Source organism: Nicotiana tabacum, chromosome 3, assembly GCF_000715075.1.
Source record: "Nicotiana tabacum cultivar K326 chromosome 3, ASM71507v2, whole genome shotgun sequence".
In the NCBI taxonomy this organism is placed as follows: Eukaryota; Viridiplantae; Streptophyta; class Magnoliopsida; order Solanales; family Solanaceae; genus Nicotiana; species Nicotiana tabacum.
Window position 1 is genome coordinate 146,887,368 of NC_134082.1, and position 144,179 is coordinate 147,031,546.

The 144,179-nt window shown below is 37.8% G+C and overlaps 6 protein-coding genes across 7 annotated transcripts in view; 1 reads left to right on the forward strand and 5 right to left on the reverse strand.

The window, feature by feature from the left end:
• Positions 1 to 57,048: 57,048 nt before the first annotated feature.
• On the reverse strand, positions 57,049 to 61,027 carry LOC107789521 (uncharacterized). Its single transcript, XM_075250022.1, has 4 exons — positions 60,645 to 61,027; positions 58,551 to 59,339; positions 58,259 to 58,306; positions 57,049 to 58,167 (listed from the first exon to the last, which is right to left on the reverse strand). The coding sequence occupies exons 1-4, from the start codon at positions 60,828 to 60,830 to the stop codon at positions 57,847 to 57,849; spliced, it is 1,344 nt and encodes a 447-aa protein (XP_075106123.1). The 5' UTR covers positions 60,831 to 61,027; the 3' UTR covers positions 57,049 to 57,846.
• Positions 61,028 to 71,999: 10,972 nt separating this feature from the next.
• LOC107789519 (uncharacterized) lies at positions 72,000 to 93,141 on the forward strand. The gene is made up of 14 exons (XM_016611351.2): positions 72,000 to 72,516; positions 73,986 to 75,105; positions 77,339 to 77,557; positions 88,174 to 88,400; positions 89,114 to 89,188; positions 89,440 to 89,511; positions 89,589 to 89,687; positions 89,822 to 89,890; positions 89,966 to 90,080; positions 90,850 to 90,918; positions 91,031 to 91,373; positions 91,458 to 91,499; positions 91,651 to 91,768; positions 91,926 to 93,141. The coding sequence occupies exons 1-14, from the start codon at positions 72,397 to 72,399 to the stop codon at positions 92,823 to 92,825; spliced, it is 3,588 nt and encodes a 1,195-aa protein (XP_016466837.2). The 5' UTR covers positions 72,000 to 72,396; the 3' UTR covers positions 92,826 to 93,141.
• A 1,640-nt stretch (positions 93,142 to 94,781) lies between these two features.
• On the reverse strand, positions 94,782 to 96,464 carry LOC107789520 (amino acid transporter AVT3C-like). The gene has a single exon (XM_016611352.2). The coding sequence runs from the start codon at positions 96,209 to 96,211 to the stop codon at positions 94,940 to 94,942; it is 1,272 nt and encodes a 423-aa protein (XP_016466838.2). The 5' UTR covers positions 96,212 to 96,464; the 3' UTR covers positions 94,782 to 94,939.
• A 27,466-nt stretch (positions 96,465 to 123,930) lies between these two features.
• On the reverse strand, positions 123,931 to 126,296 carry LOC107828234 (amino acid transporter AVT3B-like). Its single transcript, XM_016655519.2, has one exon. It carries the CDS (start codon positions 125,706 to 125,708, stop codon positions 124,431 to 124,433), a length of 1,278 nt encoding a protein of 425 aa, XP_016511005.1. The 5' UTR covers positions 125,709 to 126,296; the 3' UTR covers positions 123,931 to 124,430.
• Positions 126,297 to 136,859: 10,563 nt separating this feature from the next.
• On the reverse strand, positions 136,860 to 139,688 carry LOC107828223 (large ribosomal subunit protein uL11m-like). The gene is made up of 3 exons (XM_075246518.1): positions 139,558 to 139,688; positions 139,082 to 139,163; positions 136,860 to 137,503 (listed from the first exon to the last, which is right to left on the reverse strand). The coding sequence occupies exons 1-3, from the start codon at positions 139,686 to 139,688 to the stop codon at positions 137,024 to 137,026; spliced, it is 693 nt and encodes a 230-aa protein (XP_075102619.1). The 3' UTR covers positions 136,860 to 137,023.
• Positions 139,689 to 143,174: 3,486 nt separating this feature from the next.
• LOC107828243 (putative protein phosphatase 2C 47) overlaps positions 143,175 to 144,179 on the reverse strand; it is a 4,255-nt gene continuing 3,250 nt past the window's right edge. For both annotated transcript variants that reach the window (XM_075250023.1, XM_016655527.2), the window contains one exon: positions 143,175 to 144,123. In XM_075250023.1, the coding sequence (XP_075106124.1) occupies positions 143,568 to 144,123 (556 nt within the window). In that variant the 3' untranslated portion in view covers positions 143,175 to 143,567. The remainder of the gene's footprint in view (positions 144,124 to 144,179) is intronic.

A 144,179-nucleotide genomic window follows, 5' to 3' on the forward strand; every position in this document is an offset into this window, starting at 1 on the left:
TGCATAGTTTGAAAATTGATCTATGACAACCATGATGGATACAAGATTACCGACTTGGGGCAATCCCGTGATGAATCTGAGGGAAACACTTTCCCATGGTCTCTGTGGGACATGTAATGGCTGCGCGGGTCCCGTCTGTGATGAGTGATCCGACTTGTCCTTGTGGCTTATCAGACAAGTCTTCACACGCTGAGGAGCGTCACCAGTCTTTTGAGGCCGATGACATGATGGATGATTGTTGCTGCGAAGGGTAGCCGGAACCAGGGGTTCATGTCTGTCGACTACCTTCTCCAACTGCATGGCCGAGATGTTTTCAGCGGCCATCTTTATGGGAAAGCATGGTATGGTGCAGGGCTTGGCCCCGTTTCTTCCCATCATTAGGAGCATGTTGGCATATGGTACCGGTATGGTATTGGTTTGCCTCATGAACTCCAAACCCATTATGATGTCGAAGTCATCTATGATTGCGATGCGCAGGTCGATGCTTCCTTTGTATGGGCCAAGTTTCACTGGGACATTTGTAGCTGTTCCACCCAATGTCTGGGGTGGTGAGTTGATAGCCTTGACGCGGCCTTTGCTCTTTTTCACAACAAGACCTAGGCGCTCTACTTGCGTTGACGACAAGTAGTTGTGGGTGGCACCCGTGTCTATCAAGGCGTGAAGGGGCTTGCCGTTCACTTTCAATTCGACGAACATTAGGGTCCTCGCTTGTTTAGGAGGCCTCTCATCCATCTTTTCCTTCCCTTTCTTGGTGATTGGGACCGATGTTTTCTTAGGAGGACAAGCACTGGTCCCCGCTAAGGCATGCGGGATAGAGCCAACAATTGCATTGAAGGCACCTACCTGGTCGTCTTCTGATGTGTCTGATGCGTCTGACTCATCCTCGACAGTCTGATCAGCATTGACCTTTATGTTTGGGCATTCATTGTTCCAATGTGCCCCGCCGCAATGACGACATTCTGAGGGAGGCTTTCTCCCCTGATTGTTGTTGATGGATGCAACACTGTTGTTGTTGGAGGGAGGAGTCTTAGCTTTGGATGCACTTCGATCTCCCCCATTTTTGCTTGGGCCACCATTGCTGGGATGGTTCCCGTTGAATCCCCCTCGGACAGACGGTTGGGGCCTGTCGTTCTGAGTTCCCAAATGATAATTGCCAAGGCATTCTGCAGCTTGAATGGCCTTGGGCAGGGTGTCTACCCGTTGTCTCTGTAGTTCCATACGGGCATGAGGTTTCAAACCTTCTATGAATGCGAAGAGTTTGTCTTTGTCCCCCATGTCGCGTATGTTTAGCATGAGTGCGGAGAATTCGCGCACTTACTCCCGCACTGATTTGGTGTGGCGGAGTTCCCGTAGCTTTCTCCTTGCATTGTATTCCACATTTTCGGGGAAGAACTGCAGCCGTATGGCTATCTTCAATTCATCCCATGTCTGGAGAGTATCTTCACCGGCCTTGATGGCTTCGTATTTAACCTGCCACCAAAGTTTGGCATCGCCCTGAAGATACATGGCAGCAGTCGCTACCTTTTTGGATTCTTCCAAATAGCCCACGGCATCGAAGTATTGTTCGATGTCGAAGATGAAGTTTTTCACTTCTTTAGCATTCCGGGATCCGTCGTATGGATTTGGCTCCGGTATCTTAAGCTTTTGTGGAATGGGGGTGAGATTTGTTGCACCCCTGATGTGGTTGTCGCCTCCTCGAAGTAGGCTCTGTAGGGCAACATTGACAACATTGAGCTTGTCTGTCAAGTCGTCTATAGTTTGCTGCATGGCAGTTAGTCTGTCTGCCTCTTGTTGTTGATGGGCTAAATCGTCGGCACGCTCCTGTTGGAGGTCCTCAAATTTGCCATGAATATTGGCAGTTTCGATGGTTGCCGTTTGTCGGTCGTCGTCAGAGTCACGACTGATGTTTGCAATGTCATTTTCGGCCTGCCGCATTCGGCGGTCCAGGTCGTCCAACCTTTGCACTAGGTTGTTGTTTTGATCAGGCACCGTATCCACGATGGGTCGTAATCGGTCAACCGTCTCTTCTAGGGATGCTAGACGCTCCCCATGATTCACCATGGTCAAAAATGGTGATGATGGCAAATGTGTTCCCTCGTCCGATGTCGAGCCTAGGCTCTGATACCAACTGTTACGCAACGCCTTCCTGATGTTCTTTGGAAGGGCAATGTAAGGCTAAGCAACCGATGTCAGTGTGGTTGTTGTCCGCCAATGAGGTCCCCTTCGCACGCTAGACTAGATTGTCAGTGCCGTGCGGGAAAACCAATGTCATGAGCAATTGCGGAAGCTGAGAGAGAATTGGGTTTTGAATGATGATGATGATTTTTTTGATGACTGAAAATGCTGATTACAAAGATGCGGTGCCGAGGGGGAGAGACACCAGAAAAATGCTTGCTTGAAATGTTTGATTGTTTGGTTCCCCTTAATAATGCTTAAAAAAAATAAACCAACATTACATGACTAGTCCTAATAAAGCTGTAGAAGCACACTGAAATGGAAATGATGTAAACTAGCCTATAATTATAATGAAAATGACTTAGTTTATTACAAGGTAGAACTAAGTCCGATGGCAGCAACTTTGTCCTGCGGGTCAGGGTCTGCGCGCGCGTTGCTGTGGGCGCGCGCGACATTTGCTGTGTTGGCCTGAGGCTGGGCGCTGGTGCTTGGCATCAGGGTCTGTGCGTGAGGCGCTGCTGGAATGGGCCTGCAGCTGGGCGCTGGCAAGGCATCAGGATCTGCGCGCGCGGCATTGTCAGGGCGCGCGGCGCTGTTGTCATGGGCCAGCCCTTGTGCGCTGGCGAGAGGCATCGGTGGGGCGACAGAGGCGCATGCGCGCTTGTCGCTTGGCGCAGCCAAGACCACGGGGCCGACCATGGCGCTAGGCATTGTGAGGCTTGCTAGGCCGCCATGGGGCGCGGCCAAGGGGTCATGGGGCGTGTCTGGAAAGCAGCCCATGACATTACTCTTGTCCTTCCGATAACTTCATTTCCATTAGACTAATAACTGACCATATGTCAGATTAAACCCTTTTTTTCTTTTTTTTCTTTTTTGTGAGCGAGAATAATGGACGGGCTCTCTTCCTGATTCAACTTAAATACTAAGCTTGTGTGTAGGGGTGGCAAACGGGCGGGTTGGGTCGGATATGAAGGAGTCGAAAACGGGTAAGTTAAAAAACGGATAAATTATTCGGCCGACACATATTTAATACGGATAAAAAACGGCTTAACTATATTATTCATGGCTTCTTGAATATGATCACTTTTGGGAGAATTTCTAGTCTCCCAAACTTGAGGAACCCCCAATTTGAGGCTTTACAAATGTAAAAGTTAAACTCATTAGTTATCCATTGGTTATACATTTGTTAAGTGTATAATATGGTTCTTATCCATATTCGATCCGTTTTTAAAAAGTTCATTATCCAATCTATTTTTAATGAATAATATGGGTGAATTGTTACGAAACTTAGCTCAAAGTAATAAAACAAGAAAATAGACAAGAATATAGGGAGCAATACAGAAGAGATTCTTATTTCTTCCATGTATTCAAGTGTGTACAATGTGATGCTCAAACCCTCTATTTATAGAATGACACTGAGGTAATATAAAGGGATGTCATGAACATGATATTAACTATTCAGAACATGGGGAAAGATCATGGGGAGGTTATGAAGGTGTGGGAGTTACAACTATAATGGTGAGAAGTAGTGGGGATTATCTACATAATGGAGAAGAGTAGTGAGAGTTATACTTGATTAGTGGACATCCATATAATATGTATTTCATAACACTCCCCCTTGGATGTCTACAGATAATGTGCCTCGTTAAAACCTTACTAAGAAAAAACCCTGTGGGAAAAAATCTTAGTGAAGGAAAAAGAGTACACATATCTTGTAATACACATTATTTGCTGCCTCATTAAAAACCTTGCCAGAAAAACCAGTGGGATAAAATCTTAGCTAAGGGAAAAAGAGTACAATGCGCATTTGCCTCTCTCTGATGAAAACATCAATTTGTTCCTTCGAGATGACGTGTTCCGATCTTGTATACCAACTTCTCAAATGTTGAGGTTGCTCATGCTTCACTGAACAGAATACCAAATTATCAAGCGAACAAATTTGTTGAACATCTATTTCATCGTTCAATGAAGATTGTGTCTGATAAAGAACTTTGATGAAATTATATATGGTTTATTCTGTCTCCTTCGTTATATCCTTCTTTCAATTGAGATAAACAAATATTATCGCCTTTATTATTATTGGAATTTTCTCTTCAAGGAAAAGTCACATATTTTTTGTGTGTTGAGTCACTTGCTTTATCAGTTGCTAGTATATTGACATGACTTGGTTAAGTATCAACAATTGACTGCCTTGTGAAATAATAATATGGCAGTACCCTCTCTTACAGAATGAATTTCAGAAAATGTCTGCATTTGCATAACCAACAAAACCTTGACAATATCTGTTAGAATAAACAAATCTATATCATAAATTCCTTTTGCAATATAACCCTAATCGATTTCAATATATCCACATAGGAGTAAAACTATATCTCGCTAGAATATTATTATACTTATGGTTCTAGCAAGATATATTAGTGCACCAATTGCACTAGACACAAAAATAAATCATGTACACCATGATTACTCTAATCCACACAAGGATCTGCTGAAACTTTAATAATTTAAATCCTTCAAGGATTTTCATTATGCGCATATCAAGTTTTTCATGTATTGCCAAATTAAAACCTGAAAAGGATTTCATCCACCATAGGAGAACATATCTCCATATAACTAATGCCAGAATATTTACGAAAATTCTTGTGCTACAAGACGTCTTTATGTCTATCGACTTGATTTTTATTTCACTTTCAGGTGTTAGGACTATCCGTCGAACTTCACATTTTTCAGGTGAAGCCAATTTTCATTGTATTTTTCATTTGGCCAATCATTTATCTGTTCAAATTCCATGACAGATTTGAGCTCAAGATCCTCGTCAAAATTAATAATATTGAATGCTACATTATATCAACAATATCGTCGACGATCATTTTACATCGGTTCCATCATCGCTCAATAAAGACATAACTTATCGAGATCTTATTATTTTCAGGTACCTGAGCCTCTCTCATGAGGTCTTATAAAGTATTATGCCGTGGTGCTCTTATAGAGCACTTGCCTCCTTAGTATGACCATCTTTATCATTTGCTCCTCTCCTTCTTCAAGAAGTTTTATCTTTGGAACCGATTAGTCTATTACGTTTCATGTGTTCCATAGACTATGTTCATCATGGAGTTTATTCTATTTGGAATATTAGCAGTTGAAATATACCATTTAGCTTTGGATCAGCAAATGCGTGTAGCAATATTTTACAAATGAATTATCACTTGAACTTCAAGTTCACATTTTCTTGTACGAGGATCTAGGTGCACTCATAATAATTCATTCCATGCTTTACTTTTTCAGCTGCCCATTTTCTCCGCCCTAATGCTGGGATCACCAACACATTTTCCAACCTTCTTTGGAACCCATCTTTATGCATTGTAGTGGGATAATTAAATCGTATAGCACATCCATATCTTTAGATGAAAATTATTTGGTTCCTGACCCTGAACCAATTGTGATTGGGAAAATTTATCATAACATGTTGGCAAGATGCATACAAGTGTTGTTGTATCTTAAATAATACACCTCATACTAAATTTCTATTTGAGAGTTTTATTCTCATAACCAATAGTTTAGCTTAATTGGAGGCATACAGTTTCTGCTAAACCACCTTGGATTTAAACCGGCATTATCAAGATAAATTATCATAATTTATATTCTGGAACTGTGCTCTAATAATTTGAGCAAGTATTCTTACAAAAATCAAACTGCAAGTTGATAACAAACACACATGTGATCATACAATAGATGCATCCATTAAAATCATATAATAGTAAACAGTCCACATGGTAGGTGATTGAGACCATACATATATATCACATTTTATTTGTTCCAGATATCAAGGGATTCAATCCCAATCTTAACTGGTATATCATGAGAAAAAATAGCAGAACAGAATTCTTGAAGAATCTTCTATTTCTTCAATATATGCCAATGTGAATTCTCAATTAATTTTCGCATCAATAAACCAGGATGACCAACCGGTCATGCCAACTAATATTTATTTCAGTAAACCTTTTGTTTACTTGTGGCATGTGATTCCATCATCATGCTTATACATGTGTAGTACAAATAGAAAAAAAATGAGTAACCTTTCATATTTACCCGGTATGATTATAGTAATATAAAGATATCCAATCTTCCTTTTATTTATAGTCTCACTATGCCAACCACTTTGGCTAATGCATTTGAAACTCAAAAAGTTTCTTTTGAGATTTACTACAATATCATTGTCATGCATAATTCATTCATCTGGGTAGTAACAAATTAATTCTTTCGGGACTCTTGATTTTGTACTACAAGATCTTTGTCATACCATCCATATGGTGAATGTCTCCTTCACGGAGAAAATCATATCATAGTAACTGTCATGATCAAAATCATCATAAGCAAAATCATTTCTTGCTTTAATTTTGCCTTTAATAACCTTTTATAAGGCATGACAAAATATTTTTTGGCGTATCACATGTACGCGACCAATGACATATTCGTGTAACCACATTGTAATATTCATTATCTTTATTTCTCTCAAACCTCCCTTAGAGGTGAATTGTGGTATTCATCCAATCTTGCATAAGCACATTCTTATGAATAATTTGAATCACATATATATATTTTCATATTTACTTTCAAGAATGAGTTTGCATTTACAACGGATATCACAAGTCACATTCTCTTCAAGTGGACTATAATCATATGAGCATGCTTATTATTTTCATACCATATTGATGGCAAACATCACCTTCACATTTTGAAAGAATATTTTGAGAACCCTTATTGTTCTCATTTTTACAATTACCATAATGATGGCTATTATTATTTGATCAATGGCACGCCCATGTTCATTGGTCAACCACTTGTCTTTATTAGACTTATTATGTACTGCTACCACATTCACTTCAAGAATGGTGCAAATCAAGTGGGACAAGCTTCATGCTTTTTCATGAAAAATATATTATTTTTCTTTAGTCATCATTATATCATCTATATGGTGCATTTAGACTTGAACTCAATACGTTACCCATACACAAGCGTGTCTGGTTAAATGTGTTGGAACTCAAAACCAATATCATGATTTTATCACCATGGTGCACCAGGACTCAAACCCGATGTCTTACCCTCAACCAATGACATAATAGGCTAAAGCGTGCCGAGGCTCACCCTCGAGCATTTAAAAATGTTATTTATCACACCAAGCATATTAAGTCTTACGGGATTGATGACTATGATTCCGATGGTTGGGAACATCGATCCGATAAGCATGTCTTTGAAAAATACTTTCAACAACTCCACGACGGCGATGTATGTTTGTTTTCTTTCTACTACTACTCTTCTTTACCTTATATTGTTGTTTTTATTTTTCTTTAGTACAGTATATATTATTAACAATTATTTTGATTTACTGTTCATATAGTTATTACAATCAGTAAGCAATATTTGCTTGTGAGATGGACATGTACCCCATATATATATATTCAAAGCATAATAGTGTATCAAGGTAAGACTATTTAGTGACTTTGATAAAAAAAATCGTTTCTGAATACAGAGAGTAATACATAGCACCTACTAAATATTATTGCTATACCTTTTAAAATAACAACTAACAGTTAGGTAAAACTCTCTAGATGTGAATTTATACCTCCGAATCCCATTCAAATTCATCAAATTTGAGACTAGAAAAGAATTACTTCCCAAAAGATATATATGCAACAACTGTCACTTTTGCACAGAATACGTGTGGTAAATTTAAAAATTCCATTAAGAGGGAATAACTCCGTATAGGATTTATAAAACAAAATTATTTTGGATGTACAAAGGCTAACAAGAAGGAATAGCTTTTTGATTCTCAAATTTTGACTTGCATGAAAACAATTTGTGTATCATGTAGTGGTTAGATTACACTACTTTAGATATTAAAAACAGTACGTATGAATTGATCTTGTATATACGAATCAAAATAGCTTAGTTTGAAAAATTGGTAGAAACTTATTTCCAAATCATAAATAAATCCTAGCAGAAGCATACCTGATTATATACCGTTTTTTCTTGGTTCTCGTAATGAGATGAATTTAAAATATGGGCTAACTTACCAGCTACATGAAATGTCAATTTATCACTTGGCAAATAAACAAAAGCAATTGTAGCTTCCATGGAAGGTTTTCACTTCTTTTAGGAAGTATTAGAATAATATAGCAATTTATGCTGATAACGTATTACGAAACATAGCTCAAAGTAATAAAATAAGAAAATAGACAAGAATATAGGGAGCAATACAGAAGAGATTCTTATTTCTTCCATGTATTCAAGTGTGTACAATGTGATGCTCAAACCCTCTATTTATAGGATGACATTGAGGTAATACAAAGGGATGTCATGAACATGGTATTAACTATTGAGAACATGTGGGTAGATCATGAGGAGGTTATGGAGGTGTGAGAGTTATAACTATAATGGTGAGTGTCACACCTCCTTTTTCCGCACCCGCGAGGGTACAAGGGGAGTTTTTTCCAATTAAAGGACAATCGAAACGGGATTGGTTTATTTATTTCAGAGTCGCCACTTGGGAGATTTTAGGGTGTCCCAAGTCACCAATTTTAATCCCGAATCGAGGAAAAGAATGACTCTATATTATAGTCTGCGTACCAGAAATCCGGACAAGGAATTCTGTTAACCCGGGAGAAGGTGTTAGGCATTCCCGAGTTCCGTGGTTCTAGCACGGTCGCTCAACTGTTATATTTGGCTTGATTATCTGATTTTGTACGAGTATGAACTTATGTGCGAATTTTAACTTTTAACCGCTTTATTATTATTGTTTTTTACAAGAATGTGAACATCGCTTGAAACACGTCTTTGGACTGCGTCACATGAAATGCACCCACAATCCGGAACGCATATTATTTGATGTTTTGAGATTTGGATTTGGGTCGCATGAAATGCACACCCGAGCTTAAGAAAATAAATTATTAAACACGCGCCTAAAGAGACTATCGCGTTATTATTTTGCGGAGGCCGTGAAATTCGCTAAACGACCCTCCTGAATTCTAAGTAATTTTAAACAAGTATTTACTGAGGGCCCCGCAATTTGTGTTTTTATTCGGCGAGGCTCATCTCATTCTTATTTTTTTAAAAGGAATTTGCAACGTCATGGACATGCATCTCGGGCCACGTCACAATCAATGTGCTCGTGACTAGAGACATATTTCGACTCCGTTGAGATTTGGATTTGGGTCACATAAATGTGCACCCGAGTTTAGGGAGATAACATTATTAAAGGCGCGCCTAAAGCAACTAGCGCATTATTATTTTGGGTAGGGCCGTGAGATTTGCTAAACGACCCATCCCGGAATCTAAGTATTTAATACATATATTTTGTGAGGGCCCCGCAATTTGTCCCTTTTATTTGGCGAGGCTCGTCTCATTTTTTTTATTGTTATTATTATTATTTTTTTATATATTTTAAAGGGATGCCATTTTTACGCCTTTAACCATACTAAACCTTACAGCTTCTTTACAACTAAAATCTCATAACTTGTTAGAAGTTTAATAAGAAGAGTTTTAGCGAATGAGTATTTCGGGAGTAGTAATAACATGTACTAATAATTTTGTCCGAATGAACTAAGCAAAGGACCCCGAACAAATTAACGTCAAACTTGTGTCATAGAACAACTAGTCAAACTTAATTAAATGACATCAAATAAACAAGAATCATATAACGCAAAATGAGCAAAAATGCATACAATGAAAACATAAGCAGAAAATTATCATACCAATTTCTATATTGCATTTTCGAACATTTGACGTAACATTTTCTTATCTAATACTTGAGGTTTACTAACCTTTGAACCTCGGCAAACTCAGGGCGAAAAACGCGATCCCGACGGGACTCAAGCCGAACCTCACTGCACGAGGAACAACGACAAAACCTCGGGACAAACTCGACGTACCGGACCTCGACGAACAACGACGACCTCAATGGAGGCGGAAAGCTCGGCAAAAAAACAATCAACGCACGAGATGTTAGCTGCTGGATTTTCTCAACGCAACATGTTGGCTCGAGAGAATGCAACAGGAGGGGTCGTTCAGGTATGAGGAAGAAGCAGGCTGTGGAAGGTCGTTTGGACAGTGGTCGATGGAGCTGAACGACGAGCAACAGAGGTTGTTGGGGAGGCTTGGTGGTCGACGGACTGGTGGAGCTGGAGTTCCGACAAGGGGGTGGCTGACGGGTCTGCTAGGTTTTTATAGGGTTTGATGGTGGTTTTACGGGAGGGGGCTGTTTGTTGGTAGTAATGGAGGAGTGGTCGTTTGGTGGTGGTGTTTGGACAGTGACGGAGGTGGAGGGAGTTAGTAGTTGACGGACGCTTGGTGTGGCGTTGTGGTCGTGAGGGAGTAGGGGTTTCGACCGGGGGAGTCACTGGTTTTGGTTCATTTCTGGGGCTCGAGGGGTCGTTTGGGCGGTGTCGATGGAGGTTTCTGGGTGGTGTGGTTGTTTGGTGGTCGTCTGGAAATGACGACGGGGGGGGGGGGGGGGGCTGGTTGCTCGGTGGTGAAGGTGGGAGGAGGAGTTGGTTTTCTGGTTTTCAAAGGAGGAAGAAGAAGCATCAACAGTGATTTTCTCCAAAAAATTCAAAAAGTCCCCCTTTTCCAAATGTTTGTCCGTGTTTTGTAATGGGTTTGTCAAGAAAAATGAGCCCCACGCGTGGTGGGGTTCGAGACTTATGTCCCCCACGCGTGGTGGGGTTCCCCATGTGTCCTGGACTCGGTTTATTATGGGCTAGGTCCGAAAATTAGGCCTAAAACCGGGTAGTTTGAACCCGAATATTATTCTTTTGCCCGGACCCGAGAAATAGGAACACGTTGCTTAACTAGTCCTATGTAAGCAAAATAACTACCAAAAATAAGACTAGTATTCAAACAAAACTATATCTTTTTAAATATTTTTTCAAGATTTAAAATAGCTACAAAATATTAATAAAACTATTTTTGTAATTTTCGTTTTTTAAATATTAAGATAAAATATGAAGCAATATTTTTTTGTATTTTTCAAAGCTAAAATGACTATAGAATATTAATAAAACTATTTTTTTGTAATTTTCGTTTTTTAATAAAGACAAAAATATAAAGTAATATTTTTTGTATTTTTCCAAAATTAAAACGACTACAAAACATTAATCGAATTATATTTTTTGTAATTTTCGAATTTATACAAAGTACCAAAATAAAGTACAATTTTTGTATTTTTCAAGTTTATGAGAAATACATAAACTAAAATTTATATATATATTTTGTGATTTTTTTCTTTTTGTAACGAAATAAAGTAAAATAGTTAAAATGGCTATATTAGACCCAATTTCATATTTATGCTAAAGAAAATGTGAAAATCCTCGGGGAGGGTCAAAAATCACGTGCTTACAGCTGCCCCTCTTTGACTGGAAACACGAAGAGTTTTCCGACAAAGAACGACTAGACGTGTTTTTGACCCGACCATTACTTGGACGGACTACACTTAAGGAAAGGGAGGGAATGTGACCGAGCCCTGGCATCTGAGTTGCCTACATATCCTTGGTTATACAGGAATCAGGCCACGTGTAGTTCGAAAATGAGAGAGATGGTAGAGGGTAACGAGGTGAGGAGCCGATCGAGGTGTCGTTCCGTTGAGGTTCCGGTCCGCGGTCCTGTCGTTACAACAAAAACGAAGACTGAAAAAAAAAGACTAACTAAGCCTATCAGCTACTAGTTACAGGGATTCCTATCTGTAAGTCTTCTGAAACTTGGTCTTGAGTCTTGAATGGTGCTTCATACAGACTTCAGATTTGAACCTTGATACTGCTAGTTGTAGGTGCTAGTTCTTTGAGCGGACCACATCTGTTCTCCACTTCCGTACCTTGAGTTCTTTTCCCCTCTTGTTTTCTTGTTGTCTTTTTTGACCAGCCTTTTGTGAATGCTGGGGATTTTATTGCTTCCTGCTGGAGATTCCTGTTGTATTCCTCTGCTTCATTGATTCTAAGTGTGCTCCTTCCTCATATGAGCGGGCATTTGACTTCAATACTTCAATTGTATTCCCTTATTCTCCAGGTGGGTGCCTGATTTCTATTTCTTTTATCCTTGTTCTCCCGGTGGACGCCTGATTTCTATTTTCTTTGTCCTTGTTCTCCAGGTGGACGCCTGATTTCTATTTTTCTTTGTCCTACAACAAACTCCGTTCTACAGGCGGGTCTCCTATTGGTAAGATTAAACTTAGGAAGTGCGTCTCCTATGGTGAAACTAAACTGAGGAAGTGCGTCTCCTATTGGTAATGACATGCCTGCATTTATACTTGTAGGCGACCTGGAATATGGAATGAACAAACAAAATGTATTCCCGCATTTTAATGGTGGGCGACCTAGAACTTAAATGTATTCCCGCATTTTACTGGTGGGTGACCTAGAACATAAAGTATTCCCGCATTTTACTGGTGGGCGACCTAGAGCTGAAAAGTATTCCCGTATTTTACTGGTGGGCGACCTAGAACTGAAAGGTATTCCCGCATTTTACTAGTGGGCGACCTAGAACATAAAGTATTCCCGCATTTTACTGGTGGGCGACCTAGAACTTAAATGTGTTCCCGCATTTTACTGGTGGGAGACCTAGAACTTAAATGTATTCCCGCATTTTACTGGTGGGCGACCTAGAACTTAAATGTATTCCCGCATTATACTGGTGGGCGACCTAGAACTTAAATGTATTCCCGCATTTTACTGGTGGGCGACCTAGAACTTAAATGTATTCCCGCATTTTACTGGTGGGCGACCTAGAACTTAAATGTATTCCCGCATTATACTGGTGGGCGACCTAGAACTTAAATGTATTCCCGCATTATACTGGTGGGCGACCTAGAACTTAAATGTATTCCCGCATTTTACTGGTGGGCGACCTAGAACTTAAATGTATTCCCGCATTTTACTGGTGGGCGACCTAGAACTTAAATATATTCCCGCATTTTACTGGTGGGCGACCTAGAACTTAAATGTATTCCCGCATTTTACTGGTGGGCGACCTAGAACTTAAATGTATTCCCTGCATTTTACTGGTGGGCGACCTAGAACTTAAATGTATTCCCGCATTTTACTGGTGGGCGACCTAGAACTTAAATGTATTCCCGCATTTTACTGGTGGGCGACCTAGAACTTAAATGTATTCCCGCATTTTACTGGTGGGCGACCTAGAACTGAAATGTATTCCCGCATTTTACTGGTGGGCGACCTAGAACTTAAATGTATTCCCGCATTTTACTGGTGGGCGACCTAGAACTTAAATGTATTCCCGCATTTTACTGGTGGGCGACCTAGAACTTAAATGTATTCCCGCATTTTACTGGTGGGCGACCTAGAACTTAAATGTATTCCCGCATTTTACTGGTGGGCGACCTAGAACTTAAATGTATTCCCGCATTATACTGGTGGGCGACCTAGAACTTAAATGTATTCCCGCATTTTACTGGTGGGCGACCTAGAACTTAAATGTATTCCCGCATTTTACTGGTGGGCGACCTAGAACTTAAATGTATTCCCGCATTTTACTGGTGGGCGACCTAGAACTTAAATGTATTCCCGCATTATACTGGTGGGCGACCTAGAACTTAAATGTATTCCCGCATTTTACTGGTGGGCGACCTAGAACTTAAATGTATTCCCGCATTTTACTGGTGGGCGACCTAGAACTTAAATGTATTCCCGCATTTTACTGGTGGGCGACCTAGAACTTAAATGTATTCCCGCATTTTACTGGTGGGCGACCTAGAACTTAAATGTATTCCCGCATTTTACTGGTGGGCGACCTAGAACTTAAATGTATTCCCGCATTTTACTGGTGGGCGACCTAGAACTTAAATGTATTCCCGCATTTTACTGGTGGGCGACCTAGAACTTAAATGTATTCCCGCATTATACTGGTGGGCGACCTAGAACTTAAATGTATTCCCGCATTATACTGGTGGGCGACCTAGAACTTAAATGTATTCCCGCATTATACTGGTGGGCGACCTAGAACTTAAATGTATTCCCGCATTTTACTGGTGGGCGACCTAGAACTTAAATGTATTCCCGCATTTTACTGGTGGGCGACCTAAAACTTAAATGTATTCCCGCATTTTACTGGTGGGCGACCTAGAACTTAAATGTATTCCCGCATTTTACTGGTGGGTGACCTAGAACTTAAATGTATTCCCGCATTTTACTGGTGGGCGACCTAGAACTTAAATGTATTGAAATTGATTCCTCGTTCTTCCGAGAAAATTTTTCGATAATCGGCAGAAAATTTTCTGCCCCGGTTTTTGGTGGTTTCCCTGGCGTTGCGTCTTGCTGCCATTATCAATCCTTTGTTCTCCTGCAGCAGACAAAAGGATTTAGTCAGTTTTAATCGTGGTGGTAGAGGGTGCCTTTCCGGCGAACGATTTTTCTCTCTTCCCCTTTTCTTGCTCTATGTCCCCATAATTGATTAATGGGCAGAGTTGCCTGCTGGGGGTCTCTGGCCTGCTGGGGATTGACTTTCAATTAATCCCCTTTTCTGCTTTCTCTTTAAGCACATGCTGTGGGAGTCTGTTTTTAACTCCCGAAACCACTCCCTTTATGAGCTTACTTCCTCCAAAATTGCCGGGCTCGATCACTGCATTGCCTGGGATCGGCCTTTAAGACTGTTTGTATTATCCTGCATTGGATGAATTCCCCTCCGCTTTCTGGTAGTAAGCTTTGAAAAATCCTTTCAAGACACATTTTAGGAAAAGAAATAAAAGATAGAAAAAGGAGAAAATCTTTCTGAACCAATATTTTGGTGGGAGAAGAAACTCAAAAGAACTTATCTGGAGGACATGACTGGTCCCCGTGATCATGACGTGCACCACCGATTCCCGACCCAGTCTATTTGTATCAATCGATTTGCCCGATGGTTTGATTTGCTGGGGATGATAAATGAGTGTCCATTTTGTTGCGAATGTTGTAGCTTTTGTTGATTTGTCTTGTCGCCTCATAGTGCCCTTCGAGGGGTTTTCACTAATGAGACTCTCTCTTTTCTCATCTCCCGGCGCCTTATGGTGCCTGTGAAGGTTTTCACCAATAAGACTCTCTCTTTTCTCTCATCTCCCGGCGCCTTATGGTGCCTGTGAAGGTTTTCACCAATAAGACTCTCTCATTTCATATTCCTCATCTTACATCGCCTCTCGGTGCCTGTGAAGGTTTTCACCGATAAGACTCTCTCCTTTTATTTCTTTCGAGGAATCGGGGTGTTGTAGATACGACCCTCTCTTCTGGAGATTCCTTTGATCATCGATTCATTCCCAATCTTACGATCCTCTTCTTTGCTGGGGATCGGTGTATTATTCTTGGTCTTATTTGCCTGACTTGGCATCTCTTGGACATTGATCGGGAGGTCTTTTGGACGTTGATGTTGTCACTGGTGTGGGGTTAAAGAAAGGCTATAAAAATGAAAATAATTTGATGGGTGATGTGCTACAACTTTTGGAATCAAACCTTTGTTGGAACTTAAAACATAACCTCTGCCCCAGTTTTCTTGCTTGGGGAATTTATTTTTTACACTTATGTTGCGCTATGTGCATTACGCACACTGTGCCTATTATGCACACTATGTACATTATGCATCCTATATTCGCTATGATGCATACTATGACCGAGCCGTGAGGCGCCTACGTATCCTCTTTGAGGAATCAGGTCAAACGTAGTTCCCACGGTTTTGTATTTCTTATGATTTTATCTTCTTCTTTTTTTTTCTTTTCCTTCTTTTCATTTTCTTTCTCTTTTATTTTTCTCTTTTTTTTTCATGTCTTTTCCGTTAGTGATTCCAAAAGAGGGGTATGAAAGAATTACTTAGGGCTCAAAGGGGGAAGCAAGGGTTAAAAGTGTTTGGATAGAAGAAAGAATTGCCTCCGTCATCTCATTATCCAATAAATGTCAAATACAAACAAATAAACCAAAAATTGCCATAATTAAAGAAATTACGCATAATATCTCTTGACTGCATCAGAATTGATAGCCATATCGACATATCTCCCCTCGACATCTGTCAAACACAAAGCACTGTTGGTCAATACTCTGGTCACGATATAAGGCCCTTGCCAATTTGGGGCGAATTTGCCTTTTGCCTCGACCTGATGTGGGAGGATCTTCTTCAATACCTGCTGCCCTACTTCAAACTTCCTGGGGCGCACCTTCTTATTATATGTTCTTGCCATTCTCTTCTGGTACAGCTGACCATGACACACTGCTGCCAATCTTTTCTCATCTATCAGGCTCAACTGTTCCAATCGAGCTTTGACCCATTCATCATCATTAATCCCGGCTTCAGCGACAATTCGGAGGGACGGAATTTCGACCTCCGCTGGTATTACGGCCTCAGTTCCATACACCAACAAATAAGGAGTTGTGCCTATGGAAGTTCGGACGGTAGTGCGGTAACCCAACAAAGCAAAGGGTAATCTCTCGTGCCATTGTCTGGACCCTTCCACCATTTTTCGCAGTATCTTCTTGATATTCTTATTGGCTGCTTCGACTGCTCCATTCGCCTTGGGACGATATGGGGTGGAATTGCGGTGTGTAATCTTGAATTGTTGGCATACCTCTCTCATCAGGCTGCTATTAAGATTCGCACCGTTATCCGTGATGATCACTTTTGGGATCCCAAATCTGCAGATGATATGGGAGTGAACAAAGTCCACCACTGCCTTCTTGGTTACTGATTTGAAGGTTTTAGCCTCAACCCATTTGGTGAAGTAATCAATGGTCACTAGAATGAACCTATGACCGTTGGATGCTGCCGGCTCGATGGGCCCAATGACATCCATGCCCCATGCCACAAACAGCCAGGGTGCTGACATCGTATGTAACTCTGTTGGCGGAGAATGAATCAAATCTCCATGTATCTGGCACTGATGGCATTTCCTCACAAAAGTGATACAGTCGTGTTCCATGGTGAGCCAATAACACCCTGTTCGAAGGATCTTTCTTGCCAATACATATCCGCTCATGTGTGGCCCACAAACTCCAGCATGTACCTCTGCCATAACCGTCGTTGCTTGACTGGCATCTATGCATCTCAACAATCCCAAATACGGGGTTCTTTTGTACAATACTCCTCCACTGAGGAAGAAACCATTCGACAAACGCCGAAGGGCTCTTTTTTGGTCTCTAGAGGCATGTTCTGGATATATCCCCATTCTGAGGTATTCCTTGATATCACGAAACCAGGGTTCGCCATCTGCTTCTTCTTCTATGGCATTGCAGTAAGCGTGCTGATCACGGACCTGGATGTGTAGAGGATCAACATACATTTTGTCAGGGTGGTGCAGCATTGATGCTAAGGTGGCCAAGGCATCCGCAACCTCATTGTGAACTCTCGGGATGTGTTTGAACTTCACCGATCGAAATTGCTTGCTCAGATCATGCAAGCATTGTCGGTATGGTATGAGCTTTAGATCTCATGTTTCCCATTCACCCTGAATTTGATGTACCAAGAGGTCTGAATCTCCCAAGACCAAGACGTCTTGGACATCCAGGTCAGCGGCCAAGCGCAGACCCAGAATGCAAGCCTCATACTCGGCCATATTGTTGGTGCAATAGAAGCGTAGTTGAGCCGTAACAGGATAATGTCGTCCTGTTTCAGAGATGAGTACTACTCCTATTCCAACCCCTTTCGCGTTTGCAGCTCCATCGAAGAAAAGCTTCCAACCCGGTTCCTCAGGCAATTCCAACTCATTTGTATGCATTACCTCTTCGTTAGGAAAATACGTTCTTAAGGGCTCGTATTTTTCATCAACGGGATTCTCTGCCAAATGGTCTGCCAGCGCCTGGGCTTTCATGGCCGTCCTCGTTACATAGACGATATCAAACTCTGTGAGCAGAATTTGCCATTTTTCCAACCTTCCCGTGGGCATAGGTTTCTGAAAGATATACTTCAATGGGTCCAAGCGGGATATGAGATAAGTAGTATACGAAGACAGGTAGTGTTTCAACTTCTGAGCTACCCAAGTTAGGGCGCAACATGTTTTCTCGAGTTGAGTGTACTTGACCTCATGTACTGTGAATTTCTTGCTAAGATAGTAGATGGCTTGCTCCTTCCTTCCTGTGTCATCATGCTGCCCCAACACACAACCAAATGAATTTTCCAAGACCGTCAGGTAAAGAATTAGGGGCTTCCCGGGCTTAGGCGGGACCAATACGGGTGGATTAGACAGATACCCTTTGATTTGGTTGAAAGCCTCCTGACACTCTGTCGTCCAACCTACCGCAGCATCCTTTCTCAGCAGCCGAAATATGGGCTCACAAGTTGCTGTGAGTTGAGCGATGAACCTGCTGATGTAATTGAGTCTACCCAGCAAACTCATTACCTATGTTTTGTTCCTTGGTGGTGGAAAATCTCGGATGGATTCAATTTTGGATGGGTCTAACTCAATCCCCCGTCGACTGACGATGAATCCTAGCAACTTTCCTGATGGAACCCCGAATGCGCATTTGGCCGGATTAAGCTTGATATCATACCTTCGGAGTCTTTGGAAAAATCTCCTTAGGTCTACCACATGGTCCTCCTGACGCCAAGATTTGATGATCACATCATCGACGTACACCTCGATTTCTTTGTGTATCATGTCATGAAACACGACAGTCATTGCTCGCATGTACGTTGCCCCGGCGTTCTTTAACCCGAACGGCATTACCCGATAGCAGTAGGTTCCCCATGGCGTAATAAATGCTGTCTTCTCAGCATCCTCCTCGTCCATTAGGATCTGATGATAACCCGCATAGCAATCCACAAAGGATCCGATCTCGCGCCCAGCGCAATTATCGATCAGGATATGAATGTTGGGTAACGGAAAATTGTCCTTGGGACTTGCTTTGTTGAGGTTGCGGTAGTCGACGCACACCCTGATTTTTCCATCCTTCTTTGGGACTGGTACCACATTGGCCAACCACTCGGGATATCGAGTGACCCGAATGACCTTTGCCTGCAACTGCTTAATCACCTCTTCTTTGATTTTTACACTCATTTCTGTTTTAAATTTCCTTAGTTTTTGCTTGACCGGAGGGTATGCCGGGTCAGTGGGCAATTTGTGAACCACTAAATTTGTGCTTAATCCAGGCATATCGTCATAGGACCATGCAAAAACATCTTTGAATTCCATGAGGGTTCTGATCAATTCTTCCCTGACACTCGGCTCAATATGGATGCTGATTTTGGTTTCTTGGACGTTATCAGCGTCTCCTAGGTTTACAGTCTCAGTGTCATTTAGGTTAGGCTTGGGTTTTTCTTCAAATTGGCATAATTCTCGGTTTATCTCTTCGAAGGCTTCACCTTCATCACATTCAGATTCATCATCACAGACGACCTCTTGCATCATTGAGTCAGATTCAGATTGATTTATTAGACTAGGTCGAAGATCCGCTGTGCATGCCATGTCATTAGAACCAGTAAAAAGAGAACTGTTCAGAAAGAAAAAGAACAAAACAAAATTAAAATGGGACAAAAGAAAAGAACTTCATTAAACTTGCGGGATAAAAGGGTTCACACTTTTACAAAAACGAAAGTAAAATTTGGATTACACCCTTGAATAATCCGGACAAAACAAAACACACAAAACATAAATCAAAGCCTACTACCAAGACTCCCCTCGGACAGGAAGAGGAGTAACTGTCCAATTGTTGGTCTTGGCCTCAGGCCCCACAAACTGTATCTCTGCTCTGCTGGAACCTTCTCCAGCTTCCACCATACTGACATCCGCAAATAGCTTCTCAAAACTCTGATTCAGGTCTTCATTTATACCGATCAAAGGTCCTAGAATCTTTGGGACCGGTGGCCCCTTGGCACTTGCTTTGACAAAAGACCTTGAGAGGCATGGCACTGGTTTAGGCAGAAACCAAACCCTCTTCTTCATTTTTCGCGCTTGCTTTCTATCTGCTGCGGTTGGTTTGAACCCCAATCCGAAAGTTTCCAGATTTTTAGGAAGGGAGACAGGTTGGACAATCCCTTGAAGCTCGATTCCCAGGCCTTTTCCCGGCACAAATCCATTACCCAGCATTTCTGAGACCATCATGACTGTTGCGGCAGCTACCCTAGGGTGCGAGATGATTTCTCCTTCAGAAATTTTGTTGGCCGACCCTGTATCGAAAATCTGGTAGACCCAAGGACCTTTGTCATCAGTGGTCTCTATGAAAGGTACAATGGTTCCGCCCATGGTGCACGTTGTATCCTCGCCTTGTAACACGACCTCTTGTCTTTCCCACTCGAACTTCACCATCTGATGTAGGGTGGAAGGCACCGCTTTGGCTGCATGAATCTAGGGTCGTCCTAACAGCAGGTTATAAGAAACTGTGGCATCTAACACCTGGAATTCCATGGTAAACAGGACTGGACCAATGGTCAGTTCAAGTACAACATCCCCTACAGTGGCTGTTCCGTTTCCGTCAAACCCTCGGACACAGATGCTATTCTTGCGGATTCTTCCGCGGTCGATCTTTAACTGGTCCAGAGTGGATAATGGACAAATATTGGCGCTTGAGCCGTTATCCACCAATACTCGAGTTACCACCGAGTCTTCACATTTGACGGCTAGGTATAGAGCTTTATTGTGCTCCGTACCTTCCACCGGCAGGTCATCATCTGAGAATGTTACCCTGTTTACCTCGAAAATCTTGCTGGCAATGGTTTCCAGGTGGTTTACAGAAATCTCACTGGGTACATGAGCTTCGTTCAATATCTTCAGCAGGGCCCGACGATGCTCCTCAGAATGGATCAGTAACGACAACAGTGAGATCTGGGCCGGTGTTTTTCTCAGCTGTTCGACCACAGAATAGTCCTGTACTTTCATCTTCCTCAGGAACTCTTCATCCTCTTCTTCGGACACAGGTTTCTTGGTTGCAACTGGGTTGACTCTTCTTAGCTCCACCGGAGCAAAACATCGACCTGATCGAGTCAGCCCTTGCGCTTCACAACTGACTTCTTCCACCTGTTTTCCTTTGTACATCACCACCGCCTTTTCATATTTCCAAGGCACAACCCTGTTGTCAATCATCGGCAGCTGGACCACAGGCTTTATGGTCACCCGTTCTCTACATACCCCTTTCAACACGACCGCCGGTGTGGACGGGATCCCTGGTATTACCAACTTGCTTGGCTCGGGTTCGCTTGTTATGGCAGACGGGCTCTTTCCCAATATCACTACCGGCTTGACGCCTTCTCTCTGCGACTGTACACTCGTTCTTCCACTGGTTGAGACTTCTTTCAGGGCGGCTTGGATCATCATCACTGTTTGTGAGGGTTTTCTCAATTCTCCTCCCTCACACACCAACTCAATCATGTAAGTTTCGTGGTGCGCTGGCAGTGGGTTTTGGTTGATGTTAGGAGCCTCCGGTGTCTGGACCTCGATCTTATTGGTGTCAATAAGATCCTGTATGGCATGCCTTAATTTCTAGCACTTCTCGGTATCATGCCCGAGCATCCCTGAACAGTATTCACAACTGATTGATCGATCCAAGTTCTGAGGTGGGGGATTTGGTTCTCGAGTCTGGACAGGACTAACCAAACCCAATTGCCTCAGCTTGTGGAACAAAGCGGTGTAGGTTTCTCCCAACTCCGTGAAAGTTCTCTGCTTCCGCAACCTGTCATTCCTAGCATCTAGATTTCCCCGGAAGCCTGCCCCTGAAGGGTTTCTATACGCCCTCGGTGGAGGATAGGTGTTTTGTGGTGGTGCATATATGTTCTGGGGAGCCGGCGCGCGCCATTGTGGGCGAACCGGAGGCTGAGTGTATGCTTGGGCCTGGTGTACGGAACAATGTGGTTCTCGAGGCGGATAGAAATTTTGTGGTGGGTTGTATGGGTAGTTTGACCTGTGAGGTCTGGGTTGGTTGTAGTGCGGCCTGCCAGCCCTGGACCAACTGCCTGCCTCGATCGTGGCAACCTCTTCTTTCTTTCTTCTCAGCGCACCTCCCGTGCCGCCTTGAATAGCCTGGGTTGTGGCTTTGAGTGCCGAATAGTTCAAGATTTTGTCAGACCTCAGACCCTCTTCTATCATGACCCCTATCTTGACCACCTCGTTGAAAGATTTTCCAACTGTTGTCACCAAGTGACCAAAATAGATTGGATCCAGTGTCTGCAAGAAATAGTCCACCATCTCTCCCTCTCTCATGGGAGGATCGACTCTAGCTGCTTGCTCTCTCCAGCGGAACCCGAACTCGCGAAAACTTTCCCCGGGTTTCTTCCCAGTTCTCAACAATGTGAGACGGTCAGGGACTATCTCGAGATTGTACTGGAAATGACCTGCAAAAGCCTGCGCCAGATCATCCCACGTGTACCACCTGCTGGAATCCTGCCTGGTATACCATTCTAGTGCAGATCCGCTCAGACTCTGGCCGAAATAAGCTATCAGCAGCTCATCCTTGCCGCCTGCCCCCCCTCATTTTGCTACAGAATCCCCGCAAATGTGTCATGGGATCACCGTGCCCTTCATATAAATCAAACTTAGGCATCTTGAACCCAGACGGGAGTTGGACGTCTGGGAAAGGGCACAGATCTTTGTATGCTACGCTGACTTGATTGCCCAGCCCGTGCAAGTTCCTGAAGGACTGCTCCAGGATTTTGAACTTTCTCAATACTTCATCCTGTTCAGGGGCCTTAACCGGCTTCTCAATCTCTGCCGGCACTTCCAAATGTGGATTGTAAGCCTGTGGTTCGGGGGCATGAAACGTAGGCTCGGGGGGGTAGTATTGTGTATCATAAGCCTGAAACAATGGCTCACTGGTCGTTCTTTGCAAAGGGGCTGATGTTGGTCCCACAAAAATGGGAATATTGGGTGTTGGGAGAGGTTGATGGGGTGGTGGAGCTTGGGAATCACGAGGGCTTCTTTCTTGATGATAAAGGGGATTTGGGTGGCTTGTGGAAGGGCCAGAGTGAGGGTATTCCGGCATGTGCCCCAGTGTTTCAGGGCTCTTTTGTGTTTTGGCTATGGCTAGCTGCATTGCATTCATCTCCAGTCCCATCCTTTCAATCTTTTCCATCGCTTCTTTTAGCAACTGGCTCATCGGCCTCTCTTCCTCATTACTATTCTCTGAAGTAGTCATGCTGGTTGCTATCGGTCCCTTGGATCTGGTTTGATAAGAGTGTGCTGCCAGAGTTCTTTAACAACTCTTTTGTTTGATTCAGACAACAACAAACTTTGTTAGCGTTAGAGTCTAACAGATTTGATCATAACACATAGAGGATGCAATGTTCCTAGGCAGTTAACCGTTTCTACATGCTTTGCTTCAAACAACATGCGTCATCCCGGTTTGCTCATTCGTCCCCTTTTAAAGTACTTTGGGAAACCCTGTGTTTTATTTTATTTTCTTTTCTTTCATTATTAAAAGCGGTCGAATCTTATGGGGATCGCCTACGTATCACGTCCCCGCGTGAATCAGACCAGGCGTAGTTCTGCCTTAAAGTAAAGAAACACAAAATTCTTGTGAAATCGTTAAATTCATTCTCAAAATTTTGCTATTACAAATTACTTCAAGCAAGGAATAGCAATAGTACAGACTCCACAGTTCTTAACCCGTTTTGACTAAAAGAAAAGAAAACAACATATGGAAAAGCAACAAAGCCAAATAAACAAGACTCAACCAAAGATTAATTTTCCAACTTAGGGGCCCGCGAGGCATCATTCGACCTTTCCGCGGCCCTTGGTGTGAGGTCCCTCTGCAGGCTTTTCAACTCATTCATGATTCGGTGGACGCAACCCATGATGGAAACAAGGAGGGTCTTCCGAGGCATTTGCTCGCATGCCAGGCATCTCATGTAGATGTAATGCCCAATCTCGTCGATCCTTCCTCGAATGTTGTCCCTTTCTGCGAACAAATGCCTTATCTATCGGTTCTTCAATCCCAGTGTTTGCGCATTGTTGGCAAGCTGATCCTGGAACATATCCATTTGTCTTTCCATTCTGGTCATTGCATCGTAACATCGCCTTCTATCGGCTTGGGCATCTCGTGCTTGTTTGACGATCCGATCATGTAGAGTGGAGTTCGTCTCCCTTAATGTTCCGACGCTCATTTCATAATCCCTTATGACCTGTTGCAAACGCTGCTTCCGGGCCATTGTGTACCTTGCCCATCTGACCTTCATCCTTGCTATGCAAGCTTCTGATTGTTCTAATTCTTCTTGGCTCTGGATGACCTGACTTATCAAACTTGCTATCAATCTTTCGTCAGAGCGACGCTTCTGTCGGTCAACGTTACTCTTACTGGCTTGGCGAAGGCGGGCCTTCAAGGTTTGGTTTTCTTGGGCTAGCTTGTTTCTTTCAGCCTGCTCCGAGGCGACTTGCACATTGTTCTCAAATACAAGCCTTTCGACTTGTTGCTTTAGCTTCCCGATTTCAACCCGGTAACCTTCCTCCCTTTTTAACCATCCCCATTGCTCTTGTGAATCATCTGTGAAGTGTTGGACGTGCGCCCTTTTAGCAGGTCTTTGCCGAATCTGAAACCTTCTTTCGAACCAAGCATCGTACTTTGGGTCTACCTCACCTTTAGCCAGTTCTCGCACCATGGTCTTGGGCTCCAAGAATCTACATTCATGCCACAGTTTTCTAATCTTCCCCTCGGGGAATATGACTCCCGGGCTTAATTCCATGGCATGCTTGCTCAGATCTTCATCAGTAGGGACTACTTGAAACCTGCCCAGTTGTCGTAATACCCGATGAGGGGCATATGGCTGGATGCTGCGAAGCCCCATTAAGAGAACATGACATTCTTCAGCCGACATGTAGATCACCTCAGTATCAGTCAACCAACCGAATGCCCATTCAATTTGGTCAGCTGTTGTTGACCTTAACCGTGTAAACCATGCTTCGACACCTTCAGGAAATCTGGCGCCTGTCATACGCTTCTTGAATCCGCTGATACAATTCCTCTCGGTCAACCCGTGGTTCATGTATCCTACTCGGTGATGGAGATGTTCCTGCATCCATAGCTGAAGTAACAGGTTGCAACCTTGGAAGAACTTGCCTTCTTCTCGGCATATAGTCAGAGCCCGGTAGATTTCGGACAAAATCAAAGGAACCACAGTACTATTGGTTCTTTTGATTGCAACGTCGGCCATACCTACCAGACCTATCTCTATCTTTTTATCCTTCCTTGGACAGACCATGACTCCCAAGAACGCTGTGATGAAAGCCAAAGTACGTCTTGCTTCCCATTTGTTTCTGTTCCCGCCGTGAGTTAGCCCAAGGTTTGGTTCCTCGAAACCCTGCGGGGCTCCGTACCGCTGATACAAGAAATGGAGATCACAACATCCTCTCGATAAATCGTCATGTTGTATCTTCCGACTGATGCTTAGTAGATCCAGAAACGCATGCGGAGACACTGGCCTTGGCGAAAGCAAATATTGCCCTCTTAACCTCTCATTCAATCCCGCGTATCCGGCGACTTCCTCAAGTGTTGGTGAAAGTTCAAAGTCAACAAAACGGAATACATTGCGGGTTGGGTCCCAAAATGGTATTAGAGCTTCAAGAATATCTGTCCTTGGCCTAACGCCCAACAAATTTACAAAACCTCCCAATATTCTTCCTACTACCTCTTTGCTATTGGCTTCCAAATCATTCCACCACATGTGGAGTTGTAGGGGGACCTCGCTGAGGGCCGAGAATGGTTCATTTTGCTCTGTGCTCATCCTACACATTTATTAAGGTGACCTTTTAGGTGAAAACAAATACCTTTATTTTGACTCTAAACAAAAAAAATCTTTGAACACAAAAACAAACAATATATGTATTTATATATATGTGTATATATATATACATATATGCTTTATGGTATATCATTTTTGGTAAAAATGAAAAAGGGAGTTGGACCCGATGAGGGTTGCCTACGTATCTCACATCCGGTGAGAATCAAACCGACGTAGTTCGGGTTATAAACTAACTAGTTTATTATTTTTTTTATTTTTTTTTCTTTTTCTCTTTTTTTTTGAAAATAGAGTAAAATAAAATAAAAACTCATTCCTCATTCCCAGCTTGCCATTTTTCTCTTTTCTCTTTTCTCTTTTCCTTTTTTCCTTTCTTTTTTTTCATTGTATTTTTCGTTTCTTTTTTTTTTTTTTTTGCTTTTCTTTTTGTTGTGGTCGAATCTTATGGAGATTGCCTACGTATCATGACTAAGCATGAATCAGACCTTGCGTAGTTCGGACCAATAAAAGATAAACAACAGTAAACATTTTTCAATTTTCATATTAGAACAAACTGAGTTTCAAAGGTTTGAAGATGACCTACAAACTTGAAACTCAGGCAACCCACATTATTCTAATCAAGAGATTTATAAACTCAAAAACAAAAGGCTAGCTCCCTTTCTCTGTTCGATAAATGCAACCAAACAGTTATTTTTGCAAATGTGGCCCCTTCCAATTTTCACATGAATTTTGAGGCCGGGGAGGATTATTTTGACACTTTACAAACTTGTTCATTCTTTTACGAAAACAACCTTTCGACAGTTGAAAGATACTCTAAGGCTATTTCGGCAAGAACGGTTTAAGACGCGGCCGAAGCTGGCTCGGCTTATTATGACAAAATTCAAACGGTATTCACCTGACCGCCGACTCTTTGTTTTTTTTTTTTTTTTAAAAAAATTATAATAAAACCTGGTGTTGCAAACACGGCCCTTCAGCGCCTCGGGGACGAAGATTTTTAAAGCTGTGTGGGTCAACTAGACCAAACTCCTAAACATGACCCAAAAGGTGGCTGTTTATGCAAAGTCAGCCTTCCGGCGTCCCTTTCGGGAACATTCGGCTATTTATGACAAACATCATCACCCGATTTATTTATGACTCTTTTTATCATTTTTTCAAAAAGGGAAAACTCAATATTGCAGACACGGCCTTTCAACGCCTCGGGGACGAAGATTTTTAAAGCTGTGGGGGTAAACTGGACCATGTCTTAAAAATGACCCAAAGGTGGTTGTTTATGCAAAGTCAGCCTTCCGGCGTCCCTTTCGGGAACATTCGGCTATTTATGACAAACAGCATCTCCTGGCTTAGTTATGACTCTTTTATTGTTTTTCGAAAATAGGAAACCCAATACTGCAAACACGGCCTGTCAACGTCTCGGGGACGAAGATTTTTAAGGCTGTGTGGGTCAATCGGACCAAATCTTAAAAAATGAGCCAAAGGTGGCTGTTTATGCAAAGTCAGCCTTCCGGCGTCCCTTTCGGGAACATTCGGCTATGTCTTGATGAAACAGCGTCACCCGACTTCTTTATGACAAAAATTAAAATTTGACATATATATATATTTTTTTTATGATTATTATCTGTTTGTTTTTGGCTTTTTAGCAAAACGGTGGGGTTGGACCCGATGAGGGTTGCCTACGTATCTCACATCCGGTGAGAATCAAACCCGCGTAGTTCGGGCAAAAGAACTACTTTAAAAGAAGAAAGGAAGCATTTTTTGATTGATTTTCTTTTTACAAGAAACACTTCTAAGATATATTTTTGAATTTTCATTTGCTCTTTTTTTTCTTTATTCTAAAGAAGAAGAAGAAAATATTTTTCGGAATTTTGCTTTTAATAAAAGAAATGTTTCTCAAAATGTTTTTTTTTTTTGAATTTTGAATTTTCTTTTCAATTTTGAAAAAGAGAATCAAAATATTTTCGGATTTGTTTTTATTTTTATTTTTTATATTATATTATTTTTTGAAAACAATTAGAAAGACTTCCTAAAGAAGTCAATAATGGAGAAAATATTTTTGGATTATTTTAATTAAATAACACATATTTTAAAAACAAGACTTTTTTTTCATTTTTATGGCAAGACAAACTATTTTCTTTTCTATTAATGTTTTTTTTTAAAAAAAAAAAGAAAAAAAATAAGACAAAACAATGATAATTTTTTCTACTTTTCCTTTGCTTTAATAAAACAAACTAATAAGACATATAATTTTTTTTATTTTATATCCTCAAAATTTCGGCAGAGTTTCGACACTACTTGGACATTTTTTTTCTAACAATAAGTAGTTATATCTCTACACTGTTATTTTCTCCTCTTTTCCACTATTTTCTAATTTGTGGATGATGATGAAAACATACACAATCTTTTTTCGAATTTTCAATGTTTTTTTATTTTATTTTTTATATATATACATATATATTTTATTTTTTATATTTATTATATTTTCAAAAATGTGGCATGGGGGACATAGGGAATTTCAAGACTTCTTGGATTCCGCAAATGTTCCCCATGTGCTTTTCCCAAAAATGAAGCGTGGGGGACATAGGGAATTCCAAGACTTCTTGGATTCCACAAATGTTCCCTAGGTGCTTTTCCCAAAAATGAAGCGTGGGGGACATAGGGAATTCCAAGGCTCCTTGGATTCCACAAATGTTCCCCATGCTTTGATTAAAATAACACCATGCTGGAAATGACCAAATGACCCATTCGCCCTTGACTAAATACAACATGTAGCACATAGGATGCCAAAAGCTGGTCTATTATTTTCAGGTTGCTTGTCCTAGACAGACCCAACCCCTGTGTTGAGTCCCCTAAGTCAAATGCACATGATGCAAATAAACGTTCCTACTAGGGATCCGGCATGTGGTTTTGTTATACTAGGTTCAGAACCTGGGTGTTTGTTCTAGACCTGGCTTACCCGAGCGGACAGCTCGAGCCGAGGGGGGCAGCGTACCGGGAATACAGAAGCTTCACCGGCTTAGCAACTTGTCCGAACCTCGTTCTAAATTGGGATTTGACACTATACAGAAAAGAAGTCGTACGAAGTACACCCTTCTTCATGATTTAGAAGACTCAGAAAGGATATGGGTTTCGGCACAGTTTATATATAGTTCAAATAATATCAAAGCGGTAAAAGCAGCATTTAACACATTAGGCTCAAACATGTAAAAATCAGATAATAGATAAAGCCAAATAATAACAATTATTTTAAGCTCGAATTCTTAACCCTGAACCAGTGGTTCTGGGTCTAGGTCCCCAACAGAGTCGCCAGAGCTGTCACACCTCCTTTTTCCTCACCCGCGAGGGTACAAGGGGAGTTTTTTCCAATTAAAGGACAATCGAAACGGGATTGGTTTATTTATTTCAGAGTCGCCACTTGGGAGATTTTAGGGTGTCCCAAGTCACCAATTTTAATCCCGAATCGAGGAAAAGAATGACTCTATATTATAGTCTGCGTACCAGAAATCCGGACAAGGAATTCTGTTAACCCGGGAGAAGGTGTTAGGCATTCCCGAGTTCCGTGGTTCTAGCACGGTTGTTCAACTGTTATATTTGGCTTGATTATCTGATTTTGTACGAGTATGAACTTATGTGCGAATTTTAACTTTTAACCGCTTTATTATTATTGTTTTTTACAAGAATGTGAACATCACTTGAAACACGTCTTTGGACTGCGTCACATGAAATGCACCCACAATCCGGAACGCATATTATTTGATGTTTTGAGATTTGGATTTGGGTCGCATGAAATGCACACCCGAGCTTAAGAAAATAAATTATTAAACATGCGCCTAAAGAGACTATCGCGTTATTATTTTGCGGAGGTCGTGAAATTCGCTAAACGACCCTCCTGAATTCTAAGTAATTTTAAACAAGTATTTACTGAGGGCCCCGCAATTTGTGTTTTTATTCGGCGAGGCTCATCTCATTCTTATTTTTTTAAAAGGAATTTGCAACGTCATGGACATGCATCTCGGGCCACGTCACAATCAATGTGCTCGTGACTAGAGACATATTTCGACTCCGTTGAGATTTGGATTTGGGTCACATAAATGTGCACCCGAGTTTAGGGAGATAACATTATTAAAGGCGCGCCTAAAGCAACTAGCGCATTATTATTTTGGGTAGGGCCGTGAGATTTGCTAAACGACCCATCCCGGAATCTAAGTATTTAATACATATATTTTGTGAGGGCCCCGCAATTTGTCCCTTTTATTTGGCGAGGCTCGTCTCATTTTTTTTATTGTTATTATTTTTTTTTATTTTTATATTTTAAAGGGATGCCATTTTTACGCCTTTAACCATACTAAACCTTACAGCTTCTTTACAATTAAAATCTCATAACTTGTTAGAAGTTTAATAAGAAGAGTTTTAGCGAATGAGTATTTCGGGAGTAGTAATAACATGTACTAATAATTTTGTCCGAATGAACTAAGCAAAGGACCCCGAACAAATTAACGTCAAACTTGTGTCATAGAACAACTAGTCAAACTTAATTAAATGACATCAAATAAACAAGAATCATATAACGCAAAATGAGCAAAAATGCATACAATGAAAACATAAGCAGAAAATTATCATACCAATTTCTATATTGCATTTTCGAACATTTGACGTAACATTTTCTTATCTAATACTTGAGGTTTACTAACCTTTGAACCTCGGCAAACTCAGGGCGACAAACACGATCCCGACGGGACTCAAGCCGAACCTCACTGCACGAGGAACAACGACGAAACCTCGGGACAAACTCGACGTACCGGACCTCGACGAACAACGACGACCTCAATGGAGGCGGAAAGCTCGGCAAAAAAACAATCAACGCACGAGATGTTAGCTGCTGGATTTTCTCAACGCAGCATGTTGGCTCGAGAGAATGCAACAGGAGGGGTCGTTCAGGTATGAGGAAGAAGCAGGCTGTGGAAGGTCGTTTGGACAGTGGTCGATGGAGCTGAACGACGAGCAGCAGAGGTTGTTGGGGAGGCTTGGTGGTCGACGGACTGGTGGAGCTGGAGTTCCGACGAGGGGGTGGCTGACGGGTCTGCTAGGTTTTTATAGGGTTTGATGGTGGTTTTACGGGAGGGGGCTGTTTGTTGGTAGTAATGGAGGAGTGGTCGTTTGGTGGTGGTGTTTGACAGTGACGGAGGTGGAGGGAGTTAGTAGTTGACGGACGCTTGGTGTGGCGTTGTGGTCGTGAGGGAGTAGGGGTTTCGACCGGGGGAGTCACTGGTTTTGGTTCATTTCTGGGGCTCGAGGGGTCGTTTGGGCGGTGTCGATGGAGGTTTCTGGGTGGTGTGGTTGTTTGGTGGTCGTCTGGAAATGACGACGGGGGGGGGGGGGGGGGGGGCTGGTTGCTCGGTGGTGAAGGTGGGAGGAGGAGTTGGTTTTCTGGTTTTCAAAGGAGGAAGAAGAAGCATCAACAGTGATTTTCTCCAAAAAATTCAAAAAGTCCCCCTTTTCCAAATGTTTGTCCGTGTTTTGTAATGGGTTTGTCAAGAAAAATGAGCCCCACGCGTGGTGGGGTTCGAGACTTATGTCCCCCACGCGTGGTGGGGTTCCCCATGTGTCCTGGACTCGGTTTATTATGGGCTAGGTCCGAAAATTAGGCCTAAAACCGGGTAGTTTGAACCCGAATATTATTCTTTTGCCCGGACCCGAGAAATAGGAACACGTTGCTTAACTAGTCCTATGTAAGCAAAATAACTACCAAAAATAAGACTAGTATTCAAACAAAACTATATCTTTTTAAATATTTTTTCAAGATTTAAAATAGTTACAAAATATTAATAAAATTATTTTTGTAATTTTCGTTTTTTAAATATTAAGATAAAATATGAAGCAATATTTTTTTGTATTTTTCAAAGTTAAAATGACTATAGAATATTAATAAAACTATTTTTTTGTAATTTTCGGTTTTTTAATAAAGACAAAAATATAAAGTAATATTTTTTGTATTTTTCCAAAATTAAAACGACTACAAAACATTAATCGAATTATATTTTTTGTAATTTTCGAATTTATATAAAGTACCAAAATAAAGTACAATTTTTGTATTTTTCAAGTTTATGAGAAATACATAAACTAAAATTTATATATATATTTTGTGATTTTTTTCTTTTTGCAACGAAATAAAGTAAAATAGTTAAAATGGCTATATTAGACCCAATTTCATATTTATGCTAAAGAAAATGTGAAAATCCTCGGGGAGGGTCAAAAATCACGTGCTTACAGTGAGAAGTAGTGGGGATTATCTACATAATGGAGAAGAATAGTGGGAGTTATACTTGATTAGTGGACATCCATATAATATGTATTTTATAACTAACTATTTTTTTTAACCATTTTGCTACCTCTAATTACGTATGATGCATGACTAGAAGCCTTTAAGTGCACCGAACTCATACATTACATATTGCTTTTTTACCACAGTTTCAGATTAAAGAATTAAAGTTAGACCCTTGTGAAGATCGTCTCTTTGTAGTTCCAACTTTCAAGTAGAACAAAAGAGGGATTTTTACACAAATAGTTGTAATTTTAAAGATACTAAAATAATTAATAATATGTAATTATCAAATTAAAAATACCGGAGTCAATTTTATAATTATAAAAAGAGAAAATGCATAAAGACCCCATTCAACTTGTCTTGGAAAGTCATTTACACATCTAAACTTTACGGGTGTCCTAACACCCCACTATTGTTTAAAGAACTGTATTTATTTACTCCCTCCTAAGGCCTGGCCAGCCGCACGTGTTTGATAACTGAATTGAGTGTGTCCTTACTCTTTTAATCGTTGAAAACACCCAAAAAATAGAAATAAATAAATGTTTAATGTTAATATAACCCCAACCAACGGTAAAATCCCCTCTTCCCTAATATTTTACCAAACCCAGTTGAAGAACCCTAATTTCTTCTTCTTCTAATTTCTACCGAAAATCCCTCAAATTGCCCTTTTGAAGTTTTAATCTTTGAAGTCAAAGGTTAACATTTCTCCTTCTTAAGAACCCTAATTTCTTTCTTTTAGTATTGTTATGCCTTTGTCCTAAAATTCAATTATCCGATCTTTGAAAGCAAATGCAAATTATCTGACTTTGATATTGTCTTGTTGTGTTGTAGTTGTTGCAATACCTTTAAAAGGCTTGAATTTGACAAGGCTTTGCACGGAAGAGGAAGAAAATGAGTCAAGTGGAGAAATTCGATGCAACCATGGCTATGTGCTGCCTTTGTTAACAGCTTGGACCCCTCGAAACCCAGAAAGAAGATATTGGGTTTGTCCATACTATGGGGTAAATTATAGTAAAAATTCTTTCACTAATTGAGTTGTGAAAAATTATCATTCATTAATTTTCTTTTGTTATTCATCTTAGGGTCCACGATCTTGTGATTTTTGGGTTTGGAAGGATTCCGAAATTGATCCTAGGTCCAAATTTGTTATTCCAAAATTGCTTGACAAAATGGGTAAACTTGAGAATGCATTAGAAGGCTTTGAAAATCTTGCCAAGCCGAGGACAACTTTAAAGGTTGAAAACACTATAGAAGAGGATAAGATGAAGAATATTGAGGCTCAATTGGTGAAATTGCAAGATGATATGGAGAAGATGAAAGAGAAGGAAAAGAAGTGGAAGAGTAAATTAGCTAAGTCAAAGGCTAGGGAAAATGTACTTTGGTTCATTATATTGGGGATGTGTATTATTCTTGTTGGTTATGGTATCCAGGAATCTCATTGAAAGAAGATGCAATGAGGTTGTCATTGTGAATCTAGTTTTGTCATCTCAATATGAATGTAGTTGTTGCTTGTAGGATTTATTTTGTATGTTTACAATGGAACTTTCATTTGAATGTAAGCCTTTTGTAGTTTTGTCATCTCAATATTTTGTAGTATTCTCATCTCAATATGTATTTGTAGTTCTTGCTTATCAATTGTTGTTTCTAAAGAAGCGTTGTTTTTACATTGGGAAGTAAACTGCATACTGCATAGATCAACTATTGGGAAGTAAACTGCATACTGCATACTGAAGAAAGTAATTGTATACTGCATACTGAAGAAAGGAAATTGCATACTGCATAGATAAAATGTATACTGCATACTGAAGTATTTCATTTCATGGCAAACACACATACTATCAACCTGTACAACTCATAGATCACTAAAACATCATATATGCATTTGTTTCATAAAAGTCACAAAATGAGTTAACAAAACAACTATTTGTTATCATTGTAGCAGCAGCAAACCAGATACCAAATGTAACAAAATTGCAGTCTATAGCTACCTACAAATCCTTATCAAAATACAGAATTGCAGTCTATAACTTCTTAACATTTTTTGCATAATGCAGTCTATTGTAATACAATCATCAAACAAAATCATAGCTTCATCAGCTAAGTTGATTTGCAGTGGTGCTTTCCTAGCTCAACTTAGCAGCCCTAGACCTTGTTTGAATGAGCTTCTTGCCTCTCAATTGTTGAAGCTGCCTTGATGTCATAACTTCTTTACCTTTCCATTTAACACCTCGTATTAGTTGATGGCCTAGATCTCCAGTTACTTCTGTCGAGGACCTCACATTCTTAAAGTTTGTAGATGACATTCCAGGCTGCCAAAACCCAACAGAAAATCAGACAAATGAAATCACCTAAATATGAGAGTTTCTGTTAGACTTACATTTTGAATTTTGAAGCCACTTTGAGTGTGTAAAATTCCCATCCCAGCCATCCTTGGTTTCTTATATTGTGTTCTTACATCAGTGTTAGTACCAACATCCTACATCAAACAATTAAAATTAAAAATCTGGTAATTATTTAAAAAAGAGAAATAAGACATTAATGGGAAGAACTTCACCTTTTCTTTAGAACCTTTTGGCCTACCCCTTCCTCTTCCAGTACTTTGCTTCGGTGGCTTTGAACTACCAACACTTGTAGGCACAAAACTTGTTGAAGTTGCAGTAGTATTACTTCCAACAGCCTTTGCACAACCCCTCTTGTTATGACAATTGCTACATGTCATTTCCACTCCACTTTTGGACAATTTTCCTATCTTATTTTCACCAGGCTCTTTTCTTCTAACCTTCTTCGGCCTTCCAGGCATCGTCTTGACATGAGGTGGTATAACAGTTGGGTTTTGTGACTCTGACCACATATTCATACCCAAGACAGGCTGAAGAAAGTAACTGTATGTTTTCATGTAAGTTGCATTACTGTACCAGTGAGAAATATAGTTTATAGGCTCTAGATTTTTATAATGTGGGGCAGCAACTGCATGAGCACATAGTATGACTTTTAACATCCAAGCTCTGCAGGTGCATGTTTGCCTGTTGATGTCCACCAAATGCTTCACTTCACTTGCACCTGATCCTTGCTTCACTTCAAATCCATACTCACCATTCCAGAAAATGTTACATTTCATTGACCTTTCTGTGTTCTCTTCCAAGACTTTCATGGCCATTAGTAAAAAATCAGTAATCCAAGTGTTTCCAAACTGTCTGAGCTGACCTATTCTGTTCATCATCTTCACCCTTATTTCTTCAAGCATTGTCACTATAGTCTTCTGCCTTGCTACCAAAATCCAAGCATTGAAACATTTTGTCATATTATTGTCAACACTATCAGACTTGTAGAATGTGTTGAAATACACCTTACTCCATCTTTCAATGTTGTAGTAAGACAGTTCATCATCTATCTTGGTCCCCAATTTCTTCATGTCATCCAGATTTTTCTTCAACTCTCACTCATAGGTAGACCTTGCACACCTCCAGAAGCAGTTCCTTCTCTCTATGCCCCTCCATTTCTTAGACCAGTTAGCTAGGATGTGTCTTGCACACATCCTATGCTCAGAATTTGGAAGCAGCTCTGCTATAGCATTCTCAAGCCCCTGGAAAATTAACAATGGTAGTTAGTTTTAAGTGAAACAGCAGTAGAAAAATAACAACAAACTACAAGTTATTACCTTTTGCATGTGTGTTATTATGGTCAGATTTGTACCATCTCCAAGCTGAAGATCACTCTTTAAAATGTTGACAAACCACCTCCAAATGTGCATATTTTCAATCTCAATAACAACCCAAGCAAGTGGAAGCATCTGATTATTTCCATCTTTGCAAACTGCTACAAGTAGTTGGCCTCTACATACCCCTTTTAAAAAACATCCATCCAATCCAATGCATGGCCTACAACTAGCTAAGTATGACTACTTCATTGCATCAAAATAAATGTAGAACCCAACAAACATTTTCTTCCCGCCTTCAAAAGTTTCTTCACTAAGTTTCTGTCACGATCCGGATTTCCCATCCTCGGGAGACGTGATGGCGCCTACTAATGTGAGCTAGGCAAGCCAATCCTTAACTGTTTACTTCATTAACAATTACTTCTTTTAACAATTATCAGTGATAACATGAAGCAACGGAATTAAATAATTATGCGGAAGACTTAAATTAAAGAAGACGAAACAATAATGCGAGAATCCACATATGCCTCTAACCAAGAACTGGTGTCACATTACTCACGAACTTCTAAGAGTACTAAATACAAATGTTTGAAAGAAAATATAAACTATTTGTCTCGAATACATGAAATAACAGATTGAAATAAAAGATAGAGGAGACGCCGGGTCTATGGACGCCTGCAAGGCTACCTCGGTGTCTCACTGGACTGAAGGCTGGATCCCGCGCTACTGCTGTTGTCCAAGACCTGAATCTGTGCAAAAAAGCACAGAGTATAGCATCAGCACAACCGACTCCATGTGCTGGTAAGTGTCTAGCCTAATCCCGGCGAGGCAGTGACGAGGCTAGGACTAGACTCCAGATAAACCTGTGCAGTTATACAATATATGGCGTAAAAGTAAACAAGTAATAAGCAGTTAAAGCTGGGGAAGGGAAACATGCTTCAGGAATAGCAGTTAAAAGAAAATAACAGGGAATAATAAGGAAGCTAGCAATATAACTTCTATCACAAAAGAAGAAAATAAAGGCAACTTTCACTTTCAGTTTCATCTTGTTACAAGTGTGCAACCCGATCCCATTTCTCATATCTCGTGGTAGGCGTACCACCTGCTCCCATTTCATTATTTCTCGTGGTAGGCATACCACCCGCTTCGATTTCATTATATCTTGTGGTAGGCGTACCACCCACACCCATTTTATAATATCTTGTGGTAGGTGTACCACCCGCTCCCATTTCATAATATCTTGTGGTAGGCGTACCACCCGCTCCCATTTCATAATATCTTGTGGTAGGCGTACCACCCGCTCCCATTTCATTATTTGTCGTGGTAGGCGTACCACCCGCTCCCATTTCATTATATCTCATGGTAGGCGTACCACCCGCACCCATTTCATAATATCTCGTGGTAGGCGTACCACCCGCTCCCATTTCATAATATCTTGTAGTAGACATACCACCCGCTCCCATTTCATCATACAATTACAAGAAATCCCGGCAAGGGAGAATCAGCTATAACCAATCTTAACTTAGCTTGTACTTAGCCCAAATAATGACAATGCTCAAACATAAATAAGATCTGCGAGGATAGAATAATTCTTTGCACAATATAGAAGATCATTAATTAAAGCATCTGAAATGTCATTTAAGGACACAACCACTTTCAATTTAAAACTCACAGTCATGCTCGACACCAACGTATAGATACTCGTCACCATGCCTATACGTCGTACTCAACAAGAAGCAAGTAGTAAATATGACTCCGCTCCTAATCCCTCAAGTTAAGGTTAGACCAAACACTTACCTCGATGCCTTGAACACCACTCAAGTCTCAATTATAGATTTGCCTCTTGGTTCTACCACCAATCTGCTCGAATCTAGTCATAAGTTAGTTAATTACATCAATAAATGCTAAATGAGTCAACCCCAATGCATGAAAATAAGTTTTACAAAGTTTTACCCAAAAAGGTCAAAAATGCCCCCGGGCCCACGTGGTCGAAACTCGAGGTTCGGACCAAAACCCGATTACCCATTCCCCCACAAATCCAAATATATGGTTTGTTTTGAAATCGGACCTCAAATTGAGGTCCAAATCCCCAAATTTAGAAAACCTAGGTTCTACCCAAAATACCCAATTTGCCCATGAAAATCTTTGATTTGAAGTTGAAATCATGTTAAAAGATGTTAAGAAGTGAAGAAAATGAGTTAGAAATCACTTACCAATCGTTTTGTATAAGAAACTTTATTTAGAAAATCGCCTCTTACGTTTTGGGGTTTTGAAAAGTGTAAAAATAACTGAAATTCACGTGAATTTATACCCCTCTGAAACTCCCTGTGCGGACTGCACAAAAACGACCGCGGCCGCACAGGCCTCCCTAAAGACCTGCAGATTATAGCCCCGTGCGGACCGCACAAAGCCGACCGCGGCCGCACAGCATCCACCGCAGACCGCTCAAAGGCGACCACGGTCGCACTGGTCCCTCCGCGGCAGCACGCGATTTCTCGCGGACCGTGCAAGAGGGTTCAAAGACCTGCAATATTTCCTAAACCTGCAACATCTGATCTTTTTAAGCCTAAGGCATCCCGGAACCTACTCGAAACTCACCCGAGCCCTCGAAACTCTAACCCAAGTATACACACAACCTCAAAAACATTCTACGAACATATTCGTGTAATCAAATTGCCAAAATAACATCATGAACATCAAATTAAACCTCAAGATCAATGAAATTTTCAAAAACTCCATCAAGTTCAAATTTAGGAATTCAAGTCCGAAACACGTCAAACGACGTCCGAGTTTAACCAAACTTTACAGAAACCTCTTAAATCACATATAAAACCTATACCAGGCGCCGAAACCAAAATACGTGCCCGATATCAACACGTTCTAATCAATTTTCATTTCAATTTTCCTTAACAATTTCAGAAAATAATTTTACTCAAAATTCATTTCTCGGGCTTGGGACCTTAGAATCCGATTTCGGGCATACGCCCAAGTCCCATATTTTCCTACGGACCCTCCGAGACCGTCAAATCGCGGGTCTGGGTCCGTTTACCTAAAATGTTGGCCGAAGTCAAATTTTATTCATTTTAATATCAAAACTTAGCATTTTTCACAGAATTTCATATTTAAGCTTTCCGGCTACGCGCTCGGACAGTGCACGGAAATCGAAGCAACTCTAAATGAGGTTTTCAAGGCCTTGAAAGCACATAATGGGTAAGAAAATAGGTGATGGCCCTTTGGGTTGTCATATTCTCCACCTCTAAAACAACTGTTCTTCCTCGAACGGACAGAAGAAAGAAGTACCTGAGTCGGGAAAAAGGTGAGGATAACGGTCCCGCATATCGGACTCGGACTCCCAGGTCGATGCCTCAGGAGGCTGACCTCTCCACTGAACACGAACAGAAGGGAAACTCTTGGATCTCAACTGACGAACCTGTCGGTCTAGAATAGCTACCGGCTCCTCCTCATAGGACAAGTCCTTGTTCAACTGGACAGTGCTGAAATCTAACACGTGGGATGGATCGCTGTGATACCTCCGAAGCATGGACACATGAAAAACTGGATGCACGGCTGATAAGCTCGGCGACAATGCAAGTTTATAGGCCACCTCTCCCACTCGATCAAGAATCTCAAATGGACCAATGAACCTAGGGCTAAGCTTGCCCTTCTTCCCAAATCTCATCACGCCCTTCATAGGCGACACTCGGAGCAACACCCGCTCACCAACCATAAAAGCCATGTCTCGAACCTTACGATCTGCATAGCTCTTTTTCCTGGACTGAGTTGTACGGAGCCTGTCCTGAATAATCATGGCCTTGCACAAGGCCTCCTGAACTAGATCTGTACCCAACAACTGAGCCTCTCCCAGCTCAAACCATCCAACCGGAGATCGGTACCGCCTACCATATAAAGCCTCATAGGGAGCCATCTAGATGCTCGACTGGTAGCTGTTGTTGTAGGCAAACTCTGCTAAAGGTAAGAACTGATCCCACGATCCTCCAAAGTCAATGACATAAGCTCGGAGCATATCCTCCAAAATCTGAATAGTCCACTCGGACTGCCCGTCCGTCTGAGGATGAAATGTTGTACTCAACTCAATCTGAGTGCCTAATTCTCGTTGAACTGCTCTCCAGAAGCGCGAGGTAAACTGCGTACCTCGATCCGAAATGATGGATACCGGCACCCCATGAAGGCGGACAATCTCCCGGATATAGATCTCAACTAACCTCTCGGATAAATATGAGACTGCCACAGGAATGAAATGCGCTAACTTGGTCAGCCTATCAACAATGACCCATACTGTATCGAACTTCCTCCGAGCCTGCGGGAGTCCAATTACGAAGTTCATAGTGATCCGCTCCCACTTCCACTCAGGAAGCTCAATCCTCTGAAACAAACTACCAGGTCTCTGATGCTCATACTTAACCTGCTGACAATTTAAACACTGAGCCACATATGCAACAATATCCTTCTTCATTCTACTCCACTAATAATGATGCCGCAAATCCTGATACATCTTCGCGGCACCCGGATGAATAGAGTATCGGGAGCTATGGGCCTCCTCTAAAATCAATTCTCGGATCCCATCCACGTTAGGCACACAAACTCGACCCTACAATCTCAAAACTCCATCATCATCTAAGGTGACCTGCTTGGCACCTCCGCGCTGCACCGTGTCTCTAAGGACACACAAATTGGGATCATCATACTGCCAATCATAGATACGCTCCAATAAAGAAGAACGAGCTACCTTGCAAGCTAATACTCGACTAGGCTCAGAAATATCTAATCTCACAAATCGATTGGCCAAAGCCTGAACATCCAAAGAAAACGGCCTCTCACCGACTGGAATATAAGCAAGACTGCCCATACTGGCTAACTTTCTACTCAAAGCATCGGCCACCATGTTGGCCTTTCCCGGGTGATATAAGATAGTGATATCATAATCCTTCAACAACTCCAACCACCTCCTCTACCTCAAATTCAATTCTTTTTGCTTGAACAAATACTGAAGACTCTTGTGATCAGTGAACACCTCACATGCCACGCCATACAGATAGTGCCTGCAAATATTCAATGCGTGAACAATGGTTGCCAACTCTAAATCATGCACTGGATAGTTCTTCTCATGAATCTTCAACTGCCTCGAAGCATAGGCAATGACCTTGCCCTCCTGCATCAACACTGCACCAAGCCCAATGCGAGATGCATCACAATAAACAGTGTAAGGCCCTGAACCTGTGGGCAGAACTAACACCGGTGCCGTAGTCAGAGCTGTCTTAAGCCTCTGAAAGCTCGCCTCACACTCGTCTGACCATCTGAACTAGGCACCCTTCTGACTCAACCTGGTCATCGGGGCTGCAATAGATGAAAACCCCTCCACGAACCGACGATAGTAGCCTGCCAATCCCAAGAAACTCCGAATCTCTATAGCTGATGCTGGTCTAGGCCAGTTCTTAACTGTCTCAATCTTCGTCGGATCCATATAAATACCCTCTGCGGATACGATATGACCCAGAAATGCAACTGAGCTCAACCATAACTCACACTTCGAGAACTTAGCATATAACTGACTATCCCTCAAGGTCTGAAGAACTACTCTAAGATGTTGCTCGTGCTCCTCCCGGCTGCGAGAATATCAAAATATCATCAATGAAGACTATCACGAACGAGTCCAAATAAGGCCTGAACACTCAGTTCATCAAATCCATAAAGGCTGTTGGGGCATTGGTCAACCCAAATGACATAACCAAGAACTCGCAATGCCCGTACCGAGTACGAAATGCTGTCTTAGGGACATCGGATGCCCTAATCCTCAACTGATGGTAGCCAGATCTCAAGTCAATCTTTGAAAATACCTTGGAACCTTGAAGCTGATCGAACAAATCATCAATCCTCAGCAGTGGATACTTATTCTTGATTGTGACCTTGTTCAACTGCCGGTAATCAATGCACATCCTCATCGAACCATCCTTTTTCTTAACAAACAACACCGGCGCACCCCAAGGCAAAATGCTGGGTCTAATGAAACCCTTCTCAAGCAAGTCCTGTAACTGCTCCTTCAATTCTTTCAACTCAGGCGGGGCCATATGGTATGGCGGAACAGAAATGGGCTAGGTGCCCGGAGTCAAATCAATGCAAAAATCAATATCCCTGTCGGGCGGCATACCCGGTAGGTCTGAAGGGAAAACCTCAGGAAACTCCCGAACAATGGGCACAGAATCAATAGAAGGGACCTTCGCGCTAGAATCGCAAACATATGCCAAATAGGCCAAACACCCCTTCTCAACCATACGTCGAGCCTTCACATACGAGATAACACTGCGGGTAGAATGACAAGGAGTCCCTCTCCACTCTAAACAGGGAAAATCCGGTAATGCTAGGGTCATAGTCTTGGCATGGAAATCCAAGATAGCGTGGTACGGGGATAACCACTCCATCCCCAATATAACATCGAAATCGACCATATCTAAAAGCAACAAATCAAGACGAGTCTCAAGACCTCCAATCACTATAATACAAGAACGATGAACTCGATCGACCATAATAGAATCACCCACCGGTGTAGACACATAAACAGGCATACTCAACAAATCACTAGGCATGACTAGGAACGGTGTAAAATAAGTCGACACATACGAATATGTAGACCCCGGATCAAATAACACTAAAGCATATCTATCACAAACAAGAATAGTACCTATAATAACTGCATCTGAAGCCTCAGCCTCGGGCCTATCTGGAAGGGCATAGCATCGGGGCTGCGGCCCACCACCCTAAACTACCTCTCTAGGACAGCCTGTTGTTGGCTGGCCTCCACCTCTGGCGGCCTGAGCTCTACCTCTAGGACCTCTACCTACACCTCTAGCACCTCTACCCCTACCTCTAACTGGTTGGGCAGGCTGTGGAACACCTGGTGCCTGTACCATAGCAAAGAACCCTGATGCGGAAAACTGCTCGAAGCTCGAGGGCAATTCCTAGCAATGTGCCTCATGTCGCCACAAGTAAAACAAGCCCTCGGCTGCTGGGGCTGACGACCCTGGAAACTCTGAAGCAGCGGTGCACTGATAGGTTCTGATGGTGCAATGTAAGACTGCTGATCAGAATAGTGTGTCTGAGAACCACGACCACCTGGAGTACCATGGGAGACCTGAAGAGCTAACTGAAAGGGCCTAGGAGGATGGCCTCTACCATATGAATCTCTACCTTCAGACGAGGTACCACTGAATCTGCCCAAATAATGGGGCCTCTTATCCGACCCATGACCACCTCCCTGTGACAAAACCATCTCAACTCGGCGGGCCACATTGGCTGCCTCTTGAAATGTGATCTCATTCCCGGCCTCCTTGGACATCTGAAGATGAATCGGATGAATAAGACCATCAATAAACCTCCTCACCCTCTCTCTTTCGGTGGAAAGTATGACAAGAGTATGGAGAGCTAGATCAATGAACCTGGTCTCATACTGGGTGACCGTCATGGAACCCTGCTGGAGGCACTCAAACTACCTCCGGAAGGCCTCTCTCTGAGTCACGGGGAGAAACTTCTCCAGAAACAACACTGAAAATTGCTCACATGTCAAAGATGGCGACCCGGCTAGCTTGGCTAAGCAATAATCCCTCCACCAAGTCTTGGCGGATCCAGATAAGTGAAATGCAGCAAAATCGACCCCATTGGTCTCAACAATGCCCATGTTCCTGGAACCTCGTGGCAGCTGTATAGGAAATCCTAGGGATCCTTAGAAGGAGCTCTGCTGAAAGTAGTAGTGAAGAGCTTGGTGAATCTGTCTAGTCTCCACAAAGCATCGGTGGATATAGCCGCTCCATCACCGGTCTGAGCCACTATACCCGGCTGAACTGCCACCGCTGGCTGAACTGCTGGAACCTGAATCTAGGGAGCTACCTACTCCGGAGTGCAAGTAGCGGGAGTCTGAGCCCCTCCTCCAGCCTGCGAAGTGGCTGGTGCTACTGGAAGCAAACCTACTCGGGTGAGACTCTCCATGAGGCCCACCAATCGGACCAGAGCGTCCTGAAAATTTGGGGTGGCAATAAACCCCTCTGGGACCTGAGCTGGGCCCACTGGAACTGCTGGGGCTGGAACCTCCTCCTCGAAATCAACCTGAGGCTCCGCCACTGGTGCTGCTGCTCGGGGTTGAGCTCTGCCCCTACCTCGGCCTCTAGCACGGCCTCAGCCTCGCCCTCTGCCCCTAGTGGGAGCTGTTGCAGGGGGCTCGGGCTGTTGAGCGGTAGATGAGGAAGCGCGTGTTCTCTCCATCTGCGAAGAACAGAGTAGAAGTTCAATTAGCATTTGAGGAACAAATCCGCACGACAAGAAAGAACAAATGTGAGATTTTTCCTAACCCTGTAGCCTCTAAGGGATAAATACAGACGTCTCCATACCGATCCCTTAGACTCTACTGAGCTTGTCCGTGAGTTGTGAGACCTATGTAACCTAGCTCTGATACCAACTTGTCACGACCCGGATCTCTCACCCTCGGGAGTCGTGATGGCGTCTACTAATGTGAGCTAGGCAAGCCAATGCTTAACTGCTTACTTCATTAACAATTACTTCTTTTAACAATTATCAGTGATAACATGAAGCAACAGAATTAAATAATTATGCGGAAGACTTAAATTAAAGAAGACGAAACAATAATGCGAGAATCCACATATGCCTCTACCCAAGAACTGGTGTCACATTACTCACGAACTTCTAAGAGTACTAAATACAACCGTTTGAAAGAAAATATAAAATGTTTGTCTCGAATACATGAGATAACAGACTGAAATAAAAGATAGAGGAGACGTCGGGCCTGCGGACGCCTGCAAGGCTACCTCGGTGTCTCACTGGACTAAAGGCTGGCTCCCGCGCTACTGCTGCTGTCCCAAGACCTGGATCTGTGCAAAAGAGCACAGAGTGTAGCATCAGCACAACCGACCCCATGTGCTGGTAAGTGTCTAGCCTAACCCCGGCGAGGTAGTGACGAGGCTAGGACTAGACTCCAGATAAACCGGTGCAGTTATACAATATATGGCGGAAAAGTAAACAAGTAATAAGCAGTTAAAGCTGGGGAAGGGAAACATGCTTCAGGGATAGCAGTTAAAAGAAAATAACAGGGAATAATAAGGAAGCTAGCAATATAACTTCTATCACAAATGAAGAAAATAAAGGCAACTTTCACTTTCAGTTTCATCTTGTTGCAGGCGTGCAACGCGATCCCATTTCTCATATCTCGTGGTAGGCGTATCACCCGCTCCCATTTTATTATTTCTCTTGGTAGGCGTACCACCCGCTCCCATTTCATTATATCTTATGGTAGGTGTACTACCCACTCCCATTTCATAATATCTTGTGGTAGGCGTACCACCCGCTCCCATTTTATAATATCTTGTGGTAGGCATACCACCCGCTCCCATTTCATAATATCTTGTGGTAGGCGTACCACCCGCTCCCACTTCATAATATCTCATAATTGGCGTACCACCCGCTCCCATTTTATTATTTCTCGTGGTAGGCGTACCACCCGCTCCCATTTCATTATATCTTGTGGTAGGCGTACCACCCGCTCCCATTTCATAATATCTTGTGGTAGGCGTACCACCCGCTCCCATTTCATAAAATCTTGTGGTAGGCGTACCACACGCTCCCATTTTATCACACAATTACAAGAAATCCCGACAAGGGAGAATCATCTATAACCTATCGTAACTTAGCTTGTACTCAACCCAAATAATGACAATGCTCAAACATAAATAAGATCTGCGAGGATAGAACAATTCTTTGCGCAATATAGAAGATCATTAATTAAAGCATCTGAAATGTCATTTAAGGACACAACCACTTTCAATTTAAGACTCACGGTCATGCGCGACACCAACGTATAGATACTCGTCACCATGCCTATACGTCATACTCAACAAGAACCAAGTAGCAAATATGACTCCACTCCTAATCCCTCAAGCTAAGGTTAGACCAAACACTTACCTCGTTGCCTTGAACACCACTCAAGTCTCAATTATAGCTTTACCTCTTGATTCCACCACCAATCCGCTCGAATCTAGTCATAAGTTACTTAATTACATCAATAAATGCTAAATGAATCAACCCCAATGCATGAAAATAAGTTTTACAAGGTTTTACCCAAAAAGGTCAAAAATGCCCCCGGGCCCACGTGGTCAAAACTCAAGGTTCGGACCAAAATCCGGTTACCCATTCCCCCACAAATCCAAATATATGGTTTGTTTTGAAATCGGACCTCAAATTTAGGTCCAAATCAGCAATTTTAGAAAACCTAGGTTCTACCCAAAACACCCAATTTTCCCATGAAAATCTTTGATTTGAAGTTGAAATCATGTTAAAAGATGTAATGAAGAGAAGAAAATGAGTTAGAAATCACTTACCAATCGTTTTGGAGAAGAAAAGTTGTTTAGAAAATCGCCTCTTACGTTTTGGGGTTTTGAAAAGTGTAAAAATAACTGAAATTCACTTGAATTTATACCCCTATGAAACTCCTTGTGCGGACCGCACAAAAAGGACCGCGGCCGCACAGGCCTCCCTGAAGACCTGCAGATCATAGCCCCGTGTAGACCGCACAAAGCCGACTGTGGCTGCACAGCATCCACCGCGGACCGCTCAAAGGCGACCGCGGCCACACGCGATTTCTCATGGACCGCGCAAGAGGGTTCAGAGACTTGCAATATTTCCTGAACCTGCAACATCTGATCTTTTTAAGCCTTAGGCATCCCGGAACCAACTCGAAACTCACCCGAGCCCTCGAAACTCTAACCCAAGTATACACACAACCTCAAAAACATTCTACGAACATATTCGTGTAATCAAATTGCCAAAATAACATCATGAACATCAAATTAAACCTCAAGATCAATGAAATTTTCAAAAACTCCATCAAGTTCAAATTTAGGAATTCAAGTCCGAAACATGTCAAACGATGTTCGAGTTTAACCAAACTTTACAGAAACCTCTTAAATCACATATAAGACATGTACCGGGCGCCGGAACCAAAATACGGGCCCGATACCAACACGTTCTAATCAATTTTCATTTCAATTTTCCTTAACAATTTCAGAAAATAATTTTACTCAAAAAATTCATTTCTCGGGCTTGGGACCTCGGAATCCGATTCCGGGCATACGCCCAAGTCCCATATTTTCCTACAGACCCTCCGAGACCGTCAAATCACGGGTCCGGGTCCGTTTACCCAAAATATTGACCGAAGTTAAATTTTATTCATTTTAATATCAAAACTTAGCATTTTTCACATAATTTCATATTTAAGCTTTCCGACTACGTGCCCGGACTGTGCACGCAAATCGAAGCAACTCTAAATGAGGTTTTCAAGGCCTCGGAAGCACATAGTGGGTAAGAAAACAGGTGATGGCCCTTTGGGTCGTCACAGTTTCACTACACATGTACTACCTGGATTAGATCTAAGCAACTCATCCCTATAATCTAAAATCCTGCCATACTCCAGTTTATGATCACCCATTATCTCATTCAATACAATATTTTTTGCCCTCCTACAAACTGTCCTCCCAACATATAATCCCAATTTCTTTCTAATCAACTCTTGAAACTTGAATATTCTAATGTTAGGTTGTTCTTTTATCCTCTCATTGAACCTTTTAGCCAAGAGCTTTGAATTTCATAGCTTGTTTCTGTTAGTAGGGTTATATTTGTGAACTGGATTGTAGTTCTTGACTACAAAATCATTAGTTCTAGAATCATAACTAGCAACTAGAAGCCAAGGACAGGATGCCTTCTTGCACTTAACCCTCACCCTTGTAGGTTCATTTACATACTTTTCTATAGAAACCTTTTGTTGAACAGCATATTTAGTTACAGCTTCTCTGAAATCTCTCACACTTGCAAATGCAAGTCCAGTTTCCCAAACTATTTTCTTGCAAGTCTTGTCAAATATTACTCTTCTTTGAGTCTTTCTTCTTCTAGCTTTAACTTTCTGTTGAACCTCCCCTTCACCTTCATCATCAACATCATCTGGATCTGTCTCAAAACTAGCAGCTTCATCTGAGAGGTAATAAGGCTCATCACCACCTATCTTACCTTCTAAACTATTCTTCTTCCTAGATTCATATTCATCATACCCCACATCTGGCCCTCTCTTACCTAGTTTAACATGTTTTTGTTCAGGAGCACTTTCTTTCCTCTTCCTCCTCTCTACAGTCCTTCTTTCTGCCCTAAATGCCTTGTATTCCTCATGTGTATCACTGCCATAATCAGCTTCTCCTTCTTCAAACAACTCCTCATGGTCTGAATCTGAGTTGTTATTAGTGCTGCTACTAGATTCAGATGAGGAGTTTGAACTATCATCAGTAGTAACATCTGTGGGCACACTATTATTGGCACTATTTTCAGCAGTATTGGATGCTTTTTTAGAAGTTCCCAAACCCTCACAGCCCCCAAAATCTTGACCAGATTCCTTCTCAAAAGTAACATTACTATCATCCACAACTTGGCTGACATATTCTAATAGAGGGGGGACCACTACAACTTCTTCAACCAAGTGATCTACATAAACCTCCAAAATATCCCCACTTTTTAACTCTTCACAAATACCCATAAGGTCCCTATCAACCTTAATTACTACCAAACCAGGACAATTAGGTGGTCTAACATAAATAACAACAGAAGAACTATTGTAACCAAACTCTTTTACATAACCTAAAAACTCAAAATATGAGAACATATCAACATTGACATCAACACAATCAGCAATCATCCCACCAACATAATCCTCCACTGAAAAGGAATGTAACTTATCCATGGAGATTTTTCTACCATGGAAAAACCTTAGTGTAACAAGTACAAAAGACATTGAAATACCTGAATATAGTAGAAAATAAACTAATTAAGGATTAATAGTTACTATTACACCCCTACATAAGAAGTCAGAATACATGCAACGAGAAAAAACTGAAAATTGGTTATTATTACACCTTAAAAATTGTATTTCTGTTCCTCGATTTTACATTGAAAACATTACAGTGAAGAAATTTGAAGCAAGTTCAAAACCCTAGATACAGATGATATTAAACAAACTAAAACAGAGATAACATTTAGGGTTGATGATAGAAAAGGCTAGGGTTGATGTGCTTACCTCCAAACTAAAACAAAGATAACATTTGCACTTGATTCTTCAGAGACCTTCAACTTCGAACGGGTCTTCAACCAAATCGTCAAATGAAACAATTAAGAACAAACGGAAAGCACCAACAACAACGAAATTGAAGGATTTTGCAACAGGTCTCTTCGATTTTGGTCAGGCAAATTGATTTTGGAGAGGCTAATCGAATCTTTGAGGGTGGGGTGATAGGGTTCTTCAATTTGAGAATTTTTCACTGAGGGGGTTAATGGGTTAATGAGTGACTGTGTAATATGTTATGTTTATGTTTATTTACGGAAGTATTTAATTACGTGGCTTCATAATAAAAGCGCGTGTTTTCTACTGAAGTTATTATAGTTGGGTCAGGCCTTAGGAGGGAGTAAATAAATACAGTTCTTTAAACAATAGTGGGGTGTTAGGACACCCGTAAAGTTTAGGTGTGTAAATGACTTTCCAGGACAAGTTGAATGGGGTCTTTATGCATTTTCTCAACAAAAAAAAAGAATAGTTGGGATACAGTTTTTGGGTCAGTTTAACCATACTGTTTGGGCCTACATAGTGTGCATGTATTACTACTGCCAAGTAAATGAAGTAAAAATTGCAGAGAAAACTACCTTATATGGCCATCAAAAAAAATTATTAGCCAAAGTTTTGCACATAACCCAAAATGTCTAGTCGGATAAAATTAATATCAAATTATAGCCCATCGGATAAAATCAACACACAAAGACAAAGAAAATTGTGGTACAACTTTTTTATGTTCCCTAGATATTATTCCTTCCCAATACCAAATTGTTTTCTCTTTCTTACAAATCACATTTGACTGTTTATTCTTTCTATATTTTTTTCATTTTGTTTCTTCAATTCTTTTAATTCTAACACCTTTTTTTCCCTCTATTACTTTTACTTTTTTTAATACTATTTAATATTGAATTTAATGATGGCCGAAGTGTACTATTTTCAAGGTATATATATATATATATATATTAATTTTCTGAAGTTATCGGACTGACCCCGTCCCTTCAACGTTGGCCTGCCTCTGGTGTGTAGTAGGATCAACGTCATCATCAATGTTGAGTTTATAAGTACTTTGTTGCGGTGGCATCTAGTAGACAGGGATGGGAGAGCAAGAATGACACTTTGTATATATAATGTATCCTATATTTTGACAGTGTATATTGAGCCTATCTCGAGTGTACTTGTGTATCTAAAGTATATATTTAGTGTATCCCAGGTGTATTTTGTATCATAAATGTATAATTTATCTTAACAATATATCAAAATTGTATACACATGTGTATTGTCTAATATGTAAATATAGTGTATATAAATATATACACATTTTGTATGTGTAATGTGTGCACACCGTTTATTTAGAGTGTATTATGTATTTGAAATGTATTCCCAATGTATCATTAATGTATTCCGAGTGCTTTTTTATATTCAAAGTGTATAGTGACAGTCTATTTTGTATAGTTATATCTATTTTGTATATTTTTTGTATAGTGACAATCTTTTTTGTATATATATTTGTATAGTGACATCTATTTTGTATATTTTTTGTATAGTGACAACCTGTTTTGTATATATTTTGTATAGTGATAGTCTATTTAGTATATTTTTTGTATAATGAAAGTCTATTTTGTATATTTGTGTATAGTGACAATCTATTTTGTATATATTTTATATAGTGACAGTCTATTTAGTATATTTTTTGTATAATGAAAGTCTATTTTGTATATTTGTGTATAGTGACAATCTATTTTGTATATATTTTATATAGTGACAGTCTATTTAGTATATTTTTTGTATAATGAAAGTCTATTTGTATATATTTTGTATAGTAAAGACTATCCATGAGATAAAAAATTAAAGAGAATTGGACCTAAAGTTAGACTTTGCATTAGTTTCCGCCATCTTTCTTTCTCCCGCAAAATGCAATAAATCAAAAACCTTCAGTTTCATTACCGCTGCTCCACAACAACACAAAGAAACCTCTCAATTTTCTACACTAGAAGACACTTCACCGTCGTCGGAGCCAAAGTCGCCGGAACGAGGTCTCCGTCAGCATCGAAGATTGGAAACTTACTCGTCGTCGCTTCAATTACAAAAGCTTTGACAGCACCAGGAGGAACATGTAACCTAGAAAAATACAACGATTCAATTCCCCTATTAGAAACCCTAGTCCTCCAAATCCTCCAGGCTTTAGATATGTATAATACGACGGCGTTGAAGATCTCAAATTCCTGCTTCTTATCTTATATTTCATTTTTCTATTTTGGAACTTGAGTTGGAATTGGAGAAGAGCGGTTTTTGGATGAAGGACGGAAGTGTGTAAAGATGGGGTTTGAAATATAAGGAAGGACTGTGTTTCGGTGATAGTTGGGTCGGTGGCTAGCCTTTTAATTAGTTTTGGGCTATAAAATGCATACTGCAATTTTGTGGCTAGCGGCTGATATTAGTTTCCAACGGCTGACCATAAATGAAGTTTGCTCTAAATTGCATGGGGCGCCTTATTTGGTCGCCCCTTTTTAACTTATACCCGTTTTAGTTTTTCGTTTGCATCTGTACCCATTTTTTTGTTAAAAGCATTTTAAAAAGATGATTTTTCCCTTCAGGGCTATTTGACAAAACTGTAGACTGCAGGACAAAACATCAGCATGTTTTGGTATGAAGTTTTAGCAAATGAACTAAATAACTTCAACATGCATTAGAAAAACTCATTAGAAAATTACATACTGCAAGACAAAAACTTAAGCATGTTTAGTCTGAAGTGTTAGCAAATGAACTAAAAAAATTCAGCTTGTTTAGACTTAAGTTTCGGAAAAATTCATGACAAAATTGTAGACTGCAGGACAAAACTTCAGCATGGTTTCGTGTGAAGTTTTAGCAAATGAACTAAATAACTTAAGCATGTTTAGTCTGAAGTTCTAGCAAATGAATTAAAAAACTTAAGCATGTGTAGTCTGAAGTTTTAGCAAATGAACTAAATAACTTAAGCATGTTTAGTCTGAAGTTATGTCAAATGAACTAAATAACTTGAGCATGTTTAGTCTGAAGTTTTAGCGAATGAACTAAATAACTTCAGCATGCATTAGCAAAAACTCATTACAAAATTACATACTGCAAGACAAAAATTTAAGCATGTTTAGTATGAAATTTTAACAGATGAACTAAAAAGCTTAAGCATGTTTAGTCTGAAGTTTTCTTAAATGAACTAAATAACTTCAGCATGTTTAAACTGAAGTTTTAGCAAATGAACTAAATAACTTCAGCATGTTTAAACTGAAGTTTCGGATAAAACTCATGACAAAACTGTAGACTGCAAGATAAATAACTTCAGCATGAAGTTTTAGCTTCAATGTGAAACAACTTCATGCAAGTGTGATTCTGAAGATGAATCTGGACAAATTTCTGGGTTTTTGATAAAACTGCTGAGAGGAGAGGAGGAGATCTTTTTTCACGAATGAGGTTGCAGATCATGCGATTAACTTTTTGTCAGGTGTGTAATTGTCATATTATTACTGATTTTTTGTCAACTGGCTACCAAATCAATAATTTTTAAAAATAGGGTACATGTTAAAAGGAGGTACAAATATAGGGTACGACTGCAAATGCCCGATAAATGAAATAGATCAATGTCGATCCAGTTCAAACCCTCAATCTCCTTTCCAGGAAAAATATGATACAGTATTGATCTATAAATCCAAATATATTATTCCAACCCCGCTCTCTTAAGAGAGAGAAAAGAATTAAGGCAATCGTATTTTTATAATTAAAATGTGCAAATCAACGGTAAGAGTAGGGGTATTCATGGTTCGATTTGGGTCGGTTATTCCCTAAAAAGAAACCAAACCAAATAAGTCGGTTTTTCAAATATTGGAACCAAACCAAACCAATTGAGTCGATTTTTTATAGATTCGATTAATGTCGGTTTTTATCGATTTTTCGGTTTTTTCGGTTATTTATTAATTTTTTTCTTATATATGAGACATACACTACCAAACGCATATTCCGGAGACTATATTTCCAACGTAACACTATCAAATCAATTACTCTTTGAGAAATCTATCATTTTCAAGATATATTGATGATAATTGAATCAAAATGATGATGAAGAATTTAAGTGCTCAATTAAAAATCGATTATTTTTAACATGAGATACATTCTTGTACTTAGTAAAAGAAAACTACCAATCAAACTAGAATGTAAAGGCATAAAATTAGATTATTATTATAGAAAAGAACTAGACTAAAAATACAAATGACTAATATGTACCATAGAATTTTAGAAACTTTATATAAAAATATACATATATATGGGTGTAATAATAAATTTAAATAGCTATTTTTATAGTCGGTTTGGTTCGGTTTTTTCGGTTATTTCTTTATTAAAACCAAAACCAAACCAAATTTGATTGGTTTTTAAAATTCAAAACCAAAACCAAACCAAACCTAAAAAGTATCGTTTTTTTTTTGGAATTTTTACATTCCTATGCCACATAGGAAACCTTATTACCCTCAATGTTTAAGGTTTGACTTAATTACACTTAGTATACCAAATTATCAATTCTATACCATAATTAATTAAGGGTATAATTAATTGTACGTTTTTTAGTCCTTAATTAAAGGAACCTGTATATCCCAGTATCCCCACTCATCTCACGTTTCTCTCTCCTAACCCCTCAGCCCCACCCACGTTTTACCCATACCCACGTTCTTTTTACCATTTTCCATCTTCTGAAATCAAATTCTCCCTCTAAATTCACAGAAAATTGAAGAAACCCTTCAACAAAATTGGTTCCCCATTTTACTCCTGTTGAAGTTCATCAATGAAGAACAACAAAGTTTCGAAACAAAGTCCTAAAAAATCAGCAGTAGTTGATATACCCTCATTTGATTTGGGTGTTTTATCACCAAAATCACCCAAAAAGCAAGGCAAATCTCCACATGTTGCAGAGACTACTCATAGTTCCTCTCCCCGACAAATCAGAGACGAGATGAGAACCAAACAAAAAAATGATGTAGATGTTGGAGAAACTTCTACACCAGGCAAACAAGTCAAACGAAAAGGAAAAGAGATTTTGGTAGATGACGACTTTGTAGAAGGGGTGTGGATGTTGATTTTTAAAGTTAAAATGGATTTTCGACATAATTGCGTTTTTTGTAGAAGTTTTAGTTGTTTTTTATTTGTGAAAACAGAAAACAAAGCATCTACAATCAGAATACAAATAATCTACAATTTATCTACAAAATATCTACAAACTGGGTACATTGAATTTTAATATCTCAATTCCCATTCAATTGTAGCTTAATTGGTATTTTCGACATAATTGCGTTTTTTGCAGAAGATTTTGTAGAAGTTTTAGTCGTTTTGGATTTGTGAAAACAGAAACAATGTGTCTACAATCATAATACAAATAATCTATAATTTATCTACAAAATATCTACAAACTGGGTACATTGAATTTTAATATCCCAATTCTCATTTCAATTGTAGTATAATTGGGATTTTCGACATAATTGCGTTTTTTGCAGAAGATTTGTAGAAGTTTTAGTCGTTTTGGATTTGTGAAAACAGAAAACAATGCATCTACAATCAGAATACAAATAATCTACAACTTATCTATAAAATATCTACAAACTGGGTACATTGAATTTTAATATCCCAATTCTCATTTCAATTGTAGCATAATTGAGATTTTCGACATAATTGCGTTTTTTGCAGAAGATTTGTAGAAGTTTTAGTTGTTTTTGACTTGTGAAAACAGAAAACAAAGCATCTACAATCAGAATACAAATAATCTATAATTTATCTACAAAATATCTACAAAATGGGTACATTGAATTTTAATATCCCAATTCTCATTCGATTGTAGTTTAATTGGAATTTTCGACATAATTGCGTTTTTTGCAAAAGATTTGTAGAAGTTTTAGTCGTTTTTGATTTGTGAAAACAAAAAATAAAGTATCTACAATCATAATACAAATAATCTACAATTCATCTACAAAATATCTACAAACTGGGTATATTGAATTTTAATATCCCAATTCTCATTCGATTGTAGTTTAATTGGGATTTTCGATTAGACATAATCTTACCGATTCATTATAGCATTCTCAATTATAGATTGAGGGAAATATGTTAGAAAACTCATCAACTACTTTGTCGAGTTTGAAAAATACTACCTAGTGACATCAACTATTAGATTTGTTAACTTATTGTTTTTCATGGAAAAAAAATATAACGATATTTTCAGCTACAAGTTTAAGTGAGACTATAAGCAGAAAGATTAGGAGAAAATAAGAACAATTTTCAAAAGCCGGTCTCATACTCTGTCTCTCTGATTATTCACGTCATTTGATCTCTCAAAGATAAAAAATAATAATTAGAGATATCTAAATAAGGAATTTTAATGCTACAATGATTCCTTATTTAATGAAATATCTGGAAGAATATTTACTTCCACAATTGTAGCGCGCCTAAATAGGAATATCTGGAAGAATATTTAGTTCCAGATTTGTAGCGCGCCTAATTAGGAAGGAATCAATTCCTAATAATTGGTATTTAATGAATGGTATAATATTTGTAGAATAATTGTGAATATGGCGGGTAAATATAAAACTATGCATATTTTTTATAATAAGGTTTCATATATAGTATAGGAAGGAAAAAATCCCCTTTTTTGGGGTCGGTTTGGTTCGGACAGGTTCTTACGAACACCCCTAGTTAGAGTCCTCTATTTTGCGACACACTAATTATTACTTCTATATTTTAAATACAAACAGACCATAGGTGGCGTTTGTTTGAAGTTTTGCACCTTTTTAGTTTGCTAACTTAATTTTGAATTATTAGAGAAACTGTTTGGTTGAGCTAATTCTTGGGAAAAAACGTAAACTTCAAACAAATGCCTCCATGATCCTCCAAACTCAACAAACAGATAGCAGCAGAGCTCTGGAAATAATTTCTTTTCCCAAAATTTTATGTTGATTTTATATATATATATATACATTATTTATAAAAAAAGCGCAAGCAATTTTTTTGAAATCTGATTTTATGGTAAATGTCTAAATGTAGAACCAATCTTCAAGCTTAATAGCAGCTCTAGAAGAGAGACTAGCTTTGTCCACGACCATAACTTGATGAGCAGGGCAGCCCGATGTGCTAAGCTTTCGCTATGCACGGGGTCCTGGGAAGGGCCGGACCACAATAGTATATCGTACGCAACCTTACCCTGCATTTTTGCAAGAGGCTGTTTTCACGGCTCGAAAAGAGGGGACATAGTTTGACGAGCAATTAAATAAAATAAGTCAGCCCTCCTTCATATGAACAGCTTGCTATTTATTCATTCATTAATTAGTTATTCTGAGTTGCCCGTTATCAATAAAATGTATGTAACTATAAAACATACTAGCAAAATAATGCATTCCCTAAATTTCCATGTGTTGAGTTACTACATCGGCTAGGCTTTCTGGTTCAAGTTTACAGTTGCATCTTTACATTCTAAAGACGAAAGGTTCTACTTTCATCAAACCCTTTCTACTTTTTTGACTCGGGGCCATTCCTACTCCAACCCAGCGCGCACCGACATACTGCTACTAGTACATTGTGCTTTTCTTTTAATCACGATTCTTTATAGCAAATTAGAATTATTATTTTTGCTAACCTTATGCTAAAAGAAAATCAAGCATGGTAAATGATAAGCTTATATTATTTTGGGTAATAATATTGTTACCACGAACACATAATGTTTATATCGACATATGCTTTCTTTCGAAAGTATGCTATTTGGCCAATATGCTCATATCTAAAAATAGGGGTAAAGCTATATACACACTATCATCTTCATACCCCATTTGTAAGATTACACTGGATTTGTTATGGTTGTATTCATATCTAAGGATCTACCTAGAATGTTGCAATTCTTTGATATCTTTTCATGTTACGGATTTAGTAGAACTATACATTTCTTGAACATCTACCTCACATGGGAAAATATTTACCAAATAGCTCCTGATGCTTTGTTAACTCTAACATAGAAAGTAAAAAACTCGTACATTCTGTAAGTAGAAGAACAAACTAAAGCCAAGCTTACTTTAAACATTTGTTTGATGTCGTTCTCTTTAAGTCAAAACCTCAAACGATATACTTCCAAATTTTTCAAAGAAACAAGAGAAATTGAATACAAACGACAAGTTAGATTCCTTAGCAAGAACCAATACAATAATTACATTTAAAAAAAAGTGGAGACGACTTACAAAATTTCAAAATCCTGTATGCAAAATTTTTATGTCTTTTGTCATAGGACCTCAACATGAGTTAGAAATCCTCTGCTGGATTTTAGATCAAAAGTCCATTAGAAACTCTCGAGGCTAATAAAAAATCAAGGGTCTCAGCTGCTCCTTCCACTGTTTAATATACAAAAGCAACTCCTTTTACTCACATCATTAAGTGGCTCCTCATACTTCTTCAGAGTGCCTCAATAAAGCAAACTTTCTCAGGCAGCTTAAGTCCTGGGCGGATAATGCTGTGTTGTAATGATGCCATATAGTCATTATGTAGCTTGCTTTGTTCCCAAGGGCCCTCAAAAGAACACGGACAACTGCTTTTTCATGGGAATGAAGGAATCATTTCTTCAGTGACTGTCAATTTCACTAAAACAACCACGTGAAGCTTCAGCTCGGAATATTTAGGAGAGAGGTCAATTTCTACTTCAGATGTCATTTCCCCGTCATGATCATTCAAAACTACTAATACACAGCTAATGAATGAATCAAATCTTATTCAAAATTAAAACAATCCAAAAATTAAATCACAAGCGACACTGGTACAGGCTGGAGAGTAGGACATAAGGCTTGCACAGCAGTGAGAAGACCATCGATCCCTACATCACCTACCCACCTTAATTTGTAGCTTGCTCATTCCGACATTAACCTTTTCCACACCCGATTCACTCTTCATCTCTGTTTTCTTAAGATTTTTGACGTTGAGCCATGGGTGTTGCAAGCACTGCTCAGCAGTTGGTCGTTTCTCTGGCTCAAAATCAAGAAGAGGACCAAGAAATCCTGTGAACTCATGGGCATCAATTTCAGAAAACCTAAACTTGTCAACTAGCAATTTATCGAGAGAACCATATTTCAGCCTACGGATCCTCTTCAAATCTCCGTGCCTGTCAAAGTAATCTTTGGATCTAGCCCCACCAATGGCTATCTGCTCCACCATAAGTTAGTAAAAGAAAATTTCAGCAGCTATTTTCAGATATAGTTCTTAAAGGCCCACAAAAGTAATATAATGAGCTCACCTTCCGAGGGATCTTCCCTAGAAGCTCCATCATCATAGCTAGATGATCCTGCAACCCACCAAATAACAACAAATATTGTCAAGTGAAAGTTTTAAAATAATTTCTCTTCAGGAGGTAAAATTGACTAGACATAATTATTTCTAAGGCTAGGTCGACTCCGCTTTACACCCAAAAAAACAGACCTCAAATCAGAAAAACATAATACTTATTCCAAAAATAGAAAAAAGAGAAATAGTTGCATTATGTAATGAAAGAACAGTTAACCAAAGAAACATAAATGAAATCGTCTTACCTCATCTTCATTGAAACCTTGTCCACCTTTGGGAGTGAACATCATCTCACCGGTAGCAAGCTCAAATGCAATACAAGCAAAAGACCACATGTCAGCAGAGAATGAATATCCAGATTGAAGTATAACTTCAGGGGATCTGTACTGCCTTGTTTGAATTTCTTGTGCAAATTGCTTATCAGCCCAGCATGCATTTCCAAAATCCACAACCTTGCACCTCAAGTCAATCCCATCAAGAGATCTATTTGATTTTGGAGTCCCTCCTACCCCACCCATTGAAGCCCGTCTTCCAGATATCCTAGCTGCTGCTCTCCTTGCCCTTTGCTTTAGTTTTTTCTCGATGATATTCATTGTTACTCCTCCATTAGGGTTCCCCTCAGGCCTTTCAAGTATGGGAGTCATTCCGGATCTAATGGGATCTTTTGTGGCATTAATTGTAGAAAGTAAAAGAATATTTTCAAGTTTCAAGTCTGTATGAATAATTCCAAGTCCCCTATGCAAATAATCTAAACCAGTCAAAACACATTTGCATATTTCCCTAACTTTGTTCATCTCGAGGCCCTTATAGCGATTATATTTGACCAGCCTCAATAAGCTATCACCAAGGAATTCAAGAACCATGCATAGGTGCTGTCCATTAGGGCCCGTATGCTTAAAATGGTCAATAAGTCGTACAACATATTTACTATTAGATGAATCACCATTGGCAATCGCAGAAAGGACTTCAATTTCATGAAGAGCTGCTTGAGCAAATTGTGGTGCACTTTTCTGGATCTTCAAAGCAACATATTCCTAGGAGAAAACAAATATAGCAATGATGCCAACTCCAGATCTCAATAAGAGCTCTCAAAAATCAATTTGAGCTAATTTTCCAGAGGAGGGGCTTTTGAGACATTTTAGTGCTAACTAAACGGCTAATTATAACTAAAAATTCAAAGAAAAGAATCCAAGAAGAATAGAAACTGCACATGCTTACACAAAATAGAATGCTCTCATAAAAGGTTGTTCTTGAACACCTACATGAATGCTGCTAATAGATTGAAAATCAATCACAAAAACTCACTCTACCATCCACTCAACTGACCCCAATTCAGGCCAAAGTCGCTCACCTAGACAAATGTTTTTGATGACGAAACAAAGTAACCTCAACTTCATATACAAATAGGCATCTAGACATCTTAAAGTAAATTATAGGTAGTAGCGGAGCCAGGATTTTCACTAAGGGGGTTACAATTTAAAAAAAATTAAATACACGAAGAAGTCAAGGGTATACAATACATAGTATATATACATAAAAAGATAATTTTGGCTTCTCTAAACAATGTAATTTTTCAACAAAGAGGTGTCAATTGACAAAGGGGTGACGCCTCTTGGAGCTATGTCGCTCCACCACTAATTATAAGCCAGCAGAGTATTACCTATCTCCACAATTACATTTGTAGATAAGCTCCGTGTTAATGTCATGTTAACTTGTTTCAGGATTAAAGGGGAACAAAAAGCCCATTGGAACTCTAGACAAGTTAAGTTCGTTCATGCAGAAAGGGCAAAAAGGACTTGGTCAATTTTGGAAAAAGAATGTCCAGGCTAAAAATTTAAGTTTGTTATTTATCTTCCCGTGATAGCCATATAACCATCACAATAACTCCTTAATTCAAATTCAATTGCCGAGTAAAAGCAAGCATCAACACGTTGCAGCAAGTAGTCACTAATCAAAATATCAAAAGGCAATGATACTTAAGCAAGACGCTTAATCCAATTTAATTAATCATCTAGAAAAAAGAGAGAGATTGAAGTCAGTTGCAAATGATAAATCATATTGGTGTTCACCAATCTTTTCTCGGATCGTTGATCATGAAAGAAAATGAAAAGATAAAACTTTAAGCGAATAATAATGATAATTATTTATCAAAAATTATAAGTAGTAATGACAAATACAACAACTACTAATCCACCTCAATCCTAAGCTAGTTGAGGTCAGCCAAAATATTAATTTAAAAAAAAAAAAAAAGAATAATAATAAGCATACATTCTGGCGAATTCACACAAAAACACAGATAAACAATATCAAAAGAAATAATGAAGATGATAAACACTCACGGATGATCGAGTATCATAAGCGAGCCAAACAGTGGAGAACTCTCCCCAGCCGAGTTTTCGCTGAGCGATATATCGGCCACCAGAGAATGAATCGCCGATTCTCACCGCATGGTATCCTCCTTTCCGGTAAGAATCGAATCCCTCAACTTCATCCTCCGACGCCGACGACGATGATGAGCAAGACATTATGCTTTATGACTGAATCAAACAATCCTGATCTGAAAATTCTTATAGTATCTTCTCTTCTTTCATGAAATTTAATTATTTTCCGATTTAATTTCGAGTAATATTAAATCAGTAGTAGAACTCTATGGATTTGGAGACAGTGCGTTAATGGGGGAACATATGTGGCCTTCAATACAAGTCTCTCTCCACTTTTTGCTCTTTTTCGCTTTTGTTTTTCCTGCTTTTAATTTTTGTAGACTTTTTAAATTCCTTTCTTTTATTCAGAGATATGACTATTTAAAATTGTTGAGTTAGAATCAGATTATTTTTTGCTTTCTGTTATTAATAGTTTGTACATTGTATACTACATTGGATGTTGATGTTGTGAATAACTTAAAGATTAAATCTCTTACTTTATGTCCATCATATTTACTTTTTATGCCTATAAAAGGCTATGTAATTGCAATGGAAAAACGCACACAATTGAAAAAGAAATCTCTTCCTTCTCTCTATCTCCATTTCTTGTTCATGTTTTACTAAATTGCTTTTATTTTCTTGTTCCATATTGTTACTTTGAGTTATATTTCATAACACGTTATGAGCACGAAGTCTCTAAGTTAAGGTTGAATTCCACTTCTGATAAGGTATATCTGGATGATCTATTGTCATAATATAAACTTGAGCATCTTGTTCATGAATATAGTATAGTTAAATTTTCGTGAACTAATAATAGGTGGCATGTTTTAGACTACATAATTTACAAAATTACAATTATACTTTATTATGTATGCTTATGGTTTTACCTTATAATACAATTTAGTATGCTTAGTATAATGATTATACATTAGTTTACTGTCACATATAATTAAAATAATAATAATAATAATATTCGTAACTATTTTATTTTGATAAGATAAAATATTAGTATAAGAGGTATGTACTACACCAAATTTTTCATTAATGATAGTTCTTATCAAATTAACGTGTTCAATCATTTCTATATAGAAATATATGTCTTTATTTGCTACATCTCTTATCGGACAACGATAATATTCCAAGTAAGTCGCATTCTATCATTTCTACTCCATCTTGTGGTATGAAAATTAGGTACAATTTTTTTTTTAACTAACTTTGGAGCTTAGTTCCATTAGAAACTGTGAAATAATTTATACTTTGGTTCAATTCTCATGGCCTTTTAGTTTCACGGACAGATATATGTTTGATCGGAATAGTTATTAAACTAATCAATTCTTTCCTTGTTATTGTTTAGTGCCTTCATTGAATTATTCATCTAATTATATGAACTAATGATTTTAAAAGCAAAGTAACAAGGTTTTGTTGGTACTTGGCAATAGTGATATCATTATGTTTTATAGCTAGCTAGCCTATTGGAATATGTAAACTGTCTAGCAAAATATTATTACTTTCTTATTAACTTTCTGAAAATTGAATTGTGATATATAATAAAGCAACAATACTAGTTATGTAGCATGTCAAATCACTTAACCAAATTATTACTGGAATTGCTTGATAAAGACCTTAGTGCAATAAGGGTATTCATATTAACCAGTATTGTTCCTACATGTATTTAGTACCTTTTAAGTCATGCGAATTAAGTTATATAATTTAATAATGTATATCATGCACTAACTGGACATATGGTTTAGACATATTTCGGTATTATCTAATTTACGATTTTTGTCAAATTATTATGATATTTTTATATCATATTTATGCACCACTTAATTCATTTTATTCAAATTAGCGGACGTGATATTTGCTTTGGGTTATTGAGATATCGATGTCCAATTTTTAATCAATACCACAACAATTAGTTATTTAGTGTAGAATAAATATTTTTATAGTGTTAGTTCATATGAACTTACAAATATGATATCACTAGAGCACTAACTGGTTTTATGCATGTAATCATTATAAATTGGCATTATTTTTAAAGCTTGGGGTAAGACATGGATTTGAATCCTGATAGAGTTTCAAGTCATTATGGTCAAACATGCCTTTACATGGGTAATACATTGGATTCGAGTCCCAATGCACCATATTGATGATATAATGATGACTAAAGAAAAATAATATATTTTTCATTAAAGGCATGAAGATTGTCCCACTTGATTTGCTTCATTCTTGAAGTGAATGTGGTAGCAATACATAATAAGTTTAAATGAAGACATATGGTTGAACAATGAACGTGGACGTTCCAAAGATCAAAATAATAATAATCATCACTATGATTTTAAAGGAAAACAATAAGGATTCTCAAAATAGTCCTTCAAAATGTGAAGACAATGTTTACCATAAAATTGATATGAAAATAATAAAGCACGTCGCTGATTATGATCCATTATTTGAAGAGAATGTGACTTGTGATAAGCATTGAGAATGCAAACTCATTCCTAAAGTTGAATGTGGCAATATGTGATAAAAGCAATGAATAAAAATATGTAATTCATAATTATATGAATACCACACAACTCACCTCTAAGGGAGGTTTGAGTGAAATAAAGAGAATAAATATTATTGTGTTGTTACATAAATATATCATTGGTCGCGTACATGTGATACGTCAAATATTATTTTTCCATGCCTTATAAAAGTTATTAAAGTCAAAATTAAAACAATAAATGATTTTGCTTATGATGATTTTGACCATGACAATTTATTATAATATAAGTTTCTCCGTGAAGGAGACATTTACCATAAGAATGGTTTGATAAAAGATCGTGTAGTACAAAAGTTGTTAAGAGCTCCGGATGAATAAAATTATTCATGACATTGATATTGTAAAGTCTCATAAGAAACCTTTTGAGTTTCAAATGTACAAGTCAAAGTGATTATCATATTGAGACAATAAATGAAAGGAAGATTGAATATATTCATATTTTTATAATCATATCGGTAAATATGAAAGGTTACCCAGTTTTATTTCTATTTGTACTACACAAATATAAGCATGATGCTTGAATCATATGCCACAAGTAAACTAGAGGTTTACTAAAATAAATATTAGTTGGCATAATCGGTTGACCATCCCGGTTCAATTATGATGCGAAAAAAAATTAATTGAGAATTACATTGGCATATATTGAAGAATAGAAGATTCTTCAAGAATTCTCTTATGCTGCTTATTCTCATGATATACCAGTTAAGGTAGGGATTGCATCCCTTGATTTCTGGAACAAATAAAAGGTGATAAATATATGGGCCCAGTCACCTGCCATGTGGACCGTTTACTATTATATAGTTTTAATAGATGCATCTATTATATGGTCACATGTGCATTTGTTATCAACTTGCAGTTTGGCTTTTGCAAGATTTCTTGCTCAAATTATTAGAGCATAATTCCAGAATATAAATTATGATAATTTATCTTAATAATACTGGTTTAAATCCAAGTTGGTTAGCAAAAATTGTATGCCTCCAGTTATAGCTAAATCATTGGTTGTGAGAACAAAACTCTCAAAAAACGAAATTTTGTATGAGATGTATTATTTAATATACAACAACACTTGTACGCATATAGCCAAGTTATGAAAATTTCTTCCTATCACAATCAGTTCAGGGTCAGGAACCAAATAATTTCTATATAGAAATATGGATGTGCTATATGATTTAATTATTCCACCACAATGCACAAAGATGTGTTCCCAAAGAAGGTTGGGAAATGTGTTGGTGATCCCAACATTAGGGGGAGAAAATGGGCAGCTGAGAAAGTGATACGTGAAATGAATTATTATGAATACATATAGATCCTCGTACAAGAAAATATGAACTTGAAGTTCAAGTGATAATTCATTTACAAATTATTGTCAGACGCATTTGCTGACCCAAAGCTAAATGTCATATTTCAACTGCTAATGCTCCAAATAGAATAAAGTCCATGGGGGACAGAGTCGATGCCACGCATAAAGCGTAACAGACCAATCGGTTCCAAAGATAAAACTCCTTGAAGAAGGAGAGGGACAAATATTCAAAATGGTCATAAAAAGGAGGCAAATGCTCTAGAAGAGCACCACGACATAGTATTTCACAAGACCTCATGGGAGAGGCTCAGGTACCTGAAATAATGAGATAAAGAGATCTCAATAAGTTATGTCTTTATTAGGTAATAATTAAACCGATATAAAATGATCGTCGACGATATTGTTAACATAATGTAGCGCTCAATATTATTAATATTGACGAGGATCTTGAGCTCAAATCTGTCATGAAATTTGGACAGATAAATAATTGGTCAAATAAAAAATACGCAATGAAAGTTGACTTCACTTGAAAAATATAAAGTTGGACGGAGTCCCAACACCTGAAAGTATAAATCCAGTGAGGTAAATGTGTTCTTGTGCGAAAAAGGTCAAGTCGATAGACATAAAGATGACTTGTGTCACAAGAATATTTGTAAATTTACTGGCATTAATTATATAGAGACATGTTCTCTTGTGGTGGATGTAGTCATTTAAGATTTTAATCTGGCAATACATGAAAAACTTGATATGCGTATAACGGAAATCATTGAAGGATTTAAATTGTTCAGAAGCATATAAAAGTTTTCGAGAAACTTATTCAATAAAGCTTCAGAAATCTTTATACAGATTGAAACAATCAGGTCGTATGTAGTACAATCGCCTGAGTGAATACTTGTTGAAAGAAGGGTACAAGAATGATCCAATTTGTCCTTGTGTCTTTATAAAAAGGTCTGGATCTGAATTTGTTATAATCGCCGTGTATGTTGATAATTTAAATATCATTGGAACTCTTAGGGAGATTTCAAAAACAGTAGACTGTTTAAAGAAAGAATTTGAAATGAAAGATCTTGGAAAGACAAAATTTTGTCTTGGTCTACAAATTGAGTATATGAAAGATGGAATATTTGTCCATAAATCAACATATACCGAAAAGTTTTTAAAGCGATTCTATATGGATAAAACACATCCATTGAGTACCCCGATGGTTGTGAGATCACTTGATATAAAGAAAGATCCATTTTGACCTCATGAAAACGATGAAGAGCTTCTTGGTGCCGAAGTACCATATCTTAGTGCAATTGGGGCATTAATGTATCTTGCCAATAATTCCTGACCAGATATAACTTTTTCAGTAAGCTTATTGGCAAGATTTAGTTCTTCGCCAACACAAAGACACTAGAATGGTATTAAACATATATTCAGATACCTCCAAGGGACCATTGATATGAGTTTATTTTATTCAAATGAATCCAAGCCATCATTGATTGGTTATGCAGATGCAGGATGTTTCTCTGATCCACACAAAGGTCAATCTCAGACAGGCTATTTATTTACAAATGGAGGTACAGTCATATCATGGCGTTCAACAAAACAAAATATGGTTGCTACTTCTTCAAATCATGCAGAGATAATAGTCATTCACGAAGCAAGTCAAGAATGTGTTTGGTTGTGATCGATAACTCAACACATTCAACAAATATGTGGTCTTTCTTCGAAAGAGAATATTCCAACAATATTGCATGAAGACAATGTTGCATGCATAGCTCAATTGAAAGGAGGATATATCAAAGGAGATAGAACAAAACACATTTCACCGATTTTTTTTTCCACTCATGATCTTCCGAAGAATGGTGAAATAGATGTACAATAAGTTCGTTCAAGTGATAATTTGGTTGATCTGTTCACTAAGGCATTACCAACCTCAATATTTGAAAAGCTAATATATAAGATTGGAATACATCGTCTTCGAGACATTAAGTGATTTTTCATCAGGGGGAGTAACTACACGCTGCACTCTTTTCCTTAACCAAGGTTTTGTCCCACTGGGTTTTCCTGGTAAGGTTTTTAATGAGGCAGCAAACAATGCATATTATAAATAACTATGTACATCCCAATATTTTTTTTGTAAGTTCTTAATGAGGCACATTATCTTACATGGACATCCAAGGGAGAGTGTTATGAATAGTTTGTACATTTGATGCTACATTGGATGCCCATGTTGTGAATAACTTAAAGATTAAATCTCCTACTTTATGTCCATCATCTTTACTTTTTATGCCTATAAAAGGCTATGTAATTGCAATGGAAAGACACACACAATTGAAGAAGAAATCTCTTCCTTCTCTCTATCTCCATTTCTTGTTCATGTTTTACTAAATTGCTTTTATTTTCTTGTTCCATATTGTTACTTTGAGTTATATTTCATAACACTTTCCTAATTTTTCCAATTATAATTCAATATTCATCTTTTTGGGTAATGTTAGGTGACATTTGGATTTGATTTTCATCTATAAGTAATTCATCAATGTATATATTTATCAGATTTTTTTGTTCTTAAACCGAGCTCGACCATTTATTTAGCATAACCAAATCGAATAATTAATCATTTTCTTAGATCATTCTCAAGCAAATAAGGATGAGACAAAAAAGACTAGTTTTGTGTGTGTGTGTTTAGATTACCTGTTTTTAAATAAATGTTGTGTCAATTTTTATAAAATCCTACTTTGAACTTCTTTTATTGAGGAGTATTTTGTTTTGCTTTAGGAACGAATTTTTTTATATGTAAAACTAATTCAAATATTGGTTAGTACTTAGTATGTAGAATGTTATGCGCTTAATCTTCACTATTGAAACAATAATATGTCTTTTAAGGCAAAATACATACTTTACCCATCGACCTTGTCCCCAAATCCCTCTTACACATATGTTAAAAACGGGAATAATATTACACACCAAATTTTTTAAAGGTGTGTCAATTACATACCACTTTGGTGTTTGACCACATCTACTTAAAGATTGTTATTACACGCGACAATCAGCATCTGACACGTGTCATAAAGAAAAACTAAAAAAAAACTCTGCCCCACCCCACTCCTCATCTTCCCAAAGAAAAAAAACACAGAAAAAAACCCGACCCCCTCCTCATCTCCCCAACCCCATCATCTTCTCAACTGCCACCATACTACCACCAATCCTTCCACTACAAGCACTTTCTTTCCCAACTATAGATTCAACTCTTTGCTCGATTTTTAACAAGTTTTAATAACATCCATCACAAATCCTTATAGAAATTTCAAAATCAAGCTCAACCCCAAAACTTCAAACTTGTTAATGGTGTTTTTTGAATTTTATCAAAATTAATCACCTAAGTAAATTTTTATTCAAAATAATCACGAATTCAAACCAATTTTCTAGGTCATGGAACACCAAAATCAACAAGACCCGATTAATTTTCCAAGCTTTTCAAAAGGTCAATAATGATGATTTTTACAAGATCCAATAGCTCTTCTTTTCTTCTTCCTTTTCTTTTTCTTCTTAGTCATGGGGGTTGAAGAGACGAAATATGAGGGGTATACAAAATTAGGATGGAGGTTGGGGAAGAAGACGAAACAGGGGGGAATCGCTGGGGTGTGGGTTGGGGAAGAGACATGAGTTATATTTTTTTTCCCTTTAATTTGTAAAGAAAATAGTTAAAAAAGGGAAAAATAAAATAATAAACTTAATTTCAGATGAATTTTGTAGTTTTCACACGCCTCTTTTATGTGCAATACACGCGTGTGACACATGGAAAAAGAGGTGTGTAATTGATACACTTTTAAAAGTTTTGGTGTATAATACTATTCCCCGTGTTTAACAGGTGTGTGAGAGGGGTTTGAGTACAAGATCGATGGGTGAAGTATGTATATATATTTTAAGGCTTGAGTTACAAGATTTCAAATCATAGATTGCAAGTAAACTGCAAATCAAATTTGAAAAAATTATACACTGTTCTTCTTTAATTTACCGTTTGATAACGATAAACTTATCAAGAATTAGCATGTTATTTAATATGACATTAATACATATACCGTGAGCTTACCTAGTATCATATTTTACTTAACTTTTTAAAATCATACTCATATATTTAATGTATAACTAGAATTAGTGTACGTGCGTTGCACGTGTATTATGCGTTATGCACAAAAGAACACATTTTAATAGGTAGAATAAGAAAGAATTAAGTATAAAGGTAATTGATGATGCAACAAACATTTAAATGGTAAGCTGCCAAAATAGTGTATATGAAATTGAATAAGAATGAATTAAGTTTAATAGCAATTGATGATGCAAAAAAGTTATGTAGATATTAAATTGAGTGTTACAATGAAGCTCGGATGTGGTGATGTTACTAGACCCATTAGCTGGACTATTGCTTATCCTCTGTCATTTGTTGAAGAATGTTGATGTGCGCTAGGAAGAATGTTGCTTTAATTGTTACTGGTAAGAGGAAGGCACCTCTAATATAAAATGGTATTGTCGACGCATTCAGCGAAACAGTTCAGAATCTATAAAATAAATATAATATATGTAAAATTCATATATAATATGTATACTTAATTTGTGTATAGTTGAGGAGATTTCATAAAAAAGAAAATATTAACATATTATTATAGTCTTTCTATCAACCCTGAAATTTATAATTAAACATATTAATTACGAAGAAATATTTAACATTTTAAACTAAAACTTCTAACTTACATCTCGTTGATAAGCACTATCTCCCTTCGTTTCTTTGCATCTTCTCTCATTGAGGGTTTAACATCCACTAAAATTCCAACTATATCTAAAAAGAATATTAAAACAAATATATGTATGTTACTAAAAAATTAATAAGGCGAATAGAAGTAAAATATTATTTATATATTTAGTGAAAGATTACTTGATGAAATTTGAAGAACTTACCAAAAATTGTTCCATTGGTGCAGTTTGATGCCTCATCGAATAAAATAAAATTATTTGAAAAACCAATGGTCGAAAAGCGATTGTTGCTTTCTTCAACAAAAGTATTCTCCTTAAATCCAATCTCAAGCTCCTTGTGCACTGATTGAAAATTAGGATTAACACTATTAATGCCTCCGTTTATGATGTAACCGATCTTGTTTTGTGTAAATGTTCTTTCCACTTCTCAATATAACCACTAAAAAGTGTAGCGCAAATTTTTGTTCCCCGTAAAAAGTTCCACTTTAAGTTTAATCTGATGGTTAAAACTAATATCAAAAGACATGAAATAAATTACTTATATAAAATAATATTTACCTCTTTATCAACTAATGTCACAATTTTTTCGGGTGCCTTGATTTGTCTTATTGTTGAACTTTGTTACTATTCCACTCCTAAACACTAAGACTCGTATTACCCAACATAAAGAAGATACTCTTACACTATTAATTGGGACACATTGGTCTGACAATTCTTTTTCACTGACCATTACATGTGTACCTAAAATAAAGCATGCGTAAGAGTTTTATAAGTTATCAAAGTGACTAAATCCATAATTGATTTTTTTAATGATATAAGGAAGATTATTTACCTGAACGGATGTAATTGGTGAAACCTGAGTGAATCAAGCATGGCAATTGCAAATAACATAATTATAAATCATGTTGTATTAATATTACAAATTAAATGAGATAGTCTATTTTTTTTATTTTTTATTTATAAAACAAGCAACTTGAGGTTGCATAACAATAAGTATTATTAATTATACAACAAAGAAAAAAATTACTAATATTTAAGTAATAAAACTTAGGTCGAATGTCTAACCAATTTTTGCGATGAATTGTAATTATTCAATAACCAGTATTAAATTTGTAAATTACGTGAGAGGTGAAATTAGCCACGTCTAAAACATGAAACAAAAAATTATATAGTAAAAATTTCTTCATGCAACACTAAAGATAAATTCTCGATGCAACATTAACAATTGATGCATGTAAATGTGCTTGCAAAATACGAAGTAGCAAAAGATGTTGATATTAGTAAAAGAAACAAAACCTGCAATCACGATGTTGGAATATGGCGAAGTTTGACGATTAAATTGTGACAATATAACTTCTTTTATAGACACAATTTGACACATGAAAGGAATAATATGCTCGTGGAGAATCTAATACTACAAAATTTTCTAGTTTAGATAATTTAACAAATAATGTCATTTGTTGAGGTTAGAACGAAGCACTAGTAGTCAAGGAAAAAAAGTTATTAACTTTTCTAGTGTACAAGAAAATTACCAATTATTTACTACTCCAAAGAATAAAGGGAATTTAACCAACTCCAATAGACATACGGTTATTTAATGAAAGTGAACCAAGTGTATCTTTCCGTTTTTTTTTTCAAAAAAAAAAACCAAGTAGCGAAAGTTAGGAATTTTTTTATTTATTTATTAACTTTCCTTGTTTAAGAAACTTGAAGAAAAATTGATTTATTAACTTTCCTTTTGTGAGAAACGTGAAGAAAAGTTATACCAAATAATTAAGGCAAAATTTACTAACAATTAATTCTAGCAAAATATACCAAAATAATACAAAATTAAGTAAATGAATATTTTTAAGTATTAATGAATAACTTAAATTACTATATTGTCCCATGTGAATTGTATATTTTAAAGGGTATAAAAGGCGAACGACATTTCGCTAATGGCCTTCGTGCTTTTAATATAATATAGATAAATATTAATTATATATTTATTTTAGGCATGCAACATGCTCTAGCTTCACATTGAGGTACTATCACTTGAATGTTTATCAACGCAAAGGCAAACCAATATTAAGGGATATTGTTCATATTAAATAAATATATCGCTGTGTTCAAATCTCTAGGCAATTAAATGGAAATTTCTCTTTGGTGCATTGTGGACCATTCACCGTTAAAATTTTGATATTCTTATATGAGACGGGAAATGGTCAAATATATCACTGTACTATCAGAAAATATTTAAATATATCTCTCATTATACTTTGAGTCTATATATATTCATGTCGTTATACTATGGATTTTTTTGTCTGCGACGGACAATCAATCCTACATGAATATTTGATGAAGTGGATTACGATTGTGATATATTGAATTAACCAATATCGAAACATATATTGAATTAACCAATATCGAAACATATATTGAGTTTTTAATGTCTAACATCTCATGATATTCAGACAAAAATTACAAGAACCCTCTTTATATTCGGAGAAATCGACCGAGTGCACCAAAGCAAATTTGATGAAACCGATGAAAAGAGAGAAGAGAAAATCACAAAGGAATTCGCGAGCAATATAAATCACATTCAATAATTTTGACTTCAATTTGTTGCTAATTGCAACTTATAAAACGCGTTCGCCATGCGACTTATACATTGTTCAGTTTATAAGTCGCAATTGCTAATGCAACATATAATGATATAAATAGCATTTCAATTGCGAGTTATGAATCACATTAACAAAGAGAGATTGCCGCGGTAAAGGCTACTATGTGTCGGGGAAAAAAAATAAAATGTTACTATGTGCTGTGTGCTGTATGAAGCACAAAACCCATCAAAACTTGTGACATCACCTTTCTCGAATTGTCACTACCATATCATCCTCAATCCTCCGCCTATCGATCCCACCACTGCCCACTACCCCCGCCCCCCGCTCTTTCCGGCGGCGAATCACGTTGGATCTCCTTAAACCTCTCAAATTCTCTGCCCTAATTCACTATCACAATTCCAAATGATTCCGTAACGACTCGCTTACTCACCGATCTAATTCAAATTTGGTAAAACCGATTGAATCAATTTGGATCAAAGTCCGAATATGGATCAATTCGAGGCTTATTTTCGGAGAGCAGATTTGGATCAGGATGGTCGGATCAGTGGCGCTGAGGCTGTTGCCTTTTTTCAAGCCTCCAATTTGCCCAAACCGCTTCTTGCTCAGGTTCCCTCCATTTCTCTACTCCCCTCTTATTTTGTATATCCACTACTTCTGAGGACAAGAAAGGAAATTGATCCTATTTTTTGATGGATTACTAATTTATCACAATTCTGCTAGCTGGTTCTATCATATGAGTCGTTTTTCTGTGATTTGAATTGTTGTAAGTCCAGTTGCTACTATTACTTGTTAAACCATGTTTGGTTCGCATCCGGCTACAACATTCAGTGGGAGCATTATTAATCGAGATGCAAGCTAGCTGGTTTGGGGCACGATTATTAAATTAAAGAAAAAAGATTGTTAATCCAAATCCGCATTAGTTTTTAGAATTCCTTGTTAAGTATTGATTGGGTTAGGAATTTAACTATATGGCTAAGAAGGAAGATTCAGAGTGTTTGTCACAGTCGATATCAGCTGGAGGCTGTTTTTTCTGCTGTTTTTTCAATTAACAAGTGAAGGATTCAACCTCTATTAGCTTCAATGTACGCTTATCTTTTTGCGCACCATTTCTTCCTCCGACACAGTAGTTCTAGAAATTGCATACTTAGTTCCTACCTTCATTCATGGCGATGTTCTTTATCAAAGCACAATATTTCACTCATGTGATGAGACATGTTCTTCACATGCCTAATATGCCTGCATATGGATGTTGTTATGCATCACTTGCCATTGCAATGACATGCCTTTCTACCTCTTCTTCTGTCACTTCATTTATTGTCTTTGATTACCTGTTCGATGTGCTAGCTGCTGTGGAGTGGGCTCGAAGCATTTCAGTCAGTTGAGCTTGCAAACTCGTTGCAATGCAGCAGAAAAGGGGTGGAAAGACGTGGTTAGGTTCAGCCAAAAAAAAAGGGAGGAGAAACTTGCAATTGTTGCGTTAGATGAATATTTAGGAACTTAACATAAACAATCTTAAAATGAGTAGCAGATATGAGATACCTGAAAAGTTTATTTAACGAGTATTAGTGAAATGGCTCTGCGGATTATAATTTTAGAAACCTCCACTTTATGTCTTGTAATACAACAAGGTGAATAGCTGTCTGGTAACTTAGAAAGAAGATAGTCTGTTGTAGAGTTGAAATATAAAACTATAATTACCACTAAAATGTGTTAGAGCCACTGGAGAATGTAAAAGAAGTTGCAGCTTTATTAAAATATGTAAAGAACTTGCAGATAGGCTTTGTGGTTCAGGCTGTGAGAGTGGTAAGGCTCAGACATTACTGTTGTTGATATTTGATTAAGTAGTGCAACAACAATTATGATGCTTGCCAGAAGACAGCTCTAAAAACAGATTTCAAGATAATCGAGATATGGAAGAAGCTTTTAGTTCGTAAATAGTCTGTGTGCAACTCCTGTTGGATGTCTGGATCTATCAATTAACTCGTGTCTTCTCACTAGCTCTTGTAAAATGTCTGGATCTATCATCTTCCTAGTGTTTCTCATTATATTTCATGTTCTCTTTCGCTTTTATGCAGATATGGACATATGTTGATCAAAGTCATACTGGTTTTCTTAGCCGCCAAGAATTTTTCAACTATCTTAAGCTTGTTACAGTGGCACAAAAACGAGAGTTGACCCCTGAAATAGTGAAAGCTGCACTATTTACCCCAGCTTCAGCTAAAATTCCTCCGCCCCAGATAAACCTTGCAGCCATACCAGGTCCTCGTCCAGCTAATAATGTTGGTTCTGCAGTCCCTCCTGTCAGTGGTGCTGCAGTGCCTCCAGTTAGTGGCGCTGCTCCAATAACAGCACCAAGTATTGGCGTTAGGGGTCAACAGGGCTTTCCAGCTCAGCAAAGCCAGTACGTGAGGCCTCCTCGACCACCCATTCCGAGCTCCACTTTTCAGCCTCAACCAGGTGTTTCTGGTCAAGGAATGCCAGGTGCAGGTACCATGGCAGGTTTTAGTCCTGCCAATTCCTCTGGTTGGCTTGCTGGTAATGGTGGCTCCCAAGCAGCTGTTACTTCCCAAGCTCCTAATGTAGGTATCAGTTCTAGAAGTCAAGATGGATTTGATCATACTTCTCCACAGCAGAACCAACAAAAGACCACTTATTCGGCACTACCAGGTTCATCTAAATTAAATGATGCAACTCTGCGTGGTAACCAGCCAGATGCAAAGGATTCTAAAGCTGTTCCAGTCTCAGGAAATGGATTTGCATCTGACTCGCCTTTTGGAGATGCCTTTTCAGTTGCATCAGTTCAACCAAAACAAAACTCTGCACCAAGTATATCTTCTGCTAGCAGCTTACCAGTCTCACCATCCATCATCAATGCATCTGCAGGGGTCCAACATCCAGTAAAGGCCCACTCAGTCGATTCACGAGTTGCACTTCCACAGCAACCAGTAAACCAGCATCAGCAAGCTCAGTTGACCGGGAGACCAAACCAACAGGTCTTAGTGCCAAGCTCTGCTGCAAATCCTAATGCAGCTGGAAATTCTCTGTCTGGTCAGTCTCAGCTTCCTTGGCCAAGAATGACTCGGTCTGATTATCAGAAGTACAGCAAAGTATTTATGGCTGTGGACACGGACAGGGATGGAAAAATTACTGGCCAGGAGGCAAGGAACCTGTTTCTGAGTTGGAAGTTGCCTCGAGGTGTGACTTGTTTACTGCAATACTGCCTTGATCTAGTTATGAAATACCATGTTCCTTTTGGTTGTTTTCATTCTGAGATAAATCATAGATATTATATTTGGTATGTCAAATTTCTATTTCTCGTTGCCTAACCACCAACTGAATGTGTTATATATCCTTTTGTCATTAAATGACTTGGCACATCAAATAATTGTTGCTGTTCTTGCAGTTAGAAGCCTTAGATTTTGATGATTGGGGCTCTGGGACATGGAATGATCTCTGGTAGCTTGTAATTTTTAGAAAGTTGCTCTATGAGTTCTGTTCTGTTTGTTTCTTCTTTTTGGGAAGCGCAAGCCCTTAAAGCCCCTTAATCTTCTAGAACATGCTATTTTCCCTTCCACTCTGGCAGCTGTGTTATTCCACCATTCCATAGCTTCATGTTTAGTCTCTTCGTACAGCTCTAAAAGTTGAGGTTGAAGTAGGAGACAGTTGGGTAGCCTTGGAGCTCTTAGTTTATTAACTAGAAATAGACATTGTCTATGTAAGTGTAGCTTGATACACTTATTTTTACTTAAATTTTAATTAGCTAGACACTTGAGATCTCAGTGGGTTTGTTAGATTCCAATTAAAAACTGTGCAAATGTCAAATGAAGCAGGCAAAAGATTGATATCATATACTTTGGTGTACATTTACAGGTTTTAATAAAATTGGTTACTTCTTATGAACTCTAATTCCTTATTTTGAAGAGCTTAAACCATATACATTATCTAGTTAATCGTGATTTCTCCCTCTGAAATTGGGTATTTGAGGTACTTCTAATTGATACACCATATTAAGCAAATAGTGCAATTGGGTATCACTAAATCTGGACAGTAATCACCCAATTTAGAAGCCAATAAGTTTTTATGGCTATAAGACAGAAAGTAGTTCACTTTTGTAATTATGATATGATTGTTACTTCACCTGGCAAGTTCTTGCATTTAAAGGGTTGCAAAAAAATATTCTGCCAATATTAGTTAGTTTTAGGAGTTTTCTTTTGCTCTGTTGATGAAGTTCAACATCAATAGTTAGCTATATACTGCTCCTACCGTCCAATTTTATGTTGTGTTGTAGTTTGGCTTATTAGTCTACTTCTAGAGATAAACCAGAATGATGTTGTACTTTGTCTATGAAGTGGGTTGTGTACACACTCCATCTTAGTTGTGTAACCATTCAAATATTTGAGCTGCTGATACTTGTCAGTTTTTGTCTTATATATTTCTTTTCTTGGGATAGAAGAAAACAATGTTGTGCTTTGTCAATGAAGTAGATTGTGTTGGAGTGTTAAAAATTTAAGTTGATGGTTGTTCATGTATATACTCCATCAGCATTTTCTAAAGTTGAACTGTTGAATAATTTAAGTTGCTGATATTTTTGAATTGTTGACTTGTATAAAATTTCTTCTAGAGATAGACAAAAACAGTGTTGTGCTTTGTGAATGAAGTGGGCTGTGTCGGAGCATTGAAAATTTCGAGTTGTTGATGATTATCAGTGGTTTATATTACAGACAACTTGATGTAACACACAATGCTGAACTCGCAACAGCAAAAGAAATTGGGATTTTCTTTTATCATAGGATGATATGGGGGCTTGAGGGTGTTTGACTTGACATTTAAGGAACTTAAAAAACCTTTATATCATGTCTAATATTCAGATTCTTTAGTAGTCTGAAATTTACTACAGCTACCTCTTATTACCGTAACACTCTTAACAACATAAGTTATGAAATTCTTGGTAAGGTAATATTGCAGCAGACTAGTTGAGTAAGAAGATGGATTTGATCACCAAGCACACTTCTTGCCGGCCCTAATTTTTTCTTGCTTATAAGGGCTTTGCCTCTTAGATTCTTAGGCTTCTGGAGACCTTAGTTTTTATTCAAACATCTAGTAGCTTTGCTTAAATTTGGAATATGTGGGGACTCTTTACCTCTTAATAGTTCTGGTAGAGCGCATTGTGTTATGTTTAGTCGGGGTTATGCACTTCATACATTCATCAGGCAACAATTTTCTTACATGCATTTTATTTGCCATGAAGTCATGCGAGCTTTGTTATTTGTCCTTCAAGACATTGTTGGTGCTGTGTATTATGGCCTGTGGGTCTGTGGCATTGCATCTTTCTTGCTCCTGAGATCTCATGTAGAATTTTCTTTCTGTCGCCAAGCTGTTGGTCTTTTGGTCCTTTGAGACAATAATATGGTATGCTTTTGTTTGTCAGAGGTGCTGAAACAGGTGTGGGATTTATCTGATCAAGACAATGACAGCATGTTGTCTTTAAGGGAATTCTGCATTGCTCTATACCTGATGGAGAGACACAGGGAAGGTCGCCCTCTTCCTTCAGTCCTTCCGACCAATCTTATTTTTGACGAGTCATTATTGCCTGCTTCTGGTCAGCCTACCCCATCACATGGTGCTGTTGCTTGGAGACACACACCAGGTAAATTTGTTTCCTCCCATTTATAATATTTACTAGTCTCTCTGAACATGCGTTGCACATTTATCTCGTATCATTGTTGTAAAATTTGTATTTGCAAAATACTGAATTTTTATCATATGCATTCTTAATAAAAAAATTCTGTGAGTTATAAGGGCATTTGGACACACATTAATTGCAATTCAATGTTTATTTTACAATTTTATCGATTATTTAATTTTAATTTTAAATAAAAAAATTGAACCAAAAAGTTCTGTTTATCTCAAAGGAAGTAATGTTTCACTTACAAAAGTTCTAACTTCTTCTCTAAGTGAAATTCATGTCAAACACAATTTCAACTTCAAATTTTACTCAAATTACTAACTTTTCAAACTTCAACCAAATATTGTCCAAACAGAATCATTTAAAATGAATAAGTAATCAATATCTGAAGTTAACAATCGTAAAATGAATTTCTTTTTTGTTGGTTTACATTATTTTTTCTTCCAATTATTAAAAGATACTTTCAAAACTTTAATATATGTATCGTCAAACTATTAGGAGTATTATTGTTTATGAAAGAAAAGGCTAAATGCGAAAAATAGGGAACTAACTCAATGATGACACAATCGGTATAAGTCCAAATTTTCCTTCACTTCGCATTTATTTCCTTCACTTCGCATTTGTTTCTTTTTTCTCAAGCTTCCTTTCTTTTCTTTGCTTTTTGAATTTTGACAGCTATGAGCAAAATATTACTCCCTGTCATTCCTCCAGCCTTGGAAAAAAATAAGAAAGAACCTTAGTTTATAGTATGAAGTTTTCAGTGTCATACAATAACCAAAAAAATATAAATAGAACTCATAAAATTATGCATAAAAATTGTCAAGAAATGAATTACAGTTCAAACAACAACAACAACAAAGCCAGTTTAACCCATACATGAGGTCTGGGGAGGGTAGTGTGTACGCAGCCTTACCCCTATCCTATAAAGGCATAGAGGCTATTTCCGATAGACCCTCGGCTAAAGAAACGGTAAGAAATGAATTACAGGTCAAATCAATCTTTGAGAGGAGGGGAGGGCTCACCGGATCAGTAGTCTAAGCCGGAATCAGATGTTAGATCGAGAAGAGACGAGAGATTTGAATTTGGGAGAAGAAGACAAAATTTCAACAGGAGGGAAAGACGTGAATGGGTTAGTGATGCGGACTGGAAAGGTAGAATGGGCAGGTCATCTTCTAATTATCCTAGGGCCAGGCAAGTTTTCAGCAAGTATAGGCCTGGGCCTCCTCACATGGGCCCAACAACTTTTCCCAATTCTATTAGAATTGATCCTAAGGGGCCCAGATTATTTCAAGCTGCGTCTGTTAAGGCTCCTAAGCATATGGGAACAGTCATTCTTCCTTCTTCTGCCAATGGTGCTACACACAGTGGCATTTCTGCACTGAGCTCTAGTGACCTTCGCCTTTCTTCGATGGCCGCTGCTTCAGGGGCGGCATCGGCTATAGATGGTGTTGTTACTCCACGACCTCCTGCCTCTAATGGACCCAGCTCCATCGCCCCCTCATATGCTCCTGGGCTTAGTTGTGTTGAGGCTACACTTCAAGCTTCTTCTTCTGGGAAGATCGTTGAGCATGCCCCATCTGATGTTAGTGTCGGACCAGTATTTCCAGTTAAGATGTCGCCAAGGGCTCCATACTCTCCTCCTTCCTGCTACCCTACTGGTGTTCCTGGTCATTCTTGTAGCAGCGGGGTGCTAATTTCAGAGATTGATACCCCTCAAGGAAATGGTAAGATCCTTTCGGCACCTAAAGTTCCTATTGTTAGCAATGCTATGGTCTTGTATTCCTCCGGTAGGGGCAAGGAAATGGTACATATAGAAGATGCATGTCCAATCTCGTCACGGATTGGAGGAGGGGATATGTCTTTCTGGATGGAGGATAAACTATTAAACTTTGGGAAGTTTCTAGGTGTTTCTTTTGGAGGTAAGGAAGATAGGGTGTTAGAACTGTTGAGGGAGATTGAGCAACAATCTTGTTATGATGGTGCAGGGAGGGAGTTGGGTTAAGGTGTTAAGCAAAATATTTAGGGGATGTAGTGGTGTACCAGAGAAGGGGCCGGGTGTGTGACAGGGAGAAAGGGAGCTTGGTTAGAGGGGGTGGGGAGAAGGGGGATAATGTTTCTTATGGAAGTTAAGATACTTTCATGGAATGTGAGGGGGATGAATGACCCAAACAAAAGGGTCATCATTAAAGTGGGAGTTAGAGAGTGGGGTGCTAACCTAGTTTGCTTTCAGGAGTCAAAAATGGAAGTTTTGTTGGATGTGATTGTGAGGAGTGTTTGGGGAGGTAGTTGGGTAAAATATGACTGGGTTCTAGCAGTGGGAAGTGCCGGGGGCATTCTTCTAATGTGGGATGATAGAAGCTTGGAGGTAAAGGAGATTAAGAAGGGAGTTTTTTCTTTAGCAGCTCTTGTCAAAGATAGAGTGAGTGGGGTGGAGTGGGGATTTAGGGGAGTGTACGGACCGGTAGGAGAAGGGTCCAAGGTGTTTTTCTTGGAGGAACTGGCCAATATGATGGGGGAATGAGACATTCCTGGGTTCTGGGGGAGACTTTAACACTATTAGATTCCCGGAGGAGAGAGTAGGGTGTAGTATGATTTCAAGGGCCATGGAGGAGTTTTCTGACTTCATCAATGATCACTTTCTCATTGATCTTCCTCTGTCAGGGGAAAGGTTTACTTGGGCCAGGGCGGAGGATTCCAACTCAAGGTCTAGACTTGATAGATTTCTGATATCGCCCTCCTGGGATGAGCTGGTGCCGAATGTGCTGCAGATTCCTTTACCTAGGCTGACTTCGGATCATTTGCCTATCTTGCTAGATGGATGTAGAGGGAGGGGGTGCGTGCTCCCTTCCGATTCGAGAACATGTGGTTGAAGGTGCCAGGATTTGGTGACAAGGTGAAAGAATGGTGGGCAAGCTACGGGGTATTAGGGACACCTTCATTCCGTCTTTCGAAGAAACTTAAATTGCTCAAGGGAGATATTATTAGGTGGAATAAGGAGGTTTTTGGGAGGGTAGAGGTTAAAATGAGGGAGCTTATGCATGAATTGAGGGATCTAGAGAGAGGGGAAGGGGTGAGGGAGTTAGATGAATATGAGAAAGAGAGATTAGGGGAGGTTAAGAGGGAAATAGTCGAGTTAGCAATAGCTCAGGAGACTAGTTGGCGGCAAAAATCGAGGGCGCTATGGTTAAAGGAAGGAGATTCGAATACCAAATTTCTCCACAGGGTGGCGGTTGCAAATCGAAGGAGAAACTTCATAGAGTCCTTAGTTGTGGATGGGGTGAGGATTGAGGGAGAGGAGGAGGTAAAAGGGGCGATAGTGGGGTTTTATGAGAAGTTATACAAAGAGGAAGTTGGTTGGATGTCGACTTTGGGAGGAATAGAGTTCAACCACATAGGGGAGGGAGACAATGAAGGGCTTTCGAGGAGGAGGAGGTGCACGAGGTTGTGTCGAATTGTGTTGGTGATAAGGCCCCCGACCCTGATGGTTTCTCTTTGGCCTTCTTCCAGCTTTGTTGGGACACCATCAAGGGGGAGTTGATGGAAGCCATTGAATACTTCCATGTGAATGGTGTTTTCGGGAGAAGTATCAATGCTTCTTTTATTACTATTGTGCCTAAGAAAGAAGGTGCATCTTGTATCAGTGACTACATACCTATTAGTCTCGTGGGGAGCATTTACAAGATTATTTCTAAAGTGCTTTCCAATAGAGTCAAGAAGGTTCTTGACGTGTCTGTTTCGTCCTCTTTTGTGGAAGGTAGGCAAATCCTGGATGCTGCTTTGGTGGCAAATGAACTTGTAGACTCCAGAAGGAAAAATAGAGATCCCGACTTACTATGCAAGTTGGACCTTTGAGAAGGCTTTCGACCATGTCAATTGGGAGTTCCTGGATTTCATTATGATGCGGATGGGGTTTGGGGCAAGATGGAGGGGATGGATCAAGTTCTGTATTTCCTCGGTCAGATTCTCTGCCCTGGTTAATGGTAGCCCGTGTGGTTTCTTTGGCAGCTCCAGGGGTCTCATGCAAGGAGACCCCCTATCCCCAATGCTATTCATTCTAGTGATGGATGCTTCGAGTAAAATGATGGATTGAGCGGCGGGCGGAGGCTTCTTGAGAGGATTCTCAGCTCCGATCGGGGTGCCTAGTGCCCGAAAAGCCTCTCATTTGCTTTTTGCGGATGACACCCTGATTTTCTGTGATGCCGATATGGATCAGTTGACCTACCTGAAGCAGGTCCTGCAGTGGTTTAAGATAGTATCAGGTCTCAAAATCAACCTCGGCAAGTGTGAGATTTTCCCAGTGGGTGAGGTTGCTAACATTGATGCTTTGTCTTATGTTCTCAGATGTAAGGTGGGCTCCCTTCGCACTACTCACGTCTCCCATTGGGCGCTTCGCATAAGGATACTACGGTTTGGAATCCAGTGATCGAAAGGGTTGAAAAAAGATTAGCAGGCTGACAGAAACGGTACTTGTCAAAAGGCGGAAAGGAAGTGCTCATTAAAAGCACTTTATCGAGTATGCCCACCTATTACTTGTCCCTGTTGCAAGCTCCTGTGAGCGTCACAGAAAAACTGGTGCGACTTCAAAGGAATTTTCTATGGGATGCAGCGGATGGAACTAGAAAGTATCATCTAGTGAATTGGCAGATAGTCACTTCCCAAAGAAGTGGGGTGGATTTAGGGAAATGGGTGGGGAGATTCGGGGTAGAAGAGCATGCTCTATGGAGGGAGGTCATAGTAGAAAAGTATGATTCCACGGGAGGGGTTGGAGGACCAAGGCAATCACAACACCTTTCGGGTGTGGCATGTGGAGGAGTATCATGAAAAATTGGGAAGCATTCAGTGGCAACATAACTTACATGGTGGGCGATGGAAGGAGAATAAGCTTTTGGCATCAGAGGTGGTGTGGAGAGAATACTCTGAGCGCCTCTTTCCCACACGTCTTCAGAGTTTCAAACCAGAAGGAATTGATGGTTCATCAAATTTGTAAGGAGCATGAAGGGGGGTTAGTATTTAGAAGAAACATGCAAGATTGGGAGATTGCAGAACTCCAAGATTGCGAAGCTCCAAAATTTATTGACATTGCTATATGGGCAAGACAGGCCTCAGCCATCTTGTGATTCTTGGAGATGGGGTTTGCGTGGCGATGGTTTGTTCACCGTAAAGTCCTTTTACCAGAGTATGTTGGTAAGAGAGGAGGCCTCTTTTCCATACTCCTCGATCTGGATTCCTAAGGCGCCTACGAAGGTGTGCTTTTTTGCATGGCTAGCGGCGAGGGGAGTGATTTTGACTGCTGAGAATCTGCGAAAGAGGGGAATTACACCTGTTAGTTGGTGCTATATGTGTAAAGAAGTTGATCATCTTTTGTTGCATTGCCCTGTGTCCTCGGTTTTGTGGAGGGCGAGCCTGAACCTTTTTGGTATTCAGTGGGTGATGCCAAGCACTGTAAAGGAAATGCTATATAGCTGGGCCGGTTTCTGTAGAAGAAGAAAGCAAAAGGCGTGGAAGTTCGCCCCGTTAGCTCTCATGTGGATAGTTTGGAGGGAGAGAAATATGAGAGCTTTTGAGGGGATTGAGTCTCTTTTTTCACATCTTAAGAATAGTCTTTTATCTTTGATCGCTTTTTGTTGCACTCATATAGCCCCTATTTGTATAGAATCAAGTTCTGATGTAAATTCTCTACTTTTTGGTATACTTCTTGTATAGGGGAGTTCTCTCCCTTTTGATTAATACAATTTACCTTATCAAAAAAAAAAAAGACTAAATTTTTTCCCCCCGAACGACTAAAATATTGTCAATTTAAAATCAAAACTACCGGATTCTCCCCTCAAAATGGAACAAATACTTTCCTAACTCTTCAATAGACCTTTAAAGTTATTTATCAAGTCGATAAATGTATCTTACCTCAAGAAGATAAATATAGATCGAATGGTTCTTCCTTGAACTGCACTGCCTCTTTCTAACCAAAATAGTAGTGACTCAGTGGCAGAATATAATCAATATGTTGCTATTAAGCGACATCTACGTTCCCACCACCACTTGCATAAATACTGTCGCTAAACATGTCGTAGAAAATAAAAAAAAAACGATCTAAAATAGTAAAATTGTGCAAGAGAATTTTAATGAAAAATATTATAAGAATGTAGGTGATGCATTTCAAGAAAATTTCTCGAGGATAGTAATTTTCCACTCTATGCAAATGGTTTAATGAAAATTTGACACCCAGGCTACATGCCTACTAAAGAAATTAAAGTTGCACAATTTAATTTTTTTCTATCACAAAAACACCAACCCCAAAGAAAAAATGAATCTTAGAATCGGAATATGGGATTTCAGAAAGAAGAATGAAAATATTCTTCAAAATTAGTAGAAGGAAAATTTCACAGAATGTGTTTAAGAAGAAATACTATTGCCTATTGTTGAAATCAGTAAGACGTTACACATGACATATATTGGAATTATGAAAACTATTACAAGCCAACAAGTAATTAAACTCAAAATACTAATTCCTAACAGCTTGTTTGGATGGTTGTTACCAGTTGTATCGTATCGTATTGTTACTTTAAATACAATGTTTGTTTTGATTGTTACTTACATTTTATTGTATCGTATCGTTAAATCTGTCGTTACGTAACGATGAAATGTGCCACTTTATGTAACGACCGATTTGGTGTGGTCGCATCGTTTCCTTGTGTTTTTCTCTCAATCTCACCCTTCATTATTATTAAATAATTTTATTTTATCATTTACCCTACCTTTTTATATACCATCTCATAATTTTTCTTTATAATATTGCAAGTTTATTCATCATATTACTGGTGCATGATACCATGAAACGACGGCAAAACGACACAATCCATCCAAACATTGTATTCATCAAACGATACAGTACGATACGATACGATACGATACGATACGATACGATACGATACGGTACGGTACGGTACGGTACGGTACGATACGATACGATTTTCTCATAGTATATTTTATTTACTTCAAATGGGAGCCTTTAAATATATAAGACTTTAGTTTTTAAAAGTTATTTTGGTAATCTAAAGGAACACAACCCTTCAAATCAAGGCATTAAATTTTTTATAGTAGTTCTTTTGTAACGGCCAAATAATTTGTTTAAAATTAGTTACTAATGAAAGAACACAACTATTTAGAAAAGACACGATATGCATTAATATTTTCCTGGTATTTCTTTAACTATTATTATTAAATATAAATATATATTATTAAGGGTATTTTAGTAATTCAACTTTTTGTTTTGGGCTTCCCACTTTTAACATAGTATATATAGATAGATTATGCATGACTCATGACCGGTTGTGTACATATATGTGTGGGTAACATATTTAGTAGCAAATAGAGCAGCTGATGCTTTGTTTTGAATTATATTTAAGTATATAATATCCCACATGCAGTATATACATGCATCTAAAGGGGTTTATAAAGGTCTTGAGTAACTCCATCCATAGCCTTAGGTTTTGGACCGGATATTTAGTTTATTTCACATGATATCATAGTCAAACCTTTGGTTAGACCCCTTCTCATACCGGAAAAGGGCCTAAACTATCCCTTCGTTTGCTAAATGGTTTATAAATACCCTCCGTCCAAAAAACAAACGACGTTAATTCTATTAACAAAAATACCCCCGCGACTAACGGCAGAATTGGTAGGTCTTTCATTTAATGACGTGACGATTTTTAACTGGGCCACGTGGCAATCTTTGACTGGAACAAGAAATGGATATTATTTCAACCCATTTACCTTATCCGACCCATTTACAAAAATAGGTGGTATCTATCACACTCATTCCCACTCATCTTACCTCCCCTTTTCTTCTTCTCCAATTGGGACACCGCATACACACAATAACAAATTAATTAAAGAATAGATAAAACCCAAAATCAAATAACCCGAAATTCAAACCAGATTCTGAAATTTCTCCAATCAAACTCAGGATAAGTATTGAAACTCTTAAATGGAAAATCAACAGATACATTTGGGTTGTTAAGTAAGAAGACAAGGATCAAAACAAACCAAAAATCTGAAACAAAAAAATTGAGCTCAGATGCTAAAATTGTCCAAATCTATCAATCAAATATAGGAGAAATATTGAAACTTTGAAAGAGACAAGTAATGGGAACCTTTGGATTGTTCATAAGAAGATAAAAGAGTCACGAAATAACAGAGAAAAAACAACTACATAAAACTGATACAAGCACACAAGAAAATTGAAACCCAGGTGCTAAAAAGCTTGAAATTATCACATTCTAGGATAAAGATTGAATCTATAAAAGGTAAAAAAAAGAAGTAAATGGTTACCTTTGGGATCTTCATAAGAAGAAGAAGAAGAGGACAAAGAGCCATGAATTGCAGATGAAGAAGTGAAAGCCAAAGCCATATTTTCACACACAAAGAAAGATTTGTTTCAGCAAAGAAACGTTAAAAATTCTTTGTGAGATGAGAGTGGGTGAGAGTGAGTGTGCTGGCCTGCTGGGTGATAAGGAAAAAGAGAGAAAAAAAGAGTAAAGAAAATAATTAAGCGGGTCAAATAAATAGGGTCGGACCAGGTAAATGGGTAAAAATAAGACCCATATTTGATTCTTGGTCAATAATGCCACGTGACCCAGTTAAAAATCGTCACGTCATTAAATGAAAGACCCATCAATTCTGCCGTTAGTCGCGGGGTATGTTTGTTACTAGAATTAACGTCGTGTGTTTTTTTGGACGGGTAGATGGACGGAGGGTGTTTATAAACCATTTAGCAAACTATAAAGGTAGTTTTGGCCCGTTCTCATACTCGTTAGTCTGCATTAAAGTCCTTATAAAAAGGTCTGCGTTCAAGTCATAGTGTGAAGCCCAAAAATCAAGTTACAAGTGCCGAGGGTGCTGAGCTGTGTTTAATATCCCACATCTTATATACGGGCAACCGAAGTGGTTTATAGAGGTCTTGTGCCAATCAGCCATGACTTTAGGGTTTTGAGTTGGATGCTTCTCCGCATAAAGCATTATAAGCAGTTCATCTGGTGATAACTTTGTATACGGAATGTGCCCAATTCATGATTTACGAAAACTCTAATTACAAAATACGAGTAGCTGTATTTTGGTCGGTAATAGTATTATTTGGTTTTGGAGAAACTATTTTTGAAGCTAACATTTACTCGAGAGCATGTCAAAAAATATCTCCATATATTGGCCAGTGTACTTATGTGGAAGTTCTCGTCCTCATGATCAGAATCTGGGTTGCTATAACATTCGTATAGAACTACATGATGAGGTCGGCTAGTTGAAGCAATATTTTATTTTTATATTCATATTGAGCATTTCTTAGCTAGTTAACCATTTTAGCTCCAACCTCTCTTTCTCGGGTCCCTTATCAATAAGCTTCTTTCTGGAGTCTTAAATGGACCACATCATCCAAAATGATGTAGTTATGTTTTTTATAATCATTATGGATGAGAACATATAAAAACATCCATACTACAGTTGGTTATATTATAATTTTGGTTTAAATTTGTCTGGGCAATACTCCCTTGTAAACTTCCTCTTATCAAATTAAGTTAGTCCTTGTTCCTTTTGGTCTTTCTTGAAAAGTAAGTGCTATTACTAAAATTGTTTGGAACCTGATGGGGCATCTTTTCAGCTAACTACGATTCTGTTTTACATTCCAGATTGTTTTTGTAGATTCAATTACACCTCATTCAAAGATTTTACGTTTTAGCTCTCTGTAGGTTAAAATGGTTCTCTCTCATCTAAAGTCAGGAGAGCATCATCAAGAATATTATGTGTAGAATATTCAGAATGACTATAATATATCACAAAATATTCTTAATAATTAGTACTCCCTTCGTCCCAATTTATGTGGCATTGACTTGGCATGATACTTAAGAAAGAAAGATTTTTGAAACTTGTCTAAAATAAGCCATACACGTTTGTGTGGCTATAAATCATCTCTCTAAGGGTAAAATGAGAAATTTAAAATTAACTTGTTTCTAAATAAAGGTGACACTATATTTGGGACAGACTAGAAAAGAAAATGTCTCACATTGGCGGAGGGAGTATATGTTATTCTTGAAAAGTTAACAGAATCATTAAGAGTATCATTTACTAGTATATTCTTAACTGATTGTTTCATAATACCAAGATCTCAACTTTTTATTTGTAATAAGAAGAGTGTTGTCCCTCTTTTTCTTCTCCCTTTTGCACAACTAATTGGGACTAAGGTTGTATATTCCATTGAACAAGTAGAAATATTATAGAACTTCTAATTTCTGTTATATTTCATTGTCTTTTCTACTGATTGATGTACAAATGTCTATGTGTGTGTACATATGCATTTATGTAGCTGCAGTTGCTGTTGCTGTACCGTAGCACATAGACAAACAAACCATAAAGCTAGCTATGCTGAAAATATAGTTTGAACTGAAGCAGAAAGTTTTGGCTTTATCACTTCTATTTGAATGCAGCAAATGGTAGAAAGAGAAAATATAGTTTGAACCGAAGCAGAAAGTTTTGGCTTTCCCTCCTGTTTCTTACCTCTTCAGTTAGTCTCATGATTCCCTTTTTTCCAGCTTCCCAGCAAACACAGGGGCCAAGGGGTGCAGGACAGGTGGCTTCTGGTGCTCCAGGGAAGCCTCCACGCCCATTTCCCATTTCCCAGCCCAATGAAGTTGTGCAGCCTAGTCAACAGAAGCCTAAAGTTCCTGCACTGGAGAAGCATCTTGTTGACCAACTTAGCCAAGAGGAACAGGATGCATTGACCTCTAAGTTCCAGGAAGCAACTGATGCAGAAAAGAAGGTGAAATTAAATTGTTCTTTCAACTGCTATTTTTGTCCTCACTCTTTATCAGTTCTTCCATTACTTTCATCATTTTCCATGATTATCCAAATTTAAGTTTCATGAATTGGGTATTCAACTAAACCACTGAGAAAAGGAATGGTAACTTGACAATGGTCTTGAACAGTATGTGTCTGCTAGTCACAACCAAAGTTGCAAGACTTGCAACAGAATGCAGTTCTCACTGCAGGAAACTTAATATGATTGCCTGGTCTATTCTGTGTTCTTTTATTTCTACACCAGATCTGATATTCTGGAAGACAAATGAATACTTTTCTTTATGAACCAATTGACAAATGGTTTGTATGATGTGTTAAACAACAATGCTACCATTTTTGCTTCAGAATGTGAATTATATGCACGGTCTGGATAGTGTTGTGTCTGGCTTGTCATAATTTCCGTGGTTGATGGTCATCAAAGTTATAGCACTAACTTTTGATTATTTCTCAGTGTTTAGAGAACCATGTCCAAAGCATATTTGATAGTTTCTGAATTATCCTTAGTTGTTAATTTGATGCTATGGAGGATCAAGTGCTGATCTGCATGTTTGCATTTAACTTAATTCTAGTGAAGCCTCTTCTTTTGTCAGTTAATGCTTGCTTACTTCCAAGTGCTTGTAACTGCTAAAAATTATTAATACAATTTTTCTTTACCTCTTTGCTATAATGTCGTAGGTCATGGAATTGGAGAAGGAAATTTTGGACGCTAAAGAAAAGATTCAGTTTTACCATGCAAAGATGCAAGAACTAGTGAGTGTCGATTCTTTATGCACCTCAAGTTCAATCAATTATATTTAGAGATCTATATATCTATGTGTCTTTCATAATGCTTTAAGCTGAGGGTTAAATCCTTACAAAGTCCTTCACTCTCCTTTTGGTCTGTTCTCTTTGAAGCAGTGAATGTTGAGTATTTGAGTGGTAGTGTGTCTTGTAAGAGCAGTGTATGATTTTAAATTACATTACTAAAATGGTCTGCCTTCCGCTTTTGTTTCTTTTACCAGATTCTATACAAAAGTCGATGTGACAATAGACTAAATGAGATCACTCAAAGAACTTCTGCTGACAAAAGAGAGGTAAAAACATATCTGAATATAGGAAACCACAGATCTCCAAATATATGTTGTTTAACTTAAAATGGAGAATTTGATAGGTTGAGTTATTGGCTAAAAAGTATGAAGAGAAATACAAGCAGACAGGAGATGTTGCTTCTAAATTGACAATTGAAGAGGCAACTTTTCGGGATATTCAGGTATTTGTGGATTTTTTCGTCAAATGTATTGGTGTAAAGTTAACTTTCCTCTTCTCTTATTTTTTTTTTTGTAAATCATATGAAATTGGCTGAGCTTGCAAATAAACGTTGTTATGTTGCTGAACCTTTTATAGGAGAAAAAAATGGAGCTATACAAGGAAATTGTTAAAATGGATCAAGATGGCAAGACTGATGGTATCCAGGTTGGTATATTGTTTCACTAATGGATTTGATAGAGATATTAGAACTTTTCTGAATCAGAAGTTTTTCTTTTATAGGATCGTGCTAGCCATATCCAGATGAACCTTGAGGAGCTAGTAAAAGCACTGAATGAACGATGCAAAACTTATGGTTTACGAGCTAAACCAACTACACTGCTTGAGCTTCCATTTGGTAATTGTACAAGTCTTTGTGTACTTTGTTTGATGATATAAATTTTCATTGGGTTGTCATCTGTTGCTGTATTTTTACTATAAAAAATCTAATAAAGAAGATTGTTTCAAAATATAACTCCAATCCCTTGTTATCTTTTTGTGCTGAGTTGTGACTGACTAAGTTATTGCTCGTGAGAAGAATTTTGATAATAAAGAACTGTTTCCTGGAAGAAATTGTGGATCTAGCGGAGATCTTTTTGTTCTTAAAAGTGCCATTTGAGTTTCACTTTTCTTGGCTAATAATATAATGAGCTGGACTGGTGGGCGAAATGTATTTGCCATGACACTTTAGCTGGTAGTTCTCCTTTAACAGATATTTAAAAGTCACTAGCCAATCTCAAACTGAAGCCTTTCATTTTTTCAACCAATTTGAATGTGCTAGTTTTCGGGACATTAGAAATAACTTGTTGCTGACCTTTATGATGCGGCTCTTTTGGCCCGTAATTCTGTAAAGAAACCTCCAGTTTAAGTTGCAAGGTCTTCCCTCTTTATGCTTATGTCATGTCCATTTAGTTCATGATATGATGCTGATTTTTTCTTTGAGGATCCATGTGTGTTCTCAATTGGTCAGTGATTTGTAGTGCCAAGTAGGTGGTGCGTGATGTATAACTGGCCATTGTCATAAGTGTCAAATTTGTGTTACCTAAGCTCCACGTGTTTCTAGTTTATAATTTTCATTGCTGTGGTTTCTTTCAAATGCTTTCTCATATTAATTCTAATTTCTGAAGGTTGGCAACCGGGCATCCAAGAGGGTGCAGCAGATTGGGATGAAGAGTGGGATAAGTTTGAAGATGAAGGTATGTTTTCGGAATTCATCTTTATTTCTTCTTTGGGTCGCATTTGGACGTGAGGGCTGTATAAATTTATTAAATTCTGCTCACTTTATTTTTGGATCTTTGTCCTTTCCAGGATTCACCTTTGTGAAAGAGCTCACGCTTGATGTGAAAAATGTCATTGCTCCTCCTAAACCAAAGTCTTCATTGGTTCGTGAGAAAGCATCTCCTTTAGATGAGGATGCAGGAAAACCATCTGCTGATGCTGACACTGATGCGAAGATAGATAAGGTGCCAAACCATGGACAAGCTAGAGAAGTTAGTGACACAGAATCTGCGCATGGACATCAACAAACAGCAAGAAGTCCAACTGATAGTCCATCAAGAAGTAATGCAGTTGAGAGCCCGTCCAAAGAATTCCAAGAGTCTATGTATGGGAAGGATGTCAATTTTGATGGTTCACCCCATGCTGCCCCAAGGTAATGTGGTTCTCTTCTTTTGGCGATTTGGTCTATTATCTCTCATGTTCTCCAAGTAGAGAATTCTAAGAATTTTCTGTACAGGAAGGACATTGGTTTTGATGGTTCACCCCATGCTGCCCAAAGGTAATGTGGTGGTTTTCTTCTTCTTTTGGGTGATTCAGTATACCATGTTCTTCTGTTTTCCAATTACGACAACTGTAGGGGTTCACCTTCTACAAGCTATTGTACAGTTTCCTAGAAATCTGAATTTCTTCGTTTAAATTTGTGAGTGCAGTGAACGCTGGGGTACTGAATCTGTGTTCTCGGACAAAGGTTTTGATGAATCTGGCTGGGGTACATTTGACACCAACTTTGACACTGATGCTGCATGGGACCTCAATTCTGTTGCAAAGGTAAATGGATGCATTTTGCATTTTCTTTTTAACTTCTGCATTTACTGTCTAGGCAACCTTCTACTCTTTTGCAGAATTACCATTTCGAAGAATACCTTTGACATTATTTTAAAGCTGAAACTCCACATCATATTGCTTAACTTTTTTTTTTATGCAGGATGCGGATCGTGACAATCATAAGGAAGCTTCTCTTTTTGGAGCTGATGACTGGGGCCTAAGCCCTATTAAAACGGGGTCCAAACAGTCTATCGACACGCTCCCGAAGCAAAGTCCATTCTTTGATTCTGTTCCTAGCACCCCAAGTTACAATGTTGGGTTAGACAACACTTTCCCGAAGCAAAGCCCGTTCTTTGATTCTGTTCCTAGCACCCCAAGTTACAATGCTGGGTTCAGTTATTCAGACAACACGTTCCCGAAGCAAAGCCCTTTCTTTGATTCTGTTCCAAGCACCCCAAATTACAACTCCGGATTCTCTCAGACTGATATGTTCTCGAGGCAAAGTCCCTTCTTTGATTCTGTTCCTAGCACACCAGTTTATAATTCAGGCGGCTCCCCAAATGCAGATAATATGTTCCAGAAAAAGAGTCCATTTGCCTTCGGGGACTCAGTTCCGAGCACGCCTATGTACAGTTCCACAAACTCACCTCGAAGATCTAGTGAAGGGTTTGAAGAACACTCGAACAGTTTCTCCAGATTTGATTCCTTCAACATGCAGGATAGTGGCCCCTTTGGCACTCGTGACTCTCTTTCAAGATTTGATTCAATGCGCAGCACCAGAGACTCTGACTATGATCATGGTTCATTCCAGCAGCGGGACTCGTTTGCTAGGTTCGATTCATTTCGCAGCGCCGCAGACTCCGACTATAATTTTGGGCAATTTCCTCCTCGTGCTTCACTAACTAGGTTTGATTCCATCAGTAGCACCAGGGACACAGATCATAGTCATGGTTTCCCATCTTTTGATGATGCAGATCCATTTGGGTCAAATGATCCATTTAAGACATCAGTGGAGAGTCAGGCACCAAGGAGAGATTCTGATAGTTGGAAAGCGTTTTAATGGGGGTAATGGAGTACTAGTACGAAGTCATTTTATATTCTATTTCATTTTATCTTTGGCCAGTTTGTTGTTTGTAGGTATTGTGGTTAGATAAAAATTGTGTGCGGCATGAGTTAGCATAGCGATAAGCTGTATTTCCTTGTATTATGCTATTAGCTTGATTTTTTATTTTTTCCCTTGTGAATTTTGACAGTCTACCACATTATTTTATCAGACTTCATGGTGCAGAACTTTTGCTGGTTCACCCATATTGAAAGTATAAACGTGTATAATGAACATTTTTTGTTAGTTGGTTTTGGAGAGTTCGTTTGGTTCAGAGAGTGGATTTGTTTCCCAGGAGCTGAGTAATTTTTTTTTTTGAGTATTTCCAAGTTCGTATTCATTCTTTGGCTTTCTAGCCGTGCACTTTGTGCTGCATTACTGAACTAAATGGAATTATGGCTGTGTAGACTGGTAGTAAAAGAATGAAGTGAATCTATTTTATTTTGTCTCTTAATGTTTACTATTTTTTGTTGGTTTGGTTGTGTGTGTGTGTGTTGGGGGGGGGGGGGGGGCTAGTCTATGGCTTTCCAACGTAGAATATGCATTATACACTGGGCCAATTTAATATGCTACATTGCATATTAAATGTGACTTCTTGATTGTGATTGAGAAAGTTTATACATATATAAATTAGGATATCTGATGTGCTTTTAGCTGTCTTGTGGTTTCTTGCCTCTTTTATTTATTTGTTCATTTTCTATACTAGTAAACACCCTCAAATATCCAGGAGAAGCAGTGGGTTTGTTTCCACTTCGCTTCATTGACAATTGAATCCTCAAACTCATGGTTGCAATAGAGGGCATTTTCCAGTAAGCAATTCTCCCCTTGTTCTTCATTCTTCTTTTTCACCAACTTTTTAAGTTGGGCTTTATTATATAAGTTTATACTATGTTACTGAAACTTTTTGTCGTTTTGGTGAACGGGCAATTAGGGGTGTACATAGGTCGGGTTGGTTCGGATTTTACGATTACCAAATCAAACCAATTGTGTCGGGTTATTAAATCTAAAGACCAAACCAATAAAAGTTGGGGTTTTCAATCTCGTTTTTTCTCGGGGTTTCGGGTTTTTCGGGTTTTTTCGGTTTTTATTTTTCCGGTAAAATTTTCGTAGAACAAAATATATAACTTGTACTCAAATATTTCTTTAATCCTTGTAAGATACAACTATATAAAGTATTTTCCAAGAAAATAATACAAAATATGAGATGTGTCATGGCATTATCCTAAAATATTCAACAATAAAGACAATAAAATTATGTAATAAGAATATTGTTAATTAAAAAACCATAATAAAAATAAACATAATCTAAAAGTGCTAAGTTATGCTAAAGTAAGTAAACTAATAAGGGAGTATTAATTACATGACTAAACGCTAAAGAAAAGATAAAAATAGGTTATATATTTTTGTCTAAATTATTGCAAAACAAAAAACAAATATTCAATACATTCTCGTTCATAGTATTGACTATTGAATTGAATATTTTTTGTTAGCATTAGTATTGATTTGATTTTGGTTTGGGCTTTTGTTAGCATTATTTAATTTACTAATATTAATGACTATAAAACTTATTGGAATAGTCAAAAGTTCTAAGTCCAACATTAAAATAATACCTTAAAAGATAAAATTATGAAATTTTTTAAGAAATATTTATAAATTACATCACAATAAATATATTTATATATTAAATATATCTAAAACTTCTATATATATAATGTCGGGTTGGTTTGATTTCGGTTTGACTTTCTTTAGTTAAAACCAAACCAAACCAATTATGGTCGGGTTTTTTTTTCCAACACCAAACCAAATCAAACCAAACCATAGTCGGGTTTTTTTTCTCGATTTGACTCGGATTATCGGATTGGAATTGGTGCGGTTCGTCGGTTTCCTTTGTACACCCTTACGGGCAATGCAAGGTTAGAGTCAATGTTGCTTTTAGAAGTGCAGAATCAAATTAACGTTATTACTAGTAAAGAAAGAACAAAAGTGAAACTTTTTCAAGAGTAATTTCACTCAATGTATTAACCAGATTGCATAATATGCATATTATGAAATTCTACTCAGAAAAGAAAAGGCTAAGCTACTTTCGCAAAGATCTTTATCAGTGTAGAGGAGGTTCCATAGACTGCAAAAACTGTGCCCATGACAATAAATGCAGCATCCAAAGTCAAACTACACCAGCCCAATTCATTCTTGAACGCAATCAGATGTAACAAAGAAGGCAACACAAACCCCAGAACAACACACACACTGCTCCCAACAAGTGACATGAAATCAGCAAAATTGGGCACCACTAATGCCACGAAAGACACTGCTAAAACCACAAGCCATCTCAGCCACAAGCAATACCTGCCTTCACAGAATCTCCTTTCCATCACTTCATAAACTGGATTCATCATCAGTGGGAAGGCAAAGAACAGGTCTATGCAAAGGCCAAGTTGCACCAAACTGCTTAGCAATCCCTGCCCAAGATTAGTAGTGATTATATCTTTGGTCTCTTCCCCAAATGCAAAGTAACCCAATGCTCCAAAAGTACCATATACCAATGCTACAAAGGCCACTGACAAACCCAAGATTTTCCCAAATTTTTCCTTGTCTCTTATCTCTGATTCCAAAGGCAAAATCATTGCCATTCCTTCAAAAGCATAGACAGCCACACCAACACCATATAAAAACACAGTGAACCCACCAAACATCTCCAAATTAGGCATGTTTTGGAGGTAAATCATCACATCCTCAACCATCACTACACCCAAAGCTCCTAAATCAACAATTTCAGCAAATATACTCAAAGGGGCTAAAAGGGTCAATGTGGGAATTGAATTCAACCCCAACTGGAATGGAAAACAGCTCCAGATATACACTGCTTTTGGAGAAAATCCCATGATTTTGGCATTTGGAACAGAATAATTGAACAAGTAAGCTAAAGTATTAGCTATAAAAATCATGTACCCCACTGAAAAACATGCTTGTGATAGAACAATCATAGAATCAACAGCAAAACGACCTATTGGTCCACACACAGCAAAACCCAAGTCACCAAAAGATGAGATTTTGGGAGCTTCAAATTGGGATTCAAGCTTACGCCTTGAATAAACAAGAAGCATCATGCAGTAATAGGTAAGAATAGCTACTGAGATAATCAAGAGAGAACCCATTATCCATCCTGTTATTTTGAAAGTGTACGGAAGTCCAAGAACTCCAGCTCCAACTAAAGACATGAAACTATTAGCAAAAGTCTTTAAAGGAGAAGAGAGTTTTTGAGTCTTGCCTATAAGTGGTGTATCCTCTCTTGGAATTTTCAGAATATGAGATGATGAGCTTGCTTCGTTTGTCTTAAACCCCATTGTGTAATCCTCAATCAAGAATTCAATCCAATAAAATGCAAGTTTTTAACAAACCCAGAAAAAGATTTTTAAAAAAAATCTTGATTTGATTGTGATTGTGGGAGAAGCAATAACAGCACGAAGATCAAGATTGATAAAAATGAAATCTTTTTTCCCCTTTTTGCTGTTTGTGGGAATTTCTTCTCTGAGGTATGTTGATGGCTTTTCTATGCTAAATTTTAGTGTTTAAACGTGGATAGGACTGCAGGAGTGTGTCGTAATATGGTGGGGACCTGCATGTGTAAGCTACAACTGATTTGACCGGAGAAAGTCAAATAAGTATTCTTAAAAAACTAATTGAAAGTGACATTCGACCTATATCTTAATTTTACTTATACTTATGCACATTTCTTTTTGGGTATCCCCTATAATTGGATAAAGGGGTCCCGAATAACTATATTAGGGTGATTAAAGACATGTATGATGGAGCTAAGACTCGGGTTAGGATAGTAGGAGGCGACTCTGAACACTTTCCAGTTATTACGGGGTTTCACCAAGGATCTGCGTTCAGCCCATTCCTATTTGCCCTGGTGATGGATGCACTGACCCATCATATTCAAGGGGAGGTTCCATGGTGCATGCTATTTGCTGATGACATTATTCTAATTGACGAGACAAGAGGCGGCGTCAACGAGAGGCTAGAGATTTGGAGACATGCTCTTGAGTCTAAAGGTTTCAAGTTGAGTAGGTCGAAGACGGAATACCTCGAGTGCAAATTTGGAGTTGAGCCGATGGAAGCGGGAGTTGAAGTGAGGCTTGACTCTCAAGTCATTCCCAAGAGAGGTAGTTTCAAGTACCTTGGATCGGTTATTCAGGGGATCGGGGAGATTGACGAGGATGTCACACACCGTATAGGGGTGGGGTGGATGAAGTGGAGGTTAGCGTCGGGAGTCTTGTGTGACAAGAAAGTGCCACCGTTACTAAAAGGTAAGTTTTATAGAGCAGTGGTTAGGCCTGCCATGTTGTATGGAACTGAATGTTGGCCGGTAAAGAACTCACACATCCAGAAGATGAAAGTAGCAGAGATGAGGATGTTGAGGTGGATGTGCGGGCATACAAGGATGGATAAGATTAGGAATGAAGATATTCGAGAGAAGGTGGGTGGGTGTGGCCCCCATGGAGGACAAGATGCGGGAAGTAAGACTCAGATAGTTCGGGCACATTCAGAGGAGGAGCATTGATGCACCGGTGAGGAGGTGTGAGCGACTGGCTGTAGTGGGCACGCGGAGAGGTAGAGGAAGACCTAAGAAGTATTGGGGAGAGGTGATCAGACAGGACATGGCGCGACTTAGGATTACTGAGGACATGGCCCTTGATAGGGAATTATGGAGGTCGAGCATTAAGGTTGTAGGTTAGGGGAGAGTGTGAATATTTCTACAACACAATAGAGTGAGACTATCCAGTTAGGAGTTAGACTAAGAATGTCATTGGTCGTCTATTGATGCAGGGCTTTACCTTCTAGTTGTACTATACCAGCCATCTATTTCGTATTTCGTATTTCATATTCTGTATTTCATATTTCATATCTCTTATATATTGTTGTTATTTTTATTACACATTTTTATGGTACTAATATATCATCTCCTATTGCTTTTTTGAGCCGAGGGTCTCCTGGAAACAGCCTCTCTACCCTTCGGGGTAGAGGTAAGGTCTGCGTACATATTACCCTCCCCAGACCCCACTTGTGGGATTTTACTAGGTCGTTGTTGTTGTTGTTGTTGTTGTTGTTGTTGTATCCCCTATAATTGGAATGATAAAGAAGTAATTATAATTTACGAAAAAGGGTCAAAATTATCCTCAGACTATTCAATTTGGTACAAATATTTCCTCTGTGTCAAAAATATCCCCATCGTTATCTTTCTGACTCACTTATACCCCTACGACTAATGGTCAATGCCAAATAAAAAAGATTTACTTAAATTAAACGTGACAACTTTTTATTGGTTCAATATTAAACTATGACCTCAATTAAATAAACCCACACTTAACCCCATTTTTACCCACCTTAAAAATCTGACTCGCCTTAAAAAATGGCCAAACTTTTCATTGTCAAATTTTTTTTAACTTCTCCATCTTTTCAATTCTACCACCATCATAGCTGTCACCATTCCCTTTCCTCCATATCAACCACGGTGCCACCATATTTTTAGTCTAGGGGCGATTTGGTCTCTTTCCATATTTTTATCATGTTCTTCGTTTTACATTTATCATTGGTACTGTCATTTATCAAAATGTTCTTCAAAAGACCCTAATTTTCACATTCAAATGTCACTTACAATGGTAATTTTTTTTCCCTTTCTCATCACATAAGATAAAACACATTATGAATTCATGGGCTTTAAATTCCGGAATCCAATTTTTTCTTCAAAAGTTTTGTCAATTTTTCAAACTCTTAATAAGTTGTTAGACCTGTCACACCTCCTTTTTTCTGCACCCCCTAGAAAGGTGTATAAGGGGAGTTTTTCCAATTAAAGGACAATCGAAACGAGATTTATTATTTAATTCAGAGTCGCCACTTGAGAGATTTATGGTGTCCCAAGTCACCGGTTGAATCCCGAATCGAGGAAAAGATTGACTCTGTATTACAGTTCGCGAACCAGAAATCCGGATAAGGAATTCTGTTAACCCGGGAGAAAGTGTTAGGCATTCCCGAGTTCCGTGGTTCTAGCACGATCGCTCAACTGTTATATTCGACTTATTTATCTGATTTTAATACATGTTGAACCTATGTGCAAATTTTAACTTCAACCGCTTTTTATTTATTTTAAAGGAAAATTGCAACGTCATTAAAACAAGTCTTGAACCACGTTACATAAATGCACCCGTGGTTTTTGACATATTTTAACATCATTGAGATTTGGATTTGGGTCACATAAATGCGCACCCGAGTTTAGGAAAATAATGTTATTAAAATACGCGCCTAAAGAGACTAACGCGTTATTATTTTGGGGAAGGCCGTGAATTCGCTAAACGGCCCGTCTCGAAATCTAAGTATTTTAATACGAACCTTGAAAGAAGGCCTCGCAAGTTAGGCATTTTATTTGGCGAGGCTCATCTCATTTGTTTTAAAAGGGTATCCTAAAGCAACCTATAATTTTCTTCTTAACTTGTCTCTAATAATAAAAATAAAACCTAACTAATTATTATCTTTTAAGAAATACTACATCTAGACCTGCAAACTCAAACAGTCTACGTGAGGGAATCATAATCCAGGCCCAGCACAAACTGGACCAATCGCAGACATGGGTCCAGGCCCCAAACGGATATGCATGTCAGACCCAGGCCTGGGCCATTTATTTCGGCCCTGAAGCCTACACTTTATGCAAAGGGGCTGTCGATCCCCAGCCGTTAAATTGAACAATGCTTCAATTCAATGTGCACAAGTGTTCACTAAAAGTTTTAAACCATCAAGTTTAATGAACTAACTCAACGAAACGAACAATTACTCTGATTCTTTACACCAACCCTTATGCTAACCAAAATTACCAACTCGAGTTCATGTATCTATCAGATTTAAAGTTGTTGTTCATGCTAGGAATTAACACGGACAATCATGGAAAAGCTTAACTTGTTGAGGTGATTAGCTACTATACCATGTTATTCGTACAATTAGTCATGTCTAATTTTATACCCGTTTGTGATCCCAGCACCCTAAATATGGAAGCTATAGTAATCGGCTATTACGATCCAGATTCACCTTCACATTAACGTCACAGTTAACTAAATTAACTATAGCAAATCTGAGTAACTCCATACAGTCCAGTACAAATATAAACAATAATCCAAAGTCTCTCTAGTTTAATTGAAAGACAAGTTTCAGAAATTCTAATCGATACTAATGCGTATTTGAAATCTATAACTACAAGTTATACTAATAGTGAAATACAGAAGCAAATTCATATGATAGCAATGCCTCGCCATATGATTTCATAATCGTTCAGATATATCAAATGAAACTTCAAAGCATTAGAGACAACAAGGTACCTGGAAATATAATCGAGTAGAAGGAAAAGTTAGCAACAGGAGAGCAGACAGCAGCAACCAGGAATTCAAACAACAACCATCATAGTTCGAGACCAATTTTTTTTTTTTACCCAGAATCAACTCGACCACGGCCGAGAACAAGTTTTAAAACCAATAGCAACAGCAAATACCAAAACGAACAGGCTCAATAGAGTTTGAATTAAACCAAAACTTAATCAGTAGACTACTGAACCACTTCAACAATGAGAATCACTGTCCAGAATTCGAATTACCCCTATGAATGCAATGAAACAATATATTTTTGGTTTTCTGTTCTTAAACTCTCCAGAATTCTAAAAAAAAATGAATGCCTTCCTTTTAAAATGTTGTCTAAGACTGTTTTTTAAAAGAACTCTCAAAACTCTGAAACTCTCTGAACTGATCAAAGACTGGTCTCCCTTCTCTCCCAAAATTCCCCTGTATTTGTACCCAACTCTTACCCCTTTCCAGCCCTCCTTTTCTCTTTACAGTTGTAAAAAAGAATCTTTTATCATTGCCCCCATGTTTCTTTTACTTTCCAGCTTGTAATATTCCTCTACTATGTGTATCCTTTTAGCTTTTATCATTACCCCCCATACCATTATGTCTTGTTCCCACTATCATTAAGCAAATAGAATAATTTAATGGTCCATTAGTACTTCCTGACAGAATATTCAACTAAGCTATTTTCTAATTTCAAACTTCCCAATTACCCCCTGAGTTACCTGGAATTCCTATCCTACCCAAGTTATGCCCAATTCATCTAACCACTAACTACACTGATTCCTAATTAAATCATCTAAATGAACTGAATTTAAAACTCTAAACACCTCAGCTATAACCAATTCAGTCTATCAAATGCCTAACAACTGAATGACTAAAGCTGAATTTAACCACAAGTTCAATTCCATCGAACTCCAAACTCAAACAGAACCTCAATCAGATTCAAACCACTAAACTCACACAACAATTGAACTCAGATCAGAACGAACAGTATTGCAACCAAGATGAAGGGTTTAAGGATTCAGGGAATAGACTAACACAATTCTACACTAAACCTAGATATGAGCAGATGAAACTGTAAATACATTGAATGAACAACTAAATTCATACGCCAAGTCACGTCACAGAGTAGGGGACCAAACATCACAAAATGAAAAAATTTGGCATAACAGCAAACGATTTGACCAGAACTACTGAACTACAATTAAATCGGATTAATCGACGAAACTATTTAACCATATGTTGACTGATAGAAGAAAACTGGACCAAGAAAAAGTCCGATGGAGAAGAAAGAAAGGAAAGTAATTGAAAAAGACAGAACTATAACGAAACTTAATCAGACAAACCATGAAACAACAAAAGAAAAAGTAAAGAAAAATAAATACCTTAGAATTTCAGTCCTAGTTCCCATTTGTTTTAGTTGAAAACTCCCACTTATGTTTGAAGCCGAGACGGACCTTAATCGAGTGTTCTCGACTAAGAACACACGGCTAAGGTCAACCACGACCTCAATTCTTTCCCTTTAGGGTTCGCTCTTTCGTTTTGAGATTCGACCAACTCCGCTCTGATTCGCGCAAAACTAGTAGGGGACTTGGGACGAGGGTGGTCTAGTGGTCAAAAGGTATGGGTTTGGTAGTTATCGGAGAAGGTGAGGTTTTTGGTTGATTCTTTGATTGAAGATTCGAGAAGATCGGGGATGATTCGAAGGTAGTGGTTTGAGGGGTTAGGGTGGGGAGGTTGAGGGGAAGCTATGGTATGAAATTGGGGGTCATTGGACGGATTAGGGTTTGGTTCGATTCTTCGATCTAAGATTCAAAGCGTCTGGTACTGATTCAAAGAAAACAGATTCGGGATTTGGAAAGATGAATGTCACACCTCCTTTTTCCGCACCCGCGAGGGTACAAGGGAGTTTTTTCCAATTAAAGGACAATCGAAACATGATTGGTTTATTTATTTCAGAGTCGCCACTTGGGAGATTTAGGGTGTCCCAAGTCACCAATTTTAATCCCGAATCGAGGAAAAGAATGACTCCATATTACAGTCTGCATACCAGAAATCCGGATAAGGAATTCTGTTAAGCCGGGAGAAGGTGTTAGGCATTCCCGAGTTCCGTAGTTCTAGCACGGTCGCTCAACTGTTATATTCGGCTTATTTATCTGATTTTAAATTACAATTATGAACCAATGTGCCAATTTTAACCTTTTGCCACTTTGTTATTGTTATTTTAAAGAACGTGAACATCGCTTAAAACATGTCTTTGGACTGTGTCACATGAAATGCACCCACAATCCGGAACATATTTTATTTGATGTTTTGGGATTTGGATTCGCATGAAATGCACACCCAAGTTTAAGAAAGTAGATTATTAAACACGTGCCTAAAGAGACTATCGCGTTATTATTTTGGGTAGGGCCGTGAAATTCGCTAAACGGCATGTCCCGAATTCTAGGTATTTTAATATATACATTTAGAGGGCCCCGCAGCTTGTGCATTTTTGTTTGTCGAGGCTCGTCCCATTTATTATTTTAAAAATAAATTTGCAACGTCATGGAAATGCATCTCAGACCACGTCACAGTCAATGTACCCGTGATTAGAGACACATTTCGATTTCGTTGAGATTTGGATTTGGGTCACATAAATGTGCACCCGAGTTTTAGGGAGATAACATTATTAAAGGCGCGCCTAAAACAACTAGCGCATTATTATTTTTGGGTAGGGCCGTGAAATTTGCTAAACGGCCCGTCCCGGAATCTAAGTATTTAATACATATATTTTGTGAGGGCTCCACAATCTGTACATTTTTATTTGGCGAAGCTAGTCTCGTTTTTTATTTACTTATTTATTTATTATTATTTTATTTTATTTTTTAAAAGGATGCCATTTTTACGCCTTTAACAATACTAAACCTTACGGCTTCTTTACAACTAAAATCTCATAACTTGTCAAAAAATTAATAAAATGAGTTTAGTGAACGAGTGTTTCGGAAGTAGTAACAACAGATACTAATGCTAATTTTGTCCGAATGAACTAAGCAAAGGACCCCGAACAAATTAACGTCAAACTTGTGTCATAGAACAACTAGTCAAACTTAATTAAATGACATCAAATAAACAAGAATAACATAGCGCAAAATGAGCAAAAATGCATACGGTGAGAACATAAGCAGTACATTATCATACCAATTTCCATATTGCATATTCGAACATTTAACGTACCATTTCCTTATCTAATACTCGAGGTTTACCAACCTGAACAAACAAACGGATAGCGCCATGGACCAGCCCTCAACATCGACCTCAACGGACAAGGACGACCTCGACCGAAACAGAAAGCTCAGACCAAAGGCTGTCAACGACCCGAGATGAAGCAGAAGGGGTCGAGGGACAGTGACGACGCAGCAGCAACAGCTGCTGCTTGCCGGGGCTCCGGTGGTCGTTTGGCGTGAGGAACAGGTTGTTTGACGTAGGGTCGACTGCTGCAGCGATGGTTGCTGCTAGACTGGTTTGGGTGGTGGTTCCGACGTCGGGGGGAGGTGCGACTGGTTCGGGTTACGTCGAAGTAGAAGGAGTGGTCGACGAACGTAAAGGAGTGGTGACGGGGGACAGTGGGGGTGGCGACTGGACGATCGCCTTGGTGATGGTTGTTTGCTGGGAACTTCTGTTGGTCGACAAGGCTGGACGGTGAGCTGGTTGCGACAGTAGGGGTACTGGGGAAGGTGACAGAGTGGCCGTTTGGTGGTGTTGTTTGTGGTGGTTTTGGCGGTGGAAGGGTCTGTTTGGTGTAGGGTTTGGTTGCGACAGTAGGGGTGCCGGGGAAGGTGATGGAGTGGTCGTTTGGTTGATGGTTATGGTGTCGACGTGATTGGTTGTTTGGTTGTCGACTGGAAAATGACGACGAGGGGGGGGCTGGTTGCTCGGTGGTGAAGAACGTGAGGCAGTAGGGTTTTGGTTCTTCTTCCCTTGGAAGAAGAAGATGAACAGTGGGTTTTTCCAATTTTTCCCCCTCCTCCCTTTTTCAAAGTCCCCAGTCCGTGTCTTTGTATGGTTTTGCCCAGGGAAATGAGCCCCACGCGTGGTGGGGTTCGAGACTTGTGTCCCCCACGCGTGGTGGGGTTCCCCATGTGTCGTGGACTCGGTTTATTATGGGCTAGGTCCGAAAATTAGGCCTAAAACCGGGTAGTTTGAACCCGAATATTATTCTTTTGCCCGGATCCGAGAATAAGAAAACGTTGCTTAACTAGTCCTGTGTAAGCAAAATAACTACCAAAAATAAGACTAATATTTAAACAAAATTATATCTTTTTTAAATATTTTTTCAAGATTTAAAATAGCTACAAAATATTAATAAAACTATTTTTTTTGTAATTTTCATTTTTTATATAAAGATAAAATATAAAGTAATATTTTTTATTTTTTTTCAACAATTAAAATGACTACAAAACATTAATAGAATTTCTTTTGGTTATTTTTCGAAATTATATAAAGCACAAAAATAAAGTGCAATTTTTGTATTTTTTTCAAGTTTATGAGAAGTACATAAACTAAAATTTATATATATATTTTTTGTAATTTTTCTTTTACGAGGAAAATAAAGTAAAAATAGTTAAAATGGCTATATTAGACCCAATTTCACATATTCACGCTAAAAATGTGAAAATTTTCGGGGAGGGTCAAAAATCAGGTGTCTACAGCTGCCCCTCTTTGACTGGAAACACAAAGAGTTTTCCGACAAAGAACGACTAGACATGTTTTTGACCCGACCATTATTTGGAGGGACTACACTAAGGAAAGGAAGGGAATGTGACCGAGCCCTGGTATCTGAGCTGCCTACATATCCTTGGTTATACAGGAATCAGGCCACGTGTAGTTCGGAAATGAGAGAGATGGTAAAGTGTACCGAGGTGAAGAGCCGATCGAGGTGCCGTTCCGTTGAGGTTCCGGTCCGCGGTCCTGCCATTACAATGAAAACTGAAAAAGACTAACTAAGCCTATCAACTACTAGTTACAAAGATGTCTATCTTTAAGTCTTCTGAAACTTGATCTTGAGTCTTGAATGGTGCTTCATACAGACTTTGGATTTGAACCTTAACTTGCTAGTTGTAGGTGTTAGTTCTTGAGCAGACCATATCTGTTCTCCACTTCCGTACTCTGGGTTCTTTTTCTTTTTCTTTTTTCTCTTTTTTCTTTTTTTTTTCTATGCTTGCCTTTTTTCTCTTCTTGTTTTTGTTTTTGTGACCAGCTTCTATTGATCATCCCAGACTATTGACTCGCATTCTTGAGGCGAGCTTCTACTATTTCTAACTTGGATTGAATGCTGGGGATTTCTGTTGTAACCTTCTACTTTCCAGTGGGTCACTGCTTGATCTTGAAAAATGTTCCTCTGTTCTACAGGCGGACTCCTGACTTCTTCGATCTTCGACATACCACAAACTCCGTTCTACAGGCGGGTCCCTGACAACCAAAACAAACAAAATTTCCTAACCCAGTTTGTACTGGGAAGATTTGTGAGTCGTTAGCAAAATTGTAACTCACTTACACTACTGATGCAATGATGAGAGTAAACTAAAGACTAGGCTAGGATGTGCATCTCCTATGAGTAAAACCAAAACTCTTGCTAGCAAATGTGTCTGCTAAAATAAAAGTCTCAATGACTCAAACTAGAAAGTGCGTCTTCCATGGTTGAATCGGAATGAGCTAAACTAGGAATTGCGTCTCCTAAGGGTGAAAACTTTAGTGACTAGAACTAGGAAGTGCGTCTCCTATGAATAAAATCTCGATTAGGAAGTGCGTCTCCTACGGGTAAACTTCAAAAAACTGGACTAGGAATTGTGTCTCCTATGGTCGAACTTAAAATGAATCAAACTAGGAAGTGCATCTCCTAAGGGTGAAATCTCAATTCCGGAAGTGCGTCTCCTGAAATAAAATATAATCTGAAAAGCCAAACTAGGAAGTGCGTCTCCTAAAGCAAAAGTATAACCTGAGCGAACCAGACTAGGAAGTGTGTCTCCTAATAATGAAAACTTAATTCAGGAAGTGCGTTTCCTGTGCACGAAATTAAACTTAGGAAGTGCGTCTCCTAGGGGTAAAATAGTCTTAGGAAGTGCGCCTCCTAGGGGTGAAACCTTAATGATTTTGAACTAGGAAGTGCGTCTCATATGAATGAAAATAATTTAGGAAGTGCGTCTCCTATGCGTGAAATCTTAATTTAGGAAGTGCGTCTCCTATGCGTGAAATCTTAATTTAGGAAGTGCGTCTCCTATGGGTGAAACCTTAATGATTTTAAACTAGGAAGTGCGTCTCCTATGAATGAAAATATTTTCGGAAGTGCGTCTCCTATGGAAAGTAAACTTAGGAAATGCGTTTCCTATGGGCAAAACTAAACTTTAAGGAAGTGCGTCTCCTATTGGGTACAATAAACTTAGGAAGTGCGTCTCCTGTGGGTACAATAAACTTAGGAAGTGCGTCTCCTGTGGGTACAATAAACTTAGGAAGTGCGTCTCCTGTGGGTACAATAAACTTAGGAAGTGCGTCTCCTATTGGGAAAAACTGTTCTTAGGAAGTGCGTCTCCTATTGGTAAAACTTGCTTAGGAAGTGCGTCTCCTTATGGGTGAAACTATTCTTAGGAAGTGCGTCTCCTTAGGTGAAACTATTCTTAGGAAGTGCGTCTCCTTAGGAAGTGTGTCTCCTATTGGTGAATTTATTTTTAGGAAGTGCGTCTCCTATTGGTGAAACTTATCTTAGGAAGTGCGTCTCCTTAGGAAGTGCGTCTCCTACTGGTGAAACTTGCTTAGGAAGTGCGTCTCCTATTGGTGAAACTTCTTAGGAAGTGCGTCTCCTATTGGTACAATGGATCTAGGAAGTGCGTCTCCTATTGGTAAAACTTAACTTAGGAAGTGCGTCTCCTATCGGTGAAACTTAACTTAGGAAGTGCGTCTCCTATTGGTGAAACTTCTTAGGAAGTGCGTCTCCTATTGGTACAACTGAACTTAGGAAGTGCGTCTCCTATTGGGTGAAATAAGCTTAGGAAGTGCGTCTCCTATTGGGTAAAATGAACTTAGGAAGTGCGTCTCCTATGGTAAAACTGAACTTAGGAAGTGCGTCTCCTATTGGTACAACTATTCTTAGGAAGTGCGTCTCCTATTGGGTGAAATAAACTTAGGAGGAAATGCATCTCCTATGGGTAAAAATAAACTTTAGGAGGAAATACATCTCCTATGGGTAAAAACAAAAACAAACTTAGGAGGAAATGCATCTCCTATGGGTGAAACTAAAACAAACTTAGGAGGAAATGCATCTCCTATGGGTAAAGACGTGGAACGTATTCCCTTGTTATACAGGTGGACGCCTAATGGTAAAGACACAAAATGTATTCCCTTGTTATACAGGTGGGCGCCTAAAAATATGAAATGCACAGACAAAAAGTATTCCTCTCGTTATTCAGGTGGGCGCCTGTCTAAACTAAGACATAAAGTATTCCTCTCGTTATTCAGGTGGGCGCCTGGTATGAAATTTAAAGACTGAAATGTATTCCTCTCGTTATTCAGGTGGGCGCCTGGTATGAAATTTAAAAGCTGAAATGTATTCCTCTCGTTATACAGGTGGGCGCCTGGAATATGAAATGAACAGACAAAAGTATTCCTCTCGTTATTCAGGTGGGCGCCTATCGGTAAAGACGTGAAATGTATTCCCTCGTTATGCAGGTGGGCGCCTAACAGTAAGGACATGAAAAATAATATGCCCGCATTATACTGGTGGGTGACCTAGAATAGAAATGAAAAGACAGAAATGTATTCCTCTTGTTATTCAGGTGCGCGCCTGGAACAGAAATGAAAAGACAGAAATGTATTCCTCTCGTTATTCAGGTGGGCGCCTGTCTTCATCAATAATTTTGAAAATAACATCCTATTTGAGGGTGGATGAACCCAAACTATCCTATTTGAGGGCGGATGAACCCAAACTATCCTGTTTGAGGGCGGATGAACCCGACATATCCTATTTGAGGGCGGATGAACCCGACATATCCTGTTTGAGGGCGGATGAACCCGACATATCCTATTTGAGGGCGGATGAACCCAACATATCCTGTTTTGAGGGCGGATGAACCCGACATATCCTCTTTGAGGGCGGATGAACCCGACATATCCTATTTGAGGGCGGATGAACCCGACATATCCTGTTTTGAGGGCGGATGAACCCGACATATCCTGTTTTGAGGGCGGATGAACCCGACATATCCTCTTTGAGGGCGGATGAACCCGACATATCCTAGTTGAGGGCGGATGAACCCGACATATCCTGTTTTTAGGGCGGATGAACCCAACATATCCTATTTGAGGGCGGATGAACCCAACATATCCTATTTGAGGGCGGATGAACCTAACATATCCTGTTTTGAGGGCGGATGAACCCAACATATCCTGTTTTGAGGGCGGATGAACCCGACATATCCTGTTTTGAGGGCGGATGAACCCAACATATCCTATTTTGAGGGCGGATGAACCCAACATATCCTGTTTGAGGGCGGATGAACCCGACATATCCTATTTGAGGGCGGATGAACCCGACATATCCTATTTGAGGGCGGATAAACCCAACATATCCTATTTGAGGGCGGATGAACCCGACATATCCTGTTTTGAGGGCGGATGAACCCGAAATATCCTTAAGACTTGAAAATGTCTTACCCCGAATACTTGGTGGAGATTGGGATGGATTTCCCTTTCTACCTTCCCCATTTTATTTTTTTATTTTTTTTATATATATTTTTTTTTTATTATTATTAGCTTCTTCCTTTGAAGACTAACTCCTTTGAGACTCGTTTTGCCTTATCCTGAAAGGAACCGCTGAGGATACCGATTTTCACCAAACTTGTGTTGGACTCCTCAAACCTGCTAGGGATAACACTGTTGGGATTATTTACTTACCTGTTAGGGGGTAAAATGTTATCAGCCGGGGATAACGCTTTCGAGGATAACACTGCTGGGGAATTCTGATTCCGTCAGAACTAGTGCTTCACTGAGCTCAAGTTTCATCCATTTGCCAGGGGACAACTTCCTCCCCTTGAAACTTATTATGTTGGGGGCAACGCTGGTTCTAAGACCATTTCCCTTGAGACTGACGTTATCTTTTATTCTTCCCCGAATGGGAATTTGACTTTCAGAAAATTTTCTAAATGAAAAGAGAATTTTCTGCCCCAATTTGATAATCCCTTGTGGCATGCATTTCTGTCATCAATGTCACTTCCTTTACTTGTTAGTTTAAAACACGGTGGTTGGTTATGATACTCCCACTGGGATGGTTTTCCCTTTCTCCTTCCTTGCTATGCGCTCAACAACTCGTTGGGGATGATACTATTTGCTGGGGATATTTTCTTGACACTGGTCTCGCGCTTGTTCCTTGCTGACTATACCATTTAGATGTACTAGTCAGATCCCGCTCTTGCAGAATTGGAAAGCTGATGGCCTATTTTGAAGTCATTTCCCACTGGCTTTGACCAAACAGACTCTATTGGGGATTTTTCTATGAAAGGAAAAAGATAAAAGAGAACAGAATAAAAAAACAAAGGAAAAAGAATGACTCTTTAACAAAAGAAACTATAAATAAAAACCTACCAAATGCAGATACCGACTCTAATGGCCATGACATGCGTATGTGGCCTATCCTCCGTCGTCAATCATCTTTCAAGATCTTCAATTGGCGATTCCCCATCTGATTCTCAATCTTATTCGACTTGTAGTGCCCGAAGGGTTTTCACTATCAAGTCTCTCTCATTTTTGGTTCTTCTCTCAGCTTTCATCGCCTTATGGTGCCTGTGAAGGTTTTCACCTATAAGACTCTCTCATTTGTATCACTTTCCAGCTGGGGGTTTGGAGTGTCGCCGGTATGACTCTTTCTGCTGGGGATCAGAGTCCTTTCTGCTGTGGAACAAAATGTTATGCTCACCGGTGAGACTCTCATTTGTCTGACTTGGCATCTTTTGAAGACTGATCAGAAGGTCTTTCTTTGGACCGTAATGTGGGTTTTGGACAGGGTTAAAAAGAAAGGATATAAAAGGCTCAAAAATTCAAAATAAATTCTGGGTTAAAAAATTACAACCTTCGGAACTAGATTTATTTACAACAAACGCAACCTTTGCCCCAGTTTCTTGCTTGGGGATATTTTGATTGATTTTTTTTTTTCATTTTTCCAAAACTATGACCGAGCCGTGAAGCGCCTACGTATCCTCTTTGAGGAATCAGGTCAAACGTAGTTCCCAATTCCTCTTTTTTTTTTTTTTACTTTCCTCTTCTTCTTTTTTTCTCTTCTCTTTTTTCATCATTTTTCTTTCCTTCTTTTTTCATTTTTCTTTTGTCGTTTTGTTGATTTTTTTTTAGTTGCTACTGATTCCGAACGAGGGGTATGAAAGAAAATAAATAAGGCTCAAAAGGGGTAACGAATGATAAAGTGTTTAGGTAGCAGAACAAAATGCCTTCGTCATTCCAGTCTTCAAAACATGCCAAGTGCAAACAACACGATTAAACAATAGATTTATAGTCTCTTCCGATGGTGCTGGGCTTGACAATTATGTTAAACATTTGCTTTTTCCTTTGTCATTTCTAAATCACCGTTGGGCGACACTCTCATTATCATGAATGACCCTCATGCCAATTTGGCGAATCTTGCTTTTAAACGGTTTTCTTTGTGTTTAACTTGCCCCAGTTCCACATGACTCGAGCTCTGAATAATCTCAAACCGTCGTTATTTTCTTTAAATGGTTTGATCGCCTTACTGGGGTTTTATGATTAACTTTAAATACTAGGCTCAAACTGTGTGTACATGTCATGTCCCTAGAATCGGCATTGAATCAAAAATGATAAAAGGACTAAACAAAAAGATGACTGGAAATAAATAGAAGACCGGATTTTGTATTAGATTACCGGTGAAATGGTTTGAAAAAATAAAAACAAACCGGAATAAAAATCCTAAACAACCTGGACAAAACTTAAACAAACCGCTATGACAAAAAAAATGGAAAGATAAGAAGGTTTGACACAGGACAAAATCCGAATTACAATCCTAATAATCCGAACAACAGAAATGACAACAAAATAAACCACCACAAGCTTCTCTCTTGCTAACCAAGGAACGGAGCGTCCTCCCACTTTATCAAAATTGGCATCTTAGCCACTGAGCTTCGCATCAGTATTGTCCAGACCATTGCCAGCTTTAATATCATCAACCTCCATCAACAAGTTCCCAATAGGATTCAAGTGCTTCTGTTATCAGGCCTGATCCCCGCAGAGTGTGCATCATGAGGTGCAAGTAAAGGATTCCGGGTGTCATTGTCCGGCTTACCACAAACCAACCACCTTAACTTTATTTGCAAAACAAACAGGTTAGAATGGACTCAGTCGGTCCTCATTATTGGCAACATCTTTTTCTTTTTCTTCTTTTTTTTTCTTTCTTTTTTCTTTCTTTTTTCGATATTTTTTTCATCGATTTTTCTCATTTTTTTTTTGCTTTTTTTTTTGTTGTGTTGTGGTCGAATCTTATGGAGATTGCCTACGTATCATGACCCCGCATGAATCAGACCTTGCGTAGTTCGGACCAATAAAAGATAAACTATACTAATCATTTTTTTTTCAATTTACATATTAAAATAAACTGAAAAATCAAACAAACCACATATTTTAATTAAAGATTTATAAACTCAAAAACAACAGGCTAGCTTCCTTTCCCCGTTTGTCAAATGCAACCAAACGGCTATTTTTGCAAATGTTGCCCCTTCCAAATCTCACATGAATTTTGAGGCCGGGGAGGATTATTTTGACACTTTACAATTTTGTCCATTCTTTTACGAAAATAACCTTTCGACAATTGAAAGATACTCTAAGGCTATTTCGGCAAGAACGGTTTAAGGCGCGGCCGAAGCTAGCTCGACTTATTTTTGACTAAAAATTCAAACGGTATTCACCTAACCGCTGACTCTTTGTTTTTTTTTTCAAATTACAATAAAAACCTGGTGTTGCAAACACGACCCTTCAGTTCCTCGGGGACGAAGATTTTTTAAGGCTGTGTGGGTCAATTGGACCAAATCTAAAACAATGACCCAAAGGTGGTTGTTTATACAAAGTCAGCCTTTCGGCGTCCCTTTCGGGAACATTCGGCTATTTATGACAAAACAACATCACCTGACTTATTCATGACTCTTTTTATCGTTTTCCACATTAGAAAACTCAATATTGCAAACACGGCCTTTCAACGTCTCGGGGACGAGGATTTTTAAGGCTGTGTGGGTCAACTGGACCAAATCTTAAAAAATGACCCAAAGGTGGCTGTTTATGCAAAGTCAGCCTTCCGGCGTCCCTTTTGGGAACATTCGGCTATTTATGACAAAACAGCATCACCCGATCTCTTTATGACATAATTGCAATTTTGACATGTTTTTTTTTTATTTGTTTTTGGCTATTTTAGCAAAAGGAGGTTGGACCCGATGAGGGTTGCCTACGTATCTCACATCCGGTGAGAATCAAACCCGCGTAGTTCGGGCAAATAAACTATTTTTGAGAAGACCCTTTTCCATTTTCTATATATTTTGTTTTTATTATTTTCACAACAATCAAATAGACTATTATTTTTCATTCATAACGAACAAACAAATTAACGAAAAACATAAAGCATTCCTTCCTTTTTTTTTGAAGAGGTGGGGTTGGACCCGATGAGGGTTGCCTACGTATCTCACATCCGGTGAGAATCAAACCCGCGTAGTTCGGGCAATCAGGAATAAGTAGATAAACTAACTCCCTTTTTTTGTGAATTTGTGAAAGAACTACTTTAAAAGAAGAACTGAAGTATTTTTTTTTTTGGATTTTTGATTGATCTTCTTTTTGAAAGAAATACTTCTAAGATATATTTTTTGAATTTCATTTGCTTTTTTTTTATTCTAAAGAAGAAGAAGAAAATATTTTTCGGAATTTTACTTTTAATAAAAGAAATGCTTCTCAAAATGTTTTTGAATTTTGAATTTTCTTTTCAATTTTGAAAGAAGAATCAAAATATTTTCGGATTTTTTTTATTATATATATATATATATTTTTTTAAAACAATTAGAAAGACTTTCTAAAGAAGTCAATAATGGAAAATATTTTTGGATTATTTTAATTTCGGCATTTTCATAAACAAATAAATAAACCTATTTTAAAAACAAGACTTTTTTTTTTATTTAGAAAAACAAGACAAAACAATGATGATTTTTTCTACTTTTCCTTTGCTTTTAATAAAACAAACTAATAAGACATATTTTTTTTATTTTCTCAAAATTTCGGCAGAGTTTCGACACTACTTGGACATTTGCTTTTTTTTTCCTAACAATAAGTAGCCATATCTCTACACTGTTATTTTCTCCTCTTTTCCACTATTTTCTAATTTGTGGATGATGATGAAAACATACACAATCTTTTTTTTGAATTTTCAATGTTTTTTTTATATATATACATATATATTTTATTTTTTATATTTATTATATTTTCAAAAATGTGGCATGGGGGACATAGGGAATTTCAAGACTTCTTGGATTCCGCAAATATTCCTCATGTGCTTTTCCCAAAAATGAAGCGTGGGGGACATAGGTAATTCCAAGACTTCTTGGATACCACAAATGTTCCCCATGTGCTTTTCCCAAAAATGCAGCGTGGGGGACATAGGGAATTCCAAGAATTCTTGGATTCCACAAATGTTCCCTAGGTGCTTTTCCCAAAAATGAAGCGTGGGGGACATAGGAATTCCAAGGCTTCTTGGATTCCACAAATGTTCCCCATGCTTTGATTAAAATAACACCATGCTGGAAATGACCAAATGACCCATTCGCCCTTGACTAAATACAACATGTAGCACATAGGATGCCGAAAGATGGTCTATTATTTTCAGGTTGCTTGTCCTAGACGGACCCAACCCCTGTGTTGAGTCCCCTAAGTCAAATGCACATGATGCAAATAAACGCTCTTACTAGGGATCCGGCATGAAGTTGAGTTATTCTAGGTTCAAAACCTGGGTATTTGTTCTAGACAGTGTACCCAAGCGGACAACTCGAGTCGAGGAGGGGGCTACGTACCGGGACCCGCGGGATCGTCCGGCTTTGTAACTTATCCGGCCTCTTTCTTATTTCAGGTATCGACACTAACAAAATAGGGAGTCTCGGCCAGCGAGCTTCTCCCCGGAGGTAAGAAGTGAATGGTTTCGGCACAATTTATATGTACAGTTCAAATAATATCAAAGCGGTAAAAGCAGCATTTAGCACATTAGACTCAAAACATGTAATAAAATCAGATAATAAATAAAGCCAAATAATAACAATTATTCTAAGCTCGAATTCTTAACCCTGAACCGGTGGTTCTGGGTCTAATCCCCAGCAGAGTCGCCAGAGCTGTCACACCTCCTTTTTCCGCACCCGCGAGGGTACAAGGGAGTTTTTTCCAATTAAAGGACAATCGAAACGGGATTGGTTTATTTATTTCAGAGTCGCCACTTGGGAGATTTAGGGTGTCCCAAGTCACCAATTTTAATCCCGAATCGAGGAAAAGAATGACTCCATATTACAGTCTGCATACCAGAAATCTGGATAAGGAATTCTGTTAACCCGGGAGAAGGTGTTAGGCATTCCCGAGTTCCGTGGTTCTAGCACGGTCGCTCAACTGTTATATTCGGCTTATTTATCTGATTTTAAATTACAATTATGAACCAATGTGCCAATTTTAACCTTTTGCCACTTTGTTATTGTTATTTTAAAGAATGTGAACATCGCTTAAAACATGTCTTTGGACTGTGTCACATGAAATGCACCCACAATCCGGAACATATTTTATTTGATGTTTTAGGATTTGGATTTGGGTCGCATGAAATGCACACCCAAGTTTAAGAAAGTAGATTATTAAACACGCGCCTAAAGAGACTATCGCGTTATTATTTTGGGTAGGGCCATGAAATTCGCTAAACGGCATGTCCCGAATTCTAGGTATTTTAATATATACATTTAGAGGGCTCCGCAGCTTGTGCATTTTTGTTTGTCGAGGCTCGTCCCATTTATTATTTTAAAAATGAATTTGCAACGTCATGGAAATGCATCTCAGACCACGTCACAGTCAATGTACCCGTGATTAGAGACACATTTCGATTTCGTTGAGATTTGGATTTGGGTCACATAAATGTGCACCCGAGTTTTAGGGAGATAACATTATTAAAGGCGCGCCTAAAACAACTAGCGCATTATTATTTTTGGGTAGGGCCGTGAAATTTGCTAAACGGCCCGTCCCGGAATCTAAGTATTTAATACATATATTTTGTGAGGGCTCCGCAATCTGTACATTTTTATTTGGCGAAGCTAGTCTCGTTTTTTATTTACTTATTTTTTTTTTATTTTTTTTTAAAGGATGCCATTTTTACGCCTTTAACAATACTAAACCTTACGGCTTCTTTACAACTAAAATCTCATAACTTGTCAAAAAATTAATAAAATGAGTTTAGTGAACGAGTGTTTCGGAAGTAGTAACAACAGGTACTAATGCTAATTTTGTCCGAATGAACTAAGCAAAGGACCCCGAACAAATTAACGTCAAACTTGTGTCATAGAACAACTAGTCAAACTTAATTAAATGACATCAAATTAACAATAATAACATAGCGCAAAATGAGCAAAAATGCATACGATGAGAACATAAGCAGTACATTATCATACCAATTTCCATATTGCATATTCGAACATTTAACGTACCATTTCCTTATCTAATACTCGAGGTTTACTAACCTGAACAAACAAACGGATAGCGCCATGGACCAGCCCTCAACATCGACCTCAACGGACAAGGACGAACTCGACCGAAACAGAAAGCTCAGACCAAAGGCTGTCAACGACCCGAGATGAAGCAGAAGAGGTCGAGGGACAGTGACGACGCAGTAGCAACAGCTGCTGCTTGCCGGGGCTCCGGTGGTCGTTTGGCGTGAGGAACAGGTTGTTTGACGTAGGGTCGACTGCTGCAGCGATGGTTGCTGCTGGACTGGTTTGGGTGGTGGTTCCGACGTCGGGGGGAGGTGCGACTGGTTCGGGTTACGTCGAAGGAGAAGGAGTGGTCGACGAACGTAAGGGAGTGGTGACGGGGGACAGTGGGGGTGGCGACTGGACGATCGCCTTGGCGATGGTCATTTGCTGGGAACTTCTGTTGGTCGACAAGGCTGGACGGTGAGCTGGTTGCGACAGTAGGGATGCTGGGGAAGGTGACGGAGTGGCCGTTTGGTGGTGTTGTTTGTGGTGGTTTTGGCGGTGGAAGGGTCTGTTTGGTGTAGGGTTTGGTTGCGACAGTAGGGGTGCCGGGGAAGGTGACGGAGTGGTCGTTTGGTTGATGGTTATGGCGTCGACGTGACTGGTTGTTTGGTTGTCGACTGGAAAATGAGACGAGGGGGGCTGGTTACTCGGTGGTGAAGAACGTGAGGCAGTAGGGTTTTGGTTCTTCTTCCCTTGGAAGAAGAAGATGAACAGTGGGTTTTGCCAATTTTTCCCCGTCCTCCTGTTTTCCAGTCCCCAGTACGTGTCTTTGTATGGTTTTGCCCAGGGAAATGAGCCCCACGCGTGGTGGGGTTCGAGACTTGTGTCCCCCACGCGTGGTGGGGTTCCCCATGTGTCGTGGACTCGGTTTATTATGGGCTAGTTCCGAAAATTAGGCCTAAAAACGGGTAGTTTGAACCCGAATATTATTCTTTTGCCCGGATCGAAGAATAAGATAACGTTGTTTAACTAGTCCTATGTAAGCAAAATAACTACCAAAAATAAGACTAATATTTAAACAAAACTATATCTTTTTTAAATATTTTTTCAAGATTTAAAATAGCTACAAAATATTAATAAAACTATTTTTTTGTAATTTTCGTTTTTTATATAAAGATAAAATATAAAGTAATATTTTTTTTTTCAACAATTAAAATGACTACAAAACATTAATAGAATTTTTTTTGGTTATTTTCGAAATTATATAAAGCACAAAAATAAAGTGCAATTTTTGTATTTTTTTCAAGTTTATGAGAAGTACATAAACTAAAATTTATATATATATTTTTTGTAATTTTTCTTTTGCGAGGAAAATAAAGTAAAAATAGTTAAAATAGCTATATTAGACCCAATTTCACATATTCACGCTAAAAATGTGAAAATTCTCGGGGAGGGTCAAAAATCAGGTGTCTACAATGACGTCGTGGGGAGGCTGTGGTGTAATTTTGGGGTTGTTTGGACCACCGGAACCGCCGTGAGGCGATTTCCGGTGGGCGGAGCACGGTGGTGAAGGGTGGCAGATGCGTTTGGTCTCTGATGTTTAGAGACGAAGGCGAGGGGGGTATGGCTTAGGGGGCGGGGTATGGTTTTAGGAATATATAGTGGGGTGGGGATTTGATCTTGGCCATTGGATCATTCACGATCAACGGCCTGGATCACTTCACTAATGAGGAACGACGTCGTTTGGTTTCAACTGGGGCTGGACCGGGTGGGGAACGGGTTTTGGGCTGATTTGGGGCGGGTATTGGGGTGGATTTTGCTTGGGCTTGGGTAAAAATGAGAAATAGCCCAACAAACTTTGCCCCTCTTTTATTTAATCATTTCCATTTTCTTTTCTTCCAAAAATTAAAAGTAAAACCCTAATTAACTTTAAAAAGATTAATTAACTTTAAATAATACCTATCACAAATAATTAAATACCAAATTAAAAGATAATCACAAAAATTTGACTAAAATTACAAAACATGTTATTATTTTTGAATTTTCATTTTGTAAGACACCTGATTATTAATTAATTCCAAAAAATATAAAAAATCAGATCTTAAATGCAAACGCTATATTTTTGTATTTTTAATGCATTAATAAAATTAAACATGCACACAAATATATGCAAACAATCAGGGAAATCCCACAATAATTCCTAAAAATAACATATAATTAAAGAAAAGACCTAATTTTGGGAATTCTTTTGGGGTAGTTTGTATGAGGCAAAAATCACGTGCTCACAAGACCCAAATGGTAATTTATTGATCCTAATTTTACAACAAATAAAGAGCATCAAATCGAAAAAAATTAAAATTTTTCTAATCGGACTCTTTCGATTAGCATAATATTATCACTGCTTTTGTTCGAAAAGGGAGGAATGGAGCAAACATGAAAATCATGGTTGTGGTGACGGTGTGATTGTTATGGAGGAAAGTGGGTGGTGGCAACTATGGTGATGGTAGAGTTGAAAAGATGGAGAAATTAATTTTTTTTAACAGTCAAGAGCATGGTTATTTTTTTAGGTGGGTCGGATTTTGGGGTTGGGTTAAAAAAAGGGTTAAGGGTGAATTTATTTAATTGGGATCATAGTTTTAAATTTGACCAAAAAAAATATGTCATGTACAATTTAAATATTTTTTTTTAAATACCGTTAGTCGTAGGGGGCGTAAGTGAGCTAGAAAGATAATTGTGGGGGTGTTTTTGTCTCAATAGGTGGACCGAGGGTATATACCAAATCGAATAGTCCGAGGGTAGTTTTGACCCTTTTTCGTATGATTTATACACACATGTAGGGGTGGCAAACAAGTATGTCGGGTCAAATAATGGGCGGGTAAAAAAATGCAAAAACGGATAAAATATCTGACCCGACACATTTAATACGGATAAATATGTGTTAACCGACGGATAATATGAATATTCATATTATCCACGGCTTCTTGAATATGATCATACCCCAAAGGAGCCCCAATTTAAGTCTTTGCAAATGTAAAATTTAAACTATTGGTTATCTTCTTTTTTTTAAGGGATAATATGAATCTTATTCATATTTGATCCATTTTAAAAATGTTTATTATCCAACCAATTTTTTTAGTAGTAGATAGTATGAATGGATAATTATTATTTGTAGCGATTTTGCCACCAGTACGCACATCCCTTCACCTTTGTCTAAGTACCAACTTACCTTCCCAATTTGCGTGTTAGATTATATAAGCTTTCCAATTGGCAAGATTTTGTATAATAATACCATTAAAATACCTAAAACGAGGCAAATAACTATTGAGCATATTTACCATGTAGGATAATGCTTAAAAACACCACGTCTATTATTTTACAAATATTTGGATGAAGTATTATATTGGATGAAATTGATACGCGTATTGATGTTTTACCGTGACTGATTACTTCAAACTTTTCAGATTCTTCTATTTCTGCATGTATAGTACGGATTAATGTGTGATCTTTTGGTTCATGAACTTGTTAGTATCTCATTCCGTATAACTATAATTATGCTTCAGTCTTAGACCTGTTAAATGGATCGACCCGAATCCGTTGACTCTTGGCCCGTGGGTCCTTAATCGGGCCGGGCCGGTTTAATTTATTTAGGACCGGTCCGGATTAGACCCATTAATCAAAACATGTTGATCCGATCCGGACCCGTAACCCCTTAACCCGGGCTCTAATGGGCCAAATCTAATTTAATTAAAAAATGTTAAAAACTAATAAATGATAAAAAATTCAAACTTTTATACATATATACGAACTTGAAATTACTACATGTTCTTGAAGCCAATTAAAATAAAAATGAAAGAAAAATCATACTTTAGTAATATAGAATTCAATTATTTCTGTATCTAATACATAAGAATAATAATATTCTAATATAATATACTCTAATTCTCATTAGTTACTCCATCCACTCCTTCAACATCGGACATGGTCAGATCTTCAGTTGAGTCTGAATCGTCATTTATATTTCCTTGATTTCTTCTTTCTGCATATATCCAATCTCTAAAAGTTACGAGGACATCCAAAGTGCGAGGGCTTAAAGATAATCTTCGCTCTCCAAGTTGTAATTTTCCTTGGCTAAATGCACTTTTTGAACCAACAGTTAAAACCGGAACCGCCAAAAAATCACGAGCCATTGTAGATAGTGGGTTGAATGGATTTAGTTTCTTTTTATAAAAAAATATATGTAATATTTTATTAAAATAAATCTTACTGAGCTGGTCGACGTCCAATTAGTCAATTACCCGCTCTACTACCACATTCATAAGGGTGGTCCGGTTCAGTGAGTCAAAATATTGTAGCCCAGGCCAGGCCCCTTAAATTTAATGGGTTGGTCCGGTTAGGGTTATGTGGGTCACGGGCTGGTTAAAGGGTCAATTTTAATGGGTTATGTGGGCCGGTTCGTGGGTCGATCCAGCCCATTTGACAGGTCTATTCAGTCTCATATAAGTCAAGGTTGATTATATGAATTCTCACTATATTTCTCCATTTAATTCCATCTCACCTCATGCTAACATTATACAAATAAAACAAAAATAATAAGTACTAGATTTTATTTTATATTTTCTATTGGTTCTTACGTATCTTATTGCATACAGGACAATATTTCGGGATCCTTTACCATACTCCATCAGAGGCGGATTTATAGCCCATATATGGGACAAAAGAACCCATCTCTCTATCAAAATGTATTTTATCTACATATTGTTTAGAATTGCTCTAATATTATCGGTTGGAACCCATGCTCTAAAGAGGCTAAATGGTGCACTTGGTTGAATGTTGAGTTATTTACGTAGAGGAATATAGATCAATTTCCACTTAAGACTTTCTTTTTTATCCTTTCTATAGTGGTGCACCCATATTATAAAAATTCTAGATCTGCCCCTACACTCCATTAGTTACCAATATAGCTTTAATTTGCATCAACATGCCTCGTATTAATAATTAATTAAATAAAAAGTTGAAAATAAGGAAGATTTTCTATAATAATGGCCACATAAAAGAGGTAAGTGTGATATTTGAAAGCATTCTTCTTTTTATAAGGAAGATTTCCACTCTCTTTTTAAAAGCATATTTTATTGTCAAGTTTATCATTCAATGAATTGAAACAACTAGAAGGCGAAAAAGCTTTATGGTAGGAACTAAGGTTGTATTGTGGGTCGGGCCTGGGCCTAAATGGGCTAAACGGGCCGGGCCAAACGGTCCCGGACTCTGGCAGGCCGGTCTCGAGCCAAATGGTCTCGGGCTTAGCGGTCCTGGAGGGTGGAACCGGCCCACTACGGGCCTAAGCCCACATGGTACCGGGCTAAATGAGTCGGGCCCACGGGCCTAAACAGGCTAAACGGGCCTAAGTGTTCCGGGCTATTTTTTTTGAAATTGTTTTTATCTAAAGCAATTTCTTGTAAATTATATATATATATATATATATAAGCTATAAATATTAACAACTATTTTTTATGCTTACATAATATGCACATTATATTTTTATTATCCCGTTTCTTCTTTATTTTAACAGTACAACACAAACACAAACATAGAAACTTAACATAACTTAAATTCAGTACAACTAATGAAAACACATGACACGGGAAACATAAAGATACACTACCAGGCTCAACACGTACATGTCATTGTTTAATCACGACCGCCTAGTATTCTCTGCTCCAACCACTTAAATTTGTCTTCCAGCTTATTTTTTTCTTCTTCCACCTCTTTGAGTTTCTCCTTCAACTCCGCAACTTCTCGTTTGGATTGTCGCTCTCTTTCCCACTTATTCAAACACAAACAATGAAGATACTGCAACTTTTCTTTGTAGTATTCCTGCTGACAGGGTTCATCAATCCATACCTCAAAATTGCAACTTGTTCATACACGCCCAGTAGCGGCGTCTAGCTTCACCATCATCCCAACAGTCTTGCATCATGCATTTTTTGCCGCACTCGCACCTTGGCACATAAAAGGATTCAGACATTTGTTAAAGCGTAAAGAAAAAATTGAAGACTTAACAATTAAGAAATGAGTGATGAGTGAAGACTTGAAGGCTTCAATTTGAGTTTGAGAAATGAGAGAGATTGATGATTTTGTGAGTAAAAATGAAAGAATGAGGGGGTATTTATAGTGGAGAATAGGGAAAAAGTGTAATTATAAAAGGTTTGGGATTAAAACAAAGTTTGTTGGTTTTCTCATACGACACTGACAATCTCGTCTAGCGTACGGAGGGAACCTCAGTTGGCGGACAGTAACTATACTGACATTAGTTGTTTAGCCTTACGTCGCCCTTCCAATGAATCTCAGGAAGGAAAGTTGTAAATTAAAGTTTACATTTAATACTTCAAATTAAAGTTCAATGCCTTCAACATAATACTTCAAATTAATCTAACAAACTAAAACATTAAGCATAATACGTCTAATAATTTTAAAATAACACAAATTGTCTCAAATCAACTTAAAATCTTAAATACGAATGTCTGGAGAACGCGCAAGACAACTCTTTATATGCCTCCTTAAACTGCATATGCCCTCCTTTGGACGACGAGTGTAGACTCGACCACAGTTCTTGCACTTTATTATGTAAACTTCTTCATTTTCTTCTACCACATTAAAGTGTTCCAAAACAAATGGGTGCAATCTACCATCACCGGACATGATTTAACTTGAATTAAGAATTTGAGTTTGAGAAATGAGAGATGAGTGAAGACTTGAATACTTCAATTTGAGTTTGAGAAATGAGAGAGATTGATGAATTTGTGAGTAAAAATGAAAGAATGAGGGAGTATTTATAGTTGAGAATAGGGAAAAAATGTAATTATAAAAAGTTTGGGGTTAAAACAAAGTTTAGGGGCCAAATGGCTATTTTTTAAAAAGCCAAACGGCTAAAATTGCAGGCCAACAACTACTTTTTAAATTTCAGACCGTTGGCCTTTTTTTTTTTTGAAAAATAGCCGTTGGGCTCGTTGGGCCCGGTTGAACCGGCCTAGGCCCGCCTGTCGGTCCCGGGCTCGCGGGCTATTTGGTGAGGACCGGCCCACAGTGGGCTTTAAGGACCGGTAGGGACCGGCCCGTTTGCTAACGATCCCGGGCTAGGCCCGGCCCACAATACACCCTTAGTAGGAACAAGAAAAGTAACATCTGCTTCACTGCACCAGAGAAAGATTTTGTCACCAATCTTGATATACTTAGGAAGATCAGTAGAGTGATGTTGTAGTTGGAACAAAATTTGATGGCAAAGTGTCTAATGCAGCCTCAAACTGTGTTAGTCTATTGTTATAAACTTGTAAGTGAAATTGGGGCTAGGACTATGTTGATTTTAAAGTTTTATTTCATGCCACAACAACAACAACAAACACAGTATAATCTCATCACTGGGATCTGGGGAGGGTAATGTGTATGCAGACCTTACTCTCTACCTTCGAGGCTATTTCCGATAGATCCTCGGCTCAAGGATCAACGAAAAGGCTATTTCCTCACAAGATAAATGGCTTCTGTAGTCGACCCCCCGACATGAATTCGAACTGGTTCTTAGAAGTACACACTTCTCCTCACCCACCTTTCTACCACCCTCTTCCAAACTTTTATAGTGCGATTCGCCAACTTGATACCCCTATTGTTGCAACTCTAGACATCACCTTTATTCTTTTACAAGGGAACCATCAAACTCATGTATTCATGAGCATTTTCCAAATCCACGGGATAAATTTCAACAAACTAATGAGTTCTGCTTTGCTTATTTATATTTTCAAACTCATAAGAGCTAGAAATGATCTTGTATTTCGATCATAATCATTCCTAAGCAAAGATGGAGAGGAAACAGAAAGAAGCTTCAACCCAAAACTTCAATATGGAACCAATAATTAATCAAAACTTCATTTTTAGAAAATATAGATTATCAAATGCAATCAATTCCCAAAGAATATTATATATGCATGATAACAAGTAGTGCTTAGCATTAAGAAGAGAAAACCAATCTGGCCAATTGAGCAATTACACGTTGCATTGCAACAATTAATACACAAGAATATGACCCTCACACACCTCACACCAATACTGTATATCATTTGTGAAAGGATAACTTAACAAACTTATTACTAATAAGAACAAAGAGTGAGCTTACTCTTTGCTAAAAAATAATTTCTTAAAAAGTAATCTGAACTCAATCTAAACCAAGAGTTCATAATATACATCTTCTGAAATAAAAGGGCAACCCGGTGCACTAAGCTCGGGTCCAGGGAAGGGTCGGACCACAAGAGTCTATTGTACGCAGCCTTACCCTATATTTCTACAAGAGGTTGTCTCCACGGCTCGAACTCGTGACCTCCTGGTCACACGGCGGCAACTTTACTAGTTAAGCCAAGTCTCTCCTTCGTACATCTTTTGAAATGCTATGGGAAAAGTTATGCCTTTTTTGCTAAGATCTCCATCAGGGAAGAAGAGGTGCCATAGACTGCAAAAACTGTGCCCATAACAATAAGAGCAGAATCAAAAGCCAAACCATTCCAGCTCAGCTCATCCTTAAACACAATCAGGTGAAACAAAGCAGGCAAAACAAACCCCAAAATAATACACACACTGCTCCCAACAAGTGACAAGAAATCAGCAAAATTAGGCACCACTAATGCCACAAAAGTCACTGCCAAAACCACAAGCCATCTAATCCACAAGCAGTAACTGCCTTCACAAAATCTCCTTTCCATCACTTCATAGACAGGATTCATCATCAGTGGGAAAGTTAAAAACAAGTTTATGCAAAGGCCAATTTGAACCAAACTGCTGAGCAAACCTTGCCCAAGATTTGTAGTGATTATATCCTTAGTATCTTCTCCAAAAGCAAAATAACCCAATATTCCAAAAGCACCAAACATCAAAGATATGAAAGCCATTGCCAAACCCAAGATTTTCCCAAATTTGTCCTTGTCTCTTGTCTCTGATTCCAGAGGCAAAACCATTCCAATCCCTTCAAAAGCATAGACAGCTACACCAAGACCATAGAAAAACACATTAAACCCACCAAACATTTCAAGAACTGGTCTGTTTGTAAGGTAAATCATTACATCCTCAACCATCACTACACCCATAGCTCCTAAATCAACAATATCAGCAAATATGCTCAAAGGGGCTAAAAGGGTCAGTGTGGGAATTGAATTCAACCCCAACTGGAATGGGAAACAGCCCCAAATATACACTGATTTGGGTGAAAATCCCAAGATTTTGGGATCTGGTTTTGTGATGGAGTAATTGAACAAATATGCTAAAGTATTAGCTACAAAAATCAAGTAGCTGATACAAAAACCAGCTTGGGATAGAACAATCATAGCATCAACAGCAAATCTACCCACAGGTCCACACACAGCAAATCCCAAGTCACCAAAAGATGAAACTTTTACAGCTTTGAGTTGGGATTCAATCCTACGCCTTGAATAAACCAAAAGCATCATACAGTGGTAGGTAAGAAAGGCAACTGAGAAAAGCATAATTGAACCTAAAACCCATCCAGTTCTCTTGAAAGTGTAAGGAAGACCAAGAACTCCAGCTCCAACTATTGCTATGAAAATATTAGCAAAAGTTTTTGAAGGAGAAGAGAGGTGTTGAGTCTTGCCTATAAGTGGTGTATCTTCTCTTGGGATGCTCAATACATGGGATGATGAACTTGCTTCATCTTTCTCAAACCCCATATTCTTATCCTCAAATCAAGAATTCAACCCAAGATAATGCAAATTTTACACAAACTAAGAAAAAAGATCAAAACTTCAGATTTGATATACAAGAACAAAGGTCAAGATTGAAACTTTTTCAACTTTTCTTGCTCTTTGTGAAACTTCTAGGAAACAAAAAGGAGGAGAACAGAGATAGAAAATGGGAGTGTGGTATGGTTTCCCCTGTGCTATGTATTATAGTACTAGTCTTTAGGCCGCCGACGGCTGTGGGAGCGTGTTGAAATGTGGTGGGGAGTTGCCGAGCTGTAAGATTTACAAATTGATCAGAGCAAGTTTAAATTATTCAACACGGACAAAAATGAACAGGGACAATAAAATACTATAATTATATTGCATAAATTTCACTTATTTTAATTTTGGTCTGACGAAACCATTAAAATACCTAAAAGATGGGAACTTTTATTTGTTGAAAATGTAGCACTCAAGAATATTTGTTTATATCAGACCAAGTGTCTGCATATTCTCTCTCATTTTTCTTCTAAATATGTTTTTCTCAAGAATCATAAAATTTGATCATATTTTTTGGGTATTATTCTAGTTGATTACTACTTCATTCTGCTATTTTTCGTGGTTGTGTATTCTTGTTGTTGTTGTACACGTTATGACTTGCTTCTTTTTTTTTTTCGTTTTGGATTCATTTATTATTTCTATTCGTACGGCAACTTATTTTTTAGAGGAGGAAGCAAAATGCCTTAATGGACTGATATAATACTTATGTAAGTGTACCTATAGGAAGACAATTTATCGTGGCTCCAAGATTTTCATTCCTAAACATTAGTTGTATAATAATTTAAATAAATAAGAGAGATTTATGTAATATAGGAAACATCAGAAAGGTAAGTGTTACATAACCAAAAATTGCAGGAGGTTTGCTTTCAATTTTTTCTTTTCTTTTTCGTTCTTTTTTTCTTAGGTTTGTGGTTGAAATAAAAAGATGATAAGAACGTTGCTTTCACTCTATCATGATTCATGAAAACTGTTAAAATGGTGTATAAAGGCTTCGCTAACAGTGACTTGTCTACCATTAATTAATTAAAATAAGTAAAATGCTAAAAAAAATTGTGGTAGGAACGAGAAAGCAACACCAGCATCACTGTGGATACGTTGAACCGTAGGAGAAAAAATGGTTTTATTATACAACAACAACAACAACCCAATATAATCCTACAAGTGGGGTCTGGGGAGGGTAATATGTACGCAAACCTTACTCCTACCCCGAGGGGCAGAGAGACTGTTTCCAGGAGACTCTCGGCTCAAGAAAGCAACAAGAGACGATATACTAGTGTCATCAATAGAATCATAATAAAATAACAACAATATAAGAAATACGAAATAGATGGAAGGTATAATAATAACCAACAGATAAAGCCTGCATCAGTAGATGACCACTAGCATCCTAAAACTAACTCCTAACTGGCTAATCTCACTCTAGTGCGCTGTAGAAATATTCATAACTTTCCCCTAGCTTACAACCTTAATGCTCGACCTCCATAATTCGCTGGGTCATGTCCTCAGCAATCCTAAGTCGCACCATGTCCTGCCTGATCACCTCTCTCCAATTCTTCTTAGGTCGCCCTCTACCTCTCCTCGTGCCCACCACAGTCAGTCGCTCACACCTCCTCACCGGTGCATCAGTGCTCTTCCTTTGAATGTGCCCGAACCATCTGAGTCTTGCTTCCCGCATCTTGTCCTCCATGGGGGCCACACCCACCTTCTCTCGAATATCTTCATTCCTAATCTTTTTATAAAGACTGTTATGATAAATATCATATTATGGTGGATGTCTACTCTTCCTCCGTGATCTTCCTCTCAAATGCTTAATGACATATTCAATAACATATTTTCTATGTTCAATGACATATTTTCTTCACTTTTCATGCCTATATAAAGGCCTTGTAATAGATAGGAAAATACACACAATTGAAGAAGAAAATCTCTTCCTTCTCTCTATCTCCATTTCTTGTTCATGTTTTACTAAATCGCTTTTATTTTCTTATTCCATATTGTTACTTTGAGTTATATTTCATAACACGTTATCAGCACGAGTCTCTGACCAATTGTATATATATCTACAAAAAAAATTCTACATCCAGAAAAATTGCAATTAGAAGCCATACATATCATCTCATGGTTTGATGTAAAGAGAAACTACATATGGTAAGTAATGAAACGTAAGAAAGTATGTTTATCTTATACTTGTCATTCCTTTAATATCTCATATGCACATAACTCTGTATTACACCTGTATTGCATAAGCATATATTAATATTACATCTTTTATATCACATAAATGGAATGAAATTTTCGAAGTTTTATATGTGAAAATCATAGTAACTAGTTAATTGTTGATATGATGCATGTCATGGTAACCAAAGATATGTTATATAAGTTGTCTTATGCATATTTGTATGTTGACTATCTTCAATATGTCCTGCAGCTTTTAATATTTTCTTTAACTTGGATGAATATTTTTTCCTTTTGGGTTTTTGTACTTGCATATAAATAAATAAAAAAAGGAATTAAAAAAAAATTGGTCATACTGATTAGAAGCATAAATCATCTTGAAGAAAACAAGAAATACTTCACATCTTTATCTAGGTTGATTAATTACTTCTTTGAAATTTGGAAAACAAACCAGCTATTAAGAAAGTACACTTCATAATTTATGATCGTATCATTTGAAAGTAAACAGTGATTAGTATGACTACTAGAAGAGGTATTTTCGAGTATTTATGATCTACTTGATGCTTGCTATTGACTTACCATTTTTAAGTATTTTATATGAATGATGCATAAGCTACAACTAGGAAGTTGTTATCTATAATGTCACTTTTCAGGTAATATAAATGTTGAATTTATGTATTAGTATTATATATGTGTTGTTACCTATATGTTGTACTTTTGATAAATTTATTCACTAATTACTTGGTTGAATTGAGTGAAGGAAAGTCATGGCATTAATTCAAATCCAATAGGTAGGGTATACCCCGAAAACAACAATATTTTTTAGAGAAGCTCAATAAATATTATGACAATGATTTTATAATCCATTTAAACTCTAATAGAATTTAGAAGAAATATTCTGACTACAAACGATTGTATTTCATATAGATGCTACAAATAATTAATAAAACTTTAAACTGATTTGAGATTTGTACACTTATTTAAGAAAGCAAATTTGATTTGCTAAGTTGTAATTTAGTTGTGTATAACTTTCTTGGCATGTGATTGAAATTAAGGCTTGAGAATGAATCTCAATATTGTTTAGTCTATTATACCATTGATTGAGGGTAAGACATTGGGATGCTCCATAATGATAAGAGTTGAGTTTGAGTCCCAATTCATTATGGCCTAACATGTCTTTATATTGGTAAGACATTAAGTTTGAGTCCCACTATACCATATTGATGATATAATGATGACTAAAGAAAAATAATATATTTTTCATTAAAGGCATGAAGATTGTCCCACTTGATTTGCTCCATTCTTGAAGTGAATGTGGTAGCAGTGCATAATAAGTTTAAATGAAGACAAGTGGTTGAACAACGAACGTGGGCGTTCCAAAGATCAAAATAATAATAATTATCACTATGATTATAAAAGGAGAACAATAAGGGTTCTCAAAATAGTCCTTCAAAATGTGAAGGCAATGTTTACCATCAAATTGGTGTGAAAATAATAAAGCACGTCGCTGATTATGATCCATTTCTTGAAAAGAATGTGACTTGTGATAAGCATTGAGAATGCAAACTCATTCCTAAAGTTGAATGTGACAATATGTGATAAAAATAATGAATAAAGACATGTAATTCATGATTATATGAATACCACACAACTCACCTCTAAAGGAGGTTTGAGTGAAATAAAGAGAATAAATATTATTGTATGGTTACATGAATATGTCATTGGTCGCGTACATATGATACGCCAAATATTATTTTTGTCATGCCTTATAAAAGTTATTAAAGGCAAAATTAAAGCAAGAAATGATTTTGCTTATGATAATTCTGACCATGACAATTTATTATGATATAAGTTTCTCCATGAAGGAGACATTTACCATATGAATGGTATGATAAAAGATCTTGTAGTACAAAAATTGTTAAGAGCTCCGAAAAAACTAATTTGTTACTACCCGGATGAATAAAATTATTCATGACATTGATATTGTAAAATCTCAAAAGAAACTTTTTGAGTTTCAAATGTATAAGTCAAAGTGGTTGGCATATTGAGACTATAAATGAAAGGAAGATTGAATATATTCATATTTCTACAATCATACCAGGTAAATATGAAAGGTTACCCGATTTTCTTTCTATTTGTACTACACAAATATAAGTATGATGATGGAATCATATGCCACAAGTAAACTAGAGGTTTACTAAAACAAATATTAGTTAGCATAACCGGTTGACCATCCTGGTTCAATTATGATGCAAAAAATTAATTGAGAATTACATTGGCATATATTGAAGAATAGAAGATTCTTCAAGAATTATCTTGTGCTGCTTATTCTCATGATACACCAGTTAAGGTTGGGATTGAATCCCTTGATTTCTGGAACAAATAAAAAGCTAATAAATATATGGACCCAGTCACCTGCCATATAGACCGTTTACTACTATATGATTTTAATAAATGCATTTATTCTATGGTCACATATGCATTTGTTATCAACTTGCAGTTTGGCTTTTGCAAGATTACTTGCTCAAGTTATTAGAGCACAATTCCAGAATATAAATTATGATGATTTATCTTAATAATACTGGTTTAAATCCAAGTTGGTTTAGCAGAAATTGTATGCCTCCAATTATAGCTAAATCATTGGTTATGAGAACAAAACTAACAAAAATGAAATTTGGTATGAGATGTATTATTTAATATACAGCAGCACTTGTACGCATCTAGCCAACTTATAAAAATTTCTCCCTATCACAATCGGTTCAGGGTCAGAAACTAAATAATTTCTATATAGAAATATGGATATGCTATATGATTTGATTATGCCACCAAAATGCACAAATATGAGTTCCCAAAGAAGGTTGGAAAATGTGTTGGTGATCCCAACTTGAAGTTCAAGTGATAATTCATTTACAAATTATTGCCAGACGCATTTGCTGACCCAAAGCTAAATGTCATATTTCAGCTGCTACTGTTCCAAATAGAATAAAGTCCATGAGGGACAGAGTCTATGGCACGCATGAAGCGTAACAGACCAATCGGTTCCAAAGATAAAACTCCTTGAAGAAGGAGATGGACAAATATTCAAAATGGTCATAATAAGGAGGCAAGTGCCCTAGAAGAGAACCACGACATAACACTTCATAAGACCTCATGGGTGAGGCTCAGGTACCTGAAAATAATGAGATAAAGAGATCTCAATAAGTTATATCTTTATTAGGTAATATGGAACCGACGTAAAGTGATCATCGACGATATTGTTAATATAATGTAGCACTCAATATTATTAATATTGACGAGGATCTTGAGCTCAAATCTGTCATGAAATTTGGACAGATAAATGATTGGCCAAAAATAAAATTAAAAATAAAACACAATCAAGATTGATTTTACCTGAAAAATGTGAAGTTGGACGGATAGTCCAAACACCTGAAAGTATAAAGCCAGTGGAGGTATAAATGTGTTCTTGTGCGAAAAAAGACAAGTCGATAGACATAAAGACGACTTGTGTCACAAGAAGATTTGTAAATAACCTGGCATTTCAGGTTTTAATCTGGCAATATATGAAAAACGTGATATGCGTATAATGAAAATTATTGAAGGATTTAAATTGTTCTGAAGCATATTATGGTTCCCAAGAAATTTATTAAATAAAGCTTCAATAATCCTTATACGGATTGATACAATCAGTGCGCATGTGGTATAATCACCCACGAGAGTACTTGTTGAAAGAATGGTACAAAAATAATTCAATTTGTCCTTGTGTCTTTATAAAAGGATCTGGATTTGAATTTGTTATAATCGTCGTGTATGTTGATGATTTAAATATCATTAGAACTCCCAGGGAGCTTCCTGAAGTAGTAGACTGTTTAAAGAAAGAATTTGAAATGAAAGATCTTGTAAAGACAAAAACAAAATTTTGTCTTGGTTACAAATTGAGTATATGAAAGATGAAATTTTTGTCCATCAATCAGCATACACTTAAAAGATTTTAAAGTGATTCTATATGGATAAAGCACATCCATTGAGTACCCTGATGGTTGTGAGATCACTCGATATAAATAAAGATCCATTCAGACCTCATGAAAATAATGAAGAACTTCTTGGTATTGAAGTATTATATCTTAGTGCAATTGATGTACTAATGTATCTTGCTAACAATACAAGGCGTGACATAACTTTTTCAGTTAATGTCTTAGCAAGATATAACTCTGCTCATACAAGGAGACATTGGAATGAAATCAAACATATATTGCGTTATCTAAAAGGGACTACCGATGTGGGCTTATTTTATGGCAATGATTGCAGTCCTGGTCTTGTTGGTTATACCGATGCAGGGTATTTATCTGACACACACAAGGCTTGATCTCAAACATGCTATATGTTTACATATGGAGGCACTGCCATATCTTGGCGATCGACTAAGCAATCAATCGTGGCTACTTTATCTAATCATGCTGAGATAATTGTTATTCATGAAGAAAGTCGAGAATGTGTATGGTTGAGGTCTATAATAAATATTATTCGAGACAAATGTGATTTGAAGTGTTGCAAACTACCCACAATTTTGTATTGAAGGGAAGATTCATAATATGGCTGATTTGTTCACCAAATCTCTACCGACGTCAACCTTCAAGAAACTAGTGTACAAGATTGAGATGTGAATGATCAAGGATGTGAATTGATGCTCTCATCAGGGGGAGTATATACGCGTTGTACTCTTTTTTCCTTACAAGGTTTTGTCCCACTGGATTTTCCTTGCAAGGTTTTTAACGAGACAACCAAAATGCGTATTTCTAAACATGTGTACTCTTTTTCCTTCACTGAGATTTTTTTTTCCATAGAGTTTTTTTCCTAGTAAGGTTTTAACGAGGCACATTATCTATGGACATCCAAGGGGGAGTGTTATGATAAATATCATATTATGGTGGATGTCTACTCTTCCTCCATGATCTTCATCTCAAATGCTTAATAACATATTCAATGACATATTTTGTATGTTCAATGACATGTTTCATGACATATTTTCTTCACTTTTCATGCCTATATAAAGGCCTTGTAATTGATAGGAAAATACACACAATTGAAGAAGAAAATCTCTTCCTTCTCTCTATCTCCATTTCTTGTTCATGTTTTACTAAATCGCTTTTATTTTCTTGTTCTATATTGTTATTTTGACTTATATTTCATAACAAAAACCTAATATAACAAGATTTTTAGCAAGGGGAGTCTAAATATGAGGAAGTAAAATACGAATAAGATAAATGCATTCAACATCTAGTATATATAGATAAAATATTTTTTTTATCTATCTATATAATACAGTATAATTTTTTCGGCGAAAGGATGTCAATTGTTTATGTATCTCTTGAAATTCAGTTTTATTATAATCTTCCATGAAGTTCTTCTGCCTGATACCCATATAAATGAATTTAGATGCCTTTTTAATAAGGCAAACACTAATTATGTATTTATGTTTTACTATTCTCATTTGTGTGCTCAAAAATTTGTAGGATATCTTGTACAGATATGTCGACCAATTTGGACTCTCCAATTCACAGCTGCATTGGCAGGTAATATAAGAACCATAGTGTTGTACTTTACAGGACTTATCAGGAAAAATATCTGAAATTTTGATGGTGAAAGCAAAAAAGAAGCTTCATTTTTCAAAAGAAAAAAGCATTACTCATTGAATATCCAAAAGCATACTGAGAATTGATTTATTTTGCTCTTCTTTAGTCGAGTAGTATTTAAATAATCAAGTAAGATTGTTGTTTTCTAGGTCATCGTTCGTTTTTTCAATGTCTTATCGTAAAAAAAGTTGGTTGATCACCTATCTTCCCCTTTTGGATAAGGGATCCTGTCCTTTCAGACTTTTGCTCTTTTTAACTCTTTTTTGGGACCCCTAAATATTTGTCCTTTCCAAATAAGATACAATAAAAATATTGAGAAAGCAACTTGAGATCTTGGGGAGAATGTCACTGTCCCTTTGCAATGATCTGGACACAACGCTTAATTTTGCAACCACAAATTAAAGCCTTGAATATTTAACACTAGTGTGATATTGAACCCAACTTTGTTAGTTTTGCAAACACAAAGGTAGCTTTTAGAGTCGATGGATGGAATATTTGACCCTGGTATATATCATATTGAACCAAGATGATCCCTGAAGTTTTTTAAAAAAATTAGCGTCAAAATGTATTACTAATATTTGAACAGTTTGAGTGTTCTTAGTTGAACTAACTTGCTTCATAAAATATCAGAACTTTGCAAAGATAACAGTATGCGCCATTCAATCTATACCTAGTCAAAGTCATGTCTCTAGAAAGGACTGAATTTGGCTTATTGCCTTCTAGCCAGTTCTTTTTTACAATGAATAGTAATCAGGAAAAGTACTATTTATACAATGAATTACAAGTAGCACATTGTTGTATATCATTTGGACCATAAAATACAACTCACTCAACAATCTCTTTTCTTAAATTTTCCCATATAACATAAGAAAGAACTAAATAGGAAACACCAGCAAAAATTAGAAGTTTAAACAACCAGATTTCAAGATTTCAGAGAAACTGAAATGCACTTCTTTAGGGAACAACTATCTAGATTACAATTCTGAGAAACAACTTTCAATATTTTAGTGGAATTAATACACCTCGGATGATTAACCTCAAGCGGGGTATATCATTCTCAGAAAGACAGAAACTTCATTCATGCACAAACAAGAATATGGACTAGCAACAACCACCACTGCCAAATAACTATTATAGGAAACATGCTACCTTTGCAAGCACAAAGGTAGTGTTTAGAGTCCTTTTCCCTTCTTCACACCAGAAGGAAAAGTGAATTTTACCATCTAACACCAGAGTGATCATGAGACGATAATACTTTCTCCTAGCTCCCGCTACCCAAAATAAAATTTGCAAAATGCAAATCTTTTCAGGACTCTCTAGGTTAATGAAAACTAGTACCACATAAAATAGTAACTTCAAATAAAGCCATAACACTCGATCTCAACCCATAACGTATTGCTGTCATAGCATGAAGAATTGTTCCTTCATGCCCTATACTAGAAGGAAAAATGCAAGACACAGAAGCATTAAAAGTCTAGATCAGATTTCTTTGTATCCAATTAAATAACTATGCTGACAAGGTCAAAATCACCAAAGTTCTTTCAGTGGGTCTGCCTATTCTCTTCACATTGTTAAACTAACAGAAGCCATACTTTCAGCTAAGGTGCTTGTCTTTGTATCAGATACTATAAAAAAACTAGCAAAGTTCTGGCTTCAGTAAGTTTGTTTTTCTGAATGACTCCCGGTAATTGCCTGTTACTATGATGCAAGTCTAAATAGTTAAAGAACAGCAACAACAACAACGACCCAGTGAAATCCCACTAGTGGGGTCTAGGGAGGATAGTGTATACGCAGACCTTACCTTTACCCCGAGGGATAGAGAGGTTGTTTCCGAAAGACCCGCGGCTCAAAAGACGAAAAGAGGCAATATATCGGTACCATCAATAAAAACCATAGAAAAAGAAAAAATAACAGCATCATAAGAACCAAAAAATATATGAAAAGCACAATAATAACCGGTAGATTACTAAGATGAACGAAAGAGTAGTGAGAACTCAACACTAACCACTAGCAGTCATACATATACATATACATATACATACATACATATATATATATATATATATATATATATATATATATATATATAACATTTGATATAGAGGTTACAATTTGCAATGCTCTATATGTACAACCAGCAATGCCAGATCTATCTCATTTAGCTCTAGATATGCAACAATGATCGCTCAAATTACAGAGCTGTTAAGACTTAAGGTAACAAGGATAAAAGAAAAGCAAGAACCTACTAGGTAGATGCCTACTACACTTAAGCAGAAGTTCTCAGTAAGGGCTTTTCAAGTACTCTAGTAAATAGTTAAAGAACAACATTTATGGAAAATGGCAATCAATGATCAAACCTGACAACTGGCTTACAATCTCCTGCCAGGAAACTTAGATGCATAAAATGAGGAAAAGAATAGGATATGGCAAATAAAATACACAAGCAACTATGGTTTCAACAGCTTAAGGATGCTAAGAGGGATTGATAATTAAAGATAAGACAGACACCAAGCGCCCAACTCGATGCAAGAGATGGCTATGGAATCTATACTTACATTAGGGCATTAAAGATATGGTCTATTTTATAAGACTAAGATTAGAGACTACCTCCAATGGAAGAGTTAAAAAAATTGTGAAACGGCAAATGTAGAAATGGAAGACTTGACTAAAAAATTGCACGAAATGCTTTCTAGATGAATGCCAAAACTAACAGCAGAGAACTCAGCAAACTTATCAAATAAAAGAGCTAAATTTCAAAGAAAAAAATCCGTGAGAAAACACTACAGAACCTGTCTTATTCTATGACAAACATAGGCTAACTTTTGAACCTTTTCCCTTTTCGTGGGTGTCATCATTCAGCAGGAGTCGTGCTAATATTCCCTGTATAATCCAATTCTGTCAGAAGTACCCAGAGCAACAGGCAAAAACAGACAGTTACTTGAACATACAATTCAAAAATCCAGAATAAGTTGTGACAATCAGTATGACATAACACCATAACCACTATTCGTTGGCTACATCCTTCTTACCGCAGCCATCCATTCTCTAACCTAACAAGGAACATTTCCCTAAACCAAGATTGCACCATATAAGGATTACTATCATCGTAACAGACCTTGTATCAATAGCAAAAAATGATCGGTCTAATTTTCCATCCTCGGCTCTACCTACGATAACTAATGCTTACACACACAAATAGAAAAAGAGAGGCAGTAGAATCCACATAGGTTAGCTCATTCTTCTCGATTCACAGTAACGGTATCAAAAAGCATTAATCTTGCTCAAACAACTCTAATGGACTTCAAAAAAACTAACTTTATTGCTAAGAAAACATTCATAATTCATATCATGCTTCCTTAAACAGCAAAATCGTTACTTCAACCAACTTTACTACTCTTCATTTCCAAATCTTAGTACAAAAACTACAGAAATAGCAAAAATACAGTTCAATAGTTTCATTTAATCCAGCTCCTTCTGAACTTTAATCCCCATAGAATTCGACGTCCCAATAATAGACTTACAAATCGACTCCAAGGGCATGTACTGGCAAAATAGATCACTCTGTTTGATTTTAGCAATCTCATAAACATGCTTTAGGGTTAGAGTTGACGTCGTTACATGACCAGGGCGACCACTTCCCAGCTCAATTCCAGTAGCCTGCTTTAGGTACCATGTAACTGACGGAGACTTAACGGTGAACTTGAAAGTCCCGTCCTTGAACGCCGATATGGTGATGGCCATAGGTGTACCGGGCTTGAACTTCTGGGTCCGAGCATTGAAGTCCTTGCAGAAAGCCATGGAGTTGAGCTTGTATTGACCCAGGGCCGGTCCTACTGGTGGGCCGAGCTTAGCTGCACCCGCATCGACGGTGAGACGGATCGTGGCTGAGATAGGGCGGCGCGTTAAGATCTCTTTTAGTGTCGTAAAAGGGGGGTTTTGCTACTGCTTTAGCTGCGCCGGTGATGAGGCAGCGGTGATGAGGGAGGGGCTTTGCTACTGCTTTAGCTGCACCGGTGACGAGGCTTTTTGTTCATTTGTGGTGCTTTTTTAACTTATGGGCTTATGGCCCATAATGTTATGGGCTGCCTCATTTATGTCAATAAGAAGAAAAAAGTAAAAATTGCACAGGGCGCCCTATTTGGTCGCCCCCATTTAACCTATACCCATATTTTTTAAATTTTTTTAACTTGTACCTACTTTTTAAATAACTTCAACCCCCTTTCTCCTACTCCTTCTCCTCCTTCGTTTTATTCTTCTTCTTCTTCTTCTTCTTCTTCTTCTTCTTCTTCTTCTTTTTCTGCTGCTGTTGGTGCTGCTATGTAACTTTAGTTATTAAAATTTTGTGTAGACATATCTAGTTCAATTATAAGACGAAAATTTTCTTACACTACTGTATTCCAGTCAAGAAATACGAAAGGATCTGCAAGTGGTCATTGTTTGGCACCATGTCCTTTTTCACCCTTAACTTCAGGCTGAAGTGAAAGCAATTCACCACAAATTTAGCATCTTGCCCATGACAAGGAAACACCAAGTTACTTGTATAGTTGTATGCAATAAGAAATAAAATGGCCATTGCTTATATAGTGCTGAAGTTTTTACAGTGAACTAAATAACTTTGCCAGTTACAAAAACAAAAACTTCAGCTCTAGAGCTGAAGTTCGCCAGTTACAAGAGCTGATGTTCGCCAGTTACAAAACAAAAACTTCAGCTCTAGAGCTGAAGTTCGCCATTTACAGCTGAAGTTCGCCAGTTACAAAAACAAAAACTTCAGTCCCGTCTATTAGAATGCTGAAATTTTGCGTGATTGCATTTGCTACTTCAGCCCCGTATGCTGAAGTTACGGGTATAGATGCAATTTTTTTGCAAAGCGGGCACAAGTTAAAACGTGACACAAAAAGCGGGTATAGATGCAAATCCCCCAAGAAAAAAAGTAAAAATTGCATGGGGCGCCCTATTTGGTCGCCCCCATTTAAGGGGGAAGTGCACGGTCAGCCACTAATAACACATGTATTTACTTTTAAGCCAATGTTTAAAATATCTTTAGTCTTTAGACACTGCTTTAATAAACTTTACCTGCCCGGACGAAAACACTCTTCTGCTCATAAAGTTCAGGACCAGGTGTCCTTAACTTTTGAACTTGCAACTCTAAGTTTAGGACTTCAGAACTACATGTCCTTAACTTTTGAACTTGGAACTCAAAGTTCAGGACCTATTGTCCTTAACTTTTAAGCTTGTAAGACTAAGTTCAGGACCAAATGTCCTTAACTTTTGAGCTTGTTAGTCTAAGTTCAGGACCAAATGTCCTTAACTTTTGAACTTGTAACTGTAAGTTCAGGACCAAGTGTCATTAACCTTTGAGCTTGTTAGTCTAAGTTCAGGACCTATTGTCCTTAACTTTTGAGCTTGTTAGTCTAAGTTCAGGACTTCAGGACCTATTGTCCTTAACTTTTGAACTTGTAACTATAAGTTTAGGACCTATTGTCCTTAACTTTTGAGCGTGTTAGTCTAATTCAGGACCAATGTTCGAGGAGTAGGCCTTGTATATTCCTTTGACTCAATCTCCCATTCTCCATTAACTACATACTCTGGCATAGCTTTTCTGAGATCATAAAAAAGGAGTTACTTTTCAACGACAAAGACAAAGCAAAATATATAGGAAGAAGACGATAAAGAAAAAGAAAGAAAATGGAGGTTGGGAATGGAAGAAGAATATGCAAAGAGAATAGCCCAGAAAGAATATGCAGAGAGAATAGCCCAGAAAGAGAATCTGAAAATAGCGTATCTATCCAACCTGTGATACCACTGTATTTCCGTTTGGGAAGGAAAGGGTAACAACGTCCTTTCATATTAATTTTAATAAACTAGTGGCTACTATTGCTCAGCATTAAAAATATTGGATAAAAAGTAAATACCACTTTAAATAGTGGCTACCCCATACAATTTTTACCCCATTTAACCTATACCCATTTTTTAAAAAAAGTTTTAACTTGTACCCATTTTTAAACAATTTCAGGAACTCTTTCTCCTCCCCCTCCTCCTTCTCCTCCTTCGTTTTCTGAATGCTGAAGCTTGGGATATTGCTATGCGTTGCCTGCTGATTCATATATATATATGCTTGTCCCATTATGTTCAGTTTAGTTTTATTCACAATAATTTAACCTCTTAGATATTTTAGCTTTACAGGAACATTGGTTTTTAGTTCTAATTTATCTGTAGTAACTTGTTTTCATGTCGAAAATATTTTTTATTCTTTAATATTTGAAATGAACAGCATCAATTGCTGCTAATCATGATCTATTAAATTCATTGTTGTTTAGAACTTCAGCTCTAAAAATGCTGAAGTTCAGCAAATATAAACAAAAACATCAGCTCCTATAATGTTGAAGTTCAACAAATATAAAACAAACTTCAGTCCTAGAATGCTGAAGTTTAGCAATTACAAAACAAACTTCAGCTCATAGAATGCTGAAGTTCAACAATTACAAAACAAACTGCAGCTCCTGGAATGCTGAAGTTCAGCAATTACAAAAGAAAAACTTCAGCCAAAACGTGTTGTAGTTTTATTGAACTGAAATTTGCCATTGCACTATGAACTGAAGTTTGCGTGATTGCCTTTGCAAGTCAGGCTAAACTTCAGGCAAAAATATCTGAAGTTTTGCTATACTTCAGGTAAAACATTCTGAAGTTCAAACTTCAGACATAAATTTTTGCTACTTCATGCTCGTATGTCTAAAGTTACGCGAAAAGTGGGTACGCTTGCAATTTTTTTTTTGCAAAGCGGGTATAGGTTAAAAGGTGACCCAAAAATTGAGTATAGATGCAAATGCCCCGGAAAAAAAATAGTTTAAAGTTTTGAGTTATTTCATTTATAGCCAGTTTAGCCAAGCTTCATAAACCAGCTTAGTTTGAGATTCTTTTTTTCAAAAGTACTTTTGGTGAGAAGCAATTTGTGTTTGACTAATTAATTTAAAAAGCACTTCTGAGCAGCAATTTAATGTTTAGCCAAATTTTTAATAAGTGCTTCTAAGTGTAGTTTTCCCAAAAATGTTTTTTTATAATGGAAAAAAACATAATTAGGCAATATTCAAGAAAAAAAAATTCAGAATCCTAGCAGGAACTAGTAATTAATAAACTAGCACCTAATTAATTACAGTCCTGAACAAAACATATAATGCTGGAACAAAAATCAAGTTTCCACATGTGTGAACAGATTCTAATAAAACAAAGGACCGAAAATCAGTCCTATTAATTGCCCAAAATTAGTCCTTTTAATACTCATCTCTACCAAAACGTTTAATCAGATTATACAACCCATTTAATTACCTTCAACACACATCTCTCTTCTAACATTAATGTCACTATCAAAAGGCATATATGTACGAATCCTCCAAAGGAAAGTAGCACTTATTTTATATATTTTTAGTTGTTATTTTCGTATATAGTAATAAAAATATAATTAGATTAATGAAATATTATAAGTATTTTATGGATCTGTAAACTTAAAGTTATTTCCATAGTAAATGTGTTCATAATGTACATCAAATCTAAATTAAAAATATATCACATATATATACGAAGTTTATGTTTCAAATGTCAAATATAATTAAACTATATATTGATCACATCAAGTATTTATAATTATACATTAAATATACAGAATACATATATTGAATATGTATATTTGTTTATACGTTATGTATGCAAAATTATACGTTGCATAGACATAAAACGAGTTCCGAATAGTCAAATATACACAATATATTCATTACATATGTATATATTTATAATTAATTTTCTGTTTATATTTTAAAAAAATTCAAAATTATAATTTTATTTATATATTATAGAATTTCGATTATATATAAAATTTAAAATGAAAAAAACTAATTATAATATTATAGTAGAAAAAATGTACAAAGATGAAAATGGAGATAATATGAGGATATTTCAACATCGAATTAATTTAGAAAAATAAAATAAATTAAGTAAATAATACACATATTATTGATAAATTTAGGAAATTGAAGATTTTGAACAATAAAATAAAATTTTAAAATGTTGTTTTGAGAAGTAATAGTGAAATGATATTAAGCCAAGTGACATGCTAATAAATTGTCATATTAATAATGTAATAAAATTAAATAATAAAAATTATAATAAAGAAAAATAAAAAACAAAAATAGTATATGTTGACTATATAATTCATTTTTCTTTAATTTCATATAGTTTAGTTAATGAAATATTGTATTGAGAAGTAAGATGCCAATTGAAATTTTATTAAGGCAACATGATATAATATACTAGAAAGAAAAATTATAATTAAAATAATTAATATTTCTAATATTGACCGCGTAACACGCGGGTCCTAATACTAGTATAAATTTAAAATATATCACATATATATACAGAGTATATGTTTCAAATGTCAAATATACTCAAACTATATATTGATCACATCAAGTATTTATAATTATACATTAAATATACAGAATACATATATTGAATATGTATATTTGTTTATACATTATGTATATAAAATTATACATTGCATAGACATAAAACGAGTTCGGTATAGGCAAATATACACAATATATTCATTACATATGTATATATTTATAATTAAAATTATATTGTAAAAAATATATCGCATATATACACCTTCAAACATGGAATAAAAATGTGAATTTACTTAGACTTTGTTTGATATAATAATGAAAAAGGGGATCCTAAGAGGGGGAACTTTCATAAAAATGGCAAGTATATATTAATGATGGGAGAAAAATAGGGACAAATTAATATGGTTCAAAATCAAATTCTTAAATTGTGGACTATGTTTAAAAATTTGGAGAGTACTAAATGTACATGATTTTGAAAAAATACTGCAATTGTAAATGAATGTGCTCTTTTTGGAATAAAACAAAAATAATGATCTTTATTTAAATATTATTTAATAAGTAACTGACAATGTAAAAACCTTTTTTTAAAAAGTGCTTTTAGGGAGAAGCTATTTTTTATGCTTCTCCAAAATTGCTTCTGCTTCTACTCAAAAGCACATTTTTTCTTCTAAAAATTTGGCCAAACACTTCAACTTTAAAAAAAAAAAAACACATTTTTCCCTTTTGAATTTGGAGAAGCTTGGCCAAACAGGCTATTAGCCAGCTGGAATTTAGTCTCTTATAAAAGATGATTAAGTTTCATGTTAGAGATTTTAACCAGTTGATTTATTCTGTAATATTGAGTACTGTTATATCTTAATTCAGGTTAAAAAGTTGTGAAAGCTTGTTTTATCTTAATAAGAGTGGTGCATTCTAAAGAAACTGTTCATTTTAAGATTGAAAATGAAATTGCGAAAATTCAACATAATCTGAGAATTGTCCAACATAGAAATGATTTATGAATGCTGCTTTATACAGAAACTGTTCATTTTTAAAACTAGTGGCTATTTGAAGCTTCACTACTTAAGTGTGTGCATTTCACTTGTACAAGTGAGTAGATTCGTTATGCATGGTGCGTGCTATTGAGGTTTTGTGGGAGGATGAAAAGTACATAAATTCTTGAAAAGCAATGGGTCTGTTCCCTTTTTGGCAAGTTATCCAAAACACAGAAGCTATGTAACAAAAGTGACATATCAAGAACATCCATCTTGTTTGCACGAGTAATGCTCAGCGTTACAATCATTTTGTAGAGAAACGAAACTTTTAACTTTTTTCTTATTTTGGGTTCTGGAAGGAAGGAAGGAAAGCACAATCCAGTCATTTTCATAGATTATGGTCAGTCCCTTCACAAGACCAAACTGTGGCTATGAATGAATCTTGCATCTTATAATGGTAACCAGCAAAGAATAGTAACAGAAAAAGGACAAACATCGAGTTCCAAGATTACAGGAGCTCCGTGTTTCTCAGCAACAGATCAATATGAACCATGGACAGCAGAAACTCAGAAAAATTGCTGACCTATGGTCTATGCTAAGTTATCTCTATAAACAGTTGCCAAACTCTCTTTTTTATATGTCACTTAACACCCCCTTTAAAAGATCCAGTCCTTCAGCTGATATACTTCTCCTCCTTGTAGTTCTTGGTATTTCAATTCGAGGTGGCGGATCATGAGAGAAGCAGATTACAAGAGCGGTTAGATTATCACAACTGTTACGCTTTAGTGCCTCCTTGACAAGAAATTTTGAGCATTTCTCGGGATCATTATGCAGCATGAGTTCCTTTCTTACGATTGTTACTGCGTATTGGCTACTCATGACATCCCATAAGCCATCGCAACCAATTATTAAGAACTCATCCTCTTCTGACAGGACCACCTCTTCGAACTCCGGCTCTGAGCTTAAGGGTCCCTTTGAACCTTTGGCGCCCTTTATATGCCAGTCGCCCAGTGCTCGTGCAACGGACAGCTGACCATTGAGGTAGCCATCAAAAATTGTTCCCCCTAGTTTTTCAATTCTCAATTTCTCGGAAGTAGCATTTGGCTTGTGGTCTTTTGACAATTCAATTGCTCTTCCGCGCTTCCCTAGTACAGCTCGAGAGTCCCCAGCATTAGCTATTAGCATGGTCCTGTGTATTACAAAAGAAAATACAAATAAATGAGTACAAGTTACAATTTGAGACAA

Coding starts and splice junctions, on each gene's coding strand:
- LOC107828223 (XM_075246518.1), bottom strand. CDS start 139,688: ATGGGACAAGCATATATATATATGAATCAGCAGGCAACGCATAGCAAT. Junction 139,164..139,557: donor CTGAAATTGTTTAAAAATGG/GTACAAGTTAAA, acceptor TTATGATCTCAG/AAAAGCTATGCCAGAGTATG. Junction 137,504..139,081: donor GGCCTACTCCTCGAACATTG/GTCCTGAATTAG, acceptor CTAAAGCAGTAG/CAAAACCCCCCTTTTACGAC.
- LOC107828234 (XM_016655519.2), bottom strand. CDS start 125,708: ATGGGGTTTGAGAAAGATGAAGCAAGTTCATCATCCCATGTATTGAGC.
- LOC107789520 (XM_016611352.2), bottom strand. CDS start 96,211: ATGGGGTTTAAGACAAACGAAGCAAGCTCATCATCTCATATTCTGAAA.
- LOC107789521 (XM_075250022.1), bottom strand. CDS start 60,830: ATGTCTTGCTCATCATCGTCGTCGGCGTCGGAGGATGAAGTTGAGGGA. Junction 59,340..60,644: donor CTTATGATACTCGATCATCC/GTGAGTGTTTAT, acceptor GTTTTCTCCTAG/GAATATGTTGCTTTGAAGAT. Junction 58,307..58,550: donor AAGGTTTCAATGAAGATGAG/GTAAGACGATTT, acceptor GGTGGGTTGCAG/GATCATCTAGCTATGATGAT.
- LOC107789519 (XM_016611351.2), top strand. CDS start 72,397: ATGGATCAATTCGAGGCTTATTTTCGGAGAGCAGATTTGGATCAGGAT. Junction 77,558..88,173: donor TGCTTGGAGACACACACCAG/GTAAATTTGTTT, acceptor CCTTTTTTCCAG/CTTCCCAGCAAACACAGGGG. Junction 89,688..89,821: donor CAACTTTTCGGGATATTCAG/GTATTTGTGGAT, acceptor AACCTTTTATAG/GAGAAAAAAATGGAGCTATA.